Source organism: Nannobrachium achirus, assembly GCF_963921795.1.
Source record: "Nannobrachium achirus genome assembly, chromosome: 9".
Lineage (NCBI taxonomy): Eukaryota > Metazoa > Chordata > Actinopteri > Myctophiformes > Myctophidae > Nannobrachium > Nannobrachium achirus.
In genome coordinates this window covers 9,086,742-9,213,157 of record NC_137818.1, presented here as the reverse complement: position 1 = coordinate 9,213,157, position 126,416 = coordinate 9,086,742, and the positions used below count along the sequence as shown (strand labels likewise).

General features: G+C 43.0%; 3 protein-coding genes across 3 annotated transcripts; 1 reads left to right on the top strand and 2 right to left on the bottom strand.

Moving 5' to 3' along the window:
* Window positions 1-32,943: 32,943 nt before the first annotated feature.
* LOC308291831 (transcriptional regulator QRICH1-like) lies at window positions 32,944-57,559 on the bottom strand (the record flags this gene model as incomplete). The annotated part of the gene is made up of 13 exons (XM_080733963.1): window positions 57,408-57,559; window positions 53,440-53,739; window positions 52,345-52,515; window positions 51,339-51,620; window positions 49,823-50,008; window positions 49,255-49,431; window positions 45,331-45,544; window positions 44,437-44,591; window positions 43,902-44,016; window positions 40,588-40,696; window positions 39,988-40,136; window positions 38,161-38,251; window positions 32,944-33,139 (listed from the first exon to the last, which is right to left on the bottom strand). Exons 2-13 carry the CDS (start codon window positions 53,695-53,697, stop codon window positions 32,944-32,946), a joined length of 2,103 nt encoding a protein of 700 aa, XP_080590089.1. The 5' UTR covers window positions 53,698-53,739; window positions 57,408-57,559.
* Window positions 57,560-60,999: 3,440 nt separating this feature from the next.
* qars1 (glutaminyl-tRNA synthetase 1) lies at window positions 61,000-86,274 on the bottom strand. The gene is made up of 23 exons (XM_080733491.1): window positions 86,144-86,274; window positions 84,219-84,366; window positions 83,660-83,772; window positions 83,050-83,125; window positions 81,622-81,686; window positions 79,225-79,278; window positions 77,448-77,511; window positions 77,293-77,364; window positions 77,072-77,157; window positions 75,998-76,084; window positions 75,306-75,405; window positions 73,470-73,548; window positions 70,711-70,950; window positions 69,163-69,255; window positions 68,182-68,319; window positions 67,667-67,754; window positions 66,038-66,184; window positions 65,291-65,392; window positions 64,724-64,816; window positions 63,799-63,929; window positions 62,718-62,784; window positions 62,487-62,612; window positions 61,000-61,790 (listed from the first exon to the last, which is right to left on the bottom strand). Exons 1-23 carry the CDS (start codon window positions 86,252-86,254, stop codon window positions 61,740-61,742), a joined length of 2,331 nt encoding a protein of 776 aa, XP_080589617.1. The 5' UTR covers window positions 86,255-86,274; the 3' UTR covers window positions 61,000-61,739.
* A 1,789-nt stretch (window positions 86,275-88,063) lies between these two features.
* On the top strand, window positions 88,064-94,685 carry LOC308291830 (N-glycosylase/DNA lyase-like; the record flags this gene model as incomplete). Its single annotated transcript, XM_080733962.1, has 8 exons — window positions 88,064-88,265; window positions 88,924-89,005; window positions 89,919-90,283; window positions 91,184-91,363; window positions 92,367-92,548; window positions 93,347-93,494; window positions 94,106-94,155; window positions 94,497-94,685. The coding sequence occupies exons 1-8, from the start codon at window positions 88,238-88,240 to the stop codon at window positions 94,683-94,685; spliced, it is 1,224 nt and encodes a 407-aa protein (XP_080590088.1). The 5' UTR covers window positions 88,064-88,237.
* Window positions 94,686-126,416: the final 31,731 nt, after the last annotated feature.

Sequence of the window (126,416 nt, the reverse complement as noted above, 5' to 3'; positions counted from 1 at the left end):
CATGTCCATTTTATGCCCATATATGGGGATCCCATATGTCATCAATATGATGTTCTTTTATCTAGGGCTGTGTCCGAAATGCGGAGCACGTTCCCTACTCCCTAACCCTAACCCTTCCCCCTAAATGAGGGTCCAGATGTTGTGTACTACAGTAGTGAACAAATCAGCGCATTCCGGACACTACTCCGTCGCCATCTGGTTGCGTCATCGCTGTCGCACAGTTAAAACACTCAGAGCCCTGGCTTTTGGAGCCGATCTACAAGCTCTCAACAGGGGGCGAAGCGACGCGTTGCGAGCTTGTACATCAACTCCCCAATGCTTGTGGATTGTAACTAAATAACATACCAACATGTTGCGGTGTTATTATGAGAAATAGGCCTATATGTTTATATAGGCCTTATGTTTTTATTTATCACAATTCAATAAAATAATGTTATAAAAAAATTAGGGCTGTCAAATGATTAAAATTTTTAATCAGATTAATCACAGCTCAAAAATTAATTAATCATGATTAATCACGAATCGAACTATGTCCAAAATATGCCATTTCTTTATGTATATTGTTGCGGTAATGGCAAGCTAAAGGCAAAGATAGATTAATCATACAATATGTAGGCCTATATATATGTTTATTATCATTATTGTTATTATTATTACCCTTTATGCATTTTTTTACCTTACCATTTATTGTGTAGCAATAGCAAATATTTATACAATAGGCCCATGGCTACGTCTAAAACACTGGCTTACACATGACTTTTCAGGCTGACCCCCCAAAATAATCATATTTGAACTGGGGACCCCCCTCCCCCCCACACCACACACCCTGACGAGCACTTGGAATTGTAGGAGTTGGCATTACATTAGTTTTGACTGTTTGCTTGTGAAAATAGCAGATCTACATGCTTGTGAGCATGTAGATCCACAAGCATGTAGATCTGCTATTTTCAGAATATCTGCCTCTAATATTTGATAATTTTACTAATGTTTGACCAGAGGTATGGTATAGGCCTAGTAAAAAGCCCTTAATTTGTCAGTTTAGAAATGTGCAGAATGCAGATGCCACACCTATACTGTATGTTGGTCTGTTTATTGTTGAGTGAGAAAACAATGTTAACATTAAGCTTAACATCTGGGGACCCCCAAAATAAAATTGGGGATCCCCCTAGGGTTCCCAACCCATAGGTTGAGAACCACTGCAATACAACACAGAATTATTTGACATCTAGGTTACAGATAAAACAGCTGACACACGTGCACAAGACAGAGAAAACAAGCGTTTGTAACAGCTGCCATTAATGTTGTGCTGTTGATTGCCTGGGTCAAATGCGCATTTTCAACGAGGCGATCGATCGTTAAGTTATGTCATGCCTGGCAGTGCCGTGCGTCTTTCATCTGATCCAAGTAAGTTTGGAGCACCCAGGCCAGCAGCCCAGCACCCTAACAACATCGCGGATTTTAGGAACAGAGGTAGAAGTAGGCTAGACTATATATTTTTCAGATGTATTGTATGATGATGATCAGGTATTATTCCAGTGAACGATCTAAATCCTGCTTCACTTTGAAACCGTAGCTCTGAGCTCTCCTCCGTCTCTCGCTGCTGCAGTCAGAGTGACATGCTTGTGTGTAGAAAGGGGAGGGGGGGTGGAGGAGGAGCAGTGGCAGCGCTATAGGCTACAGTAAGACAGTGTTCCACCGCAGACAGTGTTCCACCGCAGGTCGTTCTGCTTTTGGATTAATTGCGTTAAAAATTTTAACGCAATTAATAAAAATAATTAATTACCGCAGTTAACGCGATAATTTTGACACCTTTAAAAAAAATATGTCTGTGGCATTAGACCCGTACTTCCCGTTTCTGTGTGACGTAGGTAGATACCTTTTTAGGAGGCGGAAGCATTTTTGGAGTCTATCAAGCATCTATACTGGAGCAATTGGTGGCAAACCTAAACCAGAATGTTTAGCTACATATTCTCACAAACACCTCTCACAAACATAGCCACCACGTCGAACAAACGTGAAAATTTACAACTGTCCACATTTTAAACATGCCACTCTTTGAACCGCATTTATTTCAATTTAACAACATCTCGCCTCACGCAGAGCAGCCAGTCCTGACATAGTATTCTGAACATTCTGGCCAGTGCTGAAACGTCATAATGATCATCAGGGTATCAAGTTAGCAAGCTGAGCAGAGTAGAGTATCGAATTACAACAGAGGGGTGTGTGTGTGTGTGTGTGTGTGTGTGTGTGTGTGTGTGTGTGTGTGTGTGTGCGTGCGTGCGCGTGTGCGCAAGCGTTTTTTTTTTCAAAAAACTTTTTTTTTTCAAAAAACTTTTTTTTTTCAAAAAACTTTTTTTTTCTCAAAAAACTTTCTTTTTCTCAAAAAACTTTTTTTTTCTCAAAAAACTTTTTTTTCTCAAAAAACTTTTTTTTCTCAAAAAACTTTTTTTTCTCAAAAAAAGAATTACCCATATTTGGCCATTACACACACCACACTGCCGCAACATGGCGGTGAAGGCCGCGCAGCGGCCTGAACTCTAGACTTTTGCGGGAGAGCTAACGTGAACACAGAGCAAAATAATAGTTCAGAAGCTATAGTCACTGAACTAAATATTGGACCAGATCATCACAAGCCACATAATATTAACAAAATTGTCATACTAAAGTGGCTTTTTTCAGCGACACAACAACTGAGAAAATCAACTTTATTTTTGCTCTTTAGCTGTCCCAGCAACACAATCTCGCGGGATCTATAGCACCAGTAAACAGGACGTGCACGAGATTTGCCTCGCCCACTTAGGAGTCTATTTGTAGGATTTGTGTACCATGTCGCACTCTAGTGGATCCAATGAGGATGAGCTATCTTCATTAATTAAATATCTTTGATATGGTCTATTAGCTGATTCAGCTCGGCTACATAGCCGATCTGCAAGCTCACAACGCGTTGCTATTTTTCGTGTGTGGGCGTTGTGTGTGTGTGCGCGCACTGTCACGACACACACACACACACACACACACACACACACACACACACACACACACACACACACACATACATACAGAAAATAGCTATCAGCGCTAGCCTATAGCGTCCCTTCTTCTTCGGTTCCGTGGTAATAGTCCAGAGCTGGAGAAAGTTTGTCCATGGATAAAAGCTCAGACAGCTTGTTTGTAAAATACTTGCAAATTTTATCTGGTTATAGAACATGGAGTTGCCGAATCTTTATACTTTTTACACCTCCAATGGCTGGTTTTAAAAAATGTTTCCGAAATGGAAACAGCAACTGCCCACTGCTGACAGCTTCTCTCTGTCTCTCTCTGATAGAACGCTCCACTCCCTCCCCCCACAACGGCAGATAACCACGCCTACATTTTAGATATCTTTTCATATTCTCAAGTCTGATAAAACAAATAAAGAGGCGGGGTTTCTTATCCCTTTAAGTATGGCGGATTACAATAAGTGTTTTGCCATTGCATTGCATGGCAGGCGCACACTTAAATACAATCAGTCTCAAAACACTTTGTCTTTGGCACAGAAAACAATCACACTAATTGTGATCACACTTAGTGGGCATCACACATGTGTGCAGGAGATAGCCACGAGATGGCAGTGTGCTCCCTTTTATTGATGACTTAGTTTGGACACTGGTTCTTTGCCTTGAATTGTATCCATAGAGTTATCGCAGTCATTGATTGCAGACTTTATTAGACGTTTACAAAGGAAAAGGTAGTTTCATGACAGTACAGTTCACTGGTAAGAAGCCGAACTAAAAGGAGACCCTATAAGCTTTTCGGCTTATTTGCACAGGAAACCTTTATCATAAATCGCTTGCTTTCCCTCCTAAAACAAGTGTGACAGTTTGATTATGATAATATCTCTAAAAACTGGACAAATGTCAATTGAGTTAAAACTAATACAAGCAATTGGGGAAGGCAGGGGAGGGGGCTGCCAATAAATACCATGTTCCATCACTTGCGATTCACTTGTTTATCCTGCTGTATCACCCCAGTGCCCTAGAAAGACTGGGAGGTCGAGGGTTCGATTCTCAGTCAAGTCATATCATATAACACCCAGGGTCTTTGGTTCAATTTGACCTGGCCATTGAAAGTGGAGGCAAAAAGGATAATATTTAGACCATTCATTCTTCTAGGCTATCAATGAATGGCTGGCAACCCAATTTACTACATAATGTAGCTCCACACCCCCATAACTCTATGCCACGCCCCCATACGTGATGCCTCGCGTGTCAAAAACAACAGACAGACCTACAAGCCCACACAACAACAGCAACAGCTTGAGAGTGTCTGCTATTTTCGGTGCGCGACACCGTCGTACGACGAGACATAGATCAAGTCTCCGCCCACACCTGCACCTGAGAGAGAGAAAGAGAGAGAGAGAGAGAGAGAGAGAGAGAGAGAGAGAGAGATCATCATTTGATAGCAGACAGTTTAACGATGGTATTTATGACTGTGTGTAGTTGCCTGATCACTGACTTAAAGGAATAACACAGACAAGGGCTCCATTTGGAAAGGTATGGATCATTAGGCCTACATTATTACATTACAGTATAGCCTACAGTAGGCCTATGAGTGAAGCTGTAGTCTTGGTTTAGTATCGGCTCCCTTTGTGTTGTTGCTTAGGAAGTGTCCAGAACTTGTTTGATCAGTTCACATAGACTGTTGCAGAGTGCAGACTTGCTGTGGTGGGGGAAAAGTAGCCCTACTCAGATGTGTTTTACTTAAGTAAAAGTATCTGTAGGCCTACCTACTGCTATATAGAAATACTCTGTTACAAGTAAAAGTCCAAAATAAAAAATGTACTTGAATTAAACTACTAAGTATTGGCATCAAAGTATAGGCTACTTACAGTAGGCCTACCAAAAGTAAAAGTACTAAAATGTTTGAAAATAGAAGCTCCTACTAGCTACAAGCTTGTAGATCGGCTATTTTCAAATAGCCTATTTATAAAAAAGGGCTAAAGTGGTTTATGTATGTTTTACAATGTAATAATCTGGAAATACTCAAGTAGAGTACAAATAGCCTACATAAGAATTGTGGGTTGTGAGTGTAGTGTTGAAATAGCCTATGTGGTTTATACAGTAATATCATTCATTATGTAAAATGAGATGTTCAAGTGGGTTAGAATGTGTACATTTAATTGCATTGTGTGTTTGGACAGATAGTATGCTAAAGCAAACAACCACCACAGGGTAATGAGGGCATGGTAAATACATGTATCAAGAGTGATATGTTTGTATTAATCTTATCATCTTCAACTCGTCATGCCACAAGCTTCCACTAATTGCAGTTCAGAGGATAATCATGATAAATTAATCACATCAAATGTAAACTTAAAGGAGTAGTTCACCCCCGAATTGACTTTTTTTTCTATTGATTACTCATGCCATGGAGACTAGAGTTCAATAATATTTTTTGGTTTTTGTCACATTCCTAAGACAAAAAAATTGATTCGAGTAAATTTACCCCCATTGATTCCGGATGGGGACCAGTTTCGAAAACGGGTCCCCATCCGGAACTAATGGGGGTAAATGTGTTGTTATCACATTGTTGTCTTAGGAATGCGACAAAAAACTAAAAATATTATAGAACTCTAGTCTCCATGGCGTGACTAATCAATAGAAAAAAGGTCATTTTAGGGGTGAACTACTCCTTTAATTGTGTTTTGCAGTTGGTGTCACATTGCCTTGTTGAGGAGGATATGTAGGTCTACTTATTAGGCTACTTATGCAACGCATCTTTATGTCTTGTCTTATCACTCCATCTCTCTTCCAGTGGGAATATATCAATTATCTGTTTGGATACATTCATAAGCACTTCAGAGGAATTATGAGGTAAGGAATTACACAACTCCACGTTTCATCTTGACTGACATCAACATGGCTTTACTGCAGGGGTCTTCAACAGGGGGTCCGGAACCCCTAGGGGGTCCTCAGAGTTACTACAGGGGGTCCTCCAAATCTTTGTGTGACAGAAGCTTTTTTTCTCCTTTTTATGTTAACCACTTGAACCCTAGTTTCCATATTCTGAGAACTTTAGCCAAAAATAGCAGATCTACAAGCACACAACGCCTCGCGCTGCAAGGCGTTGTGTGCTTGTAGATCGGCTATTTTCGGCAAAGAGGTTTGGTGTAGAGGGGGAAAAAGAGCAGACTAAGTACAGAGTGAAAGGTCAAGTTTATTAAGTATTGACGGTTCAAGTGGTTAAATATCTGAAAACACAAATTGACATGAATCCAAAATACACTGATGATTGTGCTGTCAAACAATGAAACTATATGGAATCTATGAAAATGTGGGGGTCCCTGCTTCATCTCTTTCTCTCAACTAAGGGGTCCTTGGCCTGAAAACGTTGGGGGACCCCTGCTTTACTGAATCTACTGTCTGGCTCACAATGATGATCCATGTTAGTCTGATAAGCAGTGATGGAAAACGTACCGGTACTTGCATTTTTTTTTACTTAAGTAAAAGTATCAATACCCTAGAAATAGTCTGTTACAAGTAGAAGTTTGGTATTCAAAATATACTTGAGTACAAGTACAAAAGTGTTGACATCAAAATATACTGTAGGCCTATACTAAAGTACCAAAACTTTTAAAAGTAAAAGAAGTACTCATTATGCAGAAGGTCCCATTTAACATGTTTTCAAATGTATACAAATCCTTTGAAAATATAGATCTTCAAACTCACAGCTTATAGACCTAGGTTATTTTCAGATTGCCAAAGAACATTTGCAGTAGGTCTGAATTGGTTTTGTAATAATAATCAAAATCTACAAAGTAACTGGTAACTCAAGTTTTCAAATAATTATAGTGGGGTAAAAAGTACAATATTTTCCTTTGAGATGTAGTGGAGTAGAAGTGAAAATACTCCAGTAAAATCACACCTAGTATGAAGTGAGCTTCACACTAGGTGATATTTATGAGTAAGAAGCTTGGCCAATGTGACCCTGAGCATACAATAAACTTTGAGCGCTTTGTGGCAAGATGTAGGCCAGATGTAGGTCAGATGTAGGCCTGATGTGGGCCAGATGTAGGCCACACTTCAGAGCCCAGACAAAGCCAGATGTTGGAGCTTAGCTCCAGGGACATGCTGGGCCCCTGATTCAGCCCGGGAAAAAGAGTTGGAGAGGCCCTCATTGCACGCTATAGAGAGATCTCTCTCTATAGCGCTGCTGCTACTCAAAGATTTGTGACAAAGTGACAAGCCAGTGGGCCAATTACATGAGTTATATTTCGTCGTTGTCGGGTGGAAACCTTGTATGTCTGTATGTTTGTATTTATTATTTTAAAAATGATTTGAACTAGTGAAAACAGCCGATCTACAAGCACACAACGCCTCGCACCGCGAGGCGTTGTGTGCTTGTAGATCTGCTGTTTTCACTACTTTTGTGCGACGGCCTTGTATGATGAAGCAGGGCTTTGCTTTGCGAAAACATTTACACATTTGAAACTTGGAGATACAAGGTTTCTACCCGACAACGACGATATGTACTTAGCTACTTTCAGAATTTTCTGAATATATAATATTAAAGCGATCTCTTTCAGGGTACAGCCTTTATCCAGAGCACACATCCTACAGCAGTTCCAGCTGCACTGTCAGTCTCTGGCTGCCAACGACAACAGGGCTTTCAAGCAGGAGTTTGAGGTAAACGTTTGTTCAGTGCATTCCAATAGCTTTGTGGTTCAGAAACAAGGTGTGTTTAGGCTCTTTCTGAAAGCCATTATCTACGTTACCCACCCTCACTTTCAACTCATTTCCAATCAGTAAACGCATGTCGCATTCCTAAGCCAATGCTTTGATGACTGGCAGAGTCTATCCGGTAGGACATTGGTTCTCAAAGTGGGGTCCGAGGACCCCCAGGGGTCCTTGAGGGGGTTCCAGGTGGGTCCCCAGCTAAATGATAGTTAGGAACCAAATGGACCCTTATGGTTATGTAACTCAGAGAGTGTACAAATGGAACCAAATGGATCAGTACGGGTGCATTCGTTCCATTTTGTACACTCTCAGAGTTAAATTAAAATTGATTTCACTATTAAAATTGGGGTCTCAAGAGATAGAAATGCTATTAAATAGGGGTCCGTAACCTAATGCGTGTCAAACTGGGGGTCCTTGAAATTAAAATGTTTGGGAATCACTAGAGCTGTAAAAATCTTCTCTTATGGGGGTCCCTGTCATAGCTTTTGAAACGGGGGTCCGCGCGCTAATAAGTGTCAATTTGGGGGTCCTCGACATGAAAACGCTTGAGAACCACTGCAGTAGGAGACTGACTCAAGACAAAGGCCCCTTTTCCACAGGGGTTGAACCGGTTGGGTTATTCTTTCCCCTGCCTCATATCGAACCAGTTTAGACATCAAAGGGGGCTTGATCCCCTGCCCTTTTATCCGCCCGTAAAAAGTGCACTGTGAGCTTGGAAGTCTGCTATTTCTGTCAAAGGGCCCTTCCCCTGCCTCTCTCTGCACCTCCCTGCTTAGGGATGTGAAAAACAACAAAAACAAAATGAAGTTAAGGCTTCATGCCGTGTGTAAGTGTCACGTGCCTGAACTTCAGCTTTATTGTCACAGCACAGGTTGTACAAGCATCATTGTCATGTGTAGTTTTCAGGAAAGAGGAAACAAATAGAAAACAAGGAAAACATTTCGGAAATGTCAGACATTCCTATATCATGAGCAAAGTAAATATATGCAGGGTGCGTGGTTAGAAGAAAGGCAATGGAATGATCAGGGACATGCTGGGCCCCTGATTCAGCCAGAGAAAAAGAGTTGTAGAGGCCCTCATTGCGCGCTATAGAGAGAGATCTCTCTGCTGCTACTCAAAGATTTGCCGTTTCAGATCATGACAAGTGACAAGCTAGTGGGCCAATTATTGTACATGAGTTATATTTCGTCGTTGTTGGGTGGAAACCTTGTATGTCCAAAACCGTTTGTTTTGTATTTATCATTTTAAAAATGATGTAGATCTGCTGTTTTCACTACTTTTGTCCAACGGCCTTGTATGATGATGCAGGGCTTTGCTTTTCGAGAAAATGTATATACATTTGAAACTTGGAGATACAAGGTTTCTGTCCGACAGTGACGATTTACTTTGTTGGCCGCCCAGCCCCCAAAATGGAATGAAAGCCAACATTTTATTTACATTTTCTTCCTAATGGCCGGCCGGGAATGAACCGGCCGTTGGGGAGTTGTCCCGCTTTTCCCAATGGCCAGCACGTCCCTGGGAATGATGCATTTGGAATAGCTGCAGATGTAGTAACTGATAAGGAGAATAGTTTAAAGAACAGTGGCAATAGCAACAGACATAGAAACAGTCTTGCTGTATGTGCACGTGGAACATCATTTTGCAGCATATGTAACGGAGGTGATCCGAACCTCCCCACCCGGCTTCGAACCCGGGTCTCCCGCGTGAAAGTCCAATATCTTAACCATCACTCCAAAGGGACATCCCTATGGAACGAGAGCAGATACTAGACTTTTGAGGCTTCAGGCTGGGGCTGCGACTCTCTCCGCCACACATATCATTGTTGTCGGGCAGAAACCTCTCATCTCCGTGTTTTGTGTTTTTACGTAAATCAATGCCCTACTTGATCACACAACACTACAGCGTCACACAAAAGTATACTTATCTGCACGCTTGTAGATCTGCTACTTTTGATGCTTTTGAATTTGAATCCAACAGTTTTGGACATAATGAGGTTTCCACCCGACAGAGACGATATATCAGACATGTCCTTGTAAACATAGGTGACACAGAGACGATATATCAGACATGTCCTTGTAAACATAGGTGACACAGAGACGATATATCAGACATGTCATTGTAAACATAGGTGACACAGAGACGATATATCAGACATGTCATTGTAAACATAGGTGACACAGAGACGATATATCAGACATGTCCTTGTAAACATAGGTGACACAGAGACGATATATCAGACATGTCCTTGTAAACATAGGTGACACAGAGACGATATATCAGACATGTCATTGTAAACATAGGTGACACAGAGACGATATATCAGACATGTCCTTGTAAACATAGGTGACACAGAGACGATATATCAGACATGTCATTGTAAACATAGGTGACACAGAGACGATATATCAGACATGTCATTGTAAACATAGGTGACACAGAGATCCAGGGCAGCAGCAGCACCTCTGCAGTCTTATAAGCACAGAAAGGTAATCCTGGCTGTGTGTGTGGTGGCCCGTCTCATGCAGGACAGCCTGCTGACAGGCGCTGCTCAGAGCTCGTCCGTCAGTCTGATGGCAGGCAATTAGCCAGTAGCTATGCCCCTCCCGTAAAAGCTTTTGTCCAATGCTAGCTTAGCAACCGGCAGCTTGCCAAGGCTGTTGCCAAGGCAAACCTTGGCAAGCAGGAAGTTATTGTAAGCTAGCATTGGACAAAAGGTTTTTGGGAGGGGCATAGCTACTGGCTAATTCAATTCAATTTCAATTCAAAGGAGCTTTATTGGCATGAGAACACATACGTTTACATTGCCAAAGCAAGTGTCACAAATACAAATAAAAACAGTTGAAAATGGGTAACATACATACAGTTGGAGGGGGTACAGCATTGTGTAAACAGAGCTATGTTGCATTGTGACATTTTATATAATATACAGGGTATAGAGCTTTTGGAACAAATAGCAGCATTATTGTTTCTCAAAATGTAAAGGTAGCAGCAATGCAGTAGGTCTAGATGTCAATCCATGGTTTGTAGTCCTTAGGGTGGTTGTGTTCCAGTCTCTAGCCTTCTTTTGTCGCAACAGTTAACAAATCTTGCTGCTGTGTTCGTACATTGTTGTATTTCTCCCAGTAGGTATGGCAGTTTGTCATCATTGGTCATGTTTTCAAACTCACTTCAGGTGTGTGTAATCTGTGGGAGGTATGTGGCAGCCACTAGCCAGGGGGAAACGGTTCAGATATCTGGGTGGCATACAGTAGATAAGATAGCAAAGCTTTGCATCAGCTGCTCGTCTTTGATGCAAATGAACCTGTTCCCAGAAACAAAAAGCAACACTATCTCTCTCCCTGCTGAACAGGCTGTAGGAGTCGCTAGTAGCAGTGACAGCAGGGCAAGCCCTACACAGCAGGGCAAGCCCTAGTCTGGGATCACTTCACTTTTCGAGGTTTGATCCGGTCGGGAGAGGAAACCACTTTACGTCATGTTGTAGTACTCAAAGGACTACAATTTGCCGGAACTATCAAACCGGATTCAGTTTTAACCCAAAATAATTCCCCTGCGCTCCAGGACATACTTTTAGGGCCTACCTAATAAACTCCTTGATGCGGAGTAGTTTTGTTTTTGAAAAATGTGTTTGGGATATGCATCTTTTATTCCAACTCGTAGCAACTGGCAAGACTGCACTAGGCTACTCAAGCATTTTAATAGGGATTGGGGAAACAAACGGAGGGAACCAAAACAAAGCGATGCCACTTCTTCGGCTTGTGGTTTCCGCCTAGACCGGATCAAACCGTCCGTTGTTAACGATCACCAGGCTCTCCCTCAGAAAGCCTGGTGGGCGAGGTTAGGCAAGCCCTAGGGTTTGGATCCGGAATCGGAGGAACCGGATGCAACACTGAGGAACCGGAATGAGTTCCATCACATTTTGGAACTAAAAATAAACCAGATTACAATTCTCCATGTAGGCCTATACACCTAAATAAACGCGATCAAGCCCGACCCAATTTCAATTCTGATCGGGAGTGTACAAATGGAATCAACCATTTATACACTCTCATAGTTACAGTCCGTAAGGTTTTATTTGGAACCCCCTATACTGGAATCGGTAAAGGGAACCATTAAGGAATTGGACAATTTACAGAATCGTTACTGGAATAATTAGAATCATAAAAGATCCCAACCGTAATCCGGATGCACCAAGGAGGATTCAAACAGCAGTCTCCTCTCCACAGTGGCGGGCGGGAACTTTACCCACACGGCCCGGGCAGGCGGGCACTACTTCTAAATGCCCCTTTTATGCTTCATTTAAAGCACTGTGTATATGCAATGTGCTATCATGCAAATGAACGTTCCTACTCTCTGCTCTGTCTCTGAAGGAGCTGAATGATGTTGGCAAAGACTTGTCCTCCCGGGTAGGGAGCCTGGAGCACAACAGGGAGAAGAACCGCTATCCCACCATTCTGCCCTGTAAGTACACATTCATAGCTGTAATCACTGCAAAGCCCAGGGGATTGTGCACGTTTGGAGCAACCTATAGTGCACGCCACGGAAGTCTGATTTAGTGTCTCATAAAAACTAATAATTTGAAATAAACTATTGTCAAGTAAGTGTTGATACTGTATGTTGCGTTGACACATGACGAGTCAGCTTTTTTTTCAGTTGAAGATTTTCTTTAGTATAAGTAGCAATACCTGGAGTGTAGAAACACTCAGTTACAAAATGTTACTTGAGTAAAAGTACAAAAGTCAAAAAATATATTTAAAGTACCAAAAGTAAAAGTACTAAAATGGCAGAGCTACAAGCTCACAACACATAATGTAAATTTTATAATATAATCATTTATAGCTGCAGTTGAGGTAAAAGTATTGAAAATGGAAATAAAGTAAAAAAATACCTCAAAATTGGTAATTAAAGGGATAGTTCACCCCCAAAATGTATTTTTTGTATCGATTACTCACCCCATGGAGACTTGAATTCATGGATATTTTTGTGTTTTTGTCGCATTCCTAAGCCAATAATTTGAGGAGACTCTTTGTGTCTCCATAGGGAACAATACAGGCTCTTTGTGTCTCCATAGGGAACAAAGCAGGCTCTTTGTGTCTCCATAGGGAACCACTGCTGCTCATCAAAGTATGCGTCACAAACAAAAAAATATCCATGCATTTGGGTAGAACTATCCCTTGAAGTACAGTACTTGACTAAATGCACTTACTATACACCATTGTTATGGATGATGACCACTGTCATGTTTTATGGACCTTTGTGGTTTCAGATGACCACTGTCGTGTCAGACTGTCCCTTCAAGACCACCAGCCTCACTCTGACTATATCAATGCAAGCTTTGTGCCTGTAAGTACAATCCTTTAACCACTTAAAGAAAATATACTGTACTTTGTTGTCTTGGGTCAACCCTAACGGATTCATTTGGTTCCATGTGTACACTGTCAGAGTTAAGGGGAGACCTTGATATGTGAGAGTTTGAGAAACTGTCACTTATACATGGAAATGATATTTCCATGTAGCAGGAGTTATAGGGGATGTAATGTGATGATGGTTTGTGTCCCCTCAGGGAGGAGGGACAGAGAGGGACTTCATCTGTACCCAGGGTCCTCTATAATGTAATGTTTGTGTCCCCCTTAGGGAGGAGGGACAGAGAGGGACTTCATCTGTACCCAGGGTCCTCTATAATGTAATGTAATGTTTGTGTCCCCCTTAGGGAGGAGGGACAGAGAGGGACTTCATCTGTACCCAGGGTCCTCTATAATGTAATGTAATGTTTGTGTCCCCTCAGGGAGGAGGGACAGAGAGGGACTTCATCTGTACCCAGGGTCCTCTATAATGTAATGTTTGTGTCCCCTCAGGGAGGAGGGACAGAGAGGGACTTCATCTGTACCCAGGGTCCTCTATAATGTAATGTTTGTGTCCCCCTTAGGGAGGAGGGACAGAGAGGGACTTCATCTGTACCCAGGGTCCTCTATAATGTAATGTTTGTGTCCCCTCAGGGTGGAGGGACAGAGAGGGACTTCATCTGTACCCAGGGTCCTCTATAATGTAATGTTTGTGTCCCCCTTAGGGAGGAGGGACAGAGAGGGACTTCATCTGTACCCAGGGTCCTCTATAATGTAATGTTTGTGTCCCCTCAGGGTGGAGGGACAGAGAGGGACTTCATCTGTACCCAGGGTCCTCTATAATGTAATGTAATGTTTGTGTCCCCTCAGGGAGGAGGGACAGAGAGGGACTTCATCTGTACCCAGGGTCCTCTATAATGTAATGTAATGTTTGTGTCCCCTCAGGGAGGAGGGACAGAGAGGGACTTCATCTGTACCCAGGGTCCTCTATAATGTAATGTAATGTTTGTGTCCCCCTCAGGGTGGAGGGACAGAGAGGGACTTCATCTGTACCCAGGGTCCTCTATAATGTAATGTAATGTTTGTGTCCCCTCAGGGAGGAGGGACAGAGAGGGACTTCATCTGTACCCAGGGTCCTCTATAATGTAATGTTTGTGTCCCCCTTAGGGAGGAGGGACAGAGAGGGACTTCATCTGTACCCAGGGTCCTCTATAATGTAATGTTTGTGTCCCCCTCAGGGTGGAGGGACAGAGAGGGACTTCATCTGTACCCAGGGTCCTCTATAATGTAATGTAATGTTTGTGTCCCCCTTAGGGTGGAGGGACAGAGAGGGACTTCATCTGCACCCAGGGTCCTCTATAATGTAATGTAATGTTTGTGTCCCCCTCAGGGTGGAGGGACAGAGAGGGACTTCATCTGTACCCAGGGTCCTCTATAATGTAATGTAATGTTTGTGTCCCCTCAGGGTGGAGGGACAGAGAGGGACTTCATCTGTACTCAGGGTCCTCTATAATGTAATGTAATGTTTGTGTCCCCCTTAGGGAGGAGGGACAGAGAGAGACTTCATCTGTACCCAGGGTCCTCTATAATGTAATGTTTGTGTCCCCTCAGGGAGGAGGGACAGAGAGGGACTTCATCTGTACCCAGGGTCCTCTATAATGTAATGTTTGTGTCCCCTCAGGGTGGAGGGACAGAGAGGGACTTCATCTGTACCCAGGGTCCTCTATAATGTAATGTTTGTGTCCCCCCATGCAGGGGGAGGGACAGAGAGGGACTTCATCTGTACCCAGGGTCCTCTATAATGTAATGTTTGTGTCCCCCCATGCAGGGGGAGGGACAGAGAGGGACTTCATCTGTACCCAGGGTCCTCTATAATGTAATGTTTGTGTCCCCTCAGGGTGGAGGCACAGAGAGGGACTTCATCTGTACCCAGGGTCCTCTATAATGTAATGTAATGTTTGTGTCCCCCTTAGGGAGGAGGGACAGAGAGGGACTTCATCTGTACCCAGGGTCCTCTATAATGTAATGTAATGTTTGTGTCCCCCTTAGGGAGGAGGGACAGAGAGGGACTTCATCTGTACCCAGGGTCCTCTATAATGTAATGTTTGTGTCCCCTCAGGGTGGAGGGACAGAGAGGGACTTCATCTGTACCCAGGGTCCTCTATAATGTAATGTTTGTGTCCCCTCAGGGTGGAGGGAGAGAGAGGGACTTCATCTGTACCCAGGGTCCTCTATAATGTAATGTAATGTTTGTGTCCCCTCAGGGTGGAGGGACAGAGAGGGACTTCATCTGTACCCAGGGTCCTCTATAATGTAATGTAATGTTTGTGTCCCCTCAGGGTGGAGGGACAGAGAGGGACTTCATCTGTACCCAGGGTCCTCTATAATGTAATGTTTGTGTCCCCTCAGGGTGGAGGGAGAGAGAGGGACTTCATCTGTACCCAGGGTCCTCTATAATGTAATGTAATGTTTGTGTCCCCTCAGGGTGGAGGGACAGAGAGGGACTTCATCTGTACCCAGGGTCCTCTATAATGTAATGTAATGTTTGTGTCCCCTCAGGGTGGAGGGACAGAGAGGGACTTCATCTGTACCCAGGGTCCTCTATAATGTAATGTAATGTTTGTGTCCCCTTAGGGTGGAGGGACAGAGAGGGACTTCATCTGTACCCAGGGTCCTCTATAATGTAATGTAATGTTTGTGTCCCCTCAGGGAGGAGGGACAGAGAGGGACTTCATCTGTACCCAGGGTCCTCTATAATGTAATGTAATGTTTGTGTCCCCTTAGGGAGGAGGGACAGAGAGGGACTTCATCTGTACCCAGGGTCCTCTATAATGTAATGTTTGTGTCCCCTCAGGGAGGAGGGACAGAGAGGGACTTCATCTGTACCCAGGGTCCTCTATAATGTAATGTTTGTGTCCCCTCAGGGAGGAGGGACAGAGAGGGACTTCATCTGTACCCAGGGTCCTCTATAATGTAATGTTTGTGTCCCCTCAGGGTGGAGGGACAGAGAGGGACTTCATCTGTACCCAGGGTCCTCTATAATGTAATGTTTGTGTCCCCCTCAGGGTGGAGGGACAGAGAGGGACTTCATCTGTACCCAGGGTCCTCTATAATGTAATGTTTGTGTCCCCTCAGGGTGGAGGGACAGAGAGGGACTTCATCTGTACCCAGGGTCCTCTATAATGTAATGTTTGTGTCCCCCTTAGGGAGGAGGGACAGAGAGGGACTTCATCTGTACCCAGGGTCCTCTATAATGTAATGTTTGTGTCCCCCTTAGGGAGGAGGGACAGAGAGGGACTTCATCTGTACCCAGGGTCCTCTATAATGTAATGTTTGTGTCCCCCTTAGGGAGGAGGGACAGAGAGGGACTTCATCTGTACCCAGGGTCCTCTATAATGTAATGTAATGTTTGTGTCCCCCTCAGGGAGGAGGGACAGAGAGGGACTTCATCTGTACCCAGGGTCCTCTACGCAGCACCATGGCTGACTTCTGGAGGATGCTCTGGGAACAGAATGTCTCCGTCATCGTCATGGTCACAGCCACCAGACACCACCATCACAAAGACACAGTGAGACACAAGCATTGTGTGTGTGTGTGAGTGTGTGTGTGTGTGTGTGTGTGTGTGTGTGTTGGGGGGGGGGGATTACTGACATATTTGACAACTTTAAAAAAAGAACATTATTAAGCTCACAACGCATCGCGCCGTGTTGTGAGCTTGTATATCTGCTATTTCCAATATTTTTGAAAATGTTTGAAAATATGTGAACGATTATGAAAAAAAGTATTGTGATTATGTCAAATTATTGAGATTAGACGATTATGTAATCATTGTGACAGGACTAGTGGCAACCTCATGCATCATGTTGACATGTTCCTGCAGATGCTGTGTGACCAGTACTGGCCTCTGGAGCAGGGCTCGGTGTGGCATGGATCCATCCTGGTGACCACTCTGTCCCGCAAGCAAGCTCCCCATTATTTCATCACCACCATCAACGTGAGACAGGTGAGCACAGCAGCAGCACACATTCTTCAGCAGACATTATGCTGGTTAACACACCCAAAAAAAGCATTGATCACACACATTATTGTGCGTGGAGGTTCGTGTGTGACCGTCTCCAAATCGTGTTTCCCAACTAGTCGCTCGCCTCTAAATGAGAATGTGTGTGGAAAAAAACGTTTTGTGCCCGGAGTGGAGCAATTCTTTGAGACACACATGCATGTACGGGTATTCCGGGGCTTGGCCGAAACAGGGATTCAGGGAACAGATACTTTCTTATTTTTTTTCCCCACACAGCTGCACTTGATATGCAGTATTCCCTCCACTGTATGTATGTAGAAAAATGCATACATTTTACGGACGAATCAACATTATATGATTGAGTACAAGTGAGTACCTGAAAAGCACCCTATAAATACAAATTTATTAACACAACGATGCAACTTAATTAAATGAAATATTGCACACAAAAGCGACACACGTCTCTCCAAAATCTAAAAAAACGGTTCTGTTTTGTCGACATAGGCCTACGCTATAGGCAAACTCTGTACAGGAGGGAAGAAAAGGGAAGACACACATTGTGCGGTTACGGCGGTTCCCATAGAAATGAAAGGACAACTACAGAGAGAACTTCCTTTTACAGAAAAGAGCAGGAATTATTGGGAGAGAGGCGGAGTGGAAATGGTGAAACAAAAACATAATTGATTGACTGACACATCACTGCGTCATTGGACGCTGAAAATAGCTGCAGCCAGCTCAGCTTTTCTTTGTTTTTCTTTGTAGCGTCACACCCATCACACAGAAACAAGTGTCGGCCTTCAGTGGGTATCTTCATGCTGCTGAATAACTTGTTGCTTTATTTTCACGTGCAGCTTTACAGGTGTAGACAAGTGGGTGAAATAGTTTTTGGTTCAAGCTCCATCGTCTGTAGTCTTTCAGAAAAGAACAATAGAGATCGAAAGAAGAGCAAGGACAACAGGATAGAAAACAGGGTTAGATAATCAGAAGTACCTAGTAGAGTGGAGAAGAAAAACTTAGTCCATTTACTCTGCTTTAAAGGACAACTTTAGTTTTTTACAACAAGGGTTCATATTTTAGATTGTAATTAAAGAATATAAAAGATGAGTGTTAAAATTATGTAATTTACTTCTTTCTATTGTTTTAGAGATTCTTATTTCAGTGGTTGGGGGCATGCGTACAAGTGGCTAAATATGTCATTTTACACAGAATAAGCCCATTCCCAAGATACAACGAAACCTTTCATGGTTGGATGTGACTTATGGGGGCTAGAAGTGTTACAGTAAATAGCAATAAAGAAACTGCTGGCTTATTATGTCTAAAAAGACATTTTTAGCCACATGTACACATGCCCCCATGCGTACGCATGCCCCACATTTTAGCACGGTAAACGCAATAAAACAATAGAACGAAGCAAATGAAAACCTTTTAATACTCACTTTTTCTTTTCTCTAATTACAATCTAAAATATGAACCCTTGTTGTAAAAAAACAAAGTTGTCCTTTAATCCATCTAAGCATATGCACTCGCCTCTAATTGAAAATTATCTGAAAATCTGCTCCCGCCAATCGCTACTCGTCTGAGAAATCCTCAACACGTGTGATCATCAATAAATGTGTAAAACGCTGAAATCAGAAGGAAAATCTACATTAGTGTATCCCTCCCACTCACATAATCGCCACTGTCGGGCAGAAACCTCGTATCTCCCAAGTTTCAAATGTGTAAATGTTTTCGTAAAGTAAAGCCCTGCTTCAGCATGCTGTACAAGACTGGCACAAAAGTAGTGAAAATAGCAGATCCACAAGCACACAACGGCTCGAGGCGTTGTGTGCTTGTAGATCGGATATTTTCACTAGTTTAAATCATTTTCAAAATGAAAAACAAAAAACGAATGGTTTTGGACATACAAGGTTTCCACCCGACAGCTACGATATGGCGTTTTAAGGTTGAACCGTCATTACAGTTGTATCCTGTAAATGGAACATGCCAATGTACCAAGCGGGTGTTTTGTGCGTTCCAGAGAGGCTGCTCGACAGACAGGACGGTCACACACTACCACTTCCCCGCCTGGCCGGACCAGGGGGTCCCCAAGGACCCCACCTCTCTTTGTGCCCTCGCCGAGACCGTGCGCAAGCACCTGGACACCTCCCAGCGCCTGGGGCCGGCCGTGGTTCACTGCAGGTGGGACTTTTACCCAGATCTCTCACTTTTATTTTCAAGATGATTTGAAAACAGCAGATCGACAAGCTCTGGCGATCTGCTCAACTTAGTCGGGGACCCACAGGCCCAAAAGCTCAAGGAATAGGGTTGAACCTGTGATGTCATGGGGAGGCTCTCTCCATTCCGACATGTCGCCACTCCGAAATTGACTTCTTATTGTCAGAGTGGCGACACTCCCATGTGCCTAAGGTTTAGGGTTAGGGTTAGGGATAGGGTTAGTGTCGGAATGGAGACATGTCGGAAAGGAGACATGTCGGAGTGGAGAGATTCTTTTTTTTTTTACTTATTTTTTGATGAGTCATCACTTTTTCATGCAAAACAAATGCTTGCAATGGATTCAGAATCATGAAGAACCCCTAGTTTGACCCCTCACATTCTACTTAAAGGAGTAGTTCACCCCCAAAATGACATTTTTCTATTGATTACTCACACCATGTATAGTTATGTATAATATTTACCCCCATTGATTCCGGATAGACCCGAATCCATTTGGGTCCCCATCCGGTACAAATGGGGGTAAATTTACTCTAAAAACAAAAAATATTATTGAACTCAAGTCTCCATGGGTGAATAATCAATAATCAATAATCAATCAGGGGAAAAAAGTCATTTTGGGGGTGAACTACTCCTTTAAAGCAGATTCTTTTCTTTTTTAAATATTTTTCTTTTCCTGTATAGTGAAGTCGATGGGCAAAAAGTAAGAATCAACTTGATAAAAGACTAAGTTGATTCCTAGTTGTTCTTTTTATCTGCTGGTGTGCTTCTGTCAGTGTGAAGCAGAAATATGTGTAACATAGGAGAGCATTAAGGTCGGCGTAGTAGTAGCCATATCCCAGGCACTCAACAGAACAGTCTGACTGATTTATGTAACAAAGCCTTGTTAAAGAAAGCACAGACCATCCTGTCTGACAACACCTAGAGCTCCACACACTCTGGGTTCCTGCTTCAAATGCCCACCAGACAAAGCCAACACATGTATACAAACACTGCTTCATTTAATACCTGTAGCCATCTCACTGCTTAGCTCCGGTTGTAAAAGATTAGAGCCTTCCTGCCCTGGCATTTCGAAGGAATTTACGACACAGAGCGCCAAGTGGCCTTGACCCTTGTCTTGCATAGCCAGACAACTATTTCACAATCTCTGAATGCTAGATATTGTATCAAAACAGCATCCCGGTATCGGCAGTGGAAGCTTGTGATTGGCTGAACCGGAGGTAGGGAGCGCTCCGTTGTGTTCGTCTGGACCGCGCGGAGGTGACGAAATTCAGGAGGCTGAAGATATTACTTACTATTCTGTCCATAACGGCACATAAGTCGGTAACGGCGCTGAGTCGGCTCATGCGTCCGTCGCAACGCTCGACTATGCGATGTTTCATAACATATATAATCATAAACATTCTATATTTATAAGGTCAAGTATTATACTTAATAATTGGGACTAATTAAGAACCATTATCACAGTTATAATAGGCCTACATTTACAGTAGTAAATAGTAAAATATATTCTAAAATGTCTTTGCATTTATTTATCTTTTCCATTTCTGCTAAGCAGCATGCTTTATATGCATAGGGTCACTTCTGCCTTATCGGCTACCGTCACCCTACACCTAGTCTGAAGTGATCGGTGCATGCTGTCGCTGTGAAATGGGCGTTACAAACAGACACGGGCAAACGGACAAAAGCCATTCTGCACTTGTGCCATGATGTAGGCTAGATGTAGACCACGCTTCAGAGCCCGGACATTTTTGGGGGCCTTGACGAAGCCAGATGTTTCAGCTTAGTTCCTTCCAGGAGCACCACTCAAAAATGATGAAATTCTAGGCCAGAGTTACTACAGGGGGTCCTCCAAATCTTTGTGTGATAGACACTTTTTTTCTCCTTTTTTATATTAACCACTTGAACCCTAATTCTGAGAACAAAAGAAAAAGTAAAAAATCAAACCTCGGTTCGAAGTGAAGCGGTGAACTTTTATTCTACGTGTTCTAGAGTTAATGAATTAATGATTTTATCTGGAGGGCCGAATTGTCATGTGAAGCTTGACCAACAGATAAAACCTGTGCATTCTGGACTGATATGACCATATATGGACATGGGACACACATTTTGTTTTTGAAAAACCCTATTCATTCTGGACTGATATTCTGGACGTACGGGACAGATAAAACCTGTTCATTCTGGACTGGAATGACCATGTATGGACATGAGGTGACAGGCATTTTGTTTTTGATAAAACCTGTTCATTCTGGACTGGGATAACCATACATGGACATGAAACACACATTTTGTTTTTGAAAAAACCTGTTCATTCTGGACTGAAATGACCATATATGGGCGTGGGACACACAAAGCCACTCATTGGAAGCGGCTTTCACCGCTTCAAAAAATAGCAGATCTACAAGCTTGTAGATCGGCTATTTTCGGCAAAGAGGTTTGGTGTAGAGGGGAAAAAAGAGCACACTAGGTACAGAGTGAAAGGTCAAGTTTATCAAGTATTGATGTTTCAAGTGGTTAAATATCTGCAAACACAAATTGACATGAATCCAAAATACAGTGATGATTGTGCTGTCAAACAATTAAACTAAACTATATGGAATCTATGAAAAGGTTGTGGGGGTCCCTGCATCATCTCTCTCTCAAATAAGGGGTCCTTGGCCTGAAAACGTTGAAGACCTCTGTTCTAGGCAGAGGTTTGTGGTTAACGCTTCTCTGTGTGTTTGGTTTGCTGCAGTGCCGGAGTGGGCCGCTTGGGGGTGTTGGGGTGTTGGGTTAATGATCCTCTGTGTGTTTGGTCTGCTGCAGTGCCGGAGTGGGCCGCTCGGGGGTGTTGGGTTAACGATCCTCTGTGTGTTTGGTTTGTTGCAGTGCCGGAGTGGGCCGGTCAGGGGTGTTCGTGGCGTTGCTGTGGCTCACACAGCTGTGTGCGCGGGGCATCCAGCCTGACATCAGGGCCACCGTGGAGGACCTGAGACGCCACCGCATGTGGATGGTCCAGACCCTGGTCAGTAACCCTCACACATCATGTGGATGGTCCAGACCCTGGTCAGTAACCCTCACATGATGTTGACTGTTTGACCCTTACAGGGACCATTTGGTTCCATTTCTACACACTGAGTTAGGAGAACTGGGAAAGCATGTGTGTCCCTTATTTAGATTGTAACCACTTTAACCATTATCTTATACTTTAGCTATTCAAAAATAGCTAAAGCTTGTATATCTGCCAAATAGCTTACATATAATGTTGGGGGTCCTTGACATGAGACGGTTTGAGCACCACTGATAGAATAACACAGGGTTTGCTGTGTTTCCATCCAGGAGCAGTATATACTAGTTCATCAGTGTCTACTCCACTGGTTGAGAAGAGGATCTCAGGGAATCTCTGCACGGTGAGAATGCAAAAATATACACTTTACTACTGTACTAAATGAGTACACTATAGTATAATGTACAAGATACTATAGAACATATCACATTTCAGTCAACATGTGTAATGTTCAATCAAACAAAAGTTATTTTTTTTTAATACTTTTTCCGCTGGTATATTTTTCACTATAGGGCATAGCAGTGGGCGTGGTTTTGCTGGCGCAACAAAACGAAATCTGACATTCATTTTTCCCCTAGAGATTTATACAAAATATTTATATCAATTAATCCTAGGATCAAGCCATCCAGGCTTGAAGAAGGAAGGCACTGGAGCAACATGCCACATAAATGCTTTTTGTGTCCTTTTATAACTAGTCTTGAGTGTCCCCAACACTCACGACAACATGATGCAGGCATTGTAAATTAATTTATTTAATGTATTCTACAGTGAATAAATACCACTTCTGAATCTGATCTACAAGCTTACAATGCGATGCGTTGTGATGTTGTAGATCGGCTGTTTTTGAAAACATTATCAATATCTTGAAAAAGATTAGAACAAAAACAAACACAAATCTTCTCTTCTGGGCATCCCTGCCACAAAATATGTTTAGATGGAGGTTTCTAATATTGTACATACTGTATAGTCACTGTCTGGCAAAAAAACAAGAAACTCCCAAGTTTCAAATTTGTAAGTTTTTGTTTTTCGTAAAGTAAAGGCCTGCTTCACTATACAAGACTGTCGCACAAGACCAGTGAAAATAGCCGATCTACAAGCGAGGCGGTGTGTGCTTGAAGATCGGCTATTTTGACTATTTTAAATAGTTTTTTTAAAACGCTAAACATTTGGACATACAAGATTTCCACCCGACAACAACGATATCAATGTTCGAGGAATCCTGGATGATGTGTTGTCGTTATCTGGTCGCAGCCCACAGGAGCAGGCAGCCGTTCCAAACAACGCAGCGCCACAGCAGCGCTCGTCACAGGAGCGCAGGTCAGGCCGGGGGGGAGGAGCGGGCAGGTCCAGGAGGAGTGGGCGACACCAGAGCCAGCAGCCTTCACCACCACAGATACAGAGCTCACTGCAGAGCATACTGAACCCTGGGAGACAGCAGAGCCAGCAACCTTCAACACAACTACAGCAACTGCAGAGCATAATGAACCCTGCGAGACGCCAGAGCCAGCAGCCTTCACCACAGATACAGAGCGCACTGCAGAGTCTGCTGAACCCCGGGAACCTACTGAGGAGATTAATGCCATCCTCCTCATCCTCAAACCATGTGCACTTCAGTCCACACGCACACACCTGAACCTACACACTCGCACACCTGAACCTACAGAACTCACTCACAGTTAGGGCTGTCACAATTATGACATTTTAACCCATTTAGGCCTAGAATTATTGAATGCTTTAACTATAGAAAAATAGCAGATATACAAGCAAGCTTCTGGGTGGTCCCTGGAACTAAATATTTTGAGATGGGGGTCCGTGGACAAATACATATCAGTTTGGGGGTCCTTCACATGAAAAGGTTTGAGAACCACTGACATAGTAGTCTCTCAAGAACAGACTAACTGAGCTCCATTTAAGTGAAAAGGACCTTTGCTTTGACGATGGCTGGCCAGATTGCTGACATAGAAACATAGGTTTTTTCCAAAAATCTTAGAAGGATTCAAGACACTCATAGAATCGGGTGAAAATTTGAATTTTCACGATTTTTCAAAAATAGCAGACCTACAAGCTCGCAGCGCGGCACTCGGTGCCGCGGTATGAGCTTGTATATCTGCTATTTTTCAATAGTTAAAGCATAAAATAATGATACACAATAATGTGTACCCGTTCTGATGGCGATTAATTGTCACTCAAATAATTGGCAATTTAATCGTGTCTTTGTCATTGACAATTACATTTCTGTTTGGCTTTTTTAGGATTTGAAGTTGCACGTGGCAGATATGACACGTAACCTAAATATACAAAGAAATTACTGACATATTTTACAACTTTATACTTAAAAAAATAACTTTGATAGTGGAAATAGCTGATATTTCCACTATCTTTGAAAATATATATTTTTTCAACTTGGAAATGATTATGTTGATTATGACAAAATGATTGCGATGTAATAATTGTGACAGGCCTACTGTATACTCACAATGCACTGAAACACACCCAGTCTAACACGCCACTCAACAGGTCATGTCAGAGACTTGGAAAAGAAAAGGTAGACATATTGGCCCCGTTCCAAACGTCCTCCCTAAAAGCCTGGAGTCCTGAACTATTATGGACTTAGAGGTGACGTCGGCTGGCCTGGTCGGTGCTTAAGGAATGCGACAGCACTTTGAAGATGAGGCCTTACTTCATCACACTCGTTTTTAAAACTCTCCCTGCCAGCGATTGTTTATCATTATTCTCATTAAATGTGTTTAGTTTAAGGATTGTAAATTATTCATGAAAACATCTATTTCCTTATACTGTATAAAGTGTATGTACTAAACTTTACTCATTTCTTAACTGTTCTCTCTCATTTTTTTACTAGTGTTTCTCCATTCTCTCATTGAGAACAGTGTTTTAAGCTTTGAGTCTGTAATGGGGCTTGATTCTGGCACTATGGCACGCAACCAAGTAAAATTAGGATTTACTTTCCCTGCCTTATTTATATTAAGTAGGCCTACACACCATTATGTAGGACACTTTTTCTTTGATTTGACACTTTACTTTTTATGATTGTCTTTTGAAGTGCAATTCGTGGGGAGCTTGTCCAGAAAGTAATCCCAGCCTCTCTGTTACACCTTCAAGCCTGTGATGCAACACTGAACTTGGATAGTAAAGCGCAACAAGGCCAGCAGCAGCCATTAGCATTGACTCTACACAGTGTTCCCATCATTAAAGACGACAGTCTACAACTCCGGTCGAACCTGTTTAACTTGACAGGCTTTACCTACTCAGCATCGTAATGGCTGACATGTGTAATTCAACACCCCTATTGTGAGATAAAGCATGTCAGTCAGTAAACCAGGCCAGAGAATAGAATAGAAGATAACAAAATCTATGGTGTTATATAATTGAAGGAGCAGTTATGTGATTTTCTTTGTTAAATAGCTCTATATTCTGATAGTAATCATTGCAACTAATGCAGGCCTGCAGGGGTCTTCAACAGGGGGTCCGGTATGATAAGATATTTGTTTGTGAGATACTTACACATGTCCTCTGTCAATATCCACAACAATTTTTACATTTGAATGGACGAGTGGGAAATGATCGAAAGGATGGAATGGAAAGTTGAGCAACTGCACTTTGGTCCCTACTGGTTGGGATGAAAGTGAATACCTTTTGGGGCGAAAGTGCATCTTGACATATTAGACATGTAGGTCAATATTGTAGGCCTAACCTACTTAAAATGGCAAATACAGGTAGAGAGGAGGTACTGTAGGGTGGGCAGTATAGGGAAATCTGGACACCATTTTTTGGGGGCTAGACTGGGCACTATTAGAGTGGGCACCATGAACAGTGCGAATTATAACCTAAAACCTCAAATTCTATTTCCATTTTGGTGCCCCGGATTTTCTAGTGCCCACTCTTCTTGAGGTCTGGTGCCCACTCTGGTTTTATGCCCACCTTTCCCTAGTGCCCCCTCTTTTCCGAGGTGCCCAGATTTCCTGGTGCCCACTCTTCCAAGGCCTGGTGTCCAATCTGTTTTGGTGCCCAGATTTGAGTTGTTGAAAACCGGGACATATTAGCAAATGTTTTAGAGATATTTGTCAGGACACGCAGTATGAAACCGGGGACAATCCTGGGCCAAAACAGGACCTCTGGTCACTAGGGCATTAACGAAAATGTCGACTTCATTACACAAGTCGACTCCAACAGAGAAAGTCGAAAGTCGAAAATACTTTCTAATGTGAAAACAGCAGATCTACATGCTCTCAACGCCTCGCAGCGCGAGGCGTTGAGAGCATGTAGATCGTCTATTTTCACAATTTCTGCCTCTATATATTTGACAATTTGGACAATGTTTAATTTTTCATTTTAGAGGTATTAAAAAGTCCTTAAATTGGCACATTAGAAATGTGAAGATACCCTCTATTCACTTAAACGTTCTGTTGGTTTGTTTACAGTTGAGAAAACAATGTTTCACATTAAGTTAATCATCTGGGGACCCCCCAAAATAATTGGGGGGGTCGTGTGTGATGTGATGACGTCATCAAACGATAAAGTCGACTTCAACTCAACTTTTTAACGAGTCGAGTCGACTTGCAGAAATCACAAGTCGTTAATGCCCTACTGCAGGGATCTTCAACGTTTTCAGGCCAAGGACCCCTTAGTCAAGAGAGAGATGAAGCAGGGACCCCCACAACCTGTTCATAGATTCCATATAGTTTCATCGTTTGACACCACAATCATCAGTGTATTTTGGATTCATGTCAATTTGTGTTTTCAGATATTTAACCACTTGAACCGTCAATACTTAATAAACTTGACCTTTCACTCTGTACTTAGTCTGCTTTTTCCCCTCTACACTAAACCCCTTTGCCTAAAATAGCTGATCTACAAGCTCACAACGCCTCGCAGCGTGAGGCGTTGTGAGCTTGTAGATTTGATATTTTTGGCTAAAGTTCTCAGGGAAAAAAAGGTTTCTATGACACAAAGATTTGGAGGACCCCCTGTAGTATCTCTGAGGACCCCCTAGGGGTCCCGGACCCCCTGTTGAAGACCCCTGCCCTACTGGTCCCCCTATAAATACACAGATTGCAGAGTGGACTTGCTAGAAAGAGTCAAGGAACACGTGGTCGTAGTGGCTGTACAAAAAGGTCATGTTTTCAAAAACACACACACATATAGGCACTGCCATTCTCCTTCAAATGACTGAAACGCCTTACAGTACACCAAGGAGCTGTGAGTATTATACATTATATAACAATAATGGCTATGCCACTTTGAAGAGTCTCTTTCATTGGTTGTGTAATAAAAAAAAGAAATATGATACAATGGAGGAGGGAGGGGAGGGGAGGGTGCTGGGGTTGGCGATGCATTCTGGAGAGAGAGAGAGAGAGAGAGAAAGGACACAGCTGTAGTGCTCCCTCTGTTGGCCATCCTTGGTGTTGCAAAAGTACCTGCACGTTGGGTAGTTACTCTGTTTGGAAAAGTCCATGATTGTAACCAGGGGTGTCGCACCAAATTCTGGGCCCTGGGTACAAGGGTTCACTGCGGGCCTGCGGGAACGCAATATTACGCATTATTTTGAGCTTTAACCAATTTAGGCCTAGGCTTATTGACTGCTTTAACTATTGAAAAATAGCAGATATACAAGCTCACAGCGCGGCACCGAGTGCCGCGCTGCGAGCTTGTAGATCTGCTATTTTTGAAAAATCATGAATTTTCTTTGCAAGTCTTTGAATATATCTATTTAAAAGCGATTATTTGTAACTCAAATATTTGCTTCTGGGGGGTCCCTGGAACAACATATTTTGAGATGGAGGTCCGTGGCTAAATACCTGTAATTTTGGGGGTCCTTGACATGAAAAAGTTTGAGAACCACTGATTTAGAGGAAGGATTTAGAAGTTGGGTCAAAGATCGGGTCAAAGATATTCAAAGACTTGCACACATTTTCCAGTTTTTTCAAAAATAGCAGATCTACAAGCTCGCAGCGCGGCACCGAGCTTGTATATCTGCTATTTTTCTAAGGTTAAAGCATACAATAATGGTTAAAGTGGTTAAAATCTAACGCGACTCGGGCGCGTTCCAGGTATTTGAGAGTTAACTATTGAAAAATAGCAGATATACAAGCTCACAGTGGTGTAGATCTATTTTTGAAAGATCTTGAAAATTTGTGCTATTCTTTGAATATTTCAAATCCTTCTAAAAACCTATGTTTCTATGTCAGTGGTGCCCAGACCTTTTCATGTGAAGGACCCCCAAAATGATATGTATTTGGCCACGGACCCCCATATCAAAACATTTAGTTCCAGGGACCCCCAGAAGCAAAATTTGAGTTACAAATGTTGGCTTAAAAAATAAATATATTCAAAGATTTGCCCACATTTTCACGACTTAAGAGTTTGTATATCTGCTATTTTTCAATAACTTAAGTATAAAATAATTAAGGCCCCTCAACCTTGGGCCCTTGTAAAGCTTCATTTACGCGTAGTCATATTAAATGTCCTGTGCTGAAAATAGCAGGATGAAAAAACGCATGAAGTTGTGAGCCTTTTGAGATCTGCATTTGTTTTGCCTGAAGGACCCTGTCCTGTCGTACCACCAAGTACAAATCGGCCACTGTGGCCTAAACCAGTGGTTCTCAACCTTTTCAGGCCGCGACCCCCCAAATCATATTTTAACAGGGGACCCCCAACCCTGACGAGCACTAAGAGTTGAGGCATTACATTTTGTATAACACGGTTATATTGTGAAAATAGCAGATCTACATGCTCACAATACTTTCGTAACTATTTCAACTATTTCTGCCAATATTTGACAATTCGGCCAATGTTTAATTTGTCATTTAAGAGGCATTAAAAAGTCCTTCAATTGTCACTTTAGAAATGTGCAGATACCCTCTATACACTTTACATTTATTTTGGTTTGTTTACTGTGAAAACAATGTTGCACATCAGGTTAATCTGGAGACCCCCCCAAAATAATTTAGGGACCCCCCTGGGGGTCCCGACCCATAGGTTGAGAACCACTGGCCCATTCATTGAAGGTCAAATTATTATTATGGGTCCAAGGTTTACTTTCCAAATTGTTGCCGTCGGTAGAAATGTCTTAAATTAATGCCCTACTTTGCCATACCACAGTGCCACACGAAAATAGCAAAAAATAGCAGATCTACAAGCCCAGCCTTAAAATCTCTTCAGAAGGGGGTCCACACGGCAAAAAAATAAACGTCAGTTTGGCGGTCCGTGGCGTGAAAATGTTGGGAGAACCACTGGGATGGACGAGAGAGGCACTGAAGTATCCCATCTGCAGCCACCTGATCCAGGCTAAACACAACGGTGGTCCTGGGGGTCTGGGGTTTGAAATAAAGCAGGAGAAAGGGCAGTAATCGGGGGATATCTTTAGAAATAGTGTCAAATCCTGGAATAAATTCCTTACCAAAAAAAATCTTCACCAATGTGTTTGTAAAGGTGTCTAGTAACACATCTCACAAAGACTGAAATTCAGTTTCCCTAGGAAAATCTTTGACAGCTAGGGTAATTCTGGGTCTCATTCACTCACTATACACTATACTATAGGGGAAAAAAAATCACTCCCAAAAAATATGCTTTAAGTGGGATATGAGGGGTCTAACTAGGTGTTTTTAATTATTCTGAATCCATTGCAAGAATTTGTTTTGCACAAAAAAAACATTCATTGGGCTACAAACAGCCCAATGAATGTTTTTGGTGCAAAACAAATGCTTGCAATGGATTCAGAATAATTAAAAACACCTAGTTAGACCCCTCACATCCCACTTAAAGCATATTTTTTGGGAGTGATTTTTTCCCCTATTGTATAGTGTATATAGTGAGTGAATGAGATCCAGAATTACCCTAGCTGTCAAAGATTTTCCTAGGGAAACTGAATTTCAGTCTTTGTGAGATGTGTTACTAGACACCTTTACAAACACATTGGTGAAGATTTATTTTGGTAAGGAATTTATTCCAGGATTTGACACTATTTCTAAAGATATCCTCGGATTAAAAGGGCAGAGATGAGGGGAGGTTTGGCAGGAGAACAGGCAGCGATTACACATTATGACCAGAATACCATGGAAAAACAGCATGGCCAAAACCAATATATACCATATACACATATACATATATATTACAGATTACAAAACAAAACAATGAACATGTACAATTATTCCATAGGCTATTGGCAGGAGAACCAACAGTTTTTTGTTTAAAAAGAATAACATTTTAAATTAAGAGTTCAGGTCCAATAAAAAAAGATTAGACACTATGTCCTTTGGCAAAAAAAAGAAAAAATAAGAAAAAAGAAAATAAATGTGCAGGTGAGGGTTGAAAGATCATTACGTGGAAACATGGTCATCTGCATGTTATGTACAGTCACTGTCTTGGGATGTGCAGATATAGATGCTTATAACGGCGACCATAAACAGATACATTGCGCATCCCTTGATGCTTGGGGATGCGACGATGATGTTGTCACGGAATAGAAAGCTACCGACATCCTTCAAACCCGTTTAGGCCTAGAATTATTGAATGCTTTAACCAGTGAAAAATAGCAGATATACAAGCTCACAGCGCGGCACCGAGTGCCGCGCTGCGAGCTTGTAGATCTGCTATTTTTGAAAAAGTCGTGAAAATGTGTGCAAATCTTTTAATATATGTATTTTCAAAGCGAACGTTTGTAACTCAAATTTTGCTTCTGGGTGGTCCCTGGAACGAAATATTTTGAGATGGGGGTCCGTGGCCAAATAAATATCATTTTGGGAGTCCTTCACATGAAAAGGTTTGAGAACCACTGACATAGTAGTCTCTCAAGAACAGACTAACTGAGCTCCAGTTAAGTGAAAATGACCTTTTCTTTGACGATGGCTGGCCAGATTGCTGACATAGAAACATAGTTTTTTTCCAAAAATCTTAGAAGGATTCAAAAGACACTTATAGAATCGGGTCAAAATTCGAATTTTCACGATTTCTCAAAAATAGCAGATCTACAAGCTCGCAGCGCGGCACTCGGTGCCGCGCTGTGAGCTTGTATATCTGCTATTTTTCAATAGTTAAAGCATACAATATTGCGTCATAATGTCTTCAGGCCTAAAAGAGGATGGATGTTGCGAGGGGAAAGGATGTGTGGTCGGTAGCGCTAGGGAGTTCTCCACCGTACGTACGTGTGTTTTCCTCACTGGGTGCGCAATCTACTCTTTTAGCAACGGATTGGGTAAAAAAAGGAAAAGAAAAAAGGACAACAATTTATTTGCTTTTGACTCTGGGGGCACCACCTCTTTTTTTTTTGTGTAGAACCAAGGAATCTTTAGAAGGAAGAGACAATGTCGTCATTTTCGCTCTCTCGCAATTCCAACCGGCAGATTTGTCGCACCATGGGTGCCAAACTGCAGCCGGAAGTTCGGTAGAATGCACTACAGATCCGGTCAATGTCATTTCACTGCTGACCAGATGACATGTAGGTGGGGAAGTTGATTGAACAAAAGCTTAATGTGCAACATCGTTTTCCTCACACAACAGTAAACAAACCAACATAATGTTTAAGTGTATAGAGGGTATCTGCACATTTCTAAAGTGACAATTTAAGGACTTTTTAATACCTCTAAAATGACAAATTAAACATTGGCCAATTGTCAAATATTAGAGGCCGAAATTAAGGCCTCGTGTTGTGAGGCGTTGTGAGCATGTCGATCTGCAATTTTTCCCCGGTCGCGGCGGGAAAGGTTGAGAACCACTGCTCTAGTTCATATACTGTAGCTTAATGAAATTAACACAAAGGCACCGCTCACTTGACACTGTGTGTGATTTGTTTTTACTGTAGTGTAGACGTTGGTTCACCGAGGAAAACACACGTACGGCCGCGTAGCGTTAAGGAGAACTCTATGGACCATGGAGTTAGGAAACCCAGGGAAAAGGATGAACGTAGTCCGTTCCCGGAGCCTCGAATCTACAAGCTCACAACTGTGAAGCTTGCAGGGCAGGGTTCCCCAATTAGTTTTCCCCAAGGGCCAAATTATGTCTAGGGTACCAAGCCGAGGGCCACAACATTGCAGGGGGCGACGGTGGCGTTCCCACTACTCCAGTTACAGTTCGGATATCGTCGTTGTCGGGTGAAAATCTTGTACAGGTATGTACAAAACCGTTGATTTATCATTTTAAAAATGATTTAAACTAGTGAAAACACCCGATCTACAAGCACACAACGCCTCGCACCGCAAGGCGTTGTGTGCTTGTAGATCTTCCGTTTTCACTACTTTTGTGCGACGGCCTTGTTTGATAAAGCAGAGCTTTACCTTGCGAAAGAACGTACACATTTTGAGATACGAGATTTCCACCCGACAACGACGATATACTAGTGTTGTTGCTGCTCTTATACCACCATTATTACTGGGGTTGGTGGGGGCCAGAGAGTAGCCCCCCATTTGCGGGCCGCAAATGGCCCGCGCGGGCCGCCTATTGGGGAACCCTGTTGTAGGTTGTCTGCTATTCTCGGCATCATTGTCTGACCGTTCGGCAAGAAGAGCATAAATTAAGTCTTTTTTTTTTTTTTGTATTGTTCCTGCTCCTTCGGTTCAGTTCCGTCCGGGCGGCGGCGGCGGCGGCTAGGCCGGCGGCTAGCTAGTGCAAGTTTGCCGACATCATGGAGGAGACCTGGCTCTCCTGGATCTCGCGGACGGCCAGGATGCGCGCCAGCATGTGCTCCAACTGCTCCCGCGGGATGGGCTGGGCCGAGTACCAGATGGGGCTGTTGGGGGCCACCACGGGCTCCGGGGTCAGGTAGAAGGTGTCGTTGCGGCCCTTAGCGCTCTGCGGACTGGGGACGCACGGAGAGGGAGGAGGGGGGGAAAGACAACACAGGAGGAGGAGAGAGAAGAGAGAGGCAGAAAATGTACGTAAGTAGGGCTGTCTAAGAGGATTTTCTTTAAGCGAGCTTTTGTTTCTTTTTTGATCTTTCTATCTTTCTATTATTTACAATTTGAATATATATTTTTTTTATAATTGACTAAATCGATAACCACTTAATATTTAATATTTTGTGGCAAAAATACAGATCTTTTTTTAAATAAATGTTGACACCAAACAACCAAAAGAGTGGGCACCTTGTGTTAAATTGGCTAAAATATTTTGAAAAGTGTTTTTAAGTAAAGATTAGATCATGCTCTTACATTCGTTAATATTTCTACGATTTCCTGTCAAATTGCTACAAAACCTGTACATCCAGCAATTTTGGGTAGGGGGCATTGTTTGGGGGCAAGTTGAAGAACAACATTAAGTCTGACAACGATGTACCGTGCATGTTCAAGCAATGTATACTTTACATGACAAATATTTTGTTTCATTTACATTTTGGACAAAATAGCCAATTTTACATAGAGGGTGCCGAGATGTCCCTAGTGCCCACTAGGGTGGATCTTAAATTACCTTTTTTTGATTTTCTTGAGTCTCACCCCCCAATTATGTTCCAATGTACAAAAAACTGCTTTGGTTAAAATTTGGTTGAATTTCAAGCATATTTAGAGGTAGCTCAATCAAGTCAAAGATTGTACATTTTATTGGTCAAAATCGAATTGCACTGCAGGCACATTTAAGTTATACATTACACATTATTCTTATACTAAGCACAGAAATTATATTTTTTAAGCTTACAAATCTAAACACAAATCTGATTACATGTTTGTCATATGTCAAACCAGAATTAATGTATTGTAGGAAATAGCAAAGCAAAGAATGACAAATTGCTATTTTTCATTTAATGTGCACAATGACATGTCTTTATTACTCTTCAATCATACTCACAACACACAACAAGCACACAGCCCAATTCCTTGTTTACCCCCAAAACCCCCGAAAGTCACTGCAGTATAGCAATTCAGTAGTTACTGATCAATTAAAGTTTGTTTACGGCTATCGGGATACTTGTGCCGATGGTTCTGCACAATTTGCAGCAAGTATTGGAGTTGGGACTCATCTTTAGTAATGAGACCACAATATTCTTGTATTAGGGCAACCCCACGCTCTGCAGGATCATTGACAAGTTACATTCATCGCCTTCACTACAGCCAGAGCTTCTTGGTAGTCCACCCTGGGCTCCCACTCATCGGGATCAACGTCAAGGAAGTCATCTGGGAGATCCATCATTTTGAAAAGCACTTCAATGTTCTTCCTTGCAATTGTTCCAAGGTCAACAGTAATTATCTTCATATGCCCCTGTTCATGATCTTCATTTCCATCTTTCATGGCTCTCACCATCAGCCTCTTCGTTTGTGCGCTCACTTGACTGTCAAACAATGCAAGTCCGACGATCTCTGGAGCCAAATACCATAAGTGATTGGAAAACTTTTGAGAAGCAGCTTTAAACACCTCAGCATTTATTGATGAATATTCCAGCAACGATTTTAACAGCTGCCAAGTCATTTAGTGGAGCGCTGACAGCAACAGGTGCCATCATCCATGCCTTCACATAATTGCAAACTGTAAAAATGCACAAATCCATGCATGCTTTATCTTCCCTGAAGGTCAGTTTGAATTGGCCATGAAACATCCAGATCTTCATACAATAAATAACCTTTGCCATCCAACGGGCATGATGGGTAGCTCCTGGAGCTCTGAACCGGATACCTCGAGCAGCGAGGTATCCGGTTCATCAATAAATGCTGAGGTGTCTAAAGCTGCTTCTCAAAAGTTTCCAATCACTTAAGGTGAACAGGGGCATATGAAGAGAATTACTGTTGACCTTGGAACAATTGCAAGGAAGAACATTGAAGATTTTTTCCAAGGTGCTTTGAGTGCCCCAGGGAGGACTACCAAGAAGCTCTGGCTGTAGTGAAGGCGATGAATGTTGTCAATGATCATGCAGAGCGTGGGGTTGCCCTAATACAAGAATATTGTGGTCTCATTACTAAATATGAGTCCCAACACCAATACTTGCTGCAAATTGTGCAGGACTATCGGCACATGTATCCCTATAGCCGTAAACAAACTTTAATTGATCAGTAACTACTGAATTGCTATACTGCAGTGACTTTCGGGGGTTTTGGGGGTAAACAAGGAAGTGGGGCTGTGTGCTTGTTGTGTGTTGTGAGTATGATTGAAGAGTGTGCAATAAAGATATGTCATTGTGCACGTTAAATGAAAAATTGCAAATTGTCATTCTTTGCTTTGCTATTTCCTACAATACATTAATTCTGGTTTGACATATGACAAACATGTAATCAGATTTGTGTTTAGATTTGTAAGCTTAAAAAATATAATTTCTGTGCTTAGTATAAGAATAATGTGTAATGTATAACTTAAATGTGCCTGCAGTGCAATTCGATTTTGACCAATAAAATGTACAATCTTTGACTTGATTGAGCTACCTCTAAATATGCTTGAAATTCAACCAAATTTTAACCAAAGCAGTTTTTTGTACATTGGAACATAATTGGGGGGTGAGACTCAAGAAAATCAAAAAAGGGTAATTTAAGATCCACCCTAGTGCCCACCTATCCTGTATCCCACTGCAACTCAGGTACATGTGACTAAGATTAGAGGGTTTCAGTGGTTAAACAGATAGTGAACATAACCTCGCCTCACCAGGCTTTCTGGGAGAGAGCCTGGTGTTCGTTCACAACAGGCCGTTTGGTTTCCGCCTAAAGCGGATGCAGAAGAAGCGGCGTCGCTTTGATTTGGTTACCCCTGTTTGTTCCCCCAATCCCTATTAAAATGCTCCAGTAGCCTAGTGTAGTCTTGCCAGTCGCTACGAGTTGGACTAAAAAAGATGCATATACCAAACTAAATTTTCAAAAGCAAAACTACTCCGCATCAAGGAGTTTATTAGGTAGGCCCTAAAAGTAGTTCCTTGAGCACAGGGGAATTATTTTGGGTTAAAGCTGAATCCGGTTTGATCTTTCCGACCAAATTGTAGTCTTTGACTACTACAACATGACGTTTTGTGGTTTCCGCTCCCAACCGGTTACAACCCTGAAAAGTGAAGTGATCCCAGACTACAGTGAACACACCGTGCAAGTGCAGCTGAACAGAAGTATAACACAGTGAACACACCGTGCAAGAACAAAAGTCTAACAAATGGTTGGTGAAGTGAACATGGCGTTAGGATTCCTGTGGCTCTGGACTGTGTATAATTAATAGTCCACATCAAAGTAGCCTCGCATGGCCAGACTGTTGCCTCCCACAATTTGCAAATGCTTCCGTCAGACAGTCTGGGAAACGGAAGATTGTAGCTTTTTCGTTTTTAATGTTGCGCACTAGGGCATTAACGACTTGTGATTTTTGCAAGTCGACTCGACTCAGTAAAAACTTGAGTTGAAATCGACTTTATCGTTTGATGACATCATCACATCACACATGACCCCCAATTATTTTGCGGGGTCCCCAGATGATTTACTTAATGTGCAACATTGTTTTCTCACTCAAATGTAAACAAACCAACAAAAATTAAGTGTATAGAGCAGGGGTGGGCATATTTGATGATGGAGAGGGCAGCTAAATGTTCACACTCACTCCAGAGGGCCACAATGCATATACATAGCAAAAATAGCCGATCTACAAGCTCAAAACGCGTCGCAGGGCAGCGCGTTTCTAGATTGTAGATCGGCTATTTTTTTATTGGAATCTCGAAAAGTAACTTTTTTTGTTTCTTCTTTTGCTTTAAAATTACAAAAGCATTTATTTGTTCTTATGTTAACTTTATGAACTTAAATACAAATACATTGGACATAAAAAAATATGATAAAATGTAATACTAGTCATTTAGCTGCTACTATAGACTGAAGTAATTAAAGCCAGTAATTTTTTCCATGTTTGGAATTGTAACAGCTGAAATCAATAATTAATATAAATAATACCAATATTAACCTTCTGGCCGCATAAAGTGAAGGTGGGGGCCACATGTGGCCCGCGGGCCGCCAGTTGCCCATGTATGGTATAGAGGGTATCTTCACATTTCTAAAGTGCCAATTTAAGGACTTTTTAATATCTCTAAAATGACAAATTAAACATTGTCCAAATTGTCAAATATTATAGAGCAGAAAAAACAGCGTTGCGAGGCGTTGTGAGCATGTAGATCGGCTATTTTCACAATAGAGAGTATTTATTTTTTCTCTTTTTCAACTTCGTCTTTCAACTTTCTCTGGTGGGAGTCGACTTGTGTGGCTTGTCGACTTTTTCGTTAATGCCCTATTGCACACATTTATCCTAATATAAATCAAAATCACCTAAGCATATTCTGTAAAGCTTGCTGCTTAGCAGAAATGATATTATCTTCGTTAACAGGAAAGCCAGCTTACGTTACTCGGATTTCGGGAGGTGTGGTTATTCGGAGATTGCGGAATAGTTGTCTGGCTACGCGAGACTAACATCAAAGAGACGAGATTAAGACACATTATATTATATTAAATTATATTTATATGAATTTTGAATAGCTAAGCCTACACTCTCAGAGCGATAAAAACAAAGATGACTCACGATAGACTGTGTGGTTGTATGTGTGTAAGAGAGAGAGAGAGAGAGAGAGCGAGAGAGAGAGAGAGAGAGAGAGAGAGAGAGAGAGAGAGAGATGAGGGTGGGGGGGACAACACATGTTAGAACAATACGATGGCAGATTAGTGTCAGCAATGTGAGATGAGAATTGCATTATTTGGAACTTGTTGCTTTGCGTTTGGACAAGTAAAGTCACTTGCGTCTCACTTGGTCAGCATGCGGTGACCAGCAGCAACAGGGATAAAACAATGAACAAGCAAACAAGTAAATATGAAATACACGCCATCAATCAAACTTCATTTAATTTAACCACTTTGAGACGGATTCAAACATTTTCAACATCTTTGCGTTTACCATTTGAAGAGGTAGAAGTCGTAGAGCTTGATGGGACATCGCAGAGGGTTCTCTGGGTCCTCCTGCTGCTCTGCGTACATGTCATCTGTCACTACCAAAACACACACAGACACAGACCTCATCATGTCATCTGTCACTACCAAAACACACACAGACACAGACCTCATCATGACATCTGTCACTGCCAAAACACACAGACACAGACCTCATCATAGTTGAGAACTTCACAATTAAAGTAGGTGACACTGTGATAGAAAGAAAAAACTACATCTGCTACCTGGGTTGCATCCTGGAGGCTAACCTATCCAGTGAAAAAATGACCACCAAGGTAATCAATAAAGTCAACCAACGAATTCGCTTCTTGCAAAGGGTTGCCCCGCTGATCAATATTAAATCCCGAAAGACACTAGGAGGTGCTCTTATTGGGCCCCTCATTGATTACGGAGTCTATGTTCTATCCGTCTGTCTTTCAATGTTATATGAGATACTTAAAGTGTGGTTCCTGTGGAAATAAGCCTCGGCTTTCTAGGATCTCCTTTTAGTTGACCTTGTACCAGTGATTTGTACTGTCATGAAACTGTACTTTTTTCTATTGCAAACTTCTAATAAATTCTTCAATCAATCAATCAATCATGACATCTGTCACTACCAAAACACACAGACACAGACCTAATCATGTCATCTGTCACTGCCAAAACACACACAGACACAGACCTCATCATGTCATCTGTCACTGCCAAAACACACACAGACATAGACCTCATCAAATTAGTAATCCGTGTTGATTTTGACACTAGGTTGCATGCTTAAAGTAGCTGATCTACAAGCTCACAACGCGTTGCGCCGCGACGCGCTGTGAGCTACTGAGCTTGTAGATCTGCTATTTTCAACGCCTGAGAGCAACAAAACCATGATAAGACTTGTCTTTTAGTTCTACTGGATCTCTTCTCCACTAGTCCCTCCCTGACATTTCAGTTTGTTTTAATTGTTGACGACATTGCCAATATATTTAGTCATAGTTTTAGTCATCATAGATTAGCTTTCATTTATTTATCGTTTAGTTTTGGTCAGTCGATGAACATTCTTCGTCATAGTTTAATCGACAAAATCAACATTGTGTAGTATCAACGTATATACTGTATATCGTTGCTGTCTGGCAGAAAACTTGTACCTCCATATTTTAACTTTGTTTAAAAAAAAAAGAAAAAACGCCCTACTTGATCATACTACAGCGTAAATGGTAAATGGTGCATTTATATAGCGCTTTTATCCAAAGCGCTTTACATAGATTGTGCATTACATTCACCCATTCACACACACATTCATACACCGATGGCGGAGGAAACCATGCAAGGCACCAACCTGCTCACCGGGAGCAATGTGGGATTCAGAGTCTTGCCCAAGGACACTTCGACATTAACTCAGGGGGAGCACGGATTCGAACTGGGAACCCTTCGGGAACCCTTCGACTTCTAATAACGGTTTCTCTACCCCTGAGCTATGCCGCCCCCAGCGTCACACAAGTTCAAAGTGACACACTTTGAGCTTGTAGTAGCATGTAATTTGAATCCTGACATGTTACAGTTCAGGACACCCAACATTTTCAAAGACATTTGATTAATTCCAAACCTTCTCCAGGCCTGGAAGACAGTTTTCCCATTTAACCCATTTAGGCCTAACCTATAGTAACCTATATTAGCCTACAAAAACAAATATGTTGCTACATACTGTACATGTACTGTAAGCCCCTCCCATACACTAAAATGTGTACCCGGCCTGAATGGGTTAAAAATACTCCCGGGACATCCATGACCCTGTGTATCTCACCCTTCTGTCCGATGAACCTCTCGGAGGCCTTGAGGTAGCGGATGCTGGTGCTCTTGTCTTTGGGGTTGTTGGTGCTCTTCCTGGTGTGTCTCAGCACCTTGGAGAAGGCCACCTTCAGATGCTGCTCCACCGTCCGCAGGTGGAAGTACCTGGAGAGAACAGGACAACACGTTGGACACGGGAAGGCTGCACTCAAAAGTGAGGGCTCAGGGACCCCCAGGGGTCTTTGAGGGGGGTTCAAGGGGGCCAATGTCAAATGGCATAAAAATCAGCTTAAAGGACAAAATGACTTTTTTTTCTCTATTGATTACTCAAACCATGGAGACTTGAGTTCAATCATATTTTTTGGTTTTGGTCGCATTCCTAAGACGATCATTTGATTGCTATAAATGTACCCCCATTGATTCCGGATGGGGACCCGAATGCATTTGGGTCCACATCCGGAATCAATGGGGGTACAATACATTTACTATAATCACATTTTTCTAACATCTGGGTGTGAAAGTGTGAAAATAGGCGCGTTGTAAGATAGGTTGTAAAGAAGTCAGTGTAACAGTGACATGTATGTATGTATGTATGTGCATGTTGTGTCCAACTCACTTGGTGTTGAAGAACATTAGGGTTGTGAGTAGCGTGGAGGGGGAATGGGCCCCCAGCTGCTTACATTCCCACAGCATCTCTTCAGTCACGTGGCTGGGGATGACGTAGCCTAGGAGAGTCAAGGAAAAAGTACACACAGGGGTGTCAAACTCGTCAAAGACTACAGAATCTACACATGGGGTATTTTCTTTCTTATTTTTTTACAATGTCATTTTGCAACTAAACGTTGCTCTGTCAAGAATGTTTTTAAGCGAGAAATAAGACGATGCAGTAACGGAAATTTGATTTCTATTTGATCAACACTTGCTCGTGTGACGTTGCGCTGGGCAACACTTAAAGCCATGAAATACTTCCTTTTGTTGTTACTTTTGGGGCAGTTTATTAAGTTGCTGTCTCATAAGCAGGATAACTGTCAGTGCGCTGGTCTTTGTTGAAGAACTACTACCAAGGCGCAGACAATATTATTCCTTGCATCAAAAGTGGGTGGTCCACTAAAGAGGAGCACTGACCATGGGGATGGACCTGTGGTCCACTAAAGAGAAGCACTGACCATGGGGATGGACCTGTGGTCCACTAAAGACAAGCACTGACCATGGGGATGGACCTGTGGTCCACTAAAGAGAAGCACTGACCATGGGGATGGACCTGTGGTCCACTAAAGAGGAGCACTGACCATGGGGATGGACCTGTGGTCCACTAAAGACAAGCACTGACCATGGGGATGGACCTGTGGTCCACTAAAGACGACCTCTGACCATGGGGATGGACCTGTGGTCCACTAAAGACAAGCACTGACCATGGGGATGGACCTGTGGTCCACTAAAGACGACCTCTGACCATGGGGATGGACCTGTGGTCCACTAAAGACAAGCACTGACCATGGGGATGGACCTGTGGTCCACTAAAGAGGAGCACTGACCATGGGGATGGACCTGTGGTCCACTAAACAGAAGCACTGACCATGGGGATGGACCTGTGGTCCACTAAAGAGGAGCACTGACCATGGGGATGGACCTGTGGTCCACTAGGAGCACTGACCATGGGGATGGACCTGTGGTCCACTAAACAGAAGCACTGACCATGAGGATGGACCTGTGGTCCACTAAACAGAAGCACTGACCCGATGGACCTGTGGTCCACTAAACAGAAGCACTGATCATGGGGATGGACCTGTGGTCCACTAAAGAGGAGCACTGACCATGGGGATGGACCTGTGGTCCACTAAACAGAAGCACTGATCATGGGGATGGACCTGTGGTCCACTAAAGAGGAGCACTGACCATGGGGATGGACCTGTGGTCCACTAAACAGAAGCACTGACCATGGGGATGGACCTGTGGTCCACTAAAGAGAAGCACTGACCATGGGGATGGACCTGTGGTCCACTAAAGACAAGCACTGACCATGGGGATGGACCTGTGGTCCACTAAAGAGGAGCACTGACCATGGGGATGGACCTGTGGTCCACTAAAGACAAGCACTGACCATGGGGATGGACCTGTGGTCCACTAAAGAGGAGCACTGACCATGAGGATGGACCTGTGGTCCACTAAAGAGAAGCACTGACCATGGGGATGGACCTGTGGTCCACTAAAGAGAAGCACTGACCATGGGGATGGACCTGTGGTCCACTAAAGACAAGCACTGACCATGGGGATGGACCTGTGGTCCACTAAAGAGAAGCACTGACCATGGGGATGGACCTGTGGTCCACTAAAGACAAGCACTGACCATGGGGATGGACCTGTGGTCCACTAAAGACAAGCACTGACCATGAGGATGGACCTGTGGTCCACTAAAGACAAGCACTGACCATGAGGATGGACCTGTGGTCCACTAAAGAGGAGCACTGACCATGGGGATGGACCTGTGGTCCACTAGGAGCACTGACCATGGGGATGGACCTGTGGTCCACTAAAGACAAGCACTGACCATGAGGATGGACCTGTGGTCCACTAAAGAGAAGCACTGACCATGGGGATGGACCTGTGGTCCACTAAAGAGAAGCACTGACCATGGGGATGGACCTGTGGTCCACTAGGAGCACTGACCATGGGGATGGACCTGTGGTCCACTAAAGACAAGCACTGACCATGAGGATGGACCTGTGGTCCACTAAAGAGAAGCACTGACCATGGGGATGGACCTGTGGTCCACTAAAGAGGAGCACTGACCATGAGGATGGACCTGTGGTCTACTAAAGAGGAGCACTGACCATGGGGATGGACCTGTGGTCCACTAAAGAGGAGCACTGACCATGGGGATGGACCTGTGGTCCACTAAAGACAAGCACTGACCATGGGGATGGACCTGTGGTCCACTAAAGACGACCTCTGACCATGGGGATGGACCTGTGGTCCACTAAAGACAAGCACTGACCATGGGGATGGACCTGTGGTCCACTAAAGACGACCTCTGACCATGGGGATGGACCTGTGGTCCACTAAAGACAAGCACTGACCATGGGGATGGACCTGTGGTCCACTAAAGAGGAGCACTGACCATGGGGATGGACCTGTGGTCCACTAAACAGAAGCACTGACCATGGGGATGGACCTGTGGTCCACTAAACAGAAGCACTGACCATGGGGATGGACCTGTGGTCCACTAAAGAGGAGCACTGACCATGGGGATGGACCTGTGGTCCACTAGGAGCACTGACCATGGGGATGGACCTGTGGTCCACTAAACAGAAGCACTGACCATGAGGATGGACCTGTGGTCCACTAAACAGAAGCACTGACCATGGGGATGGACCTGTGGTCCACTAAACAGAAGCACTGACCATGGGGATGGACCTGTGGTCCACTAAAGAGGAGCACTGACCATGGGGATGGACCTGTGGTCCACTAAAGACAAGCACTGACCATGAGGATGGACCTGTGGTCCACTAAAGACAAGCACTGACCATGGGGATGGACCTGTGGTCCACTAAAGAGGAGCACTGACCATGAGGATGGACCTGTGGTCCACTAAAGACAAGCACTGACCATGAGGATGGACCTGTGGTCCACTAAAGAGAAGCACTGACCATGGGGATGGACCTGTGGTCCACTAAAGAGAAGCACTGACCATGGGGATGGACCTGTGGTCCACTAGGAGCACTGACCATGGGGATGGACCTGTGGTCCACTAAAGACAAGCACTGACCATGAGGATGGACCTGTGGTCCACTAAAGACAAGCACTGACCATGGGGATGGACCTGTGGTCCACTAAACAGAAGCACTGACCATGAGGATGGACCTGTGGTCCACTAAAGAGGAGCACTGACCATGGGGATGGACCTGTGGTCCACTAAAGAGAAGCACTGACCATGAGGATGGACCTGTGGCCTCCATGGCTCCAGGATCTGGTGCAGGCTGTGACAGAAGCGGCCGTAGTACGGGTCTGAGAAGATGTCGTCCACGCGACCGTTATCAAATAGATACTGGAGCGGGGGGGAGAAAGAGAACACGTAAAACATCAGTTAGCCTTTGACTATACACCAGTAGTTCCAATGTGGGCATGTGTTAATACAGCATCGAAATCATTTTAACCACTTTTCCATTTATATGTTGGCTATAAAAAAATAGCAGATATACAAGCTCACAGCGTGTCACTTTGTGCCGTGCTGCGAGCTTGTACATCTGCCATTTTTAAAAGAAATCAGGATTGGACCCAAAACTTGGTTAGGCTCCGGAAAGGAGAAGACAAGTGTATGTATGACATGTATGAAGCAGACATGGGCAATATTATCGATATGGCAATATATCACAATATATGTATAAAAAAAAAAAGACTGTTCCCATGCATATAAACCAATGGTATTGCATCGCAATATATGTTGAATGAAGGGATGTTAGCGTACTTTCTGTATGCAGAGGAAGACGTAGTAGAGGACGTCAGCCTCGAAGCTCTCCCCCTCCAGACCGCGCGCCTCCTGGGTCATCAGGGACAGAGCCATGCTCAGCTCTGCCACCGCACACGACACCAGGTCCTCCCTGAAGCGCAGAGCCTGCCGGCCTGGACGCATGGCATAGAATAGCAGCACACACACAGAGACAGACAGCGAGAGAGACAGAGAAATCAAAGCGCGATCAAAGCGATCAAAGTGCGATCTTTCAGTGAAAAACACTATCGCGGGAGCGTTTTTATTATGTCGCGCGTACCGCCTGCCCTCCCGTCCTGTGTGTCGAGGGCTATTAACGGAAGCGGACAGCGTGGTATGAATTGATTGATTGATTGAGGTAAAGGGGGGGTGCTCACTTCTCGCCTGTCTATGGGAGAAGTGATCACTACCTCCTTCTCTGGCCTCCTGAAAGGTGAGTTTTCAGGGCAGTTTTGAAGGATGCCAGCGAGCTACACGTTTCAAGGGAGGTAGTCAAGGAATTCCACACCTGGGTGGCAGTGTTGTAGAAGGAGAATTAACCCATATTTGTCTTACAGGTTTGTGTTATCAGATCGTTGTGTGTGCTCCCTCTGGTGTTGTGGCCGTGGGTGTCGCTAACTTTTTGGAGATGCTTGGTCAGATATGCGGGTACTGAGGGAATGGAGGGCAGATTTGCGTTGACTATTTTGAAAGTCAATCCCATTTTGAACGAAAGCGTTAATGTAACAGTTTAAGTAAGCGAACAAATCGAAATGATTCATTATTGAAGGACACATCACTATTCTGGAGGCGCATGTCACTCCCGAGCTGAATCAGAAACCTAGCTATTGATGCCAGCCAGGCTGGTGTCCTGGCGCCTACTGCTGTACGTACGTCCGATGGGAGCCAGTTTGTTCTTGTCGTCCTTGTCCAGCTGGGCGTTCTTCCTCTGGGCCCACAGCTTCCACACCTCCAGGCCCTCCTCAGGCTTCAGGGAGGCTGGGAGGAGAACCTCCTGCACCTGGACATGCTGCTGCTGCTGATGGCCCTGATGGCCCTGATGTCCCTGATGGCCCTGCTGGCCGTCCGCCTCCGACACCGTCTGACCCTGCACACAATTCAATTCAATTGCCTTTATTGTACAGGGTTCCCACACTTTCCAGAATATTTAACCCGATTTCCAGGACTACATAACAATAATTCAGCTCAATAACGAGTCGCTTACTCCTATGTGCAATGCCCAAAGACAGGTAGTGTATGCCACTGGTTATCAACCTTTTCAGGCTGTGACCCCCGAAATAATCATACTTTAACACAATTAGTGCCTCTTAATCTGAAGGTTGCTTGGTGCCTCGGTGCCACGCCGTTTCCTCCATAGGCCGCCGCTATTATTTTGAAGGGCTGGAAGGGGGTTGTTTTTGTTTTTTTGGATTATCACTTGACGGCAACGATTACGTCATCTAGTCACATGACAGTGTGGGTCCAGAAGGGAAACATGGCTGCGCGCATCCCGTGTCTAGAGTGTGCAGAGTGGAGCCCCCTTTTTGTATACAAATGTCTTTTATGAGTTATTGAAGTTTCTTTATGGGCCTCTCAATGGATTTACTATGGAGGAGCTTCACTTCGCGTGCACGCCCGACGTGCGTTGTAAACAAATCGCGGACATTGCCGATGCGGGCGGGACCGGAGCGACGTACAGTAAGTGATAATATCTTTACTGTATATACAGTAAGATTCACAGTCCTCACCGTCAACGGCGCCATGGTATTAACCCTTTCAATGACGGTGAGGACTGTCAACGGCAGCAGAACAGTTAACTGGGGACCCCCCACCCTGACGAGCACTAAGAGTTGAGGAACTTTGTATAACACGGTTCTATTTTGAAAATAGCAGATCTACATGCTCACAACGCCTCGCGTTGCGAGGCGTTGTGAGCATGTTGATTTTCACAATTTCTGCGTCTAATATTTGACAATTTGGCCCATGTTTAATTTGTCATTTCAGAGATATTAACAAAATCAATAACCAAAGACAATGCATAGCTATTTTTTCCAGGACCTTCCAGGACCCTTGATCAATTCCAAAACTTTTCCTTGGTGAAAATTATCGTTGAGATGATACAATGTCTCCACGATATGCCTTTTCAGAGGTATCGTATATATCGTGATACAATTGAGGGAGCCTTGTAAAAAATTCTGTTTAATCGTTAACTCATTGAGTGCCAATCCCGAACTAGTTCGGCTTTATTAGCGTATCGCAGAGTGCCGATCCCGAACTAGTTCAACATTTTTTTTTTGAATTTTTTTTTTGGACCCCATCAAATCTGGTGAACATGATTTCAATCGCGATTTTGCATGTTCCACCCCCATACAACCCCATCTAACATACAGGGCAGCCATTTTTGTTTACATAACATGTAAAACATAATGGCTATTATCTCAAGAATGCCTGAACGGATTTCCAATCGGATTTTTTTGTTTGAAAGCTGTGAACAAACTGCACAAATCCACTCCAATGCAATCCAGGATTGCATTGGATTTTTTAGAGCTCATTCTTCTCTGTTTTTTTCCCATGCATGAGGTGTGCAAGGTTTAATCGAGGCTAAATTGCAGAAAATAGATCTTCTAAAATGCTTGGTAGCCAATAGCTAACTTCAAGCTAACTTCATCCTCTTCCTGTAGATGCACAAAGGAAAGTGTTCAGGCATGTCATGGCTGCAGGGCTTGTGCATATACCAGCACTGTCTAAGTAGAATTCTCTGGTCATTGGGGCCCTCTAGTGGTGAAAAAGGGGGCACTCAAAGAGTTAATACAGTGATTCACTGCAGAATTCAGTTTAAACCTGCATTTTGGTCTAAATGGACCCGTAATGGGTCCATTTGGTTTCATTTGTATACTGTCAGAGTTACATACTTGTAAAGTTCAATTTAGACCTCCCAAAAGGAACCCAGAGAGTTTCGTTTTTGTCAAGTAACTTGAAAAATATCCATATCGCCCACCCCTACTTTATTGGCATGAGAAAACATACGTTTACATTGCCAAAGCAGAAATCTACACAATACAATGCTCACTACAATCAGAACAAAATATCAGTGGATGAACAAGTATTCACATATTTTACTTAAGTAAAAGTATCAATACTGCAATAAAGAAATACTCTGTTACAAGTAAAAGTCCGGAATTCTGAATGTACTTGAGTAAAAGTATGAAAGTGTTGGCATCAAAATGTACTTAAAGTACCAAAAGTAAAAGTATCTACAAGCTCACAACGTGCCATCGCGTCAATCTCTTTGATGTCTCTGTGTGCCCGTTGACGCGTTTGACGCAATGTACAGTAAACTATACTGTACTGTAGCTACTGTACTTGGCTACCGTGGTGACGAAAAACACTCCACAGGCATTGACACTAAGGATTGCCTACCTGCCCCTGGCAGGTAAATAAAACTTTAGGGCAGGTGAAGTTGGCTTTCAGGTTGCCCGACCGGGCAGGTGCTCATTTGAGAGGGGACGCAACCGCCTATAAACATAACACAAGACATCTGTCTAAACACCTGAACATGGCCAGATAGCTCTGTCTTCTGGTCTGTGGAATATAAAATAAGAGCACCATTTACCTATAATGTGCTGTTTTTACTGTTGCTACACTTAAAAATATAAAATAGCAAGTGTGAAATCATAGACATTCAATCATAGCTATGTAGGATTTTGGTATTTGGATTTAGAGGTAATGAGGTATGACATTTTATCGCATAGCCCCAGAAAGTAAAGAAATAAGTGTTAAATTGAGCGATAATTAAAATCATACCTATCATCTTATAATGGACGATTTACTTTTTGGGCAAGTGGGCATGAGCTTTGGGCAAGTAGAACATGACCTGTAATTTCCTGAAGGGCAAGTGCCTCTGAGACCTTAGTGTCAACCCCTGTTCCATTTCCCGAAATGCAGCGCAAGATCACGTGACCGGGAAGTGCTGTCTCCCCCATAGACATGCCTGTTACGCTGCTGCAGAAAAGTGCATTTTTCCCCTAATCCAGGTTTTAAATCACCTTCATGTTTAAAACGCGGCCTTCTCTACCGGCCGTTACAGGTTACTGGTATTTTGCCAGGACCTCAAAGCTAGGTAAAATGGCGGGTTGCCATGGGCACCTGCCGATTAAATGTTGAATAAGCCTGGCCACCCTATGTGTTAATGTGTCTTAACCCATTTAGACCTAGGATTATTGAATGCTTAAACTATTGAAAAATAGCAGATATACAAGCTCACAGCGCGGCACCGAGTGCCTCGCTGCGAGCTTGTAGATCTGCTATTTTTGAAAAAGTTGTGAAAATGTGTACAAATCTTTGAATATTTGTATTCTTAAAGCGAACGTTTGTAACTCAAATTTTGCTTTTGGGTGGTCCCTGGAACTAAATATTTTTAAATGGGGGTCTGTGGCCAAATACATATAATTTTGGGGGTCCTTCACATGAAAACGTTTGAGAACCACTGACATAGTAGTCTCTCAAGAACAGACCAATTGAGCTCCAGTTAAGTGAAAAGGACCTTTTCTTTGATGATGGCTCGCCAGATTGCTGACATAGAAACATAGGTTTTTCAAAAAAGAAACCTTAGAATGATTCAAAAGACACTTATAGAATCGGGTCAAAATTCGAATTTTCAAGATTTTTCAAAAATAGCAGATCTACAAGCTCGCAGCGCGGCACTCGGTGTCACGCTGTGAGCTTGTATATCTGCTATTTTTCAATAGTTAAAGCATAAAATAATGATACACAATAATGTGTACCCGTTCTGAATGGGGTTAATGTGTGTTAAATTACCTGTAGCTGCTGCGAGTCGTGCTGCGGTGCGTGCAGCACCTGCTGCTGGGGGTCCCAGATGAGGGACTGCGTGGCCCCCTGGTGGTAGCCCCCGTGCACTGCCACGGGGATGTGGATGTTGCCGTTCATCAGCTGCTTGTTGTTGTCGTTGTCCACGTGGTGAGAACCATACGCCTCCTGCACAGGGGCGGGGGGGAGGGGAGTGTTAATATCGACCGCAAATTTAAATACACAATTTCATTCAGTTTATAGCCGTATATTCATATTATAGTTAGGGATGGAACAATAGCAGCTCTACAAGCTCTGAGAGCTTGTAGAGCTGCTATTGTTAGTTACAGTTCTCCTCAGAGTATGTGACGGTTTAAGTTGTTCATTGAAAATAATGATCCTATCACACAAGGATTTGGTGGCCCCCTTGAAGTAAGTAACGCTGAGGACCCCCTAGGGGTCCCGGACCCCCTGTTTAAGTCCCCTGCCCCTAATGGATCCCAACCCTAGTCTCCGGGCAATGCATGGATTGATTGCTTGATTCGGAAAGCGAACTCCCGACAGATAATAAAAACCTGACCTGGGGGATGGCGATGTGCGTGACCTGCTCGCGGCCGCCCGAGCCGCCCGGGGCGGAGTAGACGGGGATGGTCCAGGTCTCCCCGGTGGGGCTGGTGATGGTCCCCGTGGCGCTGTACAGGTGAGAGCTGTCCACCGTCAGCAGGTCTGGACGCAGCGACACGTAGCTCTGCTGCTGGCCCTGGCCCTGAGGGGGAGCACACCACAACCGTTTACATCGTCCACTCACAGGGGTTAAAGTCAAAATAAATTCCAAGACTTATTTATTTAGACAAAATTTATTTTCAGACCATGACCAATTTGTGATTTTAAAAACATGGCTTGCACACCAATATTTGGGGTGTTTCCCTGATCTTCCTCTGATCTGCCTTCACTGAATGTGTGTGTGTGCCAGCCAATCCATGCTTCATTTTATAGAAGTATCTTCTGAAGTTCTGTTGGACTATGCTAGTCTGGCCAATTCAAATACAGTACTCATATCTTGAAATTATAACTGCTTTTTAGTTTGGAGATCACTTGACAAGCGTTTTGACGACTTTGTCATTCACGCCATGGACTGATCCATAGCCCCTATGGAATCCTCAAGACTGAAATCAGTCCCCAGGACTGAGAACTTTAACCCCTGCACTCATAATAATCGAATTGGGGACATTTGAACCCTTTAACTCTTTTACCGCTATGAACGAACGCACTTGCCCGATTATTCAAGTAGCGCAGGGCCATGAATAGGGATGGAGCTCGAAACAAGGGTCCGCTACAAACTCGATAACTTATTTATTGAGTAACCAGTATCAATAAACTTTGGGCTTATCAAGCTTGTTATCGAGTATAGCGGCTCATGACTTTGACTTTGTTTAAACAATCAAGACAAGAGGCGATCAAGATATTATTACAGTACTATTCATAATATAAAGCCATTTAACACTTATTACACACTAATGAATGATTGTTTTAATGATAATTAATGATAATATTTGTTACTTTTGTCAATTGTCATCTTCATAGATGGTGGCCAGCCACAACAAGTCACAACAACTGGCCAATAAAAAAAGAACACCAGTTATGTTCAGAATGTGTCATAAAATATTAGAAAACGCTCAATAGTGGGCTCGATAAAAGCCCGTCTCAATAAGCAGGATCGATAAGGTGCTCATTATCAATAAAAATGTACGAGCTCCATCCCTAGCCATGAACGAGCGTCCGTTCGTTCGTTCTTTACCCTGTCTGAGCACTGTGAGCAGATGAGGGGTGGTTGCGGGTGTCTACAGTAGCAGCAGCTCCCGTAACGCCGGTCTCAAATCTCCACCACACATAAACAACAATGGAGGCGGAATCACTTTTCTGTGTGGCATGCCTGTCACGGGTTCGAGTCCTGTTCCCGACGACCTTGTGCTGCGTGTCCCTCCCCATCTCTCTCTCCCCATTTCCTGTCAGTCTAGTACTGTGCTATCAATAAAAGGCATAAAAGCCCCCAAAAATAAATCTTAAAAAAAGAAAAAGGAATAAACGTGGTGTACCTGAGGGATGGCCAGGACCGTGGCCACCTGCTGGCCGGGCAGAGCGTAGGACATGCTGCGGGGCTTGTCCGCTTTGCGCTCCACCTTGCGCTCCACTTTGCGCTTCTTGGCGGGCTGGAGGACGTGGGACGACGTGGCCCCTCCTCCTCCCAGCATCCTCCTCTCACTGTGGTCCTGCTGGTGATGATGATGATGCTGCTGCTGGCTGGGGGACAGCGCCCCTAGTGTCTGGATCTGGATCTGCTGCCCTCCGGTCATGGCAGCCACCAGCTGAGCTTGCAGCTGAAGAGAGACACAGGAGAAATGCAGTTCAGGAACGACCCAACGGTTCACTATTTTTGGGTCAAAACAAGCTTTTTTCTACGGAATGAACTAAATAATTTTTCTTTTCCGGGTGAAGGAAAATATGTTCACGTACTGTACACCCTGGCCACAAGGTGCCGGTGAAAATAATTATTCATGAATTAATGCCTGGCGGAGAACGTGTTAACTACAGTAAGCCTGACACGAAGGGCTCTATGCACAGCAGTGTCATATTGGAAAATAAATTGGGCCTCTTCCTAACTTCCTTCACAGGTCTTACCAATGATAATGATTAAGGTTGTGTTCCATTCTCAAACAGAGTCAGGGTGCTGATATTGTTGCATGTCGGCTCACTGTAAACACTCTGCTACACCAGTGGGTCTCACAGTGTGGTCCAGGGACCCTCATGGTTTCCTGAGGGGGTTCCAAATGGGCCCTTGAGGGGCGGGAAACGAATGCTATAATGCTCTCTAACATTCTCTGACGTTTTAAATGTGTACACTAAGAGTTTACACACTCTCAAGTTATGGTGAGGGGAGGGGGTGTCATTGAAAAGAAAAAGAACAGAGCCTTAATTAGTATAAGTGGTAAGACCTGTGAAGGAAGTGAGTAAGGGAGAGGCACAGTTGCTGTGCATGGAGCCTATAATTATTATACCACAGGTCAACTAACATGTGACGATGGTGATTCTAGTAGTCCTAACCTGTTGGTGCTGCTCCTCTGTGAGGTCTCCATGCTGGATGAGCTGAGCGGTGGTCACCCCCTGGTGGTGGGACCCCGAGGGAACCTGGAGAACCTGGATGTGTTGCTCAGAGTGCTGACCTGTGGACACCTGGATATGATGCTGCTGGGCCTGCTGCACCTGCACTGAAACCTGCATTACACACATATACATCTTTAAAGACCTGCACCTGAACTGCATTACACACATATACATCTTTAAAGACCTGCACCGAAACCTGCAATACACACATATACATCTTTAAAGACCTGCACCTGAACCTGCAATACACACATATACATCTTTAAAGACCTGCACCTGAACCTGCAATACACACATATACATCTTTAAAGACCTGCACCTGAACTGCATTACACACATATACATCTTTAAAGACCTGCACCTGAACTGCATTACACACATATACATCTTTAAAGACCTGCACCTGAACTGCATTACACATATACACACATCTTTAAAGACCTGCACCTGAACCTGCAATACACACATATACATCTTTAAAGACCTGCACCGAAACCTGCATTACACACATATACATCTTTAAAGACCTGCACCAGCATTACACATATACACATCTTTAAAGACCTGCACCAGCATTACACATATACACATCTTTAAATACCTGCACCAGCATTACACATATACACATCTTTAAAGACCTGCACCAGCATTACACAGATATACACATCTTTAAAGACCTGCACCTGAACCTGCATTACACATACAGTATACTGTACACACGTCTTTAAAGACCTGCACCTGAACCGGCATTCGATTCGTGTGTCTTGTCGCATGCAGTAAAAACTCATTGACTCCTTTTATGACTCCTCTTCGGATCCGCAGTGTGGATTCCGCACAGCCTTGCACACCAAATCAAATGCGTTTTAATCATGCAACAAACGGAAAGAAACGCAACGATCCTGTGTGCAAAGCCCTTTACTCTACCCATGTCCTTGTAGTGGAAAACCTGGCACAAGTGGGCGGCGTGGAGTGATGTGGTGTTGGGCCATGTCAGTGGAAAAGGGGCTTTAGATGCTTAAAAATGTAAAGGTTTACCGGACAGGCCAGCTCCAGCAGTGATCCTGCCACCTCGGTGCTGTCTGTGTAGATGCAGTTTGCCTCTGGCTGGTACACCATGGTGGTGGTGGTGGTCGTGGGGCCTCTGCCCTGTTGGCTGAACTCATGCAGGGCGTCTGATGGACCCTTGTTGGCCAGCGACTCCAGGAACTCCTTCATGCGATGCTGAGGGATGCTCCGGGCCTTCTGCCGTACCAGCTCCTCATAGGAGCCTGAGGCATCCAGGGAATTGTTCATAATCTGGCAAAGCAGCTAACACTCCTCTTGTTTGTGGGGAATCTGTGAAAACGGGTAGAATTAGAGAATTAGTATTGCTTCCAAGATTACCGGACTTCCTCCCACATCCACACTTTTTGTGATATGAGCAATAAGGCCATCACACGCTTGGCACCTACAATAACGGAATTACACTGATCGCCACCTGTATTACTACGTCGAACTCATGCCATCTGGCCGAAGATACAGAACTTTGAGGTGGGAAAGGGTTAGTTTTATCAGTTTTGTCCACAACCATATTATGTGTACATGTTCATCTAAACCAGTAGCCGTCTGTCTGTGTCGGCTGAGCTCTCAGGTGCATTTAGTAACTTTCTTTCCCACACCTTCCAACCGACTGATCTACCGACTTAAGTCGACTGCCAGTCTGTAGTGAGAGCTACCTTTACAGTCTGTAGTAATCTGTAGAAGTCTGTTTGGTGGAGAGCTACCTTTATGGGTGTCCCTGTCATAAAAAAAGAAAATGTTCCAGCCTAATACATAACTTAGCGGCCCATCCATGTGGGGTGTCTTTGGCATGAACATTTTTGAAAAACCACGATTGTTCTAAATGTGGGTACTGGAAGCAGATGATGGTCGTGAGTCTCGAGACCCGCTTTCTCTGTTGTGGCTGTGGGTGTCACTCACTTTGGAGAAGTACTCAGGTAAGAGGGTGACTATCTACTATACTACTACTATCTACTACTTTATCAATCCTATTTGTATTTGATTAACCCTGATTAACCATAATAAAATGTTTGGACAAGTTAAGTTTGCTTTCCGCCTTCATTAGATATTGGTTATTTATGAAGAACAATGCAACCTTTATATGTGTGCTAGCAGTTGCACACAAAATGACTATCACGACTTTTGCGAATTTCACCTATCATTTTATCAATGACTTACCGTTCAGGCAAATGGGCATGACCTTTGAGCAATTAAGTAGAACATGACCTGTACTGTACTGAAAATACCTCCGAGATTTTAGTGTCACCACCTTCTTGTAATCCATACTTACCTCCCCTTTTCCACTGTAAATATCTTTTCTTTTTATTTTCCTTTTTTTTAATGTTTTTTTCCCCCCATTTGGTTATTGATGATATCCTATTGCAAAGTACTGTGTTCTATCCGTCTGTCTTCCAATGTTATGAGATACATAGTGGCTCCTGTGTGTAAATAAGCTGTAAAGCTTACTAGCATCTCCTTTTAGTTGACCTTGTACCAGTGAACTGTGCTGTCATGAAATTGTACTTTTTCCTATGCAACCTTCTTATAAATTCTTCAAACCCTCTCTCTGAGAATGCTGCATGTCCCACTGACTGACTGTCTGTCACCACACTGCAGTGACACTGTGACATATAGCGGTATGAAAGGGTTAACTGTGGAGTGTGTGTTAAAGGAGCTGGCTGTGGGGCAAAGCGCGGTTCCATTCCAAAATCTAACTGCCACTGTGTGTGTCTCATTCTGCAGCAGTGTTCATTTTACCCTCACAAATACAACTATAGTGTGATGTTACTGCTTGTTTGCACCACAGCAAGCTAACAGGGGGAACATCTGCGCTAAAGACTGGACTGCTAGCATGCTGCTGCTGTAGCAGACGTTTACAAAGAAACTAACATCTGTTCATAATAACAATAATAACTGTGCTGTTTGTTGACAGTCGCACAAAGCGAGCGCGCATTGTGACAGTTTATTATTGATTATAGGTTATAATGTATTGTGAACAAAAAGGAATATGAGAAGAAGACGTTATGCTGCCTGTTATGCAATGTCGCTACTGCTACACCCACCGAAGTACATTATGTTTCTCTGTGTGTTATTTTCTCCATTCTCTTATTGGTTAGCATCGGCTAGCTGCTGCAGCGCTACAGCAGCTGCGTCAAGTCCCCTTTAACCAAGGTACAGCTGCACCGGAAATGGAGCAGTTTCACTGTCACAATAAAAGCACAGACTACTGGGAGAAATACAACAGCAGCAAGATTTGTGAACTGTTGTGAAAAGGCTAGAGAATGGAATACAACCAACCACCCTAAGGTCTACAAACCATTGAGTGGAATCTTGACCTGCTGCACATACAGTAAACAGAGCTGCCTGCTACCTTTAACACATTTTAAATTAGGCTTTTCCTTTTCTTTTTCTTTGTATACTATCGAAATCGTATTGAGAAAAATGAAATGCTGCTATTCCTTCCAAAAACCTTCATACCCATATCCTGTACACCAGTAAGACTCCCTAATCAAATAGGGCAAAAAGGTGTTTTTCCAAAATCTTCCTGATCCATGTTGATGACATAAGTGTAGACATGCTGTGTAGTGATTTTCGTGATTTTAGGGCAAAATCTGTAGGAGCAGTGTCCAAAAATGTGTTTTTAAAAATCAGCCTGAAGGTGGCGCTATATGGGACAGATTCATGGTGATGGGATGAGTGTAGACATACTGTGTAGCGATTTGCGTGATTTTAGGGCAAAAACTGTAGGAGCAGTGTCCAAAAATGTGTTTTAAAAATCGGCCTCATGGTGGCGCTAGAAGAGGGCCATGTGAGAAATGAGGGGTGGGGTGTCCGGCTGTCCGCGTTGCCTTGGCGGACGAATAGGTACCGGCCCCGGCTCTCCCGGACCCTCCTAGCCCGAGTTACGGCATTTTATGTGAGCTGCAGTGGAGGGGGTCCTCCACTGGGGGCGCCACCACTTTTGCATCCGTTCTGGAGCACCAGGAGTCGGTGGTCCCCGGGAATTCCCCGTGAGCAGCCCCGTTGGGGTGGTCATTTGGTCATTTTTGCACATTTGGTCATTTTTTACATCTGGGGGTCCCCCAGGGTCCCTGGAGCTCCGGGGGTCCTTGGAGGTTGTAGTTTGGCAGCCAAGGAGCGTGAGTGCAAAATTTGGCATGGATCGGGGCAACGGTTGCGGAGATATGAGCAGGGCAATAGTGTGACGTGTGAGGTGTGACAGACAGACGGACAGACTGACTCACTCACAGTTTGTGGAGGCATACCCATATCCTGTACATAACGACAAAGAAAAGAAAAACACAGATGCCATAGCACCCTAAATCATCACTGACTGCGGAAACTTCACACTGGAATTCAAGCAACTCTGACTTCAGAAGGTTGACATTTCTCTATTATAAATCCTTGTTTTGAGTGGTCTTGTGTAATATTTTGAGATTCAGATTTTCACAAGCTGTATGCCATAGAAGCTGTATGCCATAGAAATAAAACATTTAAACAACAATTGAATAATTCACTACATGTGCAATGTAAGTAGAATATAATGGAAAAAAAATACTTTTATTAATTCAATTACTTTAAACAATTAACTTTTCCACAATATAGACTATGTATCATTGCCAGACCCATGAAATGGGTAGGCCTACATAAGCAAATGTCGGTCTGTCTGTCCTGGTTTTCTATATAAAGGGTATATATGATGATGACATGATGATGACATGCCTACAAAAGGCATGATGTCATAAATGATGATGACAGACAGGGGGTCTGGCACAACCAGGTTGACCTGGTCTAGTTTTTATATGGATCTGTAATTCTGTATACCAAATTGGGGGTCGTTGACGTGAAAAAGTTTGAGAATCATTGCCAGTGACAATACTGTACACGCATCTTATTTTGAAGTCCCCATGGCGGAAGTGCAGTGGTTTTCTTCGTGCTAACTTGACGCTGCTCTGTTAGCTTACCTCCTCTCTTCCTCCTCAACCCGGGCCGAGCTGAGGTGTGGGGGTCCGCGGTGGTCCGCAGCAATGCGTTTATTTATCCTCCGTCACACCGGGAACCACACGTACCGCTGACGGTCCTCAGCGCGAGCTTTATCTGTATATTTTAGCGTTATATGTTGTCTTTTCTTTTGTTTTCTTTTCCTCGCCACTCATATTTCGCTCGGCGCCATCTTACAGCGGCAGTGCGTTTTTGGACCAATGAGCGGGCGTTTCGGCGCTCGGCCGCTTCTCGCGCGAGAGTACGGCCTCGGGTTATCGCGACACTCCGGGCTCTCTTAAAGGAGACTCGCACGGCAAAACGCGAGTCGTGTTGCTTAGTGTGGGCCCGCGTTGTTCTCGGTCCACCTTAAATCCCTCCCACGCTTCCCAGAGACACGCCGTCCTATGGGCTCCTCTAGCTTTTAATCTTTTAAGGTGTTCCACGGGAGATGCAACTGAACGGTTGTGGGTGGCGTTCAGGGGGATCCGGGCAGCTGAGGGTTAATTCCCACGCGCTTGACTTTCAGCATGGCCTGTGTTGTTGCGACCGTAGATCACAGTTTAGTATGTGAACGGTCACAGCTTGACCGTATCTCTGTCTATAACGCCTGAGACTGTGGTTCCCCTGACAAATCACTGTGACATCACATGTGACCCTAGTGGCGAGTGACATCACTGAGTGTCAGGGGAACCACTCTAACAGAATGGGATTGCCGCTCTGACATCACACTCTGACTTCACTGGTATGTCAGGGGAACCACACTAACAGAATCCCTTTTATGCCCATGTATGGAGATCCCTGATGTCATCAATATTAAGCACATATCTACTAGGACTTAATATGGGAATGCCCATATATGATATGTATAATGCCACTATAGTGGGTTCTACAGTATATAGATATGGGCTGCCAAGACAGCCCATATCTGTATGTATGTATGCCCATGTATGGGCGTAAAAGGGATTGTATGTATGATGTCAGATGTCATAAACGTCATAGGACTTTCACATAAGGAATAACTGAGTAAGCATGTTTGGGCTCTCACAGCTTATCTCCATATACAGTACATGGAACTCCATATATGGGTAACTGGTACAGCTCAGAATCTGAGCCATGTGCAAACCTTCAAAACATTCATAACAGAAACCAACCTACAGCAACACTACAACAATCTGCAGCCCATGTTTTGAGGTGAATCCTACCAGACTAGGTCTGATATAGCCTGGTGGGCCAGCCTTGTTCACCCACTTCCAACAGGGTGGCATTGTGTGGTCTGGTTTTAACCAGGTTAGGTCCGATATAGTCACTGCACTGGCTAGATGGACAAGACATGGCACGACCTCCCCCTTAGGTCGCATGTCGCCCTGAGGCATCTTAAGCCTCGATCAGAGTCGGCTCAAGGCTATCCACCGTGGTGTAGTCTTTTTGAGTCATGAAACTACAACGTTACGTCATTCCTCGCGGTGAAGAGCTTTCCACCGCGAGTCCCGACACCTCTGTTTTTACTTTCAGACAGATGGGCTCTTCACCCCGTTCACTGATTGGTCGACCTGGACCAGTCAGTCACGGTGAATAGGACTTCACCGTGACAGACTATGATGGCCTTCACTTATTTTCTGACTTGAGGTGGAAAGCTTTCCACCTAAAATCTGCGGTGGATAGCTCTTCACTGCAGACTCTGATCGAGGCTTTACTAGTGTCTGTCTGTCTCACAAACTGCATGTGATGCAGTGTTTAATTTAGTTTTAGTCATAGTCTTGTGAATAACATTCAATATGGTTTTAGTCATATTTTAGTCATCTGAACAGTTTTTATCTAGTTTTTGTCAGTGGAAAAAAGGTAGTTGACGAACATTTTTCGTCAGTTTTAGTCGACAAAATCAACACTCGTGTGATGAGAATAATGGACCTGACAGGACCAAACCTAACCCGTTTATGCCATTGTCCTTTGGTCAGAAGTACCAGAGTGCATAGCCTATTACCAAAGAAGACGATTTATATTCATTGACTTGAAATGATATCAACCTTTTTATTCTACTGTACTCAGGAATATTTGGTTTCATTTTACGCTCTCAAGAGTTAAATTATTGATAAACATTGGCATTACTTAACAACAAGTCTACACAATTAAAATAATGAATAATTTTGATCATTTACCTGTCATCTCTAGCCTGACACTCAGCCTGAATTGCATAAAGGGGTGTGGCTAGCGATTCAGGGAGTCTGAACCAGGCTATGTCATCTCTCCTATAGTACATCAATTCAGCATGGACTTGTGAACAAAACCTTATCTAATGAATGGAGTACAAAAGGACCTCAATGTAAACAAGCCATTGTGCTTTTTTGTGGTTTACATCAGGCACATATTCGCAATATACCAAAGAACAGACAAACATGTTTCATCTTTGTTAAATATAATTTATTCCTTGGTTTCCTGTCAAAAATGACAACTCGCGCCACGATCTCGCAGAGGCTACAAAACACGGTGGCGAGGAGATCATGACACACCACTTTAGTAAGAAAACCAACAACCAAAAACACATTTTCAAGCATCTGTACTGTGCAGCATCAGCTTAGGACAAAAAAAGTAAAAAGAAGAAAATGGGCCACTATAAAATTAACCCGATGTAAGGCTTTTTGTTAAACTATGACTAAGGATTTTGTGCATACACTCAACAAAACTGACAAGAACATCATAAGAGCATATCGTTGCTTTATCTATAGCCCAATCTGTGACCTTCCCCTTCACTACAGCTCAGGGATGAGGTCACATGCGTGCAAGTGCACTCCTTCAACAAGAAAACGTAAAAAAACAGGAGTGTACTGTATATGTACAGTTAACATTTCTTTTTATTTAGTAAAACCCCAATAACACCTGAGGCTGATAGTAAAAATGCCTTCTAAATCCTGACCAAAGTTTTCGTAAAGAAGAATATATGGAAGCTGTTGGGAAGAAACCTCTTATCCCCACTTTTTAACTTTGCACGTTTTTTTTGTCTCCGTACATTAACACCCTACTTGAACAAGCATTACACAAAAGTTTCCGAATTAGAAGATCTACAAGATCAAAACGTGGCGCAAAGTGACACGTTTTTGAGCTTGGCGATCTGCTATCTATTTATTTTATTTTTTTAATTTGAAATTCTGAAAAGTAACATGGACATTTGAGGTTTCCACTAGACAGATATTTAAACTGAAAACTTTCTCGGCTTGAAAGGTACGGCGGCGTATACAGTAGGTGCAACAGGCCTAAATGGGTTAAACATTGTGTGTGTGTTGTCGTCTGTGGTTATTGGAATGACATAAAGACAGTTTTAGATATCGATAGTGTGAGTGACACCAGCAGCATACAATCAGTGATTGGCCCCTCTGTTGGTGGGGCCAATCTGGAAAAAGAAAAGGTAAGAATTGGATTTTTTTTTTTTTCATTTTCATGCTCTCATCCCAGAACTACAAGGGGGAAGTCACAAACGGGGCTAATCGTTGTTGTCAGGCAGAAACCTTGTATCTCCATATATAATCTTTTACGTGTTTTTTCCCTCCCCCTTCCCTTTTCTTCCCTCCTCTTCCCTTTTCCTACTAGCTCACAACTTGTCACAACATCGTGACGTGTTGTGAGCTTGTAGAGCTGCTATTTTAGGGGAAATAAAATAAAGTGAAAGTGATCTGAATGTCTTTCTGTGGGTTTTCATGAATATTGAACAAATGAAATGTATTAAGAGCTACTGACTGGATAATAACTACATTGGATCCATTGGAACACATGGTTTATTTTCCTGATATAAGTAAACGATTTGGACATACAAGGTTTCCACCCGACAGCGACGATCCAGAAAGGTTTCACATGGCCATTTAAGACCCTCTAATCCAGTGGTTCTCAAACTTTGAAATTAGAAGGTCACCTGACTTGTAAGGGTCGATTTAGACCCCCATAAAGGAACCTAGAGTCCCTGAAATCTGCTTTGAGAACCATTGCATTGGGATAAATATATCAAACTGATAATGGCAGAATTTCCTTGATTTGCTCTTAACCGGTAGCATAACCGTCAGTGGAAAAAAAAGAATAGCCGCTTCCCCATTTCTACTTGTTTTAGAGTTTTCATCGATTTTACTTTTGAATTGATGAGGTGTTATTGCATATACGAATAGAAACAACGCCAATCCAAATGTTTTGTTTGATCTAATCTCAGGACTCAGTCGTTTCGCTGGCGTTCCAATCCACACTGACAGATGCAAAGCAAGCAGACGTTTGAAAGTGTTTCTGTGGGCTCATCATGGAACGTTGAAAGATGCAGCCTGAGAACGCGAGCACGTTCACATCTTCCCAGGGTCCTCTTTGAGGGTGACTGTTCGGTTGAACACCAGCTGCAGTGAAAGGAAAGGCTTCTGTTAGCAGCATACTGCTGGTTCTGCAACATTTAGTCACCTGCAATTCATCTTTACTTAACATACTGTAACACAATGGTTCCCAAACTGGTGATGAGGGGGGTCCCCAGATGATTAGCTTAATGTGCAACATTGCTTTCTCACTCAACAGTAAACAAGCCAACATGATATTGTACAGTATAAGTGTATACAGGGTATCTGCACATTTCTAAAGTTACAATTTCATGACATCTAAAAGCTCACAACACTTTGCGGTGCGAGGCGTTGTGAGCTTGCAGTTTGAGTTTGAGTTGGAAACGTATCAAACTAAATGGAATGCCTACAATTCTAAGTGCTTGTTCATACGATTATTTTGGGGGGGTCGCAGCCAGAAAAGTATGGGATCCCTTACTGTAACAAACATTTTTTTTGTATTTACTGTGTGTGTGTGTGTGTGTGTGTGTGCGCGTGCGTGCGTGCGTGCGTGCGTGCGTGTGTGTGATTGAATGATGTGCTGTGTATGGGATCCCTTACTACTGTAACAAACATTTTTTTTTGTATTTACTGTGTGTGTGTGTGTGTGTGTGTGTGTGTGTGTGTGTGTGTGTGTGTGTGTGTGTGTGTGTGTGTGTGTGCTCGTGCTCATGTGTGTGATTGAATGATGTGCTATAATAATGAACTTTCATGGTACTGTACCTTGTCTGCTGTGCTGTCAGGGTCCATGGAGAAGTATCCCACCCTCTCAAACTGGAATTTGTCAAAGACCTTGGCTCTCTTGACCGATCCGTCCACAAAGGCACTGTTGATGATCTGCAGTGAGTTCTATAGAACGTGACAGAAAGAAAGAAGACACTTGTTGAATAACTACAGAGGGTTCATGTACAGCAAGATGCTCTTCTTTCTGGGGTCTCGTCAACAGGCACTTACAGGGTTGATGTCACTTAGGAAGCCCATGGGCACCTCCGAGGGATCCTCTGGGTTTTTGTGCAGGAATCTGCAAGCACAGTATGAGATGTTCGGTTTGATAAGACATGTAGACCAGGGGTTTTCACCCCAGGGTGACGGGGCACCCTGGGGTGCCGCGACGGCAGTCCAGGGGTGCCGCAAGATCATTTGATAATATTTGGAATTTATTTGGACACTTGAAAAAATATTTAGTATCATTTTAAACTTGAAGTACAAAGTCAGTTCTAACCAAAATGGCTATTATCTCAATGTTTTCCTCGCAACATAATCACTAAGATATCGTCACTGTCGGGCAGAAACCTTGTATCTCCAAGTTTCAAATGTGCACGTCTTTTGCCCTGCTTCATCATACAAGACTGTCGCACAAAACTAGTGAAAACAGCCGATCTACAAGCACACAACGCCTCGCGATGCAGGGCGTTGTGTGCTTGTAGATCTGCTGTTTTCACTAGTTTAGTACATTTTATAGATGATAAATACAAAACGAACGGTTTTGGACATACAAGGTTTCCACCCGACAACGACGATATGCTATAAATATAAGGTGTTGGGAGTGAAAATTATAATGTAGGGGTGCCTCGGATTAAAAAGATATTCATGGGGTGCCCTGAGACAAAAAAGTTTGGGAACCCCTGATGTAGACTGATTACTGGGCTGTTTGTCAATATAGGGATGGGACGATCGTGTATTAAGATATAAAACAATAAAAATAAAAAATCGCAGAGATGTAAATTTATCATGAAATTGTCCTCCATCATACACTAGGCTGAACTAGCTTTTGTTGAGCTGCAAATTCAGTACCACTTAAACCTCTTGATAAAACAAACCTTTAAAGAGCGAATTTGGTAAGCTCTTATTTCACTCCACACAAATCGATTCACCAAAAATAGCAGATCACATTGCAATGCGTTGTGAGCATATTTTGATTAGCACTGTAATACTGTTAATCGCAATTATATTCGCCACAATAATCGGAACATGTAATTTTCATATCGTCCCCATCCCCATGTCAGTCACAGTGATGGTTTTGGTGTTAGCTTACAGTCTTTCGTAGAGGCGCACTTCACACTCCAGAGGCTGGCTGACCCAGTGAATAAAGGCCTTGGGTTTCTCTGCAGCGTCAGTAGAACTGCTACACGTCACCTCCAGTTCCACCACTTTACCCTGAGCACCCTGACACGCAGAGGGGAACCAAACACACCAGAATCAACTTTACTGTCACGTCACAGGACTTTACCCTGAGCATCCTGACACGCAGAGGGGAACCAAACACTTCAGGATAAACTTTATTGTCACATCACAGGACTTTACCCTGAGCATCCTGACACGCAGAGGGGAACCAAACACATCAGAATCAACTTTACTGTCACATCACAGGACTTTACCCTGAGCATCCTGAGACGCAGAGGGGAACCAAACACATCAGAATCAACTTTACTGTAACATCACAGGTTAACAGGCAGTGATGGAAGTATTACATTGACGAGAAATACTCTTTTACAAGTAAAAGTCAGGAATTAAAAATGTACAACGATTTTAAATGTATGCGTTTACCTTGCTTATTGATAGTAATTGATAGTACTTGATAGTAATTGATAGTACAATAATAGTACTAGTAATAGTACTATAGTACTTGATCGAATTTATCTTTTCATCTAGAGTAAACCCAAAAGTCCAAAAGTTGAGTTCAATGGAGGAGTGGTGCAAGCTTCGCTTGACCATCCTCATAATACATAATATACATAATATAATAGTCAACCACACTTGCAATTTCCCAGCTGATTGTAAGTCGATCTGGATAAGAGTGTCTTGTAAATGCCTAAAATTGTTCATTACAGTAGTTTCCCAACCTGCACTGACTCACAGTTAATCCCACAATCACCTGCGCACGACTGCTGCCTGCTTCCATAGATAATTCTATTTCGCACCATGAGAGCAAATAGCACTGGAACGTCAGGACTCTTTACCTTGATGACCTTCTGCACAGAGATGACGTACCCAGCATGCCTCAGGCCTACTGGCTGGTCTGGGGTCAGTCTCTTGTAGCCCTTTTCCATCACCTATAAAAAGGAAGATGCAACAATCTGTTAATTTCTACTAATCCATTCAGTTTCTTACAAATATGGTGTAGATCAGGGGTTTCAACAGGGGGCGCCAAATCTTTGCGTGATAGGATCATGTTTTTTACATGAACCCTTTGAACTCTAGCATCCCTATTCTGAGTGGAACATTAGCCAAAAATAGCAGATCTACAAGCTTACAACGCTTGTAGATCGGCTATTTTTGGCAAAGAGGTTTGTAGAGGGAAAATGAAGAGCAGTATTTGACGGTTCAAGTGGTTAAATGTCTGAATGTACAGATTACTTCAACACGATAAGTGCTGTCAAACAAGTCTAAGCCGTCTAAGAAATCTATGAACATAACACAATTCTATACAATGTAATGGGGGGTGCCTGCTTCATCTCTCTCTCAACTAAGGGGTCCTTGGCCTGAAAACGTTGAAGACCCCTGGTGTAGATATTCAGGACTCTGACCTCTCTGAAGTCACTCTGTTCGATGTAGAGGGTGCGGGTGAATGGAACCACGTGGCTGCCCTTTGCCTCGTCGGCGGGGAAGTCTGGAACGCTGAGCTCCGACTGAGAGGAGGAAGAGGAAATACAGGCTGGGTCAGTGTCACGTAAAAAAGTACTTTTAACTAGCCTGGCACGGCCAGACTGATATATCATATTAGTCTGGAATCTCTGGCTGGAACCTGCATTTCCAAGAGGTGGATAAAATAAAATGCCACTGGTGATAAACCCTCCCCCATATTTGCATTGGGTGTGCTGATTGGTGTCCCACAAGTTCAGGGGCAGCAAAATCCAATCGCAAGCGGGCCCCAAAATTATTGGCACATCACAGAGATCTTAACGATAACATTAACATGAAACAATATGTAATAATGTCATGGTATTTTTGAGCGGAGGTAAACCGCTCCATGGAGTGGCTGTGCGTGTGTCTGTAGCCTTTTTCCTCAGCGTTTTGCCATAGCAAAACGTGTGTGTGTAGCATAACCTGTACATCCTAGACTCTGAAGTCTAGGATGTACGACCACCGCTCACTTCACATTGGGTGTGATTTTTTTCTTTAAAACCTTGAAATTTACATTTTCATGGTGATACCAATAAATAGGAACTTTACGTTAGTTCCATTGATCCAAGCTGGAACACAATCGCACGGATTGATCTTTAAAATGAACATGAATGAATCTGAGTGTGTGTGTGTGTGCGGTGTGAACAAACCTTTGCGTCTGCAGGCAGGTTGGTTATGGTGACTTTGAGGGGTTCGAGGACGGCCATGGCTCGCGGCGCCGACTCGTTCAGATCATCTCTCACGATGGCCTCCAGTAGGTGTGGCTCCATGGTCACCTGGGCAACCGTCACCCCCACCTGTACAAATCACACGGCAGCTTGAGCACTGTTGCTCCACTAGGCCCACAACCTGTTACATTATATCGTAATAATATTCTATTATTCTTACAGTAGATCGGTTAAAATAAGGGATTGCTTTACAGAAACTTAATTAAACCCATGCCTAAACTTCACGACAACAATATTGCCTAATCTTAACCCATTAAGACCTGGAATTATTATTATAATTTTAGCTATTGAAAAATAGCTGATCTACAAGCTCACTCTGTGCCGTGCTGTGTGCTTGTATAACTGCGCTTGTGAGCTTGTATATCTTCTATTTTTTAATAGTTAAAGTACAATCTGTTATCTTTAGTCTCTTTCATAGCAAACTAGGGGTCCTTGAAAAAGTATAAAATAATGCGTAATAATGCTTTCCAGGTCTTAAACCTACACTTAAACTTAAAGTTATACCATGTAACTTTTTTTATAAAACAAATCTTAAAATTGTCCTAACTGTTAAATCGCTAAAGTTTTAGAACCCCCACTCCATTAATTTCAGATTCTAAAGCCCTCTCTTTATACGTTTTCTATGAGCCGTGAGGGGGGGAGAATTTCGCGGCAAAATGACGTCATCTGCATCATGTGTATACGTTGGCCAATCATATCGCCGATCATAAACACATGGTACACTACCGGCCAATCACAGGCGCATCTTGCTGACTTCTCAGGAAGTAGCTTGCCTCAACATAACAACAACATACTCGGGTGAAGGAGTCAGTTTAATTTCTCCGGAATGCCTGAACGCACAGGAACCAGGGACCCCTCTAAAGATAGATCTCGGCGAGCTGCAGGCGGACGAGGCCCGGTCCGCAGCGAAAAACGTCCGAAAGACGCGGACGCGACCGCGGTTTTCTATACAGCTCTGACCACTAGTTGAGCAACTTACACAGTATAGCTTTCACTACGAGCTCAGTGGCTTTGTTGTTAGAATGTCTGCCTTGAGATTGGGAGGTCAGGGTTCAATCCTTGGCCGAGACACCAAAGACTATACAAATGCAGGGTTTCCTGCAGCGCTTTATTGTCCAGGCGGTCCACCCGGCCTCAAATCTGTAGCACCCGGCCAAGAGTCTGGTGAAAATTATGCAAAGTCTCTCCTAAACAAACAAACTATACTTTTGTGTTTGTTTAAACAACTTCTCCTATGTTGAGGGCAAAAAATAAGAATTAATCAAAATGAAGGGAATTCATTTAATCGAATGCCAGAGTCCCCCCTTGCCTACCACCTGGCCAAGCCTTTTTCCTGCAGGAAACGCTGAAATGATGATGAAACCCAATGCCTCCCTGCTGGATCTCATGCTAAAGGTGACTTAAATGTAACAATACTTTAAAGTAACAATATGCCTAAAGACTTCCCTGATCAATGAAGGGCAGCATGGTTTTGGAATAAAAGCAGGTACCATCTACCGTAATCCCCCCTCCCTCCATGCTACCTACCCCCCCTCCCTCCATGCTACCTACCCGTGCACAGAAGTTGTTGATAGCCTTAGCTGGAAAGCCCCGCCTCCTGAGAGCAGTCAATGTGAAGAGACGGGGATCATCCCAGTCTCTGGAATAATTAAAACACAGTCAGATACGTTATAATAGCATTCCTATTCTGGGATGAACATCAGGCGAAAACCGCGAAATAGATGATCTACACGCTCACATTGCGTTGCAATGCAATGCGATGTAGACCTGATATTTATTGCAGAGCAAAAACAGGAGTGGGCCTAGTATCTTGGGAATCTGCCAGTCAAGTAAGCATAGGATTTAATTGGTTAAAAACGTCCAACCACCGCACACTACATCAGGAGCAACTAAATGTTCAGGCTGCAACGTGGTCTTCACACCTGGAAACCAAGCCAAATTAAATATAGGATAAATATGTGGTTGGTTATCCAGGTTATACTTTTGAACCATATAGAGGGATACTCGTTTTTGCTCTTCTATAAAATTATTATTTTAAATGGCATCAATTTGACCAAATAGTTTACCTGACGACTCCCGTCTCCACCAACTTGATGATCTTCCTCTTGGAGACGACGGTGTATGTGAGGTTCAGGCGGCCGTACTCCCACTGCACAGGGCAGTACACATCCACGGCGTTGCACAGCCAGAAGTATGACGACCGCCTATAGGACAAATGGAAAGAGCATCAACGACCAGCTACGTACACAACACGTTCATCGGCCCGCGATACCGCAACATAAAGCAAAGCAACTCTCGATGACCCTAAATATCTAGATTTAGATGCCCGTCTTATAATCTATTGACTAAATGTCATGTGAAGTAGGGGTGGGCGATATGGAAAAATACAATATCACGATATTTTCCCAAGCTGTATCACGATACACGATTATATCACGATTCTTTTTCACGTTGGTTTTCATGGTTATTTTTCTAATTACTTGACAAAAACTAGACTCTCTGGGTTCCTTTTGGGAGGTCTAAATTGAACTTGCTCTGACAGTATACAAATGAAACCAAATGGACCCTTACGGCTTAGGGGTCCATTTGGTTTCATTTGTATACTGTCAGAGTTAAGTGGAGACCTTGACATTTTAAAGTTTGAGAACTACTGATTTAGACAAAAATGCAGGTTTAAATTGAATTCTGCAAAGAATCTCTGTATTAACGATTAAACAGGATTTTTTACAAGGCTCCCTCTATTGTATCACGATATAGACGATATTTCTGAAAAGGTATATCGTGGAGACATTGTATCGTCTCAACGATAATTATCACCATATCGCCCACTCCTAATGTGAAGCTTCACCAACCAAGAGCCATACATAGATTTACATGGCCCATTTGTCCTACTTATTATGCACCAGCAATATGTGCTAGCAATTTATATCAGGTCGCACTTATTGATGGTGACGTCACCAGGAATGCTGGTCCCTCATTAGCTAAGGGTGAGTTTAATAATGGTTTGATAGTAAGATAAATAAGTAGTGCTTAGAGACAGTGTGTACCTGGCCTGGAACTCTTTGGTGCACAGTGAGTGTGTGATGTTCTCGATGGAGTCACACAGGCAGTGAGTGAAGTCGTAGGTGGGGTAGATACACCTAGGGGGGAAAGGAATTCAAATGGATTAAAATGACTATATTTTACATACACAAATCTACAATTATACAGATCTGGGTATCGTGTATGAGTATAGGTATACCAGTGTTTCTCAACCTTTTTTCTGCATGGGCACACTTTTCATGTCCCAAGAATCCATGGGCACACCAACATAATACGGGTGTGTAAATATCGTCACTGTCGGGAAGAAACCTTGTATCTCCAAGATTCAAATGTGTACATTTCTTCGCAAAGTAAAGCCCTGCTTCATCATACAAGGCTGTCGTACAACAGTAGTGAAAACAGCAGATCTACAAGCACACAACGCCTCGCACCACGAGGCGACGAGGCGTTGTGTGCTTGTAGATCGGCTGTTTTCACTAGTTTAAATCATTTTTAAAATGATAAATACAATACTGGCTTTCAAGCTGGCTTTCAATACTGGCTTTACGATACTGGCTTTCAAGGGGCACACTTGACCCTTCTCACGGGCACACCAAAGGTCCCCAGGCACAGTGGTAGAAAAACACTGAGGTATACACATAAAATATGCATACACTTGTGCCACAACACATGCCTTTTGTTTGATCACTCCTGTCACTTACTGTACGTACAGTATGTGTACGTAACTTGATCATACTACAGCACCACACAATTGTTTTTTCAAAATCAGCAGATTCTTTCGCGATGCGTTTGGAGCTTGCAGATCTGCAACTTGTGGATTTGAATCCTGAAAAGAAACCGTTTTTGAACATACAAGGTTTCCACCCGACAAAGACGACAAGCCAGTGTTTCTATACCAGTGGTCGGCAGCATATTACCCATTTAGAACGGGTACACATAATTGTGTATCATTATTTCATGCTTTAACTATTGAAAAATAGCAGATCTACAACCTCACAGCGCTGCACCGAGTGCCGCGCTGCGAGCTTGTAGATCTGCTATTTTTGAAAAATCGTGAAAATTAGAATTTTGACACGATTCTATAAGTGTCTTTTGAATCCTTCTAAGGTTTTTTGAAAAACCCAATGTTTCTTTGTCAGCAATCTGGCCAGCCATCGTCAAAGAAAAGGTCCTTTTTCACTTAACTGGAGCTCAGTTGGTCTGTTCTTGAGAGACTACTATGTCAGTGGTTCTCAAACCTTTTCATGTGAAGGACCCCCAAAATGATATGTATTTGGCCACGGACCCCCATCTCAAAATATCTAGTTCCAGGGACCACCCCCAGAAGCAAAATTTGAGTTACAAACGTTCGCTTTAAAAATACATATATTCCAAGATTTGCACACCTTCACAACTTTTTCAAAAATAGCAGATCTACAAGCTCGCAGTGCCGCGCTGTGAGCTTGTATATCTGCTATTTTTCAATAGTTAAAGCAGTCAATAATTCTAGGCCTAAATTGGTTCATCACAGGCGATCCATGGGGGGAAAAGAAACATTTAGAAAAGCGCGGTACCATTGGTCTCCGGTGCGGTGGTGCGGGGTGTATTTGATGCGGTAGGCCACGGGGTCCATCTTGCCGTCCTCCATGACCATCTTCATGCGCAGTGTGGCCTCCCCCTCGGCGAACACGCCCCTCCTCATGCGCTCCAGCAGCACCAGGGACTCCTCCGTGGGACGGTCCCGCCAGGGGGACGGGGGCACGTTGTGACCCTTCAGCTCCTCGCCCCGTTGGTGACACACGTAGGCCTGGCCCCTGGAGATAGATACCTTTATTATCCCACGGGGGAAATTCAGTTGCCCAGAGGCAGCACAACAGTTAAGGTTACAAGTTACAGAGAAGTAAGAAAAAGAAAAAGAGTACTGTAGTATACAGTCCAAAGATCAAGCACAAAAAAAAGATAAATAAAACATAAAGTGTCGAAAGCTATTGCAAAAAGACATAAAGTGACCACGAAACATTCAACGCTCATAAGTGACACGTCACACACACAAAAAAGCTATACTCAAGCATAACTTTGCAAACAGTGCCAAACAAAAAAGTGCACATAACAGTCACTGCTAGTCAATGGTCTGGTCTGGTCTGGTCTGGTCTGGTCTGGAGACCCAGACCAGGTCTGGAGACCCAGACCAGAAAGAAAACTAAACTGATCAACTGTCAGGGTTCCTACACACATCTTTACCAATTAATTTCCTAAACTTTTCCAGAATATTTAACCCAATTTCCAGGACTATATAACAATAATTCAGCTCAATAACAAGTCGCTTACTCCTATGCGCAATGCCCAAAGACAGGTAGTGTATGCCACTGGTTCTCAACCTTTTCAGGCTGTGACCCCTGAAATAATCATGTTTTAACTGGGGACCCCCTCACCCTGACGAGCACTAAGAGTTGAGGAACACGTTTCTATTGTGAAAATAGCAGATCTACATGCTCTGCTATTTTCACAATTTCTGCCTCTAATATTTGACAATTTGGCCAATGTTTAATTTGGACCTTCCAGGACCCTTGATCAATTCCAAAACATTTCCAGTACTGGAAAAATATTTTTCTAATTTCAAAATATTTCCAGGAATTTCATGACCGTGGGAACCCTGAACTGTCCATTTTCACAATTTCTTCTATAATTTTTATCCCACAATTTTGTAACCTATTTTTTCCACCCAGTGCCAGTTGCCTATGTAATCCTGGGCTCTGCTCTCCCTCTGCCGCACCTGGAGAGACAACGGACTGACCTCATGCTTCCTTCAATGCATGAGTAGTCCAAGTTGTTTCTTTTCACCTGACAAGGGGGGGGATTTCCACGGTTTGGAAGTAGCGCGTGGAAGGAACACGTTATTCCAACCAGTTCCTTTCCCCTCCATTAGGCGCCCTGGTTGGCCAGGGGGAAGCATTATAGAGACGAGGATTACTGTATGTTTTTGTGAGGGTATCTACCCTCCCTAGGAGACACGGGGAGAACATGCAAACTCCACACAGAAAGGCCCTTTCGCCAACCCTACCTAGGGTATGAGCGCTGATGACGCGGTGGAGAGAACACGCCCACAGAGTCCCTCATTTTTACATTTTGATATATCATTGCTGTCGGGTAAATTAATGGCCTACTTGATCATCTACAGCGTCACACAAACGCATCAAGAAGCAGATCTAAAAGCTCTAAATGTGTTTGAGCTTGTAGATCAGCTACTTTAGCTATTCTTTTTATTTCAATCCTGAAGAGTTTTGACGTTTTATGACGTTACACCCGAGATGTGATACATTATATATTTAAAATAAAAAGGTAATCAAATGCAGCACTCTCTAGATTTACAAGCTCTGCAAATACAACATGCTTGGAATGCACTATAACTATTTCTGCACGCAACAACTCTTAAGCATTGATGTAGCGTTACACTTGACATTCTCGTCAATGCACATGGATTAAGGCTAAAAAATCTCACAATTGAAAATGTTTGCATGACAAAATTCTTATGTGGGATTTGTAAAAAAAGATTTGTAGAAATATCCGAGATGATTACTTTTTTTTATGGAAGATGCTTCAGAACATAATGCTATTTGCTAGTTTGACCACTTCAAATGCTCTAATCTTAAAATAATAACCTAAAGTAGCCTTTCTACTTTTAGATCACCCAGTATTTTCGCTACGCAACATGATTCCATAGAAGACATGGTGGCTTCTATGGCAGGGGTTTTCAAAGTGGGTGACGGGGCACCCTGGGGTGCCATGATGCAAGTCCAGGGGTGCTGCGAGATAATTTGATAATATTTGGAATTCATCAATATCATTACATCATCAATATCACTTCTCTATGCTTAGTAAAACAGACCTGATTTGCACTGTACTTGATGAGTTCTTTTTCCATCTACGACAACTCTCTTCACCAAAAATAGCAGATCTACAAGCTCACAACGCGCCACGCTGTGAGCTTGTAGATCGGCTACTTTTGGTGAACCTTCCCGCCAGAATAGTTCAAGGGGTTAAACGTCAAGTATAAAGTTATTTTCCGTCAGTTCTGATGGAAACGGAGATTTCTCCAATAGGATGTAAGATTCTAAAAATTAATTGTAATTCAGGGGTGCCGTGGATGAAAAAGTTATTTCCAGGGGTGCCCGAGTCAAAAAAGTTTGAAAACCCCTGTTCCATGGAATCCAAAAGAATGAAATCAGTCTTGGCTACTGAGAAGTTTAACCCGTCAATGCAGTTGGGTGTGTCCGGGTTGTAAAGTTCACCCAACCCACCCGCATTAGAAGACTCAACCCTTTACTCTGCTTACTTGTCAATGAGAATCAGGGCCAGGTCATAGAGCTGCTGGAAGTAGTCGGATGCGTGGGTGATGTCATAGGGTTCATAGCCTGTGTGACACAAACAAACTAGGACATTAACCAAAAGGTCGACAAGTCGACTTAGTCGACTTCATTACACAAGTCGACTCCCACCAGGGAAAGTTGAAAGTCGGAAAACACAAAAAACAAACTAAAAACATATTTTTTCACCATATTTTTGCTCCATGTGTACAGCATTCAAACCGTAGCATTGCATATCGTCAAGGAAAGAATGATTCTCTCCTTTTCCAAATGTGTTTTTTCAGTGGAATTGAGCACAGCGTTTCGTGTTTTTTCCCCCGTCCACACACAGTGTGATAACGTCATTAAACAATAAAGTCGACTCAACTTTTTACTGAGCCGAGTCGACTTGCAAAAATCATAAGTTGTTAATGCCCTAAAACAGACACAGTAGGAGTCACACCGTGGACACTGGACAGGCTGTTCTCATGCACATCACACGTCACAGAAGCCCTTTTCCAATACGAGGTGGGAAGTTCTGGGAACCAGAACCTTCCAGAACCTTTTTTTGTTCTGGTTTTGTTTCCATACCGTACGGCCTGGTTTCAGACAAGGTTCTGGGAAAGTTATTTGGGTCCTGCTCTTGATGTAGTCAGGGTTCCCAGTTCCCACACATCTTTACCAAGTAATTTCCAAAACTTCTCCAAAACTCTTCCAGAATATTTAACCCAATTTCCAGGACTATATAACAATAATTCAGTTCAATAACGAGTCGCTTACTCCTATGTGCAATGCCTAAAGACAGGTAGTGTATGCCAGTGGTTCTCAACCTTTTCAGGCCGTGACCCCCGAAATAATCATGTTTTAACTGTGGACCCGGCACCGAGCACTAAGAGTTGAGGAATTTTGTATAAGACGGTTCTATTGTGAAAATATCCGATCTACATGCTCACAACGCCTCGCGTTGCGAGCATGTAGATCGGATATTTTCACTATTTCTGCCTCTAATATTTGACAATTTTGGCCCATGTTTAATTTGTCATTTCAGAGGTATTAAAAAAAATCAATAACCAAAGACAATGCATAGCCATTTTTTCCCAGGACCTTCCAGGACCCTTGATAAATTCCAAAACTTTTCCAGTACTGGAAAAATTATTTTTCTAATTTCAAAATATTTCCAGGAATTTCATGACCGTGGGAACCCTGTGGAATGTTCTGGTTTTAGTTCTGGTTCGGCCCTGTGGTGGAGACGGGGCTAGTAGAGACTACATCACTGACATTATCTATTATTACAACTCAGCCAGCCACTCCACCATGTCCCTGATGTATTTTATATTATTATTGTGATAACTGACCCAGCCACTCCACCATGATGTATTTTATATTATCATTGTGATAACTGACCCAGCCACTCCACCATCTCCTTGATGTATTTTATATTATTATTGTGATGTCATAGTGATAACTGACCCAGCCGTTCCACCATCTCCTTGATGTATTTTATATTATTATTGTGATAACTGACCCAGCCACTCCACCATGATGTATTTTATATTATTATTGTGATGTCATAGTGATAACTGACCCAGCCACTCCACCATCTCCATGATGTATTTTATATTATTATTGTGATAACTGACCCAGCCACTCCACCATGATGTATTTTATATTATTATTGTGATGTCATAGTGATAACTGACCCAGCCACTCCACCATGATGTATTTTATATTATTATTGTGATGTCATAGTGATAACTGACCCAGCCACTCCACCATATCCTTGATGTATTTTATATTATTATTGTGATGTCATAGTGATAACTGACCCAGCCACTCCACCATATCCTTGATGGCAGTGAAATACTTCTCCTCCTCTTTCTCTGGGTTTGTGTCATCATACCTGAGGAAACAGATACCGTTGTTGGCCTGCAGGGGGAGACACAGCACATGTGAGACAGAGAACATGGATAATAATAAGAGGTATTATTAACTCATTAAAAGCCAACCCCGCGATGTCGCGTGAAAAGTAATAGAGTATCTATAGTGCCATCCACGCGATGTCGCGGGAAAAGTAATATATTACTGTAACGGCGAGTAAAAATACCTAGTACTTGGCCGAAGCTCCGGAGACGAAATCCGGCGCTGATTTGTCATCATCACGGCTCCACGAGCACACAATAGTCATCCCATAACATTGAGGTGGACGGCCGATCTCATCTTTAATGTCCATTATCTCAAAACTACACTTTAGAAGCTAGGATGGAGGCAGATGCTCGCTTATTTTACACAGTTATAAAAGCTCCCGGTCGGCCATTACACAACTCCACGTGGACACGCATCGGTTCCGGCGCACGATCCGATGACGTCAGACCGGAAGTGATTGCGCGGTGGACTTCTGGCCTTCAAAATAAGACAACGCAAGTGAATGGGACCTGAAGGAGGCACTTTGGACATTATAATCCGTTAATGTCTGGGGCTCAGAATGAGTTAATACACAGTTATAAACATATTGCTGTACCTTAGCATAACCAAAATTAAAGTTGATGGCTTTGGCATGTCCGATGTGCAGGATACCGTTGGGCTCTGGTGGAAAGCGTGTGCGGACCTAAAAGGAATTCAACAATCTGTTATTTTAGGTGAGAACCTTGTATATGACCTTTATGGATTTCCTTTCTCACCTACACTTATTTCTCTGTTTTATATTATTGCTACCTTTGTATAGTTATTGTACGAGAAAAGAAAGAAAAAAAAAGGAATTCAACAAATTGGAGCCTAAAACCCGAAAACATGTTTCGGGGTCGGCAGTGGCTCAGGGGTAGAGAAACCGCCATTAGAACACGGAGGGTTCCCAGTTTGATCCCGGGCTCCCCCTGAGTTGGTGTCGAAGAGTCCTTGAGCAAGACTCTGAACCCCTACTTGCTCCCGGTGAGCAGGTTGGTGCCTTGCATGGTTTCCTCTGCCATCGGTGTATGAATGTGTGTGTGAATGGGTGAATGTAATGCACAATCTATGTAAAAGCGCCTTGGATAAAGGCGCTATAGAAATGCACCATTTATCATTTATGTTCATTTGGACAGACAGGCACAAGGCAAGAACGTCATGGTCATTGTGATCGTTTTAACCACATGAGCCTTAGCGTCCATATTCTGGGGGGTGAACTTTAGAGCGTGAATAGCAGATCTACAAGCTCACAGCACGCAGTGAGGTTGTAGATTGCTATGGCAAGCCGTGAGCTTATTAGACTATTTTAGGTTTTAGTTTGGTGAGGGTAGAAAATCAGCAGACCAAGTATAGAGCCCTGAAAGCTACCAGTAAGACTCCCTAATCAGGAGATAAGCGACCGTCAGGTCACATGTAAAAATCGGTCTGATGGTGGCGCAAAATGGGACAGATCCATGTTGATGACTTGACTCTAGACATTCTGTGTACTGCTTTGCGTGATTTTAGGGAAAAATCTGTAGGAGCAGTGTGTTTGAAAAAATCAGCCTGATGGTGGTGCTACATGGGACAGATCTACGTTGATGACATGAGTATAGATATACAGTGTAGCGATTTGCGTGATTTAAGGGCAACATTTGTTCATGTCTCCTACCTGTCCACCTGTGATCTCTAAGTGCTTTTTCAGCAGGTCCATGGTGTTCTCTGTAACCACGTAGCCATCCGTCTTATGGTTCTCTCCTGACAAGATAAAACATTGTCCCAAATGTTAGCGTACAGAACATTTCCTTTACAAGAGGTACTGTTTATGTGTATGAAGAGCAGAGCAACATGGAGATGCACAACAACTGATCAAAGTGTTCATTTTTATCTCACCTGTTTTGTGGAACTTGAGAGCCTCTCCTCGCAGCTGCTCCATTAGAGACTTGGCTTCAGTCTTCACCTCACCTGAACACAGGGATCACAGGGATTTTTATGCACCTTTTGGAAATGAGAAAACCTGGCCATCTTTGTCACCCACAGATCCTTACCATTCACTGCCTCCTCCTCTTTCTTCATCTTCGTGTCACTCTCAGTGGCTTTGGCCTTCTGAACCTGAACATGAAGAACATCCACATATTACCTTCACTCAACCACTTAAACCCTAAACCAGGGTTCCCCAATAGGCGGCCCCGCGGGCCATTTGCGGCCCACGTGGGGCTACTGTCTGGCCCCCACCAACCCCAGTAATAATGGTGATATAAGAGCAGCAACAACACTAGTATATCGTCATTGTTGGGTGGAAACCAAATAATGTTAATATTCCAAATGCTCCAGATATTATTTTCATTCACGAAACAAGTAAATCAGTTGTCATCTTTGAAATAGGTTGTTCTTTTGATCTGTATTTGATAGCTTCATATCCAAACTTATGAAACATCAGCCCTTGGTAGAGCGCATCAAAATGTATCTCAAAATGTGTACGTTCTTTCACAAAGTAAAGCCCTGCTTCATCATACGAGGCCGTCGCACTAAAGTAGTGAAAACAGCAGATCTACAATCACACAACGCCTCGCGGTGCGAGGCGTTGTGTGCTTGTAGATCGGCTGTTTTCACTAGTTTAAATCGTTTTTAAAATGATAAATGCAAAATGAACGGTTTTGGACATACAAGATTTTCACCCGACAACGACGATATCTGAACTGTCACTGGAGTAGCGGGAACACCACCGTCGCCCCCTGCAATGCTGTGGCCCTCGGCTTGGTACCCTAGACATAAATCGGCCCTTGGGGAAAACTAATCGGGGAACCCTGCCCTAAACTGTGCTGCAATACAACACGTTGTAAGCTTGTAGGTCAGCTATTTTCACAGAATGTTCCCCCCCAGAATAGGGACACTAGTATTTATGTGGTCTTGGCTCCTGTGCTTACATTGTAAGTCTGGGAGAGAGAGAAATGGGGTTTTCAACGGCCTAGAACTAAAGAACCGCTGGTCGGAAAGACTTGCTTTTATAAATATTCCGTGACTACTTGAAAAGGTAAGAAAAAATGATATTCTGCGGCAGTGGTTGCTATTATTATGCATGCATTTACTGGGAACATGAATGAGTTAATGGTTCCCACACATCTTTTACCAATTAATTTCCAAAACTTTTCCAAAACTTATCCAGAATATTTAACCCAATTTCCAGGACTATATAACAATAATTCAGCTCAATAACGAGTCACTTACTCCTATGCACAATGCCCAAAGATAGGCAGTGTATGCCAGTGGTTCTCAACCTTTACAGACCGTATCATATTTAAACTGGGGACCCCGGTACCCTGACGAGCACTAACAGTTGAGGGATTTTGTATAACACGGTTTTATTGTGAGCATGTAGATCTGCTATTTTCACAATTTCTGCCTCTAATATTTGACAATTTGGCCAATGTTTAATTTGTCATTTCAGAGGTATTTACAAAATCCATAACCAAAGACAATGCATAGCTATTTTTTCCAGGACTTTCCAGGACCCTTGATCAATTCCAAAACTTTTTCAGTACTGGAAAGATATTTTTCTAATTTCAAAATATTTCCAGGAATTTCATGACCCTGTAAACATCAGTGAAAAGGGGTTACTTTCGGTGTATGCAGATCTATTCTACAAGCTTACAACAAGTCACAACATAATGCACTGAGAGTTTCTTGATCGTCTATCCTCCATTTTCAGCAAACAGATTGGGGTGGGGGGGAAATGCCCTGGGGAACCCTGGTCAGCCAAGTAGCATATAGGGTTTACTGGTTAACTCAATAAAGCAAAAATAACTAAATACTGTAATTATCTACCTTAGGTTTCTTCTCAAGGTCAGCCTCTTTCTTGGGTCCCAATAGGTGCAACACCTGTAAGGCGCAAACAACAAATGAATTCATTTTATTACCCGTCTTGTTTGAATGCTTGATTCCAGTGATCGAGTTATACCCACAGAGGCGCCGCCAGAATAGGGCTCCCATAGCGGATATAAAGTCGCCTAAAACGGGTACTTTCCTATATTAAATCATATTAAATCGGGTATTTCGCGGATATAAAGTCGGCTAAAACGGGTATTTCCTATATTAAATCATATTTTTCCTTTCACAATATTAATTCGGGCTTCACATTGGCTATGTTGACAACTCCAGGCAGTCTTTTCTGTTCATATTAACTCACCATTATTGCTCAGCCTCCAGTTCCCAATTCCTCCATCTGATGATCTGAGCTCTGAGCCATCCAGCCAAAAGTTCCCGTTCTGGTAGCATAAAGTCGGCTAAAATGGGTATTTTTCTTTCTCAAAACAAGGCGGGTCGGGTTCATATTTATTTACTAAAAAAAACAATGTCACGGGCACAGGCTACAGTCTTGCTCACAAGACAGCGTTGTCTTGTGAGCTGTCCGAGTGTCCGCCTTCCTTTGCCGTCCGGGCCGTGGCTAGAACAGACACTCGACGCAGTGGTTCCTAGCTTATGGGGAAAGAAAGCCTGGTAGGCGAGGTTAGGGGAAAGGTAGGAAGTAGGAACCATTGCAGCGAGTGTGTTATAACCCGGACGGTAAAGGAAGACTCACACCCCACATTAAATGCGCCTGATTTATAATAATAAAATTAATAGTAGGATTAAACGGTGTGATGTCATTGTTTGTCTTACTTTTAAGTTTTAAGTTTAATCAATATTTGTTCCTTTTCTCACTCACCTCCAATATAAATTTAATTCCATGATATTTACTTCTTTCAGAGGTAGCAAAAGTGAATTGTAAACGAGCTGTTTTCCCCCCTTTCCATTTGCAAATAGGCCTACATTTATGGACTGACCATTTAGTGAAGCCTATAATGATTAATATTTTAATAATGATTACATAGCCTACTTTTATTCTCATAATTATTTATTAATGTGGGTGTGCATGCGTGGTTTGGGTAACAGCATGTGTACAGTATGTGTGTCCACTAAACACAAACAGTGCTGTGTTGCTCAAATTAACTTCACATTGTAAAATGAAGACAAGATTCAACGTATTCTCCTCCACTAGTCCACTCCAGTCCCCTCTCCTCAGCTGCTCACTGCACGGAGCGTTCGTCTCTCTTCTTCCTCACTGTGCAAAATTCAGTCCTCTCAACTATCTCTATCTCGCTAGCGCCCCCGCTACAAACAGTGCAGGCGGCTGGCTGTATTGCACCTATGTTAACTGCACTCCTTGCACTGTGAAACTGAAAATCCTTGCGTTATGAAAATTCGATATTTGCCGGCAATGTATGGTGGGAATACGTTTATCTATTTGGACATTTAGGTATGATATGTGGGACTGTCAGTAAAAAAATAATAATTAAAAAAAAAAAAAAAAAAAAAAAAAACACACTTGGGAAAAAAAGAGACCCCATAGGGGTTTTTGGCTATGGGGTCCCAGACTTTATCTATGGGGGCTAAGCCCCTACTGGCACCCACATAACTCGAACCCTGCTTGATTCTGATTGGCCGAGCGCTGAAATCAGCTGTGAATTATAGGCATATAATGACCGCTCCGCTCTATAATTCACCGCTGCCTCATCAAAGACTCAGAACACCTGCTGCAGTCAGGCTGCACTGTGCGAATTTAGTACCGTATCCAACATGTCAGCCATGTAAACAAACACGCAGCGTCATTTACAACTAAACGTTGCTCTCAAGAATGTTTTTAAAAACATTTGAGGTGAGAAATAGACAATGTAGTAACAGAAAATGGATTCATTTGATCAGCACTTCCTTGTTTTCCAAGGCGACCCATGGGGGGACGCCCAGCGCAACACTTGTGGAACACTTTCAGCCGTCTGTAAACAAGGTAATACTTCATTTTGTTTTTAGTTTTGAGTCAAATTATTAATTGTATTTATTAGCCGGGTAATAAGTGTTATAAGGTCTTGCTGCTTGGTCATTATGGCGTATATGGACACTTCAGGCTGATAATTATCAGGCCGTCGTGTCCATATACGCTATAATGACCAAGCAGCAAGACCTTAACGCATACCTATCATACTCCATTGGAGGGCAAGTGTCACTGCTCCAAAATAACTGATTTTGTGACATCTTCATCTTGAAGATCACTTAGTTTAGGAAAGCTACCCTTACACTGTTGTAAAATGGACAGCCGTACCCACTAATAATTCCACGCACAGAATGATAAGACATAAAGCTAAGTCGTAGGAATGCTGATGACAAACCTCCCTCTGTAAAACCCACCTGCATGTCAACTTCATTCTTGATGATCTTCCCGTCGGCCCACTTGAGCTCGGCGCGCGCCTCTCCTTTAAGGAACAGAAAGGCTGATGAGACACTACGGTATATTTCAACTTCACCAAGGTAGCAAAAAATAGCCTATCTACAAGCTCACATTCTTCGTATTAAAGCTATACTGTGTAAGTTGCTCAACAACTGATACAGGCTACGACTCCTACACCAGAGTAAACACTGTTGTTGAGGCAAGCTACATCCTGAGAAGACGGCAAGACGCGCTGAGATTGGCCCGGTAGTGTATGATCCGTGCTGTGATTGGCCGGTAGTGTATGATCCAGGAGACAACGTATACGGAAGGATGCAGATGAAGTAATTTTGCCGCAAAATCCGGACCCCGGCCAGGATCATAGAAAACATTTACAGAAGGAATTAGGGGCTGAAATTCACGGAGTGGGTCTTCTAAAACTTTAGTGATAGTTAGATCAAATGTAATATTTGTTTAATTGAAAAGGTTACATAGTATAACTTTAAGTAAAAGTTAAAGTGGTTAAGTCTGACTGTGTTATTACTTTTACTCTGTGATAGAATTCTGAAATTCTCCCCCAACCCGACCGGACCGGACCCAACGTTTTAGGGCAGGGTAGGGCCTAAAATGTTGGCTAATTAGTCGGGCCAGTAAAGCCCATTTTCCACAGGCCCAACTCCACACCACTCCACACCACACCGCCCACTTGTGCCAGGTTTTCCACTACACGGACCTGGGTAGAGTGGTGTGAAAGTGGTACTAAACAGGGTACTAAAAAGTATCCACTCTAGAGTAGGTCTGAGCTAGGCCAAACAGGGCCAAACACTTCATAATGACTGATCACTCACTGACTTTTCATTTAGACCACCAGGATATAGTTGTAATACATGATAATAGACTCTATTGTGTTATAACTACTATTATAATCTATTATAGTGTATTTTAATTATCATAGTAACACATTAATACTTTATAATGTATTATAATCACAGTTATAATCCATTACAGTGCATTATAATTAGGATAGTTGTAATACAAATTTATATTGTATTATAATCACAGTTAAAAGGGTCAATTTGTTTCTTACCGATAGGGGTACTTTTTTGTAATGGAAAATGTAGATATTTTTATGTGGTGCGGTGTGGGGTGGTGTAGTGTGGTGTGGTGTGGTGCTAAAACTGCAGTCGAAAAGGGGCTTATGGGCCCAGTTAAGCCGGGCCTTCATTGTCAGGCCTGTTGAGAACTCTACAGCGGATCCATGTAAGACAAGTTTATAAGATCACCACTGAACTGCAACTGGCAGGTTGCACAGGTCTCCGCCACCTTTTTCTGGAAAGTAAGGGTTTTGGACATACTGTACATGGTTTCCAGCCAACAGTGAACATGTCATGGTGAATGAGAGGTCGTACCCATCAGCAGACCCATGTTGTAGCGGTACCGCTCCTTTAAGAGCTGCTCCCTGTGTTTCTTTATCACCGCCTCCACCTGAAAACAACATGGACATCATTCTGACACAGGGAGGGTTTTAACTGAAAACATGGACACCATGCTTACACAGGGATGGTTTTACACCCTTTATGGTTCAGCACTCCTACATTCCAACAATAAAACATTAACTACCGTACATGCATACTTATATAATACATATATACAGTACACAACTACACATGCATGATTGGGGTTGATGCTCATATATGCTGTATATGACTTTCATTTTCATTCTGACCACCTTTAACAGTGTCAGTAAGTTTCATTCTGATACTCATAATAAAAAGGCCCTTTCATTTTCTCATGGATCATTTCATAATATCCACGTCCATAGTGCAGTTTTGATTTGAGACCCTTTCAGTTTCTAACTATCCTTATAAAGGAGCACTTCACCCAAAAAAATATAACCCACGAAAATTATGACAAAAAGCAATACAGGCAGCAGTCAGTTCGTTCCCATCCCAATGGCCACGGCCAGAGAGGGCACTGCACCAAGTGTTCAAAAATACACATTATTGATTGTGCACTTACTGCATTTTCAATCTGCTCTGGTGTGATCACCACCCCCACTCCACACGCCTTCTCAAACTCCCCCTGGTTGATGGGGTCCGTAGGGTGGTGGTTCTTTACAAACTCCAATGCAGCTGCGGACAGAAAGAGAAAAGAGGAAATTCCATTACAATTTAGGCATTTGGCAGGTGTGCTTAATCCTTAGTACAGGGATCTTCAACAGGGGGTCCTCAGAGTTACTACAGGGGGTCCTCCAAATCTTTCAATCCTAGTGTCCATATTCTGAGAATTGTAGCCAAAAATAGCAGATCTACAAGCTCACAACGCATCGCAGCGTGAGGCGTTGTGAGCTGATAGACGCCCTGGGCGAACGGCCTAGCGGAAGAAAGGATTGGTATTGGTGAGTCTGCAGTTCTAACTGCGATGGGGAGTTTGTTCCGCAGTATGGGAGCCAGGAGGGAGAAGAGTGTGGGGCGTGTGGAGCCTTTTCCCGGATGTTTTAGGGAAGGTTTGACAGCTTCCCTGTGAGTTATGCGTGTGTGTGCGTGTGTGCGTGCATGCGTGCGTGTGTGTGTGTTACCTGCCAGCTGCAGTTCAGTGGTGATCTTGCGCCGGGCGATGTTCTCAGACAGGAAGGCCAGCAGCTTGGTGTCTTTGAGGCGAGAGACCATGGTGTACAGCAGCGTACCCATGGCCCGGTCCAGCCCTGATCCATGCACATTCTGGGCCTGTATTATAGAAAGACAACGTGTCATGAAGTGTGGACCGAAAGTATAAAGGGGAGCACACACTGAACGCGAACGGCTGCACAGCGTCGCGTCACGGTATCGACGCACGTGAAGTGCCATACGGTAACCCCAACTGGATGCGGCGCGCTGCCACACAGCACATCCATTTCCCCGGTGGGGAGAACCATGGGAGAACATGTTCAACACGCGGCAACGCTGGAAAAATAGAACAGCGGCGTATCGGCGCGGCAGGCGAGGCGGTAGACCCGCGACTGCGCACGTCTGACGCCGCCGGTGTTCATTGAAAATAATGGGGCCGTATGTTTTGACGCGGCGCCTCCGCCCCGGCCCCCGCCTCTGCGCCGCCTCCGCGTCCGGTGTGTGTTAGGTCGCGGGTGCAAGCGGACAAAATGGGTTTCCTCAGACGGGTGGCTGGTATCTCCCTTAGAGATAAGGTGAGAAGTTCAGTCACCCCAGAGAGACTTGGAGTAGAACCGCTGCTCCTACACTTGGAAAGGAGTCAGCTTAGGTGGTTCGGGCATCTGGTACGGAACGGATGCCCCCCGAGTGCCTTCCTAGGAAGGTCCTCGATGCACGTCCCACTGGGAGGAGACCCCGTGGCAGACCAAAGACCAGATGGAAGGATTATATCTCCAAACTGGCTTGGGAAAGCCTCTGTATACTCCCTGAGGGAGTGGAGGAAGTTGCTCGGGATAAGAAAATCTGGAAGTCTCAGTTGGAACTGTTACCCCCGCGACCCGATTCCGGATAAGCGGTTGAAGATGGACGGATGGATGAACGTGGTGGTACACACACCATTCAAAACAATAGCTGAAAACCTCCCAAGATGGCGCTACCTGTCCATTGAACTCAATGGACACTCATTCTAAAATGAAAGCAGCAGTGACACACAGCTATGGATGGGTGATAATATGGTGATAAATATCGTTGAGACGATACAATGTCTCCACGATATGCCTCTGCAGACCACCACCACGCTACTCCAGTGGCTGCTATAACTGCTGGCAGCGGGAAATGAGGATTGAGCGGAATTGAAGTGTGAAGAAATGATTATGAAAACACAGGGCAAAGTTACATAATAGGCCTTTAATGTTAGGGGATTGTTAATGGAGTTGATCATTAAGGGAGTGACAGGGCTGCCAGGAGAGGATGTGACAACATGGTCCTCCATCTATGATGCAATACATATCTGTCAAGCTGAAAGTGACACTTTAATGGCATTTACAGTTACATGGCTGGAAAAACTAGAAAGACTAGACAAGTCTTTCTGGCATTCATTTATTTTGTAGAACCTGCAAGATTGCATTTATTATCTCCTACAACAGTATGAACTGTCTTACGGTAACCCGCCTGGTCGATTCATGTCTACAAGAGGCGAGCAGTGGTACCAAAGTGGATTCCAGGGACTCAGTGGGTTCCTTTAGGGAGGTCTAAATGGACCCAGACATGTCTGTAACTCTGACAGTGTACAAAAAGTGTTCATTTGGTTCCATTGTGTACACTGTCAGAGTTAAGAGGAGACCTTGAAATGTGAAAGTTTGAGAACAACTGGTGACAGTGACGTGGTTATATTATAATATCAATAACCCCATAAAGACAACAACCATCATACATAATAAGTAAGTTAAGAGGAACAGAATGGATATGGACGGTTGCAGTCAGCCAGGCACCACAACAAGACAAGTCAGCCAAGAGCCAAGAGCAGCACTGGCTCTAGCTTCAGCCCAATGAGTTTTATTAAGGTTGTAAATGATACCTGGATAATGGCGTCCTTCAGAGTGGAGCTCAGAGCTTCATTTTTAACAGTTTCCTTCGCCTTCTGTTCGCTCAGGCCGATGGACGTGAAGAGCGCTATGGTGTCCGCCATGTTGGTTCACACAGCATTACCAACCACTCACACCGGCGAAACGTGAAGCTGACAGCACAGCACACGACCTGGCGTTTCCCAACGGGTCTGAGCCATAACTCTATGGTCTGAGCTGCGTGTATCTATTCTGCATCAAGCTTGAGGCAAGACCGCACGTTCAGAGTGAATATTTTTTTTAGGAGTAGTTCACCCCCAAAATGACCTTTTCTTTTCTTCTATTGATTACTCACGCCATGGAGACTTGAGCTCAATAATATTTTTAGTTTTTTTGTCGCATTCCTAAGACAATAATTTAAACTTACCCGGTTTCCCCAAAAAGGGCCATGCATTTGGGTCCCCATCCGGAATCAATGGGGGTGTATTTATAATCACATTTTGTCTTGGGAATGCGACAAATACAAAAAATATAGGCCTATATATATATATATATATATATATATATATATATATATATACCGGTATATAGCCTTATTGAACTCAAGTCTCCATGGTGTGACTAATCAATAGGAGAAGAAAAAACGAATTTTAGGCGTGAACAACTCCTTTAACATTAATATTTGCTTCTGGGGGTCCCTGGAAGTTGGAACAAACATATTTTGAGATGGGGGTCCGTGCCTCCGTGGCCAAATACATATCATTTTTGGGGGTCCTTCCTTGACATTGCACTCAACGCACTGGTGTGCCATGTTGTCGTTCGTTTATTCGGTGCACTTGGTGCGTTGTCGTTCGTAAATAAGCCACACTGAACGCACTCTCCAACGCCACGCCCACTGCACTCACTACACTGAGCACACACCCGGTGCGGGTTTCCGAACGCACCCAAAGTTTGAGAGACCCAGAACCACTGATACATAACAGGCCGATTCTAGAAAAGTCTTCTAAATGTTATCGGTTTTCTTAAAATAATAATAATAATTAAAAAAAAAATGCTATATCAGTGGTTCTCAAACTTTGTCGTGTCAAGGACCCCCAAATGATATTTGGCCGCGGACGGACCCTCATCTCAAAATATTTTTCACTTTAAATTTGGGTCTATTCTGCATCTGGCTTTAGGCCCAAGACCAGTTGGGAAACCCGCACACGTGAAGCTGACAGCACACGCCGCGCGGCACACTTCAGCCGATCTACAAGACCACAAAGCGTCGCGTCAGCGACGCTTTGAGGTCTTGTAGATCGGCTAAAGTTAGAGGAACCGCTTCCTCTAGTCGCGGTGAACATATAATCCAATCACACGCGAGTTTCTGTGCGTCCGACCAATCAGGGATTACGTTTGTTAAAGCTCCCGCCTACTATCGCTTCAGAGAGCCAATCGGCGCTTGTGTTGACATCGGAAGGGGAGGGGTTTACTAAATCTGTGCAATGTTGCGTCAGATCTGCGGATCGATGTGATTTGCGTTCCAGTTTGAATATCCGGTTTACAGCGGATACGGAAACGCATGTATGTATGTTTGCGTGAAAGTTACCGGATATGGTAGGCGGGCTTTAGACCGAAAAATAGCACTGAACGGCAAATATAAACCAGGATTTCCACAGTTACTAACATTAGTTTTGTACATAGGTAATAAACACATGTAACAATCAATATCAATGATTAAAAATATATATAAAAAATCATTATTATTAATTATCTACGTTAGAATATAACGAGAAAGCATTGCATTTTGCCCAGTTTATTTTTATTTTATTTTTAAGACCCGTGGTAAGTTCTTTGTTGTCCCTAAAAGATAAAGAAAAAACTCCGTGAATGTTTTTTCACGTCCATCGTACATTACTTGAGCAGCTTGTAAATAAACAGACGAGTGTAACTAACTAGTGTTGTTTATGAACGTACTATAGATAGTTATATTATCTAAAGCTGACACATCAGGCTATGAATGTAGGAATGCAGAAGTAGTGTAGGCTTACACACAGTGAGTTGTGTGACATTGAGAGCATAGTATTATTATTAAAGTGACTTCATCTCCTCAGCATCACATCACAAGCATGGCCAGACATGCACTGTTGTCTGCAGGTCAGTAGAGTGGACAGTATTAACCAGTGTTTCTCAAACTGTACATTTTCAAGGTCTCCCCTTAACTCTACTCTGACAGCATACAAATGGACCCAAATGAACCCTGCATGGTTCCATTTGTATACTGTCAGAGTTACAGACTTGTATGGGTCAATTTAGACCCCCATAAAGGAACCCAGAGAGTGCCTGGAATCCACTTTGAGAATAGCTTTATTAAGCCAAACCAAGTAGCCTAGATATCACTCAGTTATTATGTACTTAATTTCAATTTTGATGTTGTACTTTCTTTGTCGATACTTTGTACTTATACGGCACTGCATCTCACAGGAAAATATTGTACCTTTTACTCCATTACAATTATTTGAAAACTCCAGTTAGTTACTTTGCAGATTTAGATTAGGCTATTTCAAAACATACACTAACTACGTAAAGCCTGATATTTAATATTGAGATTATTCAAAAATAGCCGATCTACACAGAAACATGTGACCTTATGATATGAATTGTATTGTTTGTTATTCATTCATTCATTCATTCATTCATTCATTCATTCATTCAAGTGAAACATTTAATACAGGACATTTAGGCTACTTGGACATTTTTTTATTGTGGTATTGCTACTTTTGCTTACTAAAACAAATGTGACTTCTGCCTGCAGGTACCAAGGCGTGGGGTTCTCTGTGCTGTGCCAGGTCAGAACTAAGACTGGACCTGACTCTGGGCTGCGGACAGACCTTCCGGTATGCAACACCTTACCAGTTGTAACATTATTAGATTTATAATCACCAGGGAATAAACTAAGCGCATTCACGCAACTGAAGATATTGAAAGTGAGCCCCTAAATAAGTGACAAAACCGTAAGATTGTAATTATAATGTAAGAACTTAAAGTATACTATGTTAGTTCTATTGACCTAAGGTGGAACACAATTGCACTTAAAGTCATTCAAATCAGACTCACCTTTACCAGCGACAGCATTAAACGTGATGAACACAAGAATGCAATCCAACGATATGATTGTGAAAAATTTCCATGTACCCTTTAATTTGGTACTGTAAGTATAGTTTGACGATGGTTTGGTTCTTTTACTCAAGTAACATTTTGAATGCAGGAACTTTTAAAGGCATTGTGCCATGATATTGATATTATGATGTCATTGCATCAGTGCAATTCAATTGGGCCTTTTGACTCGGAGGCTTTCGGTTTTCAGTAAGTAACCAAAAATACACAGGGAAGACAAGACATATGTGCATACTATAACCACACCTGGGGGTCTATTAGAGTAATGTTAACTCCATAGACACATACAAAACAGAAAAAAGTACAAAACTATGGCACCACCTATTTAACTTGTTTAAGAGGCACCACCTCTTTAACTATGGCACCACCTCTTTAATAATAATAATATAGTTACCTACTCCTCCCGCGAGGGAAATTCAGATATTTGCAGCCCAACCCAGCTGCTTTTTTCAGCTTAACCCAGCTGAACCCAGTGCTGCCCACAAGGAGCGCGAGGGGGAGGGGAGCAGTGATAGCTGGAGCGGGGAATCGTACCTGCGACCTCTGGGGCCTCCGGAGTCCTAAGTATGGACACTAACCACTCAGCCATCACTGCTCTACTTTAACTATGGCACCACCTCTGTAACCACACAGCTGGAGGGAGACTGCAGACGGCCACTGGACCGGGGTGATGGGGGGACGGGTGTGGACCCTGACCCAGACGGAGGACACCCTGTGGTACCACACCTATCAGAACCAACACACACAGGAAGAGGAAGAGGAGGGGGCCGGCAGGAGGAGGAAGGCCACAGAGTCACGCCGGGGGCCAATCAAGTCTGAGAAGACGTTAAGAAGAGTGAAGGAGGAGGATGGAGAGGCAGCAGCAGATGTCCCCGTCCTCCTGGAAGAAGAAGCCATGCTGAGAGATTACTTCCAGCTGGATGTGAAGCTGGGGGATCTGTACAGGGAGTGGGGAGCGGCAGACCCACACTTCAAGCGTATAGCAGACATTTTCACTGGTCAGTGGAACGCGTGTCGATATTGCAGCATAACATTTGTTCGTCGTTCCATTTGTTCGACGCGGGTGAATGTTAACCTGGTGAATTGCTAACCTGCCAACGCTGGTGGTGAATGCTAACCTGGTGAATGTTAACCACTATGCCTAAACCTAACCCAAACCCTAACGTCAGTAAAACCATGCCTAAGCCTAACCCTAAAACCTAACCCTAAACTTAACCCTTTGTCGAAATAATGAAACGTAGAACTATCGAGATTTCCCCGGTCAGTGTGTGTGTGATTGTTATTGTATTTGACTATTAGACTATGTAGACAACACACTCCATATTTGGGTGTTGCATTTAGATCGTATATGATTATAGCTGAGTCATGTTGACATGAGAATGACATCAGAGGCAGGCCAGCCGGACGGTCTTCCCTTGATACAATTTTAATATAGGATGTTTGCCTCTTTCTTACGTAATATTTTGAAAATGTGGCCTATTTGGTCTTTTAAAAGTCCTGAAATTGTAACTTTGGAAATGTGCAGATTGGTTTGTTTACTGATGATGAGTGAGAAAACAATGTTGCCCTAAATAATCTGGGGTCCCGACTCCCGACCCCAAGTTTGGGAACCACTGACTTGGACAATATCTAGATGTTACATGTGTCTGTCTGTCTGTCTGTCTGTCTGTCTGTCTGTCTGTCTGTCTGTCTGTCTGTCTGTCTGTCTGTCTGTCTGTCTGTCTGTCTGTCTGTCTGTCTGATTGATTGATTGATTGATTGATTGATTGATTGAATACATAGTCATGAATGCAGTAAACAGCAAGTGTTCCAGTCTGACATTAAGACTAAAAGGGAGTCCTGGGGACTTGTTTCCATTGTGGTCCACAAAGGATATCGTGTTTGTTCCTCTTTGCTAGGTGTGCGAATGCTGCGCCAGGAGCCCACAGAGTGCCTCTTCTCCTTCATCTGCACGTCCAACAACCACATCTCTCGTATCCAGGGCATGGTGGAGAGGCTGTGCCAGGCCCTGGGCGCTCCACTGGCCACGCTGGATCAGACCAGCTACTACCGCTTCCCCTCCCTGGAGGCACTGGCAGGTACTGCAGGGCTGGCACCATTATGACATTTTACATGACGATTAATAGTCACTCATATAATCACGATTAACGATTTAATTGTGTTTTTGTCGTTGATAATTACATTTCTGTTTAGCTTGTAGGCTCTGAAGTTGCACATGGTAGATATGAGACATAACCTAAATATACAAAGAAATTACTGACATATTTGACAACTATATACTTTAAAAAGAACACCGATCTGCTATTTACAATATTTTTGGAAATGTTTCAAAATATATGAACGAATATGGCGATCACGTCAAATATTTGTGATTAGACAATTATGTAATAATTGTGACAGGCCTACTTGTAGTTATACCAATGGTAGAAGTACTCAGATTAGTTGTGGCTACAGTAGCAAAACCACAGTGTAAAAATACTTAGTTACACGTAAAAGTGCATGCAAATGGGACAAAAGAACAAGGTCAAAAGACAAAAGTAACAAAATATGCTTCAAAGTTAAAATATTTATTGTGCAGAATGCCCACTTAAAGGGGAAGACCACCCATTTTCAATATTGAACTATGTCATTAATATAACTTAGAGGAGTTTTGTGGAAATAGAAAAAAAGTTCCCCCCTTCTGTGTTACCTAGAACTGGAAGATTGATTTTGGGGTTTGTATTGTAAAGTACAACTTGATGACATCACACATTGTACTTTACAATACAACCCCCAAAAGCAATCTTCCAGTTCTAGGCAACACAGAAGAGGGGGAACTTTTTTTCTATTTCCACACAACTCCTCTAAGGTATATTAATGACATAGTTCAATATTGAAAATGGGTGGTCTTCCCCTTTAAGAATCATATTATGTTTTGGACTATAATCATGGATCATAATTTTTACACACACACACACACACTTTGATCGGTTTAAACAACTTTATATTATTCATTGAAACAAGTTCTGGTTTGCACCTTTTAATGATGATCAACTTTCTGTGACTGACGAGTTCTTGTCATGACTCTTGCTTCATTGTCAGAGAGCAGTGTGGAGGCTTGTCTGAGGGACCTGGGGTTCGGCTACAGGGCTCGCTTCCTGCAGCAGAGCGCCCAGAAGATCCTGGAGCTCCACCACGGAGCTCAGTGGCTCCAGAACCTACGAGAGGTCCAGTATCTGCAGGCCCGCGACGCTCTACGTACCCTACCTGGTGTGGGCATCAAGGTACTGTTAGGGCTGTCGCTGCCTTTGCATTTTAATTGAGGACTGATTGCCTGTCATACAAATAATTACAATTCCATTGTGTTTTTTGGCATTGAAGATTTGGAATGCATACATCAAAATTGCTTTATTTTTGTTTGCATTTTTGGGTTTGGTAAAGAAATTACACAGCGTAGATATCATAAATACCTTAAAAATACAAGCAAATAACTGACAATGACCTCTGTCCTCTGTGAGAGAATGAAGAAATTACAACTAAATGTAACTTCACTGATAAGGAAGCAAGTCACATGTGCACTAATTAAAACGTCCACTGGGGGACACCGAACACACATGAATGCACATTAATAGTCCAATGTTGATTACACTATGCATACATGCATACACATTTCAAAAGAATAAATCTGTCAAGATTTGTATGGCACGACAGATGACATATGTCATAATAATAATATAATCAAACTAGAAAAAGTGCTCGTAGGACCACCGCGGTATCAATGATGATGATAGACGTGACTTTGTGTATATGACCATATTTTCTCTCTGTATACATTAGGGATGTCAAAAATGGACATATCAAAATCGAAAATTCTACAGCACTATTCGATTAATCGATTACATTTCATGAAAGAATAATGAGTTGTCCATTTGTGTGTGTGTGTGTGTGTGTGTGTGTGTGTGTGTGTGTGTGTGTGTGTGTGTGTGTGTGTGTGTGTGTGTGTGTGTGTGTGTGTGTGTGTGTGTGTGTGTGTGTGTGTGTGTGTGTGTGCACGTGCGTGCGTGCGTGCGTGTGTCCTGCAGGTGGCAGACTGTGTGTGTCTGATGTCCTTAGACAAGGCGGACGCCGTGCCCGTGGACACGCACGTCTGGCAGATCGCCAAGCGAGACTACAGCTGTGCTGCTGGCAGTGGGCAGAAGAGCCTCACCGACAGAGTCCACAGGGAGATTGGTTAGAATGCATTTCATGGATTTATGGAACTTTCCTCTCATAGCCTACATTTGAACCCGGTTACCTGCATGTGCAAGTGCTGTTATTTTTACCATTGAGCTAATAGAGCCTGCTTGATTTCTCAGAGGATAAATTGTTTGTGCCTGATGCCATGACGACACATTGAGTTTAGACAACACACTCCATATTTGGCAGCAGCTGCAATGAGAACTCCTTTTACGGGTTATAGCTGAGTAATGGTGACATGAGCATAACATCAGAGGTCCTCCCGCCCTCCCTTAAGCCAATTTTAATACAGGATAGGGTACTGAAAGTGAATAGATTGGATTGGCCTGGAAACTTGCAAGAATAGACGGGTTTCTGGTCCACGTTACACTGATAAGAAGTAGATGCGTGCGCAGGTTCGGTACCAAAATTAGCCAATGAAACCAGCACTCCCCAAAACAACAGGTTTGGGAATTGGACGGAATTGATTACATGATACCGTCACCTGTGCATTTAGTCTCAATGTTTGTAAACAAGAAACCCGTCTATATGGAGATGACTGTTGTCATAGCCTGTCCACATGATGCCATCTTGTTTTAAGGTTCACTCAATGTATTCCCACACAGGCGATTTCTTCAGACAGCTATGGGGTCCTTACGCTGGTTGGGCGCACTCGGTGAGTGTTTTGTGTCAAGATGTGTCATTTCGCACGTTCCATCCCACCGTTCTAGTGTGTTTCATCTGTGATAGGCCTGTTAAGACCATCATGGCATTTTTGTTGACTATTCATTTGCCAAGCAAATGTTATCTGACAGATACCTGTTATGATATTTCATATTATATGATATTACATGACAAATGACATAAATATACAAATAAATTACGATTACGTCTGCTGCTATATTATTATTTTTGAAAATGTATCAAAAACTTTCAACAGACAAATTCATACAGATGAATAGAAACAACTGTGACGATTATGCAAAAATAATATGGCTACTGTGCGTGGTCTCTCAGGTGTTGTTCTGCGCAGACCTCAAGAAGTTCCAGAAGATGAAAGAAACGGTGTCTGTGAAGCAGGAGGAGGAAGCAGGGAAGAAGAAGAACATTAAGAAAGAACAGAACAGAAGTGTGAAGCGTCCTGGAAGCTCGTTAACACAAAGTCACTCTAAGACTAAGATGTCCATAAAGAGTGAAGACGCATGAGGTAAACACACTGGTGATGATCAGCAGTTGTGGAAGAAGACTTACTTAAAGAGGTGGTGCCATAGTTTTGTACTTTTTCTGTTTTTCATGTGTCTAGGAGGTTGAAAGTACTTCATTAGACCCCCTGCCCCTGGTGTGGTTTTTATGAGCAATTATGTATTCTCTTGGTATTTGTTTGTTTTCTCTTGGAGGCTGCCACCTTGTGGTCAAAAGTGTCAGTTAAAAAACACACATACTAAGTATGTCACAGTATCAACTCCTCCCCTAATTACCATTCACCCAACACTGTGGGGTGTGGCTAACTTCAGCTGGGTCACCACCCACCATGACATCCATGCATACTTAATGAACTGGGGGTGTGGCCACATAAAAACCCAATTTAAAAAAAAAATCTTCCTCCTAGTATAATCATAATACCTGATAATCATGTTTTAGAGGGGGGGGGGGGGGGGGGGGGGGGAAATCATGGCACCACCTCTTTAAGTAGAAGTAGCAATACCACAATAAAAAGAAATAAAAGCTCTGTTACAAGAACAGTCCTGTTTTCAAACTATGACAAAGAATCAAAGAATTGGTGTCAATAGCCCATATACTTAAAGTACCAAAGTAAAAGTACTTTTTTAAAATGTATCCACGACTTTCCAACATCCCATTGTGCATTGCGCAGAAGGCGAGCGGCATTTCCGGCGTCGCAGCCGAGTGTGATCTACAAGCTCACAACGGTTGCATCTGCGACGCGACGGGAGCTTGTATGTCTGCTGTTAACCGGAGGTGTCCCGCAGATAATGCTACAGTAAAGTCTTGCGGAAACAAGGTGGATTTGTCAAACTTGATCTACAAGCTCACAGCATGGCACGATGCGTTGCGTTGTGAGCTTATAGATGGTCTATTTTTAAATAGTTGAGCTATAAAATAGGGCATAATGTATGTTTTGTAGGCTAATAATAAATCCGAATCTCTCCAGTACAACGTAACTAATAAATAACATTTTCAAATATTTGTATTGGAGTAAAAAAATACAAACATCTGTCTCTGAGCAGTAGAAATTTTAAGTATCAAAAATGGAAATACTCAAGTAATGTATAAGGCTCTACCTCAAAATTGTACTCAAGTCGACTACTTGAGTAAATGCACTTAGTTTACTTATCACCACTGCTGATCAGTGATCACTTCATGTTATAGTGCAGAATACCTCAATTGTCTGTCTCTTTTGTATCTCATGAAATATCTATACAAAATGTTTATTTTTTTAAGTGGACTGTGTCTGTTCATGGATCATAAACTCCCAGATTTTGTATTGCTACTGTATATGTAAAAAAGGCAACAACTCATGACATGACCAAAGCATTAAATCAGTCGTTTGCTGTGCATCTGAAACAACGTTTATTTGTCACAACACAGATTTGATTGTAAAGAAGGTTTGTGTAATTAATTTCTTGTGTGCGTGCAGTGCTACAGTACATCGTTTTGTAGTTATTCATGAGACGGGAGGAGGAAGAGCAAAACAGAATAAAAACGGGTAAAATAATCAAAAAGATATTTACATACATTCTGCCCAACAGCAACGATACATATGTAGCAGGCATCTACATTATATTTTAGAGCAGGGGTCTTCAACAGGGGGTCCGGGACCCCTAGGGGGTCCTCAGAGTTACTACAGGGGGTCCTCCAAATCTTCCATTTATTTTTATATTAACAACTTGAACCATAGTGGCCATATTCTGACAACTGTAGACAAAAATAGCAGATCTACAAGCTCACAACGCCTCGCGGAGGCTCACGCTGCAAGGCGTTGTGAGCTTGTAGATCGTCTATTTTCGGCAAAGAGGTTTGGTGCAGAGGGGAAAAAGAGCAGACTAAGTACAGAGTGAAAGGTCAAGTTTATTAGTATTGACGGTTCAAGTGGTTAAATATCTGAAAACACAAATTGACATGAATCCAAAGTACAATGATGATTGTGCTGTCAAACAATGAAACTATTATATATTATGGAATCTATGAAAAGGTTCTGGGGGTCCCTGCTTCATCTCTTTCTCAACTAAGGGGTCCTTGGCCTGAAAACATTGAAGACCCCTGCATTAGAGCATTATGCAGATGTGTACATAAAAGTGCCGCTGAGAGGCGAGGGAAAATAAAATAAAAAATTTAACAGCAGATGCAGTGTTCTTTAAGATGCAGTTCACTTGAGCAGTGGATCTCAACCTTTTCTGGCCGCTACCCCCCAAAATAATAATATTTGACCCCCCACTCTGACAAGCACTTGGAAGTGTAGGAGTCGAGGCATTCAGTGTAGTTGATACTGTATAGTCATCTAAAATAGGATTGTAATTCCCCAGCAGACGCCCTACATTAAAATAGTAGGCCAGCCATAGCAGGACATGCTGTCTGTACTCTGTACATACATACTGTAGTATATACGGTATCTAGATGCATTATTTGGCTGTGTCAGCGTGGTCTGTTTATAGCCAGGGATTGCAGTTATCTGCCCTCAGTGCCCTGGGCCTGTGTGACTTGTCGCCCATGTCTGTCAACACATGCCCGTTTCTTAACCCATTGTTTAATGCTTTAGCTACTGAAAAATAGCAGATCTACAAGCTCACAGCGAGCTTGTAGATCTGCTATTTTTGAAAAAAATAAAAACTTTTGCAAGTCTTTGAACATATCTTTTTAAAAGCAGACATTTGTAACTCAAATATTATTTGCTTCTGGGTGGTCCTTGGAACAACATATTTTGAGATGTGGGTCGGCGGCCAAATGCATGTAATTTTGGCATGAGAAGGTTTGAGAACCACTGATGTAGGATATAGAAGACATTTATGGAATCGGGTCAAAAATATTCAGACTTTCACGTTCACGATTTTTCAAAAATAGCAGATCTACAAGCTTGCAGTGCGGCACTGGGGACCCCTCACCCTGACAAGCACTTGAGCCATTCAATTTGGTTTGACTCTGTAACACAGACAAATATTGTGAAAATAGCCCCTATTCTACGGTTTATTCGTAGAATGAATGGTGTCAAGTTGAGAATCCATCCCACATCTATCGCAAATAACATTTCCGGCCATGGTGAGACTACATGTGATTATCAACACTCTTTAAGGTTGCTTATGACGAAAGGGCCTTTCTGTGTGGAGTTTGCGTGTTCTCCCTGTGTCTCCTAGGATAGATACCCTCACAAAAACATGCAGTAATCCTGGTCTCTATAATGCCTCCCCCTGGCCAGCCGGGGCGCCTGATGGAGGGGAAAGTAACTGGTTGGAATAATGTGTTCCTTCCTCGCGCTACGGTGACATCCAACTGGGGAAGCTCCCCCCTGTAAGGTGATAAGAAGCGGCCTGCTCACTCCTCATGCACTGAAGGAAGCATGAGCTCAGTTCAGGGCTCTCCCCAGGTTGGCAGAGGGAGAGCAGAGCCCAGGATTACAGCTTAGGCAATTGGCACTGGGTGAAAAATGGGTTACAAAATCGTGGGATAAAAAGAAAAAAAAAAGTTGCTTATGAGGCTGAGAGCAGCGATTCTAAAAATACAAGCGTGCTGACGGAGCCTTGTCTTTGAGAGTTAATTTGTGCATAATATTCTAAGCCCAAGCTCACTAACGGGCAGCCATGTGCACACATAGACATCAAAAAGGGCTTCAGTGCCTGCATGCCCTCTCCAGACCATGAATTAAGCATTTAATATGGTGAAAGAATAATTGCAAGAGAATAATTGCCTTTTCCGAACTCTCACTCTCAGTTACTTGAATGCAGAAAGAATTGCCATCTCTGTGTAGAAATCCATGCTGTACTCCACTACGCCACATCTCAGGTAAAGGCTTGTTTATACTTAGAGTAGTTGAGTGCAGTGCCCACACCTAAAATAGTAAAGTGGGCTTGTAGATCACGTCCCTGCAAACTTCCCTGCAAAAAGGCGCGCTGACCGCTTAAGACCTACATACTTTGTTATACAACAAATTGCAAAAAAATAGGCTTACAGCTCGATAACTCAATGTGATCATGTACTGTACATGTAGATCTGCTATCTTTGAGAGCTTTTGGCTAGATTCTCGCACGGTCTAGTCCAATATTGTGATGATCAAAGCAACAGTCAAGTTAACAGTACACCTGAACAGTGTAAGTTTGGTGTGGATTGGAGCAATGGTGCGCCTTGCAAGGCCGGACATTACAATTTCTACAATTAAGGTACTTAATCCAGTGTGATTTTCAGTAAGCGAAGCAAACACAAGGTAATAAATCAAATGCATAGAGATAGTAATCTAGATCAGTGGTTCTCAACCTGTGGCTCGGGACCCCAGAGGCGTCCCCAAATTATTTTGGGGGGGGTCACCAGATGTTTAGCTAAATGTTAACATTGTTTTCTCACTCAACAGTAAACAGACCAACATAAAGTATAAGTGTATACTGCACATTTCTAAAGTGACAGTCTAAAGACTTTAAAGACATGTTTTAGTACCTCTGGTCAAACATTAGTCAAATTGTCAAATATTAGAGGCAGACATTTTTTAAATGGCAGATCTACATGCTCACAACGCCTCGTTGTGAGCATGTAGATCTGCTATTTTCAACAATGGAATAGATCGAGTCAAACTAAATGTAATGCCAACTCCTACAATTCCAAGTGCCTGTGCAGGGTGGGGGGTCCCCAGTTGTAATATGATTATTTTGGGGGTTGTGGCCTGAAAAGGCTGAGAACCACTGATCTAGATTATTCATAGGTAATCCAATAACCATCAGTCTTAACAATATAATATACAAAAGATTAATAATCTGTATATTTAATCACTAAAAACTATATAGGATGCCAGATCAACAATTTTGTTTGCTACGTTAACCGTTAGTCCACCATTGACCCACCCTCGGGTCAATTTTATTTTTTATATAATGACATGCCCCCAAAATATGAGCACGCCAGTTTGAAAGGGGTCATGGCTGTAGTTTGTCACATCTGAGTACATGATGCTTATTGTCCTTTATTTGTGGTTGTGTGTGGGTGTGTGCGTGCATGCGTGTGTGCATGTGTGTGCAGCCATGTGTGTGTTAATGAAGATGTGAGTCCGATGTGAGTCATCTTTTCATCTGCACTCCGCTTGAGTTGGACACAACCCCAGGCTGAAAAGCAGCAGATAAAAATAGAGGTATGTTAGGGTAAGGGGACATGAAAAGAGAAGGATGAGGTACAGTACAGTGGTACAACATGTGCTTGCGGAGGGAGAGACAGAGGGACTGAATCACTTCAAAGAAAAGGCTAATGTACGCTGTTGTGCGGAGCGGCAAAGATCAAAATAGCCCGATGTGTGGTCCTAGTATTATGTAAAAGGGACATTGACTCCAGGCAGGACTTATGTCATGCAGGGGTGTCGCACCAAATTCTGGGCCCTGGGTACAAGGATTCACTGTGGGGCCCCTCGGGAATGTTCTTCATAGGGGGAGGGGGTTTAACCCATTTAGACTGGGAACACATTATTTTGTGCTTTAACTCTACAAGCATGTAGATCTGCTATTTTTGAAAAAACTGTTGTTTTCCATCTGGAAATATTTAGTTGTTGATGTACATGTATTCAAATATTTGTGCACATTCTCGCGACTTTTCAAAAATAGCAGAGCTATATCTGCTATTTTTCAATAGCTAAAGTATAAAATAATTAAGGCCCCTCCACCTTGGGCCCTAGTAACTCAGCCCTAGTAACCCACGTTTCCCCCCCTTGTGACGCCCCTGATGTCATGGCCTGATAGAAATGATTGCTGTAAACGTCAGCCAGGGTTGGGGTCGTCTTGCTTTCTAACCATTCTGGTTCCTCAATGATTGTCTCTTAACGGTCTGTTTCCTGAAAAGGACCCCTGGCTAATAAGATGTATATGCCTTAATACGTCATTATAACTGCCTTATATAACTTAAATTAGATAAAATACATATTTTATTTATTTTAGATGTTTACTTTCACTCAATAGGGATGGCTCCTGTCGTAAGTAGGGGTGGAGCTTGTTAATTTCTATTGATAATGAGCACCTGCTTATTGAGCCGGGCTTTTATCAAGACCACTATTGAGAGTTTTCTATCTTTTTTTATTGGCCAGTTGTCTGTGGCTGGCCACCATCTGACAATTGTCAAAAGTAACACATATTATCATTAAATATCATTAAAACAATCATTAATTGGTGTGTAATAAGTGTTAAATGGCTTTATATTATGAATAGTACTGTAATAATTTCTTGATCGCCTCTGTCTGTCTTGATTGTTTAAACATGACGTAATGGGCCGCTAGGCTTGATAAATTGATGATTTCATATTATGTTCATGTGTGGTCCATCCCTATAGAATGTATGGAATGTATGTGCTCACAAGAAGAAGAAGAAAACAACTTACTTAATCCTTCCTAAGGTTAATATGAGCATCAAAGCAATATTTTGAATACATTTTTATTAGCACATGCATTTGACATTCCATAAACCTAGCCTGGGCTACACATGGACATGGACATCATCAACTTGTGGCGGGAGTGAATGATGAACTAATTCTAACATGAATACAATATTGAAGTGTTATTATATTGAGGTGTTTTTAATTTAAAAATGTAGTTAAAAAGGGCAAGTATAATGTATGCATTAAGACATATACCGGTAAGTCTTAATAGCCAGGGATCCTTTAAAGAGTCCAGGGTGTTCCAAATGAATTTGATTCCTTGATATTAAATCGTTTGAGAACCACTTGTATTGTAATCGTATATCAAACATGATGTCCATTTAACCAGCTCTGAAAACCCGGTTCCGGAAACCGTTCCAGATGTGATGGAACCCATTCCGGTTATTCCACCAGTTCCAGGATCCCAACCATAGACTGTAAAAAATATGGACGGTGTTAAGCCATTGGTTTCTATGCTGCGAAAATGACGCTTTTTTTTGGCCCTTGTACGGGTTCCACCATCATTATAGAAATCAACATTTATTGGTAGAAATGGTACCATCTCGAATGCTATTGGCAGCCAACGGTCACGTGCAACCGCAGGGATACTTGGGAGAATGTGGTGTTGAGCTTGCTGAAAATAAAGCACACAAACAAGCCTATGATCACAAGCCCCTCCTACAGCATACCCTGCTATAACATTAAAAATAACATAAATCAGACCATATTTTCACAAAACGCATATCATGGTGTTTGAAACGAGGCTTTAAACTAGCGACAGGAACCATAAAGTATTCATTCATTAAGGTAAGAAAATCAAATGTAAAAGTTCGGGGGAAATTAATGGATTCCTATGGAGAACATGTTGCTTCTGGTACCAGAACAGCGCAACTAGCGGCCAATCATAGGAACTTTCAGTTCCGTGTTGCTTCATTTTAAATACGGACAATGGCCTCCTGATCCCAAACACAGATATAAAAAGCTAGATGCCTTGTTCTCCTCTGCAGTTCATTGGAGAGATGTGCAATAGTTGTAGTCCGGACTTCCTGGAAGAACCATGGGAACGCTGCCAGTCAAGTGACTACTGGCCAATCACAGCGCGACTTTTCCGGGACTTATCCAAGGACTACAATTCAATTCAACAGAGCCAGTTCCGATGTTGCGCGGGTCAGCTGTTCTCACAGGCTGCGTACGTAAAGACCCGCCCCCACCTGCCTCTGATTGGCCTAGGAACTTCCCTTTTGTGTGACGCACGTGGAAGCGATTCCCTTGGTCCCTCGATGCATATGCCCCAGAGCCGAAGGAGGCGTCTATGATCATAGACATAGAAAGGTAGACGCCTCCTTCGACTGATGCATGTGCATCGAGGGACTAAGGGAATCACGTGTGCATTGCTTCCATGTGCGTTACACATAGGGAAGTTCCTAGGCCAATCAGAGGTAGGTGGGGGCGGGTCTTTATGTACGCAGCCTGTAAGAACAGCTGAGCCGCGCAACATCGGAACTGGCTCTGTTGAATTGAATTGTAGTCCTTGGATAAGTCCCGGAAAAGTCGCGCTGTGATTGGCCAGTAGTCACTTTGAATGACAGCGTTCCCTTATTTTTTCCAGGATGTCCGGACTACAACTGTTGCACGTCGCTCCAATGAACTGCAGAGGCGAACAAGGCATCTAGCTTTTTATATCTGTGTCTATGATCCCAACCCTATCAGTTTCAGCTTTCCCTTTGTGTCGTTACCCCGGAGGGACAGCAGGGGGCAGTGACGGCAGAGTTCCAGCTGTGTCCACACATCCAGATGTGCAGCTAGAAGGTTGTGTTTGTCTATGGGTGGGTGAGGGAGGCATGGTTTAGAGCTCCTTTCACGGAGGTCAAGTGGGGATCGAATGTCTGCCTGCACAAATCACTGCTGGTAGGGGATCTAAAAAAGCAGGCGTCTTCAAGGTTTTTCAGCCTGAAGCAGGGACCCCCCCCCCCCCTCCCCACTGCATGTTATATAACAGGGGTCTTCAACAGGGGGTCCGGGACCCCTAGGGGGTCCTAGAGTTACAAAAGAGTGGCCGCCAAATCTTTGTGTGATAGGGTAATAGTTTTAAATTAAGAACTTGAACCCTCACATCCCAATTCGGAGGAGAACTTTAGCCAAAAATAGCAGATCTACAAGCTCAGAATAGGGATGCTAGGTCTTCAGGTGGTTGATGTAAGAAAAAGAATCCTATCACACAAAGATTTGACGGATCCCCCCTGTTGCAACTCTGAGGACCCCCCCAGGGGTCCCGGACCCCCTGCTGAAGACCCCTGGTCTAAAGTTTAGACTACACTCTCTGTAGAGTAGACATTGACCCATAACTTCTTTCATACTACTAGTAAGACACCTAAGGGCGAAAAGTGACCTCGCCCTTGCGCCATGTCTTGGCCATCTGGCCAGTGATGTATATTGGACTAGTTACCCATATATGGAGACCCCTGGTACCCATAGATATTCACAGATATGGGCTTAATATTGATGACGTCAGAAATCTCCACATATGGGGCATACAAGGGATTTGGTTCCCCTGGCACCAAAGGGAACTTCATATCTCCCTATATGGGCATAAAAATTATTTGGTTCCCCTGACATCACAGTGATGTCAGATTAAGAGAGTCAGTGTGAGGTCAGAGCGACAAACCCATAGGGCGTAAAAAAGGGTACACGGACACGGACATGATGTGCCGTTTCTCATAGTTTTTTTCCTCCATCACTCTCTACCTCCATTTCTTCCTTCTCTTCCTCATATCTCCACAGTCAGGTCACCCAGCCCCACACACACCCACCCAACCACCCACACACACACACTCTCACACACACACACACACACACACACACACACACACACACACACACACACACACACACACACACACACACACACCCAACCACCCATACACACACACACACACCCAACCACCCATACACACACACACACACACACACACACACACACACACACACACACACACACACACACACACACACACACACACACACACCCAACCACCCACCGTCCGGCATTACGCACAAACAGAGCCCAAACATGGACTCAGACTCGTCTCTGCCGCAATTCCACACACACACACGCACACACACACACACACACACACACACACACACACACACACACACACACACACACACACACACACGCACACACACACACACACACACACACACACACACCTTTACCTAATATAATCCGCGTCATTGGCTAATATTATTACACATGTTATATATTACACACGTGTGCTCTATGTAATAGCATCTGTATCTGCTCTCCACTGCCTTAGATGGATAGATACACAGAGATGGTGCTGTCTTATGCCCCCCCCCTCCCAGAACTCCAATGAAACCCTATGCTGGCAGGGAGAGGGGGCCCGAAACCGGGGAGATTATGGCTTTACTGCCCAGACAACCACAGACAGAAAGAACACACACTCGCTATACTATATTAGATAGAAGAAAAAGAAATGGGGGGAAAAAAAGAAAACACGTTAATACAGACTTCCCGAAAAGGCAGACAACCCAAGACCAAGAGTCCAAAAAGACCCAAGAGCAAAGACAGTATCCACTAGCAGTGGTTGTCAAACTTGGGGTCAAATTATTTTGTAGCGTCCCCAGATGATTAGCTTAATGTATTTGTTTTCCTCTCAACGGTAAACAAACCAACACACAGAATAAAGGTGGTTGCACACTGCTGCGTTTTTCGTTGCGAAATGCGTTTTTCAGGGCAAGGAGAGAGAGAGAGATAGAGAGAGCAAGGGACCGAGTGGTGCGCGAAACGGGCCGCAGTGTGCAAACGTGATTGACATAACGTGAGGTTGATTTTTTTATTTGCGTGCTCCGAAATTCACTCCGATATTCGGCCCGAAAAACGCACCAGTGTGCAACCACCTTAAGTGTATACAGGGTATCTGCACATTTATAAAGTGACAATTTATGGACTTTCAAGACCGTTTTAATACCCAACTGGCCAAACTGTCAAATATTAAAGGACCACCTCACCTCTGGGACAACCAGATCTTATTTTATTGTTGTTTGGGACACTATCAACACAATCCTGAGTTATTTTTTGTGTTCAATCTGTGTTTTTAGATATTTTAGTATTTCAACATGCTACAACTGGTCATATGATGCTTTGTAGCATGATATTGCATCATCTATTGCATCATATGATGCGAAATGCATCATATGACCAGTTGTAGCATGCTGAAATACTAAAATATCTAAAAACAGATTGAACACAAAAGATAACTCAGGATTGTGTTGATCGTGTCCCAAACAACAATAAAATAAGATATGGTTGTCCCAGAGGTGAGGTGGTCCTTTAAGTAAGCAAGAGGCGAACATTGTAAAAATAGCTGATCTACGTGCTCACAACGCCTCGCAGTGCGAGGCGTTGTGAGCACGTAGATCGGCTATTTTCACAATATTTATCTATGGAACCGAGTCACATTAAATTTAATACCTACAATTCCAAGTGCTTGTCAGGATGGGGGTCCCCAGTTCAAAGTATGTTTATTTTGGGGGTCACGGCCTAAAAAGGTTTGAGAACCACTGCAGTAGAGTGTCAGTGAGACGATAGAAATAGCACGGTAATTGAACTCAGAATGTATGTCAATTCAGAGCTATTTGGCCTATGGAGTGAGCGCAGACCACCCGTCGAGCTAAAAACAGAAACAGAAATCTGACTTCATGTCGTATGACGGTTTCGCCGCGTGCCGCAAATAGCCGACCTACAAGCTCATATAGCGCGCCGCGGATGTCTCGCGTTGTGTGCTTGTGGGTCACACCGTTCTACAGTGAAGTATACCAGGGGTCTTCAATGTTTTCAGGCCGAGGACCCCTTAGCTGAGAGGGGGATACAGCAGGGACCCCCACTACATACTGTATAGAATTGTGTTGCAGATTTTCATCGATTTCAGAGATAGATTCGTAGACTTGTTTGACAGCACTGTCATCAGTCCATGCATGTTGGATTTGTGTTAATGTGTTTTTTTTCCAGACATTTAACTACTTAAATTGTCAATACTAAGTAAATTTGACCTTTCACTCTGTACTTGGTCTGCTCTTTTTCACCTCCACACCAAACAAAATGTGAGGCGTTGAGAGCTTGTAGATCTGCTATTTTTGGCTAAAGTTCTCCTCAGAATGGGGATGCAAGTGTTCAAGTTGTTAATTTAAAACAATTATCCTACCACACAAAGCTTTGGCGCCTGAGGACCCCCTAGGGGTCCCGGACCCCCTGTTGAAGACCCTTGAAGTATACAAGACATGGGGCTTTTGTCCGTGTCTGGGCTTGACATTATGAATTCCATGCTCAATGAAAGAGGGTTTATTCCTCAAATGAATAGCATCCACAGTGTGATATTCGGCGCAGTGGTGTAAAAGTAACCAAGTACTGTACTTAAGTATTTTTTTTTTTACTTTACTGAAGTGTTTCCAATTTTCTGTACTTTTACTTTTACTCCGCTACAATTATTTGAAAACTTTAGTTACTAGTTGCTTTGTAGATTTTGAGTATTATTACAAAACATACAAGTAACCACTTATTACGCCCCATATACATTTTGCCATTTGAAAATAGTCGAATGCGTTGCATTGTAGATTGGCTATTTTCTTTGAAAGCTTTCTGTGAAATGGGATATTCTGGCTACTTGTACTTTTGTTACTGCCGATACTTTTGTACCTTTTCCGAACTACATTTTGAATAACAGACTTTCACTTGTAACAGGGCATTATTGCATTATTGATACCTTTACTTAAAGGGATATTTCACATTTCAAAAAAACTTTTGGTCATTTTATCATCTAATCAGGCTTTTATGAACACCCTGGACAGATTTTAATTTGCCTGATTCAGTATTTAGATATTTGATGTAAATGTTATCAGGCCCTCCTCCTGCAGGACGCCTCCCCATACACACCCATTGAAACTTCAAACTCCATTTTAACCATGATAGATTCATCAAAAACACCCATTAATTTGTCTGGTGACTCATACTACCCTCCTAATATGTGAGCAGGCCGTGCTTTTTTGAATAACCTTTTTCATTTATTTGTAATAATTCATTGGGAAAATGGAGGAAAAAAATACAATAAAAAAAAAGAAAAAATATTAAAAATAAATGAAAAAAGTTATCGAAAAAACACGGCCTGCTCACGTATTAGGAGGTTAGTATGAGTCACCAGAAAAAAATAATGGGTGTTTTTGATGAATTTATCATGGTTAAAATGGAGTTTGAAGTTACAATGGGTGTGTATGGGGAGGCGTCCTGCAGGAGGAATAGGCCTGATAACATTTACATCAAATATCTAAATATTGAATCAAGCAAATTAAAATCTGTTCAGGGTGTTCATAAAAGCCTGATTAGATGATAAAAAATGAGATGATAAAATGAAAAGTGAAATATCCCTTTAAAGTGATCCCTGACTAATACGACAAATATGTCTTAATACATTATAATTGTCCTCTATAACTACAATGTAAAATTAAAAACACCTTAAATATTGTATTTCTACTAGAAATAGCTAATCTTTCACTCAGTAGGGGAAATGCCTGTCGCAAGTTGATGATGTCATAAATGTCATGTGTCATTTTTATGGCATGCATGTGCAAAAAAACAAAACACAAACACATTTGAAATATTGATTTGATGCTCATATTAACCATAGGAAGTATTACGTTTGTTTTTATTTTCACATGCATGCCATAAATTCCATAGGGATAGATCACACTTGACATTTATGACATCATCAACTTGCGACAGGCATTTCCCCTATTGAGTGAAAGATTCGCTATTTCTAGAAGAAATAAAATAATTGAGGTGTTTTTAATTTTACACTGTAGTTATAGAGGACAATTATAATGTATTAAGGCATATTTGTCGTATTAGTCAGGGATCACTTTAAGAAGAAAAGTTAAAACATGTGAGTACTTTCCCCCCCCCCCCCCACACACACACACACACACACACACACACACACACACACACACACACACACACACACACACACACACAGCATGTGTAGATTGGGAGGAAGGAACAGTTATTCCGGGGTCCGGTCTCGGGTTTCATCTTTTGCAGAGCTCCCTCCACGAAGGATCAATCCTGTCCTATAATGACTAACTGGAATGTATCTGCCACATGCCTGCATTAGCATGCTATGGTAACCCTAGCTCGCAGTGTACGGACAGTCTGGGCGATCCTGAAGGGCCTGACGTGTGGAGTCAATTAGTTTGAGTATGTTGTTCCTTTCTCCTCCTCAAACCTCTTGCATTACAGCAGGGTTCTTCAACGTTTACAGGCCAAGGACCCCTTAGTTGAGAGAGAGATGAAGCAGGGACCCCCCACAACCTGTTCATACAGTGTAGATTCCATATAGGGTCATCGTTTGACAGCACAATCATCAGTGAATATGTGTGTTCAGATACTTGAACCGTCAATACTTAATAAACTTGACCTTTCATTCTGTACTTAGTCTGCTCTTTTCCCCCTCTACACCAAACCTCTTTGCCAAAAATAGCTGATCCACAGACTGCGAGGCGTTGTGAGCTTGTAGATCTGCTATTTTTGGCTAAAGTTCTCAGAATAAGGACATTAGGGTTCAAGTGGTTAATATAAAAAAGGAGAAAAAAGGTTTCTATCACACAAAGATTTGGAGACCCCCCCTGTAGTAACTCTGAGGACCCCCTAGGGGTCCCGGACCCCCTGTTGAAGACTCCTGCATTACACAGTACATATCTGTCTGTCTCTCTGTCTGTCTGTATCTGATTTATATGTATAGGACTAGATACAATACCTCCCGTTTGTAGCCTACAACAGATCAGAATACTCAGGTACTATGAACTTCTTTAAACCTGGTGTCCCTGCCTGGTTTGGGTTTGGGTATTTAGTCCGCCATTTCTGTAAAAAAAATCAACATTTACAGAAATGGCGGATCGATGCGCTCGGATGTGGTGCATTGATTGATTGCAAGCCTGTATCGATCGGCTATTTCCACTATTCGGCGTACAACAAAGTATATGGTTGATTGATCACCACTTCCATCAATCAATCAACTTGTTTCTCAGTCTCAACACAATTATAGGTATTAAAAGTGAGATGAGACTCTTTTTTTGTGCAGGCTTCATGTTTGGAGTTCATTTAAAAGAGAATGAAGCAAGTGAGGAAGGTGGAATAGAAAATTAAAGAACAGAAAAGCCAGAAAATAGCTTAAAACCAGAATCATGTCAATTAGAAGAAGTCCTGACTCACATTTAGACCATTCTGTGTAGTGTGTGTCAGTTTGATGTAGCTTAGAAAGCCCCCACAAAGTCCTACATACTATGTGTACTTTGCATCAGTATTGTAGTGCAATTAGATCAAAGAAAAAAATCACACCCAATGTGAAGTGAGCGGTGGTCGTGCTTGCATAACGTCTTCATCAATTGGTAATTGGTGATGTAATACAGGCTACACACACACACGCACATTGCTATGGCAAAACGCTGAGGAAAACACATTGCTATGGCAAAACGCTGAGGAAAAGTGACTACAGATAGGTCTAGGATGTAATTGGTGATGTAATATGGCTACACACACACACACACACACATATTGCTATGGCAAAACGCTGAGGAAAACACATTGCTATGGCAAAACGCTGAGGAAAAGTGGCTACAGATAGTGGCTACAGATAATTGGTGATGTAATATGATGTAATATGGCTACGCACACACACACACATATTACTATGGCAAAACGCTGAGGAAAACACATTGCTATGGCAAAACGTTGAGGAAAAGTGGCTACAGACACACGCACAGCCAGTCTTAGGAGCGGTTTACCACCGCTCAAAAATCGACATTATATAGTGGTGGTGGTGGAAGTGCCTTTATTTAGGCCTAAAATTATTGAATGCTTTAACCAGTGAAAAATAGCAGATATACAAGCTCACAGCGCGGCACCGAGTGCCGCGCTGTGAGCTTGTAGATCTGCTATTTTTGAAAAAGTCGTGAAAATGTGTGCAAATCTTTGAATATATGTATTTTCAAAGCGAACGTTTGTAACTCAAATTTTGCTTCTGGGTGGTCCCTGGAACTAAATATTTTGAGATGCGGGTCCGTGGCCAAATAAATATCATTTTGGGGGTCCTTCACATGAAAAGGTTTGAGAACCACTGACACAGTAGTCTCTCAAGAACAGAACAACTGAGCTCCAGTTAAGTGAAAAGGACCTTTTCTTTGACGATGGCAAGCCAGATTGCTGACATAGAAACATAGGTTTTTTTTTTTTAAATCTTAGAAGGATTCAAAAGACAATTATAGAATCTGGTCAAAATTCTAATTTTCAAGATTTTTCAAAAATAGCAGATCTACAAGCTCACAGCGCGGCACTCGGTGCAGCGCTGTGATCTTGTATATCTGCTATTTTTCAATAGTTAAATCATAAAATAATGATACACAAAATGTGTACCCATTCTGAATGGGTTAATTCCGGCTGGCATGTAGGGCAGCAACAAAGGATCTCCACTCCTGTCTGTTCTGGGCCAGCGTCTTTATAGAACCCCAGGTGTGATGCAGGGTCTTCAGCTCTCCTTCCACTGTCCTACGCCAGGTGTTCTTGGGTCGACCTCTTTTACGTTTACCGTCTGGTGTCCAGTGAAGGGCAGTTTGGGTGATGTTGCCCTGCTCTCTACGGATGACGTGCCCAATCCAATTCCACCGCCTTCTCATAAAGATGGTAGTTAGGTTGTCCTGTTTATTGGAGATTGTTTTCGGACAGAATATTCTCTGTATTTTCAGTAAGCTCTTGGTGTGAAAGGCTGACAGTTTGTGGAGATCATTTTCACATTATATTGTAGCCTACTTTAGTTCACCGTTTCCCCAATTGTGGGTCGGGGCTTACCCATGTACAGGTACCCATTTTTGTCGCGAGTAAATATCCCCTTTTTTTCTTCTTTCCTGTATTCAAAAAGTATAGAAGTTTAAAAAGTTTAAACAAAAAAAATCACACCTTTTCATCAATTAAAAAGATTATTGAAAAATTATGTGAAAAAAGAAACGTTATTTGTATTAACACTTCTGCATCAGAAAAATCAGATAATTTCAAATAAATACATTAAAGACGTAGTTAATCCTTCCAAACTCTAGTTTGGATCCCTGGGGGAAACATCTTTCTCTTTTGGGTCACGTGGTTCACGTGGTTAAAAGAAACCTTGAACCATGATATATACAGTATATTTACTAAATTTAGCGCGTATATTACACACACACCACGCTCGTTGCGCGTGACTCCAAAACACACATATAGAACTTGTGGTCTAATTCCAGACAGGCAGACAGATGGGCACCCGTCCCGGGCCCGCGTCTGAGTGGTGACTCATAGGGGTTTCTTTTGACTGTCATCTCAGGGTGTCAACTCAGCCGGGTGTCACCCAGTGATGCAGCAGATTATAGTAATCTGGTTACCAAGAGGAAGGTGGCTTGGATGGATGATGACACCCGCGGCTCATATCGCAAGCACTGCATTTTAGGAGTGCATTTCACTTGGGCCGTTCATGGTGCGTGTGCTTGTGAGTGACACTCACTCACACTCACACAAACTTTGTCTCAATTCCAAACAATTCATATGATATATATGCCAAATGTTGCTATATCACATTAATAATATATCAAACGTATATAGCGCTTTTCAAGGTACTTAAAGTCGCTTTACAAAACAAAATAAAAACAACTTTATTAGAACAAAGTTAAAAGGATAAAATCTAAAAAGTACATTAACAGGGCACACAAAGAATAAAACTGAAGGGAGGGTGGAGTAAAGTTAGGTAGGGAAAGCAAGTCTGAAAAGGTGGGTTTTGAGGGAGGCTTTGAACACGGCAAGGGTGGGGGCTTCTTTTATATGAGGTGGGAGTGGGTTCCAGAGGGTGGGGGCTGCAACTGAGATGGCCCTGTCACCCCAAGTGCGTTTTTTCGCCTTATGAGTGAATTTCAGAAGGTTCTCATTTCCAGACCTGAGGGTGCGGGAGGGAACATGTCGTTCGACAAGGTCTGAGAGATAGCTGGAAGTCTGGTTATTGAGGGCCTTGTAAGTGGTGATCAGTATTTTGAAATCAATCCTGTATTTTATTGGGAGCCAATGGAGGTCGTGGAGAACTGGGGTTCATTACTGGGGTGACATTAAACAATGAAAGTGCTAGGACTACTGATAGCTGAAATTCATGTAAAATAAGAGGTGAACACACATGTGAACATACATTAATGTCACATATGAATGTACACTTGTACGTATACACTAGGTCTAGGAAGCACATGCTTCACAAACACGGACTGCATGTGAGGCACAGATGAGCTTCTTGCACCTCCTGCAAGGAATACCAGTAGAGTCGCCGAAATGAAGGTCGCCCGGAATGGTCGCCGACAAGTGTCGCCGACGTGTTTGGAATAGTCGCCTGGCGTTATAGAAAACTCATCCAGGCAGTGAGAAATCTCATCGAGAATGGTCGCCGACGTGTTTGGAATAGTCGCCTATATTTATAAACCATTATAGACAACAAAGGTATAAAGGGAGTGAGTGAGTGAGTGAGTGAGTGAGTGAGTGAGTGAGTGAATGAGTGAGTGAGTGAGTGAGTGGGGTATAAACCAGTATAGCCTACTTAGCATTTAAAACTCTGATGCCCAAAATAGACATACAAAGTGCATTTTGTATGGACATTCAACAATCATAGGCCTATTAAGAAAACAATCCCAGGCCTGTATGAACATTAAATGAGAATAGGCGCAGATTTTTTTCTTTCTTTTTTTTAAGATTCGATTAAATCAAATGCATGTCACTGGTATCAAATAGAAATAATTTACTAAAATGCCACAACTTAGACCTGACATTATAGAGTAGGCTATCACATGAATATTATAGCTTTGCGTCAAGAGTTAGGGATTAGGGGAACGTTTAGAGTTCACATCATCACACTAATTGTAATATTAGGCCTACATCCCAGCCAATTATTGTAGGCTATTACAATAGGCCTATAGGCAATTTGTGTCGGAGATAAATCGCTGTCTGATATGACGGTAAAAAAACAATTGAAACTCAGCCCTGCACAGGACCTGGACGTGGGTACCCTTTTAATTGATTGACTGATCATTTACAGGCTACAGCTGATGGCTTTGATTACTTCTACTTGGCCCCGTATAGAGAAATCTCTCTGTCCATATGGCAATGGCAAAACGCAATTAAATGGGCTGGCATTACGCACGACGCGTAATGCGTACCATGTCTCTCCATTAGTGTTCCACACATAATTGTTGCATCAATTGCTATAATATAACATTCCAATTCATAAGTAAAATGTATAAGCTAGTCATATCTGTCAAATATTGTTTTAGTTCACTAATAAAAAGCTAGTATGAAAGCAACTTCGTTATATAAGGTTATGTGGACACACCCCTTGTCTTAAAATATTTTGCAAATTAAAAAGATCTTCTGTGAAATGTAATTTACTTCTGTTGTATCAGCTATCATGAGTGTTTTATATGGATATGGGGGAATCACAAACTCGTCCCTTGGTTGAAACATCAACAGAAATGTATAGGCCTAATTATATCAAACTAGACCTATATCTACACAGTTTTATTTTACTGTCTGACAGCATCATGTTGCGAGCTGCGACTCAGCACATAGTGGCACGTGCACACATTAGACATCAAAGGGGGTTTGAGCCCCTGCCCTTTTATCCACCTGTAAAAAGTGCCCTCTCCAGTCTAGACCATGAATGCAGTTTTTTACTATGGTGAAAGAAATGCAAACGCCCTTTTCCGTGCCATACCTGAATGCAGGTCCTGAACTTGAATGCAACATCTTATGTTGAAAGAATTGACCTCTTTTAGAAGTGTCAGCCCCTGGCCCCCTGCCTCTCTAACATTCTCTGCACGTCCCTGGCACACACTCACTGACACAGCTGCACGCACACTGTTTTCATCGTGTCGTCTTGGTCGGAGCCGAGGCCCGAGCATAGGCTCGGGGTAGTTTGTGTCATGGAGGATGAAATGGATTGATTGAAGACTTTATAGTTTGCATAGAAAAAGGTAAAGTGTCATCATGACGTTTATTTCCAAAGCCACTACCACCGCACCACTGTGGTAGGATTACGAGCGGTTTTAATCCCAACGAAGCGATCTGTGCAGTCAGACGTGCTGCTATTAAATCTGCAGATCCAATACGTTTGTTTCTCTCGCAAATGACAATCTGGCAACACCACTGGCTGGCTCGCTTTCCGCAGCTGTGATGGGATGCTGAGATAGGGTGGCCACCAGCAGGACCTCAGAAAGGAGGACGCTTTTCCGGGGTGCACTGTATGGGACCCCCAAATTGATATGTAGGCCTATTTAGTCGCGGACCCCCTTCTCAAAATGTTTTGTCCCAGCCAGGAACCCACATATTATTCCAAATTTGTAGGCTACACTTTGAAAAATAAAAATAAATAATAGATCAAGCTCATAGCTTGTAGATTGGCTATTGCCTATAGTGTAAAATAGGTTTAAAGTGGTTTAAACTAAAAGACTCTATTTATGCACCCAAAGACCCTTCATGAATTATTTTATTTTATGATGAGCCTAGCTACACTGTATCTTTTTTGCAATTATTATTGAGTTAAATTGTCCCATTTGAAATCTAATCCACATGACTGGCATAGCAGAGGGAGATATATGGGTAGGCCTACTTGATAGAAACAGCACATTGAGTAAAGTTATTGGTTATTGCCTGTCAGTCAAAACATGCATTGCGTTCTTCCTTTGCTGACACCAACCCGGCCGTTACACACAGTGCTGCACTGCTGCAAGTGCATGATAGCCTACTCCTTCAAATCAATTTATTAACTAATTTACCTTGCTCCATTGTTGGCTAAATGACGTTTCGTTTCGGCGTCTATTGGGCAAATCTGAGCTGCCTGCAGTTCATACAACTACTCGCCGCGGGTTTCATCCACAAGCGTTGGAGGAGCGACTGGAGCGTTCGGTGTGAAGCAGTTGAGAACGAGCACTAAACGAAATGCACACACACAGCACGCGACAAGCTGCGGTGCGGTGTTGCGCTGTCACTGTGAGCTTGTATATCTGCTATTTTTCTATACCAGTGAAATGGGAGATTTGCCGCACTGTAGCCTAATCACTCTGAAAGCCGGACAATTAGGTGTCCGGCCAGAGGCTGCGCTGGGCGGAGGACAGCACGGTCAAAAACCGGACTGTCCGGCGTAGTACAAAGCCACCTGACAAAGCTGGCTGGCTGCATGCGTCTCTGATTTCCTCTATCCCAACATAACCGCAATTTAGCTCATGTGTTTAAAGCAACACGTTGAGGGGCCAGGATGTTTAACAGAAGACAGGTACAGCTACAGTTATAAGCTTATGTAACGTGTGAATGGGTGACATATGAACACTCACTTGAATACCCCACTCACTCACTCCCTCCCTTTGTTGTCTATTTTGGGCATCAGAGTTTTAAAGTAGGCTATAATGGTTTATAAATATATGGGTAGGGTAGCCTACACTCACTTGAATACCCCTGCCACTCACTCACTCACTCACTCACCACTCACTCACTCCCTTTATACCTTGTTGTCTATAATGGTATAAATATAGGCGACTATTCCAAAAACGTCGGCGACACTGTCGGCGACATGTAAAAGCTGTCGGCGACAATTCCAAATCAGGCAGGCGAGAATTCCACCGAAATTGGTGAGCCTTCCTCGGCGACTCTTCCACGTTTTCCGGCGACCTTCATTTCGGCGAGATTACCTGTTACCCCTGCAAGCAGTCTGTGTCATTCTGTCTGCTGTTGTAGGACACTCTGAACAGGAGTAGTTCACCCCCACAATGATTGTTTTTCTCTCTCTATGGATTACTCATACCTTGGAAACTTGAGTTCAATAATATGTTTTAGTTTTTTGTCGCATTCCTAAGACAATAATTTTATCTTACAATAAATGCGAGAAGTCTCTGCGTGTCTGTGTGTATGTAATCCGCGTATCTCGAGAACCGTTCGTCCCACCGGCTTCAGATTCGGCATGCGCGTTCCCCGCCACGGCGCTGAGTGCAGTGCCGGGCCTCGACCCGACCCGATGCGCGGTTTTCCGAAACCGGCGCAAAACGTTCGGAATCTCCTTATGCGGAGCTGATTGTTGGACATCAGGCTGTTCCGGAGGAAATCGCCGCAAACGGTGACTCATTGTGACATCACTTAAAAGGCTCTGACATCACGTACGCCACATGATTCAACAAAAAATGCCATGGTTACATATTGAACGTCATCAGTATGACGTGTTCTGATGTTCATATATGGGCTTAAATTGACACAGGTAAACATATGGCCTGTGTCCATAAATGACAACAGGTATAATGGGATAGGTTCCAATTCCGGATGCAATGTCTTAAGAATGTGAAAAATACAAAAAATATATATTATTGAACCCATGTCTCCATCCATGGCATGAGTAATCAATAGAAAAAAGTCATTTTGGGGGTGAACTACTCATTTAAAGGAAACTTCACCCATTGTCAACCTATCTTCATATAATTGGTGCTCACTAAATGCTGGTGATAAAAGTGGCTCCACCACTAAGTCTGAGTCTCAAGAGCGCTGTGGACACTTGAGAAACGTGCCTAGCTAGCAGTGACATCATCTTTAGCCAAACAAAGATTTCACATTTTTGTATACTTAGATTTTTATGAACGGGAGAACAATGGCTTCCCTTATAGCATGCTAGCTTTCCAACGTTAGAAAGCTTGCCGTTTCTATTGGCTTGGATTCCACATTGATGAAGTCACTGATAGGCGGGTTTCTGGACTGTCCACAGGCCTCCTCTGAGACACAGACCGAGTAGACAGAAATGATGCCATCTTATAATGAACATTAGTGAGGACCCATTACAGTATATTGACAATGGGTGAAGTGGTTCTTTAGGTACAGTACTTGAGTAAATGTACTTGGATACTTTTCACCACTGCTTGATGCCAAGTTGCCAACATACTGAAGATGTTGAACTCTATACATAGTCCAGGGTTACCGTTGTCATTTTGTATTACAAAATAATAAATAAATACAAAATCCCTGGAAAAGATTTGGAATGAACCAAATGCTTTGGAAAATGCTTGTACTGTACAGTACATACGTTGTGTTTTTGGCTATTGATTTTGTTCATAAAAACGTGTAGCATTACGTGCAATATTGTATGTAACAAAATGTATCGCTGCGTGGGAGCGTAAGCTGTAATCCTGGGCGCTGCTCTCCCTCTGCCAACCTGGGGAGAGCCTAGCCTCGCGTAGCCAGGCTTACTCATCTCCGAAGAGAAAAGCCTGGTGACAATAGAAGGCAGAAAGCGTTCAACTTCCGCCGTAGGAATTTCACCGGAAGCTGTATTTTTTTCACGGTGCGGTGTTCCTGCAAACGTATTCCCTGCACGAAATTAACTCTGGTCTACTTCTCCTGCTCCGTCGGTTGCACTCGCAATAAACAATATACAAACAAAAACATTGATTCAAGCAATGTTACACCTATTAAGAGCGAGTTAAGAGCTACAATCTATTTTAGTTTTTTCGCTGGGGAATGTAAACAGACCCGCACCGCATGACGTAACGTCCGTTAAACGCAGACTTCCGCTAGAAATCTTGGAACACACCGGAAGGCATATTGTCTACAGGGTGGGGAGAGCCCTGAACTGAACTCATGCTGCCTTCAGCATGAGGAGTGAGCAGGCCGCTTCTTATCACCTGACAGGGGAGGGGGAGTTTCCCCAGTAGGACGTAGCACGCGGAAGGAACACGTTATTCCAACCAGTTCCTTTCCCCTCCATCAGGCACCCCGGCTGGCCAGGGGGAGGCAGTGTAGAGACCAGGATTACTGCATGCTTTTGTGAGGGTACCTACCCTAGGAGACACGGGGAGAACATGCAAATTCCACACAGAAAGGCCCTTTTGCCAACCCCACAACGCTGGTGAATGCTAACCTGGTGAATATTATCCACTATGCCTAAACCTAACCCTAACCCTTACCCTAACATCAGTAAAACTATGCCTAAACCTAACCCTAAAACCTAACCCTATCCCTAACCCTTAGTCGAACTAATGAAACGTAGAAATATCGAGATTTCCCCATGCTGCATGCGCTGCACAAGCTGCACGAGTGTGGCCTGATATATCAGGATATCATGCGACAAAAAAATAATAGATCTACAACCTAACAACATGTTGCACTGTGATACGTTGTTGGCTTGTAGATCTGTTCTTTCTTGTGAAGTGATTGCTGTAGGCCTGGAAATTGGGAAAAAATACTTTTTTTCCCATAAAGTTATGGCAAGGTTTAGATTTGATTTCCATTGGTACAAATGTGTGGGAACCCTGAAATGCTTTCTTGAAATTCACTAAACCCCCTCTGTCAAACATTTGAACTAAGAGATAACAGTCACACACACACGCACGCACGCACGCACGCGCACACACACACACACACACACACACACACACACACACACACACACACACACACACACACACACACACACACACACAGTAACACACTCTCTTTGTTACAATTACACCCAACAATGGGTGAAAAAAAACACAGAATAACTCTTTCATGTTTCATAATACTCCTTTTGTTAATTTGGCTCCTATCTACGTCCTTCTGTAGGCTTCTGAGCAGCAATTGAGTTCAAAGAAACGTTTACAGAAGCGAGAAACCTTTCATGGCTTTGTGAGAGAGCATTAACGCAGGGTTCAACACTTTTGATTAACAGATTAACAGGTTAAGACTGCTTGTTTGAATGTGTTTCCTCACTATACTTTGATTTGCACATCAGTCCTTATGCACAGAAGAAGGATTACCATCGCTCGACTTTAAGATCTTAATTTGCATGCTCGGCCTGCAATTATTCATTATTCATTAAGAACATGCATGCATTTTTTTTCTTGACATAAACAACGTGCACACACCACTTTCATTAACTCTTCCATGGTGCTGGATGGTATTCGGTATTACAATCCCCCCCCCAAAGATCCAATGTTCAGTGAGTAAAGTGAGCGCCCACTGATTGCCTCTGCATTGATTTATTGAAACAGATTGACGTTTTTGTCAGTCGCAACAAGGACCCTTTCTTCTCAAGCCCTCTCAAGCAGGGTTGCCATGTCCGCTTGTTATAAGCGACTTTGGGCTTGTTTTTCTGTAATGTACCTTGTTGTGACCGTCAGGTCACAGTTACTATAAAAACCTCTACACTTTTGCCCTACTCATATCTCCGCCACTGTTGTTGGCCCTATCCATGCCAAACTTTGCACACACACCCCTTGGATGGCAAATCACAACCTCCAGCCATGATTTTTCACATGGCCCTCTTCTAGCGCCACCATCGGGCTGATTTTTGCAAAACACATTTTTGGACACTGCTCCAACAGATTTTGGCCCAAAATCACGCAAAGTGGTAGACAGTATCTCTACAGTCATGTCATCAACATGGAACTGTCCCATTTCCCATATTCCCTCTTGATTGGCTACGATTGCCTTCTAAAGTTTGTGTATGGGACGTGACGGTCGCTTATCTCCCGATTAGGAAGTCTTATTGGTAAATATCGGTAGTTGCGGCTTGCATAGCGACGTGCTGTGAGCTTTATTCCATCTTTCCCTTATAGATAAACTTTATTTTGCCGCGCTACTCCTCCCACAGTTTTGGTGGCACACACTTGGGGCATACAGTATGTCAAATCGACCGGCTTCATTGGGAATCAATGCCTTGCATTTTGCTAAGAGATATGTTATATACTTTAATTTATATATACATTTATTTGTGAATACATTTGCTCCATTTACTTTAGTTAAAAATGCAACTTTTCCCAGAGATGACTGACATCATAGATGCTTGACATCATATACCACATATTGATGACATCATGGATCTCCATATATGGGCATAAAAGAGACAAGGACGGAATGGTTAGCACCGCTCCAATAGGGACAAGGACAGACAGACACAGAGATATCTGCAAGTGTGACTCGCCTCAAGACAACCACACTTGTAATTTCCAATTGCATCTTTCTAGTTCTCTTATAGACCTGGGCGCTTATTTCTTTTTCTTTTACTTTGTTTTTATTTAAGATTGCACTATTAAACAACAGACATACTTGGATGTCTGTTGAAATTGGATGAAATTAAACCAAAAGTTAAATTGGACAAGGACAAAACAAAAACATAGAAAACTAGAAGCAGTGCTCTTCCGAGCACAGGTCTCCACCAGGCTGTGCGTCCTGGTGGTGCTACTGTATAATAGGCCAATGTAAAAAGGGTGGCATATGTTCTTCACCATAGATCTTTCATGGCAGTCGGACGCCGCATGCATGATTTGAAGCATTGTGTTCCAAAAATGTGTTTTGCTAAAGTCTACCTGCTGGTGGCGCTCTAACAGGCCAATCTGAAAAAGGTACCATTTGTTCATTGACCTAGTGGGAATATGTGTGGAAAATTTCACGGTAATCACAAGCTGCGTTGATGATTTGTGGCATTTTGTTCAAAAACGGAGCAATCCTGCAAAATGTGGAAGCTAATATTAGCCAATCAGGATGGAATATGAAATATCATACGGATCGGACTTGATCACATGACTATAGAGATACTGTGTACCGATTTGCGTGATTTTTGGATAAAATCTCAAGGAGTAATATCCAAAAATGTGTTTTACATAAGTCGGCCCAAAGGTGGCGCTATAAAAGGCTGATGTGAAAAATGCAGGGCAAAGGTTTATCCTTAGCCTCTAGGGAGTGCGCTTACAAAGTTTGAAACTGATCGGTGGAGTTATAGGTAAAACCACAAATCGGCCTGTTATAGCGCCACCATGAGACTGATTTCAAAAATTTGAAGTGGCATTTCTTCCTCGACCTAGTGGGAACGTGTGTGCGCGATTTCATGATAATTGCACTTTGCGTTTGGGATTTAAGGCATTTGGTTCAAAACGGCTCAATCCTACAAACTTTGGAAGCCAATCTTAGCCAATCAGGATGGAATATGCAAAATCGGACAGATCCGTGTCGATGACATGACTGTCGAGATACTGCCTACCGATTTGTAGGATGTTTGGACAAAATCTGTAAGAGTAGTGCACAGAAATGTGTTTTGCAAACATCGGCCACTAGGTGGCGCTAGAAAAGGCCCATTTGAAAAATTTAGGGCAGAGGTTCTAGATTGGCATCCAGGGAATGTGTGTGCTCACTTTGGCAGCGACCGGGCCAACGGCGACTGAGATTAGGTGCTCACAAACTGCGAGGACACACGCACGCACGGACGGACGGACGCACGCACGGACGGACGGACGGAGGGGAAAACATACTCTCCCCCATGCCTTTGGCTGGTGGAGACAACAAAAAGAAAAGTACAACATTACGGGGGATCACATTATATGCCTTCTTATTTTACATTTCTCCTTTTTTAAATGTATACAGTAACCATATTCCCATACTTTATTACAGAGTTCTTCCTTTATTTTGAGCTTAAATGTTAGGTTTTCCATGTCCTGAATTTTGTCCAAGATTGCCCTCCATTGCCAGTAGTCCGGGGTATCATCCTTAAGCCAGTTCCTGGTAATTGCCTTTTTCGCAGCAACCAGGAGGATCTTAGTTAGATATTTGTCCCCTGCCTGTATAGATTCCTCCATATGACCCATGTATCTACCAGACATGAATGAGGAATGTCATATCCCAACACCTCACATATAACCGAATGTATGACATCCCAGAAAGGCTGGACCTTTTTTACAACTCCAAAAAATGTGCGAATGATCAGGATCATTTTGGCATGCACATTTTCTCCAGCAAAATAAGTTGAGTTTTAGTTTGTCTACTCTTAATTTGGGGTGTGCTCACTGTGCTGGTTGCTTATTTCTCTTCTGACAACAAACTCTCTGCGTCCCGGTCTTCCCATGGTGTGCGTCCCCAGTGTGCGAACCCCTGCACATCTCCCAGTGCGGCACGCTCGGTAGTAGGCCAACTTTAATGCTATTAGCTCTAATCCCCTGAGCTAAATGAGTTATTTTAGTCCCTTCAACTCAAGCTGTGCCGCGTTACTGTATCACTGTATAGACCAGAGGTTCTCAGACGTGGGAAAAAGTCTCATTCTATTACTCTTGCCACCGAAATGTTGAGAATGCCCTGACACCATCCATTAAAAAGATGTGTATGACTGGCTTCTTTCTAAACTAGCCTGAAACACCATCTGTCAGGAGAGCACAGTTTCCCTGAGAAGGGAGGTGTCATGCACTCCCGACATTTTCACTTTTTCCTCCTATATACATACAGCAGGCCTATTGTATATATTGTAGTGTTTTTGTATACTATACAGTAGTGGTTCCCATACATTTTAGCCTGTGACCCAAAAAGAGAAATTAGACTTTTCCCCCCAAGCTAGTAGCCTGACACTCAGCCTGAATTGACATTTCGTTTCATTCCTTTTAAAGGGGTGTGGCTAGCGATTCAGCTAGGTCTGGAACCAGGCTACCAAGCTAGTGAAAACAGACGATCTACAGACGATCTACAGGCTCACAACGTGTCGCTTCGCGCCGCGTTGTGAGTTTGTAGATCGGTTTTCACTACTTCTACTGCTTGCTTTTTTGGGAATGTATTTTGATTTTTTTTTGAAAAAATAACATTTAAAAACATAAAATGTAGGAAACCAAAAATTAAGGGACTCATAAAAATGTGTCCGCGACCCACAATTTGGTCACGGCCCACTATTTGGGAACCAGTACTATATATAGTATATTATATCATACATAGGATCACAATTGAAACAAGTCCCTCAGACTTTTTTGTGTTTTCCTCATCCTTTTAGCCCTAATGTCTGACTGTATCTCAGTGCGCTTCTGACTAATGAAGTATTCAATTGATCAGTCAATTAAATCATGTCAAGCATCCCTGGTTTGTTATGCATTAGGCCACGGACAAACATTTGATGATTTTAGTTTTTAGTCTCTGGGACCGCACTGTAAAATCACAAGTGTTTATTTAACTCTAACAGTGTACAAATGGAACGGGTCAATTTGGTTCCATTTGTACACACAGTTATAGACCTGCAAGGGTCCTCCACTTCACCACTTGGTTCCATGTGTACACTCACAGAGTTACAGACCAAGGGTCCATTTGGTTCCATTTGTATCACACTCACAGAGTTACAGACCAAGTGTCCATTTGGTTCCATTTGTACACTTTCAGAGACACATAGGGTCCACAATCTAGGAATGTGACAGATAGTAGGAAAGAGATTGACAATGTTTCGATGAAAGAATGGTGACTGGCAGACTAAAGTTCACATGTTATTAAATAGACATCATGCTGCTCACTTGACTACAAATGCTTAGAACAGGGGCCTTCAACAGGGGGTCCTCAGAGTTACTATACAGGGGGTCCTCCAAATCGTTGTGTGATAGAACTTTAGCTAAAAAATAGCAGATCTACAAGCTCACAACGCCTCGCGCTACGAGCTTGTAGATCGTCTATTTTCGGCAAAGAGTTTTAGTCTAGAGTGGGAAAAGAGCAGACTAAGTACAGAGTGAAAAGTCAAATTTATTAATTGACGGTTCAAGTGGTTAAATATCTGAAGACACAAATTGACATGAATCCAAAATACACTGATGATTGTGCTGTCAAACAATGAAACTATATGGAATCTATGAAAAGGTTGTGGGGGGTCCCTGCTTCGTCTCTCTCTCAACTAAGGGGTCCTTAGCCTGAAGACGTTGAAGACCCCTATGGTAGACTAAAGTTCACATGTTATTAGACATACATCATATGCTGCTCGCTTGACTACAAATGCTTCTTCTTAGAATGTTGTTTACCCAGCATGTTGTTTGGACAGATGCCTGGCTTTGGTGTTTACCCGGTATCCTAGTTAACGTTGCGGCACTTTAATTGTTTTCTTTGCGCTCTTGTTTGCTTGGCCATTTGCCCTGTCATTTGTTGACTAGAGTTCCACTTGCATCTTACACTGTGTAAGTAAGTATTCTTGGGATAACACAGTGTCTGCTAGACGCCTTAATCGTTGCTGTTGACACAACATGGACATCTAAGGCAGATAACATAATGCTTCCTGATCCCCCGGCCCGCTAGAATTGATCCTACGATTGCACTTTGACCTTTGCACTTTGACCTTAAACCTTGACCCGATTCCCAAGGGCTCTATGTCAGTGGGACACCTGCCCTGTTCTTGCTTTACGCACAAAATAGGTTTGCCAAAAAAACAGGCAGCTGCAGAATCACAGTCAACTTTTATTGTCAAGTGACATATTATCTAAAGGGCTTTGCACACAGGCACGATTTTCAACAATTGCATTTTTTCCCGTTTGCTGCATGAAAACGCATTGGATTTGGTGTGCAATGCAGTACGGAATCCACGCTGCAGATCCAATTATGAGTCATAAAAGGAGTGATGAGTTTTCACCGCATGCGACAAGACGCACAAATCGAACTGGGTTCGATCGGGAAAAAAACACACTAACGCAGCCACCTGCCGCATGGCAAATTCGGAGCCGTTATGTGCATGAGGTCATAGAGAATCATTGCTTTCTTTAAAAAAATGAAATTGTCTGTTTTTTCCGTGTCGGGACCCCCAGGGGGCAGGGGTGTCATGCCACATTCTGGGCCCTGGGTACAAGGATTCGCTGTTAGCCCCTCTATGCATGTTCTTCATAGGGATAGGGGGAGGGGGTTGCAAGGCACCTTCCACCTTGGGCCCTAGTAACTCAGTCCCACTTCCCCCCCCCCCCCTTGTGACACCCCTGCCAGGGGGGGTCCCCACCACATGATGTTGGGGAGGTCCCCAGATGACAGTGAAGTGACAATTTAAGGACTTTAAATTCCTTAAATTGAATACCATGAATGAAATGAAAAAATACCATTACTGCATCAAATGCAATCAACAAATACTATAAAAACGAGTGGCCAAATAAGATGGAGGCACACATTTGATGATCTACAAGCTCACAACGCCTTGCGTCACGAGGCGCTGTGAGCTTGTACATCTGCTATTTCCACAATACTTAGTATCTGTAGAACCGAGTCAAACTAAATTGAATGCCTCAACCCGTGATGTGATGGTCAGGGTGGGCGGGGTCCCCACTTCAAATATGATTATTATGGGGGGTCTTGTCATGTGGCCTGAAAAGGTTGATAACCACTGGAATATAACAGTAACCCAGTGGTGCAGAGAGAATGCCAGCCAGGAGTCGCGCCAACTCCGTTCACTTCATGGGGCCAGGTGTTCTACATACACATCTATTGGTGAACAGTGACTAAACGTGAACCAGAAGTTTACAGAATGCATTGGAGTCTATGAGGGACCATTGTTTCTGACCCCACATTGGCAGAACACTCTAATACAAGGCTCTGGCCAGGTGTAAAGCTGTGGGCCTAAGAGACGGATAGACATAGAGGTGGGTGATATGGAAGAAATACAATATTATGATATTTTTCAAAGTGGTACCACGATACACAATATTATCACAATTCTTTTTCATTGGTTTTTATGGTTATTTTTCAAGTTACTTAAAGCTATACTGTGTAAGTTCAACTAGTGGTCAGTAGCGGTATTGCCGCGGACCACCGGAGCGGCGCCGCAAACCACCGCGACCGATAGTAATCCGTGGAGGGGTAGAACGCATGGTAGAACGTAATTTTCTGGCCAGGATTTGTGGATTAAGAGGTTAAAATCCTTCACCATGGTAAACACTGTAGCCAAGCGGAGGCGCTTCCTGGAGACCAGAGCAGATAAGCTGTGATTGGCCGGTAGTGTACCATGTGTGCATGATCGGCGATGTGATTGGGCAACGTATACACAACGTATACAGATGATGCAGATTACGTCATTTTGGCGCGAAATCCGGTCCACGGCCAGGATCATAGAAAACATATAAAGAGAAGGCTTCAGAAGCTGAAAATAACGGAGTGGGCGTTCTAAAACTTTAGCGATTTAACAGTTAGGACAATTTTAAGATTTGTTTTATAAAAAAAGTTACATGGTACAACTTTAACAGTACAACCACCTACAAGGTAACAAAAACTAAAAGAAAAATATCCTTTTGGGAGGTCTAAATTGACCCTTTGCAAGTATGTAACTCTGACAGTATACAAATGAAGTAGTGTGAGATGTCAGAGTTAAGGGGAGACCTTGACATTGTAAAGTTTGAGAACTGATTTAGAACCAAAATGCGTCTATCGTTGTATCACGGTATACTGTATACGATATCTCTGATAAGGCATAATCGTGGAGACATTGTATCGTCTCAACGATA

Excerpts from the sequence above, each read along its gene's own strand:
- qars1 (XM_080733491.1), bottom strand. The coding sequence starts at position 86,254 with ATGGCGGACACCATAGCGCTCTTCACGTCCATCGGCCTGAGCGAACAG. Across the intron at positions 73,549-75,305 it reads GGATATGGTGGAGTGGCTGG|GCTATGAACCCTATGACATC; the intron begins GTCAGTTATCAC and ends TGTGTCACACAG. Across the intron at positions 68,320-69,162 it reads ACCAAAGAGTTCCAGGCCAG|GCGGTCGTCATACTTCTGGC; the intron begins GTACACACTGTC and ends TTTGTCCTATAG.